Source organism: Panicum virgatum, chromosome 1K (assembly GCF_016808335.1).
Source record: "Panicum virgatum strain AP13 chromosome 1K, P.virgatum_v5, whole genome shotgun sequence".
NCBI lineage: Eukaryota > Viridiplantae > Streptophyta > Magnoliopsida > Poales > Poaceae > Panicum > Panicum virgatum.
In genome coordinates this window covers 52,857,369-52,994,615 of record NC_053136.1, presented here as the reverse complement: position 1 = coordinate 52,994,615, position 137,247 = coordinate 52,857,369, and the positions used below count along the sequence as shown (strand labels likewise).

At 48.2% G+C, this 137,247-nt stretch overlaps 13 protein-coding genes, 1 long non-coding RNA gene and 1 other non-coding gene across 22 annotated transcripts in view; 7 read left to right on the top strand and 8 right to left on the bottom strand.

Moving 5' to 3' along the window:
- LOC120643483 (putative D-cysteine desulfhydrase 1, mitochondrial) overlaps positions 1 to 1,799 on the top strand; it is a 3,371-nt gene extending 1,572 nt beyond the window's left edge. Inside the window, exons 6-10 of the mRNA XM_039919862.1 lie at positions 377 to 466; positions 604 to 661; positions 731 to 844; positions 1,120 to 1,217; positions 1,394 to 1,799. Of these exons, the coding sequence (XP_039775796.1) occupies positions 377 to 466; positions 604 to 661; positions 731 to 844; positions 1,120 to 1,217; positions 1,394 to 1,598 (565 nt within the window). The 3' untranslated portion in view covers positions 1,599 to 1,799. The remainder of the gene's footprint in view (positions 1 to 376; positions 467 to 603; positions 662 to 730; positions 845 to 1,119; positions 1,218 to 1,393) is intronic.
- Positions 1,800 to 2,072: 273 nt separating this feature from the next.
- LOC120656374 (universal stress protein PHOS32-like) lies at positions 2,073 to 11,116 on the bottom strand. The gene is made up of 5 exons (XM_039934446.1): positions 10,791 to 11,116; positions 3,602 to 3,750; positions 3,360 to 3,469; positions 2,431 to 2,549; positions 2,073 to 2,337 (listed from the first exon to the last, which is right to left on the bottom strand). Exons 1-5 carry the CDS (start codon positions 11,114 to 11,116, stop codon positions 2,256 to 2,258), a joined length of 786 nt encoding a protein of 261 aa, XP_039790380.1. The 3' UTR covers positions 2,073 to 2,255.
- A 939-nt stretch (positions 11,117 to 12,055) lies between these two features.
- Positions 12,056 to 12,763, top strand: LOC120657828. The gene is made up of 2 exons (XR_005668367.1): positions 12,056 to 12,366; positions 12,442 to 12,763. It is a non-coding gene; the product is annotated as an uncharacterized LOC120657828 (long non-coding RNA).
- Positions 12,764 to 30,846: 18,083 nt separating this feature from the next.
- Positions 30,847 to 38,673, top strand: LOC120656364. Its single transcript, XM_039934436.1, has 5 exons — positions 30,847 to 31,068; positions 34,742 to 35,052; positions 35,137 to 35,195; positions 35,410 to 35,519; positions 37,983 to 38,673. Exons 1-5 carry the CDS (start codon positions 30,847 to 30,849, stop codon positions 38,205 to 38,207), a joined length of 927 nt encoding a protein of 308 aa, XP_039790370.1. The 3' UTR covers positions 38,208 to 38,673.
- A 22,284-nt stretch (positions 38,674 to 60,957) lies between these two features.
- On the top strand, positions 60,958 to 64,221 carry LOC120643464. Of its 2 annotated transcripts, XM_039919831.1 has the most exons (5): positions 60,958 to 61,186; positions 61,316 to 61,476; positions 61,904 to 62,009; positions 62,790 to 63,158; positions 63,501 to 64,221. In XM_039919831.1, the coding sequence occupies exons 1-5, from the start codon at positions 60,979 to 60,981 to the stop codon at positions 63,764 to 63,766; spliced, it is 1,110 nt and encodes a 369-aa protein (XP_039775765.1). In that variant the 5' UTR covers positions 60,958 to 60,978; the 3' UTR covers positions 63,767 to 64,221. The 2 variants fall into 2 exon arrangements, with proteins under 2 accessions (XP_039775765.1, XP_039775772.1); XM_039919838.1 differs by lacking the exon at positions 62,790 to 63,158.
- Positions 63,776 to 71,773, bottom strand: LOC120643477 (nuclear exosome regulator NRDE2-like). Its single transcript, XM_039919850.1, is given in 7 exon segments — positions 63,776 to 65,200; positions 65,741 to 65,962; positions 67,778 to 68,238; positions 68,240 to 68,749; positions 68,851 to 69,186; positions 69,403 to 69,817; positions 71,209 to 71,773. Coding segments are annotated over 7 exon segments (2,616 nt in total). The 5' UTR covers positions 71,727 to 71,773; the 3' UTR covers positions 63,776 to 65,046.
- A 5,134-nt stretch (positions 71,774 to 76,907) lies between these two features.
- On the top strand, positions 76,908 to 77,895 carry LOC120643451. Of its 2 annotated transcripts, none has more exons than XM_039919819.1 (2): positions 76,908 to 77,605; positions 77,695 to 77,895. In XM_039919819.1, exons 1-2 carry the CDS (start codon positions 77,246 to 77,248, stop codon positions 77,812 to 77,814), a joined length of 480 nt encoding a protein of 159 aa, XP_039775753.1. In that variant the 5' UTR covers positions 76,908 to 77,245; the 3' UTR covers positions 77,815 to 77,895. The 2 variants fall into 2 exon arrangements, with proteins under 2 accessions (XP_039775753.1, XP_039775748.1); XM_039919814.1 differs by having other exon boundaries at positions 76,924 to 77,605; positions 77,733 to 77,895.
- Positions 77,896 to 81,759: 3,864 nt separating this feature from the next.
- LOC120643442 (homeobox-leucine zipper protein ROC8-like) lies at positions 81,760 to 86,121 on the bottom strand. The gene is made up of 10 exons (XM_039919805.1): positions 85,415 to 86,121; positions 85,199 to 85,316; positions 84,898 to 85,083; positions 84,331 to 84,807; positions 84,045 to 84,143; positions 83,733 to 83,945; positions 83,478 to 83,658; positions 83,106 to 83,368; positions 82,922 to 83,011; positions 81,760 to 82,808 (listed from the first exon to the last, which is right to left on the bottom strand). Exons 1-10 carry the CDS (start codon positions 85,510 to 85,512, stop codon positions 82,422 to 82,424), a joined length of 2,112 nt encoding a protein of 703 aa, XP_039775739.1. The 5' UTR covers positions 85,513 to 86,121; the 3' UTR covers positions 81,760 to 82,421.
- Positions 86,122 to 91,946: 5,825 nt separating this feature from the next.
- LOC120643423 (N-alpha-acetyltransferase 40-like) lies at positions 91,947 to 94,606 on the bottom strand. Of its 5 annotated transcripts, none has more exons than XR_005663006.1 (8): positions 94,456 to 94,604; positions 93,805 to 93,907; positions 93,504 to 93,583; positions 93,123 to 93,399; positions 92,828 to 92,901; positions 92,691 to 92,733; positions 92,525 to 92,593; positions 91,947 to 92,285 (listed from the first exon to the last, which is right to left on the bottom strand). XR_005663006.1 is itself a non-coding variant. In XM_039919779.1 (8 exons), the coding sequence occupies exons 1-8, from the start codon at positions 94,522 to 94,524 to the stop codon at positions 92,265 to 92,267; spliced, it is 864 nt and encodes a 287-aa protein (XP_039775713.1). In that variant the 5' UTR covers positions 94,525 to 94,606; the 3' UTR covers positions 91,947 to 92,264. The 5 variants fall into 5 exon arrangements, 2 of the variants coding, with proteins under 2 accessions (XP_039775713.1, XP_039775720.1); XR_005663009.1 differs by having other exon boundaries at positions 93,504 to 93,648; positions 93,730 to 93,907; positions 94,456 to 94,590; XM_039919779.1 differs by having other exon boundaries at positions 93,070 to 93,399; positions 93,730 to 93,907; positions 94,456 to 94,606.
- A 5,880-nt stretch (positions 94,607 to 100,486) lies between these two features.
- On the bottom strand, positions 100,487 to 108,149 carry LOC120643406 (putative transcription elongation factor SPT5 homolog 1). 2 transcript variants are annotated; one of them, XM_039919768.1, is made up of 21 exons: positions 106,674 to 108,149; positions 105,616 to 105,863; positions 105,379 to 105,522; positions 105,152 to 105,313; positions 104,975 to 105,058; positions 104,580 to 104,650; positions 104,138 to 104,495; positions 103,881 to 104,036; positions 103,697 to 103,794; positions 103,558 to 103,606; positions 103,329 to 103,481; positions 103,081 to 103,224; positions 102,901 to 103,000; positions 102,592 to 102,762; positions 102,469 to 102,517; positions 102,310 to 102,404; positions 101,809 to 101,881; positions 101,599 to 101,653; positions 101,221 to 101,491; positions 100,995 to 101,095; positions 100,487 to 100,920 (listed from the first exon to the last, which is right to left on the bottom strand). In XM_039919768.1, the coding sequence occupies exons 1-21, from the start codon at positions 107,011 to 107,013 to the stop codon at positions 100,678 to 100,680; spliced, it is 3,165 nt and encodes a 1,054-aa protein (XP_039775702.1). In that variant the 5' UTR covers positions 107,014 to 108,149; the 3' UTR covers positions 100,487 to 100,677. The 2 variants fall into 2 exon arrangements, with proteins under 2 accessions (XP_039775702.1, XP_039775707.1); XM_039919773.1 differs by having other exon boundaries at positions 100,678 to 100,920; positions 102,310 to 102,401; positions 106,674 to 108,148.
- A 631-nt stretch (positions 108,150 to 108,780) lies between these two features.
- On the top strand, positions 108,781 to 117,583 carry LOC120643389. Its single transcript, XM_039919748.1, has 10 exons — positions 108,781 to 109,155; positions 109,268 to 109,351; positions 114,039 to 114,180; positions 114,292 to 114,579; positions 114,702 to 114,855; positions 114,935 to 115,873; positions 115,966 to 116,204; positions 116,299 to 116,372; positions 116,639 to 116,750; positions 117,167 to 117,583. The coding sequence occupies exons 2-10, from the start codon at positions 109,296 to 109,298 to the stop codon at positions 117,188 to 117,190; spliced, it is 2,028 nt and encodes a 675-aa protein (XP_039775682.1). The 5' UTR covers positions 108,781 to 109,155; positions 109,268 to 109,295; the 3' UTR covers positions 117,191 to 117,583.
- LOC120643397 lies at positions 110,228 to 113,194 on the bottom strand. Its single transcript, XM_039919758.1, has 8 exons — positions 112,738 to 113,194; positions 111,964 to 112,024; positions 111,845 to 111,871; positions 111,627 to 111,771; positions 110,996 to 111,269; positions 110,814 to 110,913; positions 110,670 to 110,722; positions 110,228 to 110,512 (listed from the first exon to the last, which is right to left on the bottom strand). The coding sequence occupies exons 4-8, from the start codon at positions 111,729 to 111,731 to the stop codon at positions 110,469 to 110,471; spliced, it is 576 nt and encodes a 191-aa protein (XP_039775692.1). The 5' UTR covers positions 111,732 to 111,771; positions 111,845 to 111,871; positions 111,964 to 112,024; positions 112,738 to 113,194; the 3' UTR covers positions 110,228 to 110,468.
- A 7,217-nt stretch (positions 117,584 to 124,800) lies between the features above and the next one.
- Positions 124,801 to 124,939, bottom strand: LOC120658237. The gene has a single exon (XR_005668559.1). It is a non-coding gene; the product is annotated as a small nucleolar RNA Z247 (small nucleolar RNA).
- A 1,702-nt stretch (positions 124,940 to 126,641) lies between these two features.
- Positions 126,642 to 130,235, top strand: LOC120643371 (glucan endo-1,3-beta-glucosidase 11-like). The gene is made up of 3 exons (XM_039919726.1): positions 126,642 to 126,880; positions 127,001 to 128,341; positions 129,876 to 130,235. Exons 1-3 carry the CDS (start codon positions 126,802 to 126,804, stop codon positions 129,908 to 129,910), a joined length of 1,455 nt encoding a protein of 484 aa, XP_039775660.1. The 5' UTR covers positions 126,642 to 126,801; the 3' UTR covers positions 129,911 to 130,235.
- Positions 130,236 to 132,328: 2,093 nt separating this feature from the next.
- Positions 132,329 to 134,638, bottom strand: LOC120643379 (1-aminocyclopropane-1-carboxylate oxidase 1-like). The gene is made up of 3 exons (XM_039919737.1): positions 134,428 to 134,638; positions 133,883 to 134,112; positions 132,329 to 133,220 (listed from the first exon to the last, which is right to left on the bottom strand). The coding sequence occupies exons 1-3, from the start codon at positions 134,548 to 134,550 to the stop codon at positions 132,608 to 132,610; spliced, it is 966 nt and encodes a 321-aa protein (XP_039775671.1). The 5' UTR covers positions 134,551 to 134,638; the 3' UTR covers positions 132,329 to 132,607.
- Between the last annotated feature and the right edge of the window lie 2,609 nt (positions 134,639 to 137,247).

The following is a 137,247-nucleotide window of genomic DNA, read 5'->3' as shown; positions in this document are numbered from 1 at the left end:
GTTGTCCTGTCCATTTGAAAAACAGTGTTTGTTGCTATTCTTGAAAAAATGGGCATTATTAGAACCTTTGTTGCAAATAGCTTTTGGCCTTTATACTACTTATGGAGATGTCTAGGAGCTGAACCGTATTGATCTCATATAAGCAATGGCTGTGTAACATGTCGTGTTATGCCTGGCTAGTGAAATGTAGGACATTGCCTTGCGTTGAATAATATGTAACATAACATGTTTCATGGGTCCGGAATCAACTATCAAGCTAACAAGAATACAAAAATTAAGCGCTATAAAGGGTGGTCTAGCATACCGTCTCAGGAATTCATCCAAATAAATTTAGTTCATAAAGCGCAACTTGAAAATTATTAATCTTACTGTTCAGGGGATATATTGAGGCGATAAGGGAGATCGAGCAGCAAATTCAGCAATCTGCTGATGCTCAGTTTGATGATATTGTTGTTGCGTGTGGCAGGTATTTGATTAACACACAGTCTGTTACATTTATGTGTAAATATGTGCCATGCCAATTTAATTTGTATTGTGTCGTGCCTAGATTCTGAAAGTTGCAAGGCATCACTTTATGGTTGGATGATATTTATCTTCATGCAGTGGTGGAACAATTGCTGGTCTTGCTTTAGGATCAAGATTGAGCAACTTAAAGGCAAAAGTACGATCTACCCTTCTTTTTTGTGTATCCTGTTGAAGTTCCCAGACTAACCATGTGCTTCTAAGATAGGTCCATGCATTCTCTGTTTGTGATGATCCTGAATACTTCTATGACTATGTTCAAGGCCTGATTGATGGACTTCAATCTGGTTTGGACTCACATGATATAGTCAGCATCGAAAATGTAAGTACACTTTGAGCTTTCATTGTTTGTCTTTAATCTTCTTGGTGTGCCAACTCCAAAAAAGGTTATCTGCAATGTCATGTTGCACCAGCATCACATGCTCCAACTTGTGACCTTGTTCACATGCGTTTGTACATGATTGTTCTGCAACTTATTTGCTCATTTCATAATTGAACGTTTAAAGTTGAGCTTTAATCTATCAAACCCATCTTCTTCACAAATTAGTAGAGCCAGTGAAACATTTAACTTCCTCAATTTAAACTTCTACTTGACAGGCTAAAGGATTAGGTTATGCCATGAACACAGCCGAGGAGCTTAAGTTTGTCAAAGACATAGCTGCAGCGACAGGCATTGTCCTTGATCCAGTCTACAGGTGCAATACATTCTCTGATCTGAGTTAACGAAATAGGTTTGTCACGGTATGCATCATTTGATAGTCTTCGCTAGGCGTAAAATGGTATACAAGTTTTATTCTGTCGAGCTAATGCTGAAAAATCCTTTTGATTCTTTCTTTCTCAATGCGCATGTACATGGTTCATTTTACTGCAGTGGGAAGGCGGCTTATGGATTGCTAAAAGACATAGCTGGCAATCCAGTCAAGTGGAAGGGGCGGAAAATTTTGTTTGTTCATACAGGTGGTCTCCTTGGGTTGTATGATAAGGCTGATCAGTTGTCACCTCTGGCTGGGAGCTGGCGCAGAATGGATCTTGAAGATACTATACCACACAAAGATGGCACTGGTAAGATGTTCTGATAAATATGGTCCAAAAGCTTCCATGATGGTTTAGTCTTCTGGACACCATGTTCATCATAGAAAATATTTACTCTTACATTTGTGCAATAAAATACAGAATAGACGGTTCGCATGGTGTATAGCATTGATGCAACTTAAGAATAAAGCACATCTTTCTGCTATTTGAAATTAATATCTTCTGCCTTTTCCTTTTCATTGTCAGAGCTTGTTGTTAATTGTAAGAACTGATAGCTTGGAAATGCCATTCTATTTTTCGGTATTACAAGGACCTGCTATGCCTACCTGCTCTTTATTGCCATCAATAAAATAACTACCAAGTGTCAACCAATAAGCCTCCCCTTAGTTGCTCTCTTGTCATGCAAAAAGAGCATCCTTGTCAAGTTGCCATGCACTATATAAAAGCATTTTCACCACTTAGGCACGTGAAGTAAGTTTGTAGATAATTGCTTATATACATGAAAAACAGCAGAAATGTAAGTCGATGTAACAGAGGGAAATTTGTTGATATCATAACCAGATGACAGATTTCAAGTAATAATACTGAAGCTAATAGCCAGAGCCAAACATCACCATCCTTTCAAACAACTTGAACTCAGATATACCAAATGTGCCCTGCATTACAAAAGCTCTAACTTTAAGCAAAAAAGATCAGGCACTTCACATAGTTGGTCCACGCACCACTGTAACTGGGCATGTTGCATTGTTGACTACATAGTTGCTGACACTTCCAAGGAGAGCCCTGCATTGAGATACAATGAGATGTGACATATGAAGAAGCTGTGTTAGCCAAAGACTAGGCACTTGTTGTTGAGAGGTTTAGATAGATGCTAACCTTTTCAGTGGCCCTAAGCCCCTGCAACCAAGCACAAATGAGTCCGCCTTGAGATCATCTACTGCCTCACAGAGTTTCTCCCTTGCATCGCCCCAGTAAATTTTTGCTAGCACTTCCACCTGATCAAGGTGACACGGAGGTGACTTTTCACTAAACAGCATATTTGGATTCAACATTATGTTTTTATTGCATTGAACAAAAGTATTATAGTAGATAGTTGGAGCTTATGGATGGTGGAACTTCGAGTAGTTTTACCAATGTTTAGTTGTTTGCCTTAGCTTTCAAAAAATATAAGCCGTTGACAAGGCTGCGCGAATAACATCAAGTAACGGAGACTATTGGCTGTGCATATAATGTTTTCATATGTAACCAGGTCATCGCCCTTACTAATTCTGCTGGTTGTTTTCTGGTTGGGAAGTGTTCAGCCCATGGTTTTGCCTGACTGGTTTGCATAGGCATGCACACTACTAGCCTAATAGGAGACAGTATTTTTAGCGTGAGATTTAGGCAATCTGTGGTAAAAAAAAATGACATAATGCAGTTACCCTAAAATCAATGCTGATTGATCAGACTTCTGGTGATATAAACATATTAAACATATATGATAATTTGAGTGAAATTCTTTTGATTTTGTGAACGTGATTCTAGTGACATCCTAACTATATGATTCAGTTATGTAGAAAACTATCTTCCATTCAAGCAAAGATTAAGGCCCGGCCAGACTCTTTGCTACTGTGCCTTTTTTTAAAAAAAAAGTTTGGGGGGTCATATATGTACACAACCATATAATTTAATTTCCTTTTCTAGTCTAATTATCAAGCAGAAGTGCAAAACCCTTGAAAATAAGTGAAGAGCTGCACGGCTACCAAGTGATTGTCCTATAACAGATGATTCAGCGAACAATTCAGTAGCCGTTGTAGAGCTATTACCTGCTTGGCCTTGGATGCAGCTTTCAGTATCTCCAGTACCTCCTTATCAGGGTTCAGCCCGTACCTCGCCTGCACGTTCATCTCCATGAACTCCGGCAGAGGAATCAAAGCTTCAGTTTACCCAAAAAAAAAACCCAGAAGTGATGATGGTGCTATCAGTACAACAATCATTGCGATCAAGAAGAATCCAAAGTCCAAACTAAGAGAGCGGCACTGATAATCCGATGATCTTTTTTACTTACGTGAGCCGGTGCTCTTCCAGAGCTCCTTGTGGCTGGCGTCCGCCCCCTTGGGGAGGACATGGACGAGGATGATCCGGTCGCCGGCCTTCACCAGGTTGTCGACCGCCCACCTCGCCGCGGCCTTGCTCGACCGCCCACCTCGCCGCGGCCTTGCTCGACGGCGAGTAGTCCATGCCCATGCCAATGGTGCGCTTCCCGGCCGCCATGTCTCTCTCAGTCCGAGCCTAAACGCCGATGAGTTTCTTGTGGAGTCGCCGGTGAACGAAGGTTGTGAAGCTTGGAGGGAAGAAAGTTGACGCAGGGTGATGGAGGGGGCAGAGCTATATGTAAATATGTAATGCTTCTGGGAGAGTTCGGTTTGTGCTCCGAGTACAGTTTTATGGTTGCTGGACTCGAGCCAAATATCCCCTGCTGACAGCGAGATCTCGTAGCCTAGGTTGGGCTTTATTCCTTGATCGAGTAGGTTTCTGACGGTCGAGAGATCAGTGCCAGCTGGGCAACCATATATGATGCCAATAAAACCTCCAGAAGGCTCTCTACTTGTCTGGAAAGCCAAAGAAAGAATACTAGTAGCTAGTCTAGATTAGTAAAAGCTCCGGCTGTGATCTGGCCCAAGGCCACTAATTATGCATGGCTCCAGGTGTAATTTTTGCCATCGCTCATGAGTTTTGTCAGTTGCTACCACGGAGGTCTCTTTCCGGTGGGCAAATCACATGACATGCATTGAATTCCGACTAGAAGAAGAGGTCTCGAAAATGGAATCTGTCACTTGCGTAACAGGTACAGTTTACCTCGGTCATTCATGTTGAACCGACGCAACTCCATCACTGGTTGCTGCTGAGGTTGGCTGAAGCATAAAACTGTGTGCTAGTGGACGGGTTTGCAAGCTGGGTAGTGCCGGGAATCGTATGCCCGGGTCTTCTTTACCCTCCCTAGCTGCCCCCCTACACGGAAAAGGTCACTAGCACAGTCATATATACAGATACAATTCTTTTTCAAGAAGGGCGCGCGACATATAAAATATGCTTTGGTCAATTTGTCTCGTTATAAATATACGATCGAAACAGGCTTGGGAGGATTTTTCCAGTGTGTAATGGTCTAATGGATGAGATGGAACACTCGCTAATCCAAGGATTAGGAAATCACCAGGGCATGCCGCCAATGGGTACTGAATAATCATGTCAACGCAATACTAGAAGAACGACGAGAACAAGCAATCAACAGTGAGCGGGCCCCTCTCCCTCGCTGTGGCCCTTGCTTGCACGCTCCCCCCGCTGCACAACGTAATCATCGGCAGGTTCAAACAGGTGAAGCACGCGTACGGTTTTCCAGCCATGCCATGTCAGATCGTCACCGTCCCCCCAACCCAAGCGCAGCGGGAGAAGCGGCCGGCTGGGGCTGGTTCGGCTGGAGCTTTTTTTTTTTTTGCGTGGCGGCTCGAGCTGCTTGGCTGGCTGCCTACTCCAAAAGGGTAGCTTAAAGCTAGCATAAATAGTTTTTTACTCCATAAACAGTAGTTAAAATGAATAGCTAGCGAGAAGTTAGCAGTCAGTTTATAACATATTTTCAATGTACTTTTGTCTCACTGTACGATATTCAATATTGGTTTAGACCTGTCTACTAGCTCTAAATTTATTTACTTATAGATACCTGTTGACTCTTACCATTAGAGGAGGCCGAGCAGGAGCTCCAGCCCAGCCATAAATGCCCAGCCGAAAAGGGCCCATGGCTGGAGGGGATCATCGGCAAACATGATGGGCCTCCACATAAGACCCATCCAACGTTACACCGCGGCCCAGCGCCGAGCCCGTTTTGAGTGCTGGTCAGCAGTCAATTTATAACATTTTTTCAATGTACTTTTGCCTCACTGTACGATATTCAATATTGGTTTAGACCTGTCTACTAGCTCTAAATTTATTTACTTATAGATACCTGTTGACTCTTACCATTAGAGGAGGCCGAGCAAGAGCTCCAGCCCAGCCATAAATGCCCAGCCGAAAAGGGCCCATGGCTGGAGGGGATCATCGGCAAACATGGTGGGCCTCCACATAAGACCCATCCAACGTTACACCGCGGCCCAGCGCCGAGCCCGTTTTGAGTGCTGGTCACCCCTGTGATTTCTATGTATCTTTCAGAAGCCGCCACAACTTCCTCCTCTTGATCCTTCTAGTCGCTACAGTTGAGAGAAGGCAAAAGGGGGGCGACCGGAATCCAGCGCCGATTTCCTCGGTTCCCCGTCCACTCCGGCGGCCGGCTAGGCATCGGAGAGGATGGGGAATGGGGATGGAGGCGGCCGTTGTACATATTCTTTTCTAGTTTAGGAAGCTATGGCCCTGGCAGCGTGCGGTTGGTGGAGGCGGCGCCGCCGGTAGGGAATAATCTTCGCCGGCTCTTCCTCCGCCTCGCCGATCTGTCCTCTGGCAGCGGCGAAGGGCTCAGTGGTTTCTACCTCACCAGATCTGGGGATTCATTTGAAGCTTCTGATCTCGTCGGTGAGTGCTTTTGTCCCTCCCTTGGCTTCTTCGGGACTGACATCGGCGACGATGCCCCCTCCGGCGAGGCTCTAGGGAGGTATGCCTACCACTATTCTGGGGATTCCGGGTGGTGGTTTACATGCAACTGTTTGGGCGATTCCTTTCCCCTTTCGGTTGCTTCGTCGTCCGTCGACTTGGGGGTATGCCTGTGATGCTTGCAGCAACAACTCCCATGTTCTCCGGCGGCGACATGGCCAGTGTAACAACCCTGTGTTAATCGTCTCGTTAATCTTGAGTTAACTCGCTAATCATGGACTCAAATTCGTCGTTAGCGCTAATCATGTTCGCTTAGTAAACATCTACTTAGCGATGTTCGATCTCGTTTTTGTCCTTGATCTGAGTTCCAAATCAACTTCCGCCCAAAACGAAAGTTGTATATCTTTTAATCCTCTACAACTTTTATTTTGGCCAAATTTCAAGTTTCTTTATGGAATTTGGACTTTCAACGGGTCAAACTCGAGTCATTTTTGTTTCAAACGAGTTCACTGTAGCGACAGCAGTTCCACTGTGGCCGCCCATGCCGGCGTCTGCCGTCGGCGAGCGTCGCCACGCGTCGCGACCGCCGGTGATCCTCGTCGCCCGAGCGCCGTCCTTATCGTCGCGAGCACCCTGGAACCTTCCCGTCCCAGTCCGTTCCTCTCCTTCTTCCTCAGTGCACGCCGAGCTCGAGCAGAGCTCGCCGCCGTTCGCCCTCCCGGCCCTAGCTCGCCACCCCGCTCGAATCCTTCGCGTCCTGAGCTGCGCAGCCTCGCCGTCCACCCACTCCGACCACCCACGAGCGCGGCCGAGCCCCTACTCCGACGAATCGAGCCGCAGATCGTCCCGGCCGCCATTGCAGTTCACCCGAGCTTCGCCCTCTTCGTTGAGCTCCCACCTCCGGCACTTCCCCGCCCAAAACGAACCCTCGGTGAGCACCACAGCCACCTCCTCTCGCTTCCCGTCCTTTTCCCCGCCGAAATCCGCCACCACCGCCGCCGCGCCGCCATGGCAGCGCCGCCGCCACCGCGCGCGTGCCGCGGGCAGCTCTGCGCGCGCCCCGCCAGCCACCGTCGCGCGCCCCACAGCCGCAAGCCGCCGCAGCCTGCAACCCCCGCCGCCTAGCGCCGCCTCCGCCGCCGGCCGGGCCGGAACGGCCGTGCGCCGCCGTGCCCTGCCTCCGCGCCGCCGCGAGCCGCGCTGAGCGCGCGCCCTGCCGCGCCGCCGCGGGCGCCGGCCCCGCCGGGCCGCCTGGGCCGCGGGCGGGCCAGGCCGCACCGCTGGCAAGCCGCGGGCGGGCCAAGCCGCCGCCGCCGCCGCGGTGTCTGGCCGCCTCGCCGGCCACGGCCTGGCGCGCGGGGAGCAGAGGAGGGGGGCGGGTCGGGCTCACTGACCAGTGGGCCCCGGCTGTCAGCCCCCTTTTATCTTTATGTTTTTGAGATTTATTCCTTTAACTCAGCTGAAACTTTGTAATTGCGTAGAAAATCGCAGAAAAATGCGAAAAATACCAAACCAATTTTGTTAGCTTTCTAAAATCATGATCTTCAGAGGAAAAATGCTTAATCATGCATTTTATCACTTTTTCTCTGGTGAAAATTCATTTTATCTTTAACCTAGTTTATTTTGTACCACTTGTTCTATAACTCTAAAACTTATGAAAAATTTGCAGTGGCTTTATCCTTGCATGTGTAATCCACGGTAAAATTTTCATATGCTTAGCCTTTGTGCGTGGTTGTACATCTGTTAGTGTTTGCTTTCCTTTTCTAGGGCTAAAAGAAATGTGTTTCTATATCATTATTTGTTGGAAAAAAATTCTTTGGCATGCTTTACTGTCTTCGCATTACGCTGTTTAATTGTGTTGCTAGATCATGTTTGCAAGTTAGGGTTTTGCTTATAGTTTGCCATAGTCATGCTCTTTTCGTTAATTAAGTGTTGTCAGTTGTTTTTGGCAGGAAACACTTCAGGCTAAATGTTTGAACTTTGTTTTCGCATCGTAAGCATTTATGCCTTGCACTGAGTTCTAAATTGTTGCATGACATATTTTATTCGTGTAGACACCACGACCGACGCTGTCCACGAGCTAGTTGCTGATCCGGTCCAGGAGCCACGAGCAGGAGCGCAGCAGGAGGACGCCGTTGAGCACGCTCCAGCAGACCTAGTTAACCCCGCTGACCTGCAAGGCAAGCCCCGGAGCATAACCATAATTTAAATTATGCATTGTTTAATTAAGTATTGTGCATTTATGTTCTAGGAGTTGAATGGAACCATAGTATGCATGTTTTCCTAGGTACCGTGGGCCTATACTAGTATACAGGTGTCGGTAGAAATGCTCTGCTAAATAGGATTTCGGTAGAAGTCGAGTGATTACTGTCACTCGCGAGTTTAGGATCTTGATCCCTTAGCCTTGGCTTTGAAATGTTTTGTTGAGTAAGAGAATTGGAGACCGGGCGGAAGTGAGTTGGATTAATGGTATAGAATGGTTGAAAAGAAATCTTCGCCTGTGTCGATTGAGGACCGTTCCGTTGTTGGCAGTGATGACTGAGTTTGAACAGTACTAACCACATGCCGGAAGTAGGAGGTAGTCGAAACCGGTAAGCTAATTACCTGATTTGCAACGATACTTTGAATCGCGACCTGCTACTCTGGGAGTGGAATGATGGCGGGTGTGGGAGTGTATGTCGCCTCCTAGTTCTCTGGGAGTTCGCTGTGAGGGACCCTTCACCCGGGTTTTGGCAGGCGTGATTCAGACGTCGGGGTGATGATGGAAACAGTTGACGTGTGTGGCCCGACGGGGTTTACGCGTGTCGTGTGAGTTAGGTCCACCTTGCAAGGTTAAATCGGATCGATTCGCCGTCTCTCTCGGTTAAGAGAACCTTGGTCACTTTGTCACATCGTAGTAAGAACTTGAATTGAAAACGGGATGGAAAAGACTGGTTTGGAAGTTACTAAAAGATAATCTGTTCCACCATGTGTGTTTTAGATGAATAGGCGAACTTAGTAATACTTGGTATACTAAATGGAGCTAAAATATTGAAAATAAGGATTCACTTCTAGCAGCTTTTCAGCAAAAGAACTCCAGAGCCAAAAAGTTTTGCATGTCTAGGTAATGGGCTAAGTATACCCAGAGTCGGGTAAGCCTTGCTGAGTATTAGTATACTCAGGGTTGTTGTTATAACCCTTCTGAGCAGGTTGTGTCCCTGCGGACTTCGAGGAGATCTGTGCGTCCTGGATTGGACAGCCGCTTCCTCCAGGTTGGACCGTCGAGTGGGCCCCGTCTTCCCCGTGAAGATTGGGCAGGTTGGCGTCACATCGGTGGGCAGGATGTGGAGCTCACCTTTTATCGTCGTCGTAGCTATCGTATTGTATTTCGAACTCAGTTTTAAACTTCCGCTGTGCGTTTAAACTCTGTTGTTTGTATTTAAGACTTTTATGTAAAACCTGTGTTGTAAGTTAGTTTGAAGATTTTTGTATGCGGGTAACACCTGTGCTCGTCTTCGTACGGGTCTAAGTGCAATTGTGATCCTGGATTACAGTAGTTTAATCGGGATTTTACCCGACAGCCTGTCAGGTTACACCGTTTTAAGTGCACAGTAACTGGATTAAGTATTAAGATGATGGTTAGTGCATTTAAGCCGGTTTAATTTGGACGGTGCTGCTACAGTCAGCGGTCATGTTCTACGGCTTGAGCGTTCAACGGTTCTACGGCATGTCTTTTTTGACATGCTACTCGTTGTGCCATTGAAAAATCTTGATGTTTCTTCGTCGGGAAGGGCATTGGCTTCGAGCTGCGACCTCGATGTGTATCTTCAACAACCTCTGGTGCAGTGGCTGCTCGTCGAGGGGCTCCTCCATTCGCCGGCGACGAAGACAACCGGGAGACCCTTGTTTGGATCTACATGTAATTTTCTTTTTGTTCAAGGGTGCTTGTGTAAGGGTTGCGATGTAAACCTTGATCCTTATATGTGAAATACAATCCCAGTTTTCTCAAAAAAAAATGTATCTTTCAGAAGAATTTTTATTATTTATCTTTTAATATTTGAGATCCGTGTGGATGGAAATGCTCGGACGAGATGAAAGCGCGCGGCAGCTGGATCCGTGCATGGCTGTGGCTGGTGCAGGGAAGCAGGACAGGTGTCAGCTTCTGGTTGGCTGCTGTAATGGGTGGTTGGATGGATTTCTTTTGGACGTGAAGCTTTAATTTTATTTTTCTTTCAAACTATAAGCGCGTTTTGGATTCCGTTTGAATCATGATGTTACTTACATTTTATACAATAAAACAAGATTTAATATGAATATATTTATTTTTATAAAAAAATAAAACATTCAAAATGTATTAATTCAACATTTTGATATACATGTTAAAGAATTTTTAAATACTATCTCAACATTTCCACATAAAATGTTGAATTAGTTTATTAAAATTGTTGAACTATATTTGAATAAATGTTGAGTATAAAGTAAACCTACCATCTCCCTTGTAAGTGATCCGCTCAAGTAAGGCTGGATATCGAGCTGGCTCGGCTCGGCTCGGCTTAGCTCGAGCTGGCTCGTTATGATAACAAGCCAGCTCGGCTCGGCTCGATAACAGAGCGAGCCAAAACCTTGGCTCGGCTCGGCTCGTTTGCCAGCTCGAGCCGGCTCGTTTAGCTCGTGAGCTAGCTCGGGGACGGGAGCGGCACGCAGGCTTGGGTGCAGGAGCGGCGCGCTGGGCCGCCGGCCACGATGCGGAGCTTGGGGGCGGGGCGTGCAGTGCTCGGCCGGAGGCAGCCGCCTGCCCTCCTGGCTGGCCGGCCGGCTGGGGAGCGCTGGAGGCGAGGAAGGTCGAGGCGGGGCTGCCAGCCGTGGTGCCGTGCCTGGGGGCGCTGGCCGCGGTGCAGCGCTGGCCCGCTGGGGAGCGCCGGAGGCGACGAGGGTTGGGGCGGGGCCGCTGGCCGCAGTGCTCGCCTGGAGGTGCGACGCGGAGAGCTGCGGCGAGGAGCGAGGCGTGAGGGGCCATCACGGCCATGGCGAGGTGGATGCACTAGGGACCCACGGCATGGCGCGCGGAGGGCTGCAGCGAGGTGCGAGGGACGGCGGGGACGATGCGAGGCGCGCAGCCGCGGTAAGGCCCAAGGCGCGAGGGGCGGTGGGGACGAGGTGAGGCGTGTGGCCACGGTCCCGCGGTGCAGGCTGCTGGCATCTCCACCTCGGGCACAAGCACAGGCGAGCAGAAGATTGGGGAGAAGAAGGTGAGATTGTGGATGCGGATTGCGGAGTCCCCGAGCCAGCTCGAGTGGATAGGGTTAATTGGCCGGCCTGCAGCTTGCTGCACTGATCAGCTCGTTTGGCTCGCGAGCCAGCTCGAGCTGGCTCGCGAGCTGGCTCATTATTGTAACGAGCTAAAATATTAGCTCAGCTCGTTTAAAAAATTAAACGAGCCGAGTCGAGCGAGCTAGTGAGCCACGAGTTTTTCGTCCAGCCTTACGCTCAAGCTTGTTGCTGCGTATTCTGCTCTCCTGACAGCGGCGATCCTGCATGCAGCACATAGGATTCAAAATCCAAGCTTTTCATTGCTGGGCTGGACGACGGCGCAAAGCAATTATGGGCCATGGTGGGCCGTGTGTTAGATAGTTTCCCATCTTCCGGAATACAGATAGGAAGCCCCGGTCACCCCACCCATTTCGCTTCGCCGGTGTTCGCACAAAGCGTCGTCCGTCCGACGAGTCCTACAAAAAGGCCAGTAAGCAACCCCCTCTGTACGCAACGTGTGTTCTGTTTTCTACGCGTACACACGCAACAAGTCTCCGAAACATCTCACTCGTGTCCACTGCAACCGCATACACACCTTTGCTTTGTACTACTGTGCGACGGAATCAACGAGTCGCATGTACCCTACATTTTCGTCGAGCACGTAGTGCTTCAACTTCCTGGGACGTCCTTCCAAGACTCGTTCTGTCGGAAGCAGAACAGATGCTCAGTTAAGCTAGAGCCTAGAGGCGAGCAATTGTCCCTGGGGACAACACGTTTCAAGTTCAAGATCCTGGAAGCTGGACTAGTTCTTCACTGAATGTTCTTGAGGACTCTCGCGAACCCTTCCTTGTAAAATCTCGTACAATTACTAACCCAAGTGTCAAGGGATACTCGGAAGAGAATTTACTACATCCTATAGCTATAAAAAGGAGCAAACATGCTTGCACCAGAGGAGCCAAGCCCGCCTACCCAGTTGTCTGCTTTCCTGGAGATACACAGTTGCCTGCTCTGTTATACTCTCTGCAGGTTCAGTTGCGCTTCAACTGTGTTTACTGCTTTGGCCATTTAAGCATAGCTCATGACCTGCTGTTTTCCTTGCAGGAACATCTTCTTGGAACATTTCAGCTTGTGTTGTCCGGCGATCTTCGGTACAAGGATGGGAGACTCTAAGCGTAACAAGGTGAAGAAGAGCATCTGGCAGCTCCTCTGCGGCTGCTCATCACCCCAGACGAATGATTGATTCAGAGTCAAATGCAAGAGAACTCGATCATTTGAGATTGCAAGATCCTTTTGTGCAGACCAATCAATAGTTTTTTCTTGGCAGGTACTTAGCTGTTTTATTCAATTTGTGTTCTGGTCTTGTTATATGTATTCTTGTTGGTAATAATGTAATGAGTGGGTCCTCAGCTATTTGATTCAATTTGTTTGTGGTCCTCTTCGTTGTACTTTGTGATGGGCAACTCTGTTTTGAAGAAGAAAAAAAGGATGTAACAGTCACGTGTTGTTTCATATATTGGAAAAAAAATCCTGTTAAAAAAATATATTGGAAAACAATCGTGTTTGGTTATCAAGGGGTGGTATGCCCCCTTGTAACTATTTGTGTTCGTCAAAACGTACCTAAATATGTGAACGATTCTCTTACTTTAAACATTTCAGTATCAGCAGAACCAGTTGGGTAACGCCAAAAATAAAAAGGGAAAAGAAAACTAAAGGAGCACCTGAACCATTCCAGGTAAAACCGGTCCTAAATAAGCCAAGTAAACGGTCCAATTATTACGCTTCAGCAAAGGGAACATTATTACCTGATCAGAAGTTCAGAACGCGGAAAAAAGTCTCTGTTTCCGCGTAATAGCAGTCGTGCTCGTGCTTCATGCATGACGACCAGAAGGAATCGATTTGGCCCAGCAAAGCGTCAGGTCCCTAGCACTCACACACTCACACTAGCACTCCTGAACTTGCCGTCAGGTCAAGTCGTGCTTGAAGTTGAAGCCTTTCAGAATATGCAAACTTGAAACTTCTATGACAGCAATTTGCACGTACTTTTTGTGACTAGCTTGTCCAGTGCAAACGCCTTGCATCGCAAGCAGCTCGTCTTTCAACTTTCAGGGCCAACTCGAATGCCTTTCACTGAACATTCTCTGGCAGTTCAAATCGATTGTCGTAATTGCAGTCTCACAGTACAGTGTTTAAGCATGACCTGGTCTACATTCAATCTTTTTTTTCCTTCCCCATATACGTGCGGGCCAAGTTCCCTCGGTAGTCTAAGTGTCTGGCTGACTGAGTCTACAAGTGCTCTAAAACAGCGAGATGCTCGGCAACCCTACAGAAGCGTCAACCATTCAAGGAACAAAAATTAATTGGTGTGCTTTCTCATTTCTTTTCCTCGTCTGTGGCCACATTCCCAATGAGGGCCCTGCATCTCAGGCCCGGATAGCAACCTCTTTGGCAGCCACTAGTATAAATAGGCTTCAGGAGCGCTGCCGGATTGCATCGATCAAGGGCGACATCACCCAGCTTTGTCTTGCTCAGTTGAAGCACAAGTGCTCTATAGTTTCAGGTTTCGCCTTCCATTGTGTTCGGTTGTTCGCCCAGGCCAAGGGAAGAAGGAAGGAAGGAAGGAAGGAAGGAAGGATGGAGGTCGACCACAACGGTGTGAAGAAGAGCATGCTGGCTCTGCTCTGCAGCTGCTTTTGTTCATCCAAGACGGATGATTGACATGGATCCACTCCGACAGTAGTATCTGACGATGCTTACTCAGGCTTCTCTTCCGCAGGGAAATTACAGTGGTAGTATTAGCTATAAATTCATACAGCTAGTGTGCATGATGTGTTACGTTTGTTCAACATAGTCTAGGATCTGCAATAAAATTAAAGCTGGCGTAGTTGGCCGGGGCGTCAGTGTGTATTAGTACCTTGGTAAGTTGGTAGTGATCGTGTGTCCTCCATTTTTATTGTAGATCTTTTGTTAAGCAGAATGACAACAAGACTGCAAGATCACTTGCACGAGTGGAGTAATTTCGAACTGTGTACTCTCTACTTGCCCGCTCCCGATCCCGCCGCACAACTAATTATTAAACGAACATTCCGACTCGAATCGTTGGGAAAACCAGGTAAAACTCGCAGTTCCTGGCCATTCCTCGGCAGTTCCTTTCACCGTCCGGGGCGTCCTCCCACGGCGCAGCCTCCATTCACCAAGACACAGACACCGAGACACGGCCGCGGTGCCGCCCGACGAGGTGTTTGGCCTCATCAGGACCGCCGTGCCGACCGCCTTGGTCGCGCAAGCGCGCGGACGCCAGGCGCTCCCATCCCGTTCTACGAGAACTTCTGTAACCGTGGCCTCGTCCACCTCCTCCCACGACTCCTGCGACCCGGCGTCGTGAACGAGACAAAGCTCACGGGGCTCCAGTAGAGGGAAGCATGCGCGGCCGCTGGACGGTAGAAACGAGCCCAGGAATCCACGACCACGAGCTCCAGTTTTGCCTCACGGCTCCTGATCGAGCCGCTGACCGGCCCCTTGGCCGCGCCGCAGATGCAGGCACCTTCCAGCGGCACGGCCAGCGCGACGGCCATGCATGTCGTTCTCCACCGGATGGCCTCCTCCACCTTCCAGGACGCTGGCATCGGCAACAAGCCCGGCGGAGACAGGAAACGGCCGGAACGGCGAGGGAGTACCGATCCACGGGGTGGACGGTAAATGAAAGACGGCATTTCATTTACCGTCCACCCTGTTCGTTGAGGCCCGCCGCCGTCGACCTCTCCACCTTGCCGCCTGCAAACTGGAGAAGCAGCCACCACGCTCTCCGCCGACTCCTTGCGCTCCACGAGACCACCCCAATCCCACATCCGCTGCTCTGTCGTCCTCGTCCACGGCCATGGCGAGCCCGCCGCCTCCGCAGTTCGTTCAACCGCCGGCAGCGCGCGCCAAAATTCGTCGCCTCTCCGTCCCACATCTCAAACCTGACCTCGCCGCGAGGTTCTCCCGGACAAGGTGAACTCACCGGGCTGCAATCCTACGCCACCACGCTGGAGTCACCGCCGGACGAGCTCCGCGCTCGGCCGCCACCCTCACCGAGCACGTCGACCTGTCGAACGTTCTCTGCTTAGTAACTCCTGAGCTGATTTTTTCCAATCAGTTGGACTACACTTTCCGTAACAACAGTAACCAACACCCGCTGTCCGCGCGGCGTTCTTCTTCTTCTTTTTTTTTTTTTTTGCCCCTTACGCGTATGCACGCGGCAAGGATCACGAAATGAAGCATTAACTGAAGCCCGCTGTGTTATGTTTTTAAATTTTAAACGATAATATGAACCAGTCGCCATCAGCTTACGATTTCATTCAAACCTGCAGTGCTAAACATTTTTGGGCGTCCAAGACTCGCTGTATGAATTCAGTTTCAGGGCGTGGAATGCATAGGGGTTCAGTAAGCTAATGGCGAGCAATTGTCACTGAACTTTCTGTGAGAGGAGACCGAACATTTCCAGTTCAAGTCCAGGAAGCTGGACTCGTTCTTCAGTGAATGTTCATTCGGTCCTCGAGAACTTTGCCAAGTAGATTGCCGTACAGTACTAAGCCAAGGTAGTCGGGATACTCTTCAGCGAACTTACTACATGTGGTACGCCTATAAAAGGAACAGCAAACTTGCAGCAAAGGCACACCTTGCTCATTACTCGATCAGTTTCAGAGGAGCTTCTATTTCAGGTATCGTCTTTCTCTAGAGATGCACTAAGCATACGCCTGCTTCTATTCTCGTCGCAGCTGGTTTCACTTGTTTTAGTTGCAGTACTTGGATATGAGATGAGCAAAGTTTTCTGAGCTAACGTTGTCATGTAAAGAAAGTAAATATGAGACATATTATTTTCAGGAACATCTTATTGGAGATTTTGGAACTTGTTGAGCTCAGCGCGATCTCTTGGCAGAAGGATGGCAAAGCGTAACGGCGTGAAGAAAAGCATTTGGGATTTTCTCTGCGGCTGCTCATCGCCCAGGACGAATTGATCGATTCAGAGCTAAATGCACGAGAGATTAAGGACGATAGCTACCAAATTCTTATGTATATAGGTCGTGAGGATCTGTTTCATGGAAGACCGAAGACGATGTAGCGAGTCTGTTTAATTACTTCGTTGTTTAATTCGATGTGTCTGGTTCTGTTAGTCGTGCTCGCGAGGACATCTCTGTAAGTGTCCTGTAAAATATATATCCTGGAATAAAGTCTTCCATGTTTGGTGTACCATGAGTGGGTCCTAAGAATAAGGCATCGTTTCATAGATAAATCCGATAATGTCATGTCAGCCAAAGGGGTTGAAATATTAAATAGTACTGTACTATATCAGATGATCTCTGAAGGGTTGCATCTGCAGGTTCAGAAAATTAGTTCTAGATGTGGTAAACACACCCCAATCGATAGCATTACTAATTACTCCCTTTATTTTTTTTCTGAACTCTGAAGAGGTGTTTTTCTTCACCAGCAAATTCTCTGAAAAAGTTGCCAAAGAACCGGAAGTACAGGTTCTCTGAAGCTTTCACGAGTGTTCATGGGGTGTTAAAGGAAAATTTTGACCTAGCAAATCTAAGATCCAGATCTTAAGAGGGTTGGACTCTAATTTTATATAATTTTGAGTTAAAAAATTTAAGAACGAAGTTGGATTGTGAGGAGGTCACTAAGGTCATGATTCGTTACCACCAGAGATGTTTCATGCCATTTTCTCTCCGCACGTAGACGAGTACTCTGTTTCCTGTTCCCCTCTCTTGGTGAAGGTAAACGATGCTGAAAGTGATCGGGTGCTCTAGCCTAAGAGGGGGAGGGGGTGAATTAGGCTCTAATAAAAACTTAGACCTATGGCTCCAACTAGTTTGCACAAAGCTTAAACTAAAACAAGCTATCTAGATGTGCAACTAGGTTGTTCTAGTGTAAAACCCCTATCCCAAAAGAGTTTAGCAACCTATAGCCTTTCCTATCAAGAAACTATTCTATGAAAGTAAAGGCATACAAATTACTAGAAAGAAATGCGGAAGCTTAAAGAGCGGGATAGGAGATAGCAAACTCTTGACGCGGGTGTTTATCCCGTGGTTCGGTTAGCCACAAAGGCACACCTACATCCACGTTGTTGTAGCACTCACTAAGAGTATTGCTACTCGGCCACCAAGTCTCTTCCGTGAACACAATCACGGTCACCTTGGCCCCGGGTTCCACTAAGGAGCTTCTCCACAAAGGATGGGGGTCTCCACGTCCCCCGCACAAAGGTGTCGTCGCCGCTCCACACCAAGTCGGAGGGTCGATGACGTTGCCGGCGAGCTCCACGCTCCAAGGTGCCGGCGCACCAAGCTCTTGTTTTGGTTCACTAATGAACCACAGCACAAAGGCTCTAAGCCTTGCAAACTCACTCACTAAGAGCTAATCCTTTACACAACACTCTCAAAGTGTGCTAAGGGCTAAGGATATGATCTTGATGCTTTTTGTATGGCTTGGAGATGTTCTTGGGTGTGTGTGGGATGTCCAGCAACTCCAGCAATCTTCAAATGGCCGGGGTGAGGCATATATATAGGCCACCAAGTCTTGTAGTCGTTGCTCCAACGGTTAGCTGAAAATCTGCGTACCACCGGAAGAACCGATGCCTCTTGGCAGGGTAGCGTCGGTTCATCCGGTCACTCATAACACGAAGTAGCCGTTGGACTCCTGATGGCTGACGCAGAGACCACCGGTTGAACCGATGCTTTGCACCGATGCCTCACCGGTTCAACCGGTGCTGAAGGAATCTTCTCCTGGACGCTGACGTCATTACACCGGTGGTATGCACCGATGCCCCATCGGTTGAACCGGTGCTGAAGACACTTCTCCTGGGCACCTGACATCGTCTCTGGTACAAAGGACGGCCAATGCACCGATGCCCCTTTTTGATCCGTCGGTTCAACCGGTGCCTATAGGCTGACTTGGCTTCGACTCCCTTCTGCACCAAAGTACCATGGCGTCGGTTCTTCCGACTACCATCGGATGCTCCGATGCCCATGGCGTCGGTTCTTCCGGTGCTACTGACCGAAGAGCTTTCAGGGCGCTGCCCTGAGACCCGCGAGGGGCGGCTCCCCCTCGACCCCCGTCCGCTAACCGGGTAGCGGAACCCCCGTAGGGGCAGTCCATCGGGCCTTGCTACGCCTATCTTCTCTTTCTCTTTGTCATCACTTGAACCTAAAAGCCTGAGAATGATCATCTTAACAATCATATTAGTCCAAGTGTTGTGTTGTCATTCGATCACCAAAATCACTCGAAATGGCATCAATGGTGCCATGTTCGTTACAGATGCTCCAAATACTTCTACACGGTGAAGCATGCATGTACGCGACGCGTAGGATGTTCTCCCGGTAGACGTCGCGACGTACGTAGTACGCAAAAGACAGTTTGCTAATTGGCATCTCTTTGGAGTTTGGAAGAATCATCGTTCAGAAGCGGTTGAACCGTTCCAAGCTGGCCAGGTAAACGGCCCCCCTACACCTTTTCCATTGAACCGCCGAGTCCCCGTTAACGCGTAGCAGGATGCAATCGTGTTGCATGCATGCCGACCATTGAAGGCATCAAATCAAACCTAGGGGATGATCGATTTCAAACCCCACACAGCAGTCAGGCAGTCAAAGTCAAGCTAGCACTCTCAACATCTTCAAGTCGTGCATCTGCAGTTGCAGAATATGCATGAGTTTTCATACGATTTGTTCTACACTTGTGTAGCAAGCAAGTCACTGTTTAGCTTCAAGGGGGCAACTACTTCTACTTGAATGGAGTACTTACACACGAAGCGTCTTTCAGTGAACATTCTATGACAACACAGTACAGCGTTCGAGTGTGACATGGTGCAGCATGCATGTGTGTTTTTCATGTACTTTTCCTTGTACGCGCATGCCAAGTTCCCTTGGTCATGTACTCATGTGGCGGTAGTGCTGTTCAATAGTATGGATAGTGACATGTGGAGCTAGCTTGTCCCTCAAGAGCAATGCGGCACTAACTACTAAGAAAAGAGTGTTCGCTTCTTTTAAATGAATATTCTCAACAGAACTGCACATCTTTATATTAAGAGGAAGAAGTGTTGTCGTGGTGTGCAAATCCATAGCCGGGTGGCGTAGTGCACCCGCCTAAACCCAGAGGGTGAGTACTCGGGGGTTAGCTAGGATTAGTCCGATCTAGATACAAGAACACGATGAACACAGAGGGTTTAGAGTGGTTCGGGCCGCCGGAGCGTAATACCCTACGTCCACTGTGTGTTTTATTGCTTGCGGTCTCAAGAGGTTGAGAACGGGATTGTTCGGAGTGAATCCGAGCTTGTGTTGTGTCTGCCTTGGCTTGGCCTGGCCTAGAGTGTGGAGAGAGAGAGAGTGAGCCCGTTTTTTGTGTAGCGAGTGCCTTCCTTTTATATCTCAAGGGAGGTGCATACATGGCCGTTGAGTCCCCGATAGGTGGGCCCAACGATGTAGTATAAAATAACATACTGTACAGAGCATTATGGCGTTGCAGGCGACGGAGATCTTATTCCAAGATTTCCTTGCCTTGCCCGTGGGAATCTTCTGTCCGGCATAACCATGCCCTGTCTTGTCGAAACGGCACCAGGACGTAGCTTGCGGCGCAGCTTACCGTAGCCTGCCGCGTAGCTGAACAAGCCGTGTAGCTTGCGGCGTAGGCGGTATGATGAAAGGGTGCCGTGCCGTCGTATCCATTTAATGCGGCAGACGGGTTCTGCGCGGATGCGGCGCATGCGGCTGCACTGTGTACCTCGGTAATATGCGGTCTACAGTGAGGCCTGACAAGAGCTGCCCTGCGTGCCGCGGCGGAAGAGCACGCCTCAACCACCCGCATTGAATGCGGTGGGTGGGCGAGTCTTCCAACGGAAGACTCGCGCCCGCGTCCGCGCCTGCAGGACACATGGCGCCCCCGGACCCCGCCCCGGCGATATATTGGTTCTATGCGCGTGAGGGGTCCAGACGGACGCGAGGAGGTCTCGGACCCCCATGGGTCCGAGACCTCAGCTGTTGGCACGGAGCTTTCCGTCCTCAGAGACACGTGGCGTCACTGGATCCGTTCCCTGAGTAGGGAACGGGTCCGGGCCGTTGTCCTGATGAGGCAAGTCCCGGACCCCAGGGGTCCGGCTGCTCCGCCCTTTAGGGCATAGTTATGAATGACTACGCGAGTCCTGCCTTGCTGCAGTAATAGTGGGTATCCCTGCTGCAGGGTACCGACAGTGGCCCCCCGGGCCCACCTCGGGAGAGGCCACAAACCCGCAGGTGGGGCCACCATGGTAACCTAGTTCCGAATAACTTGAAGCTTCCAGGGTTCGACTGTGCGCACTGCAGGAGTCTTGTTCGGCTTTGACCATCTATTGGGTTTCCTACTGCCTCACCACCTCGCAACGGTTCACTGACTTACGGCCCCCACGCATAGTGATGCGCCTAGTCACGCGTACGATGCTCGGCATTGCTGCCGCTGGGGTAAAAAGAAATTCTTTACCACCAACGCGGTTCCCGAAAAGTCTAGCCTTGTCGGTGCTTCGTGCGCGCACGTCAGCTCAGCTTCCGCCTCGCTTAGCGTGCGGGCGACGGTTCAGATCCCGCCCTTTCACACCTTTGTTTGTTACCCGCCTCTCCTGACAGGCGGGCTTGAGCCCCCTTGTCATGGAATGAGCGGCTAACACCAGGCATGAGCGTCGCTTGGCTTCCAGCGACGGTTTTGGGGCGCGTCGGATGGATCAGGCTTCATAAGAGGCCGCACCGCATGCCGCAGTTACTTTTCCGCATTCGCCTTCTTCCTTCCAAACCTTTGCGCCCCTTTGCCTTCGAGCTTCCTCGCCCCTTGCTCTTCTGCGCAGATTGTTCCTTGCCTCCGCAGTAGAATGGCGTCCCTCGTCCGCCCCCGCCGTTTCCAGACCGAGGCGGAACTGAACGTGGTGCGCTGCCTGCTTGGGTGGAGTCCACAGGAGACCGCCTGGGGAATTCGAGCAGGCTCGGTTCCCCTCGGCGATCTACGCGCCGGGGAATTTGTGCTGTTTATTTCGCATATTTCCACCGGCGTGGGGCTGCCGATTTCTTCGTTCTTCCTGCTGCTGCTGGAGGATTTCGGCCTCCAGCTCTAGCTTCTCACGCCCCACACCATCCTCCTGACGTCGATCTTCGTCCACCTATGCAAGATGTTCGTGGGGGTGCGGCCCTGCGTCATCCTCTTTCGCCACTTCTTCGTCCTGGTGAAGTCCGGGAAGAGTAAGGATGAAGTAGGGGCGTACTACTTCCAGACAAGGAGCGACCTGCAGACGCCCTACATCCCGGCCTCACTGGCGGAAAGTGGGAGGATTGGCGCAGGGAGTGGGTGATCGCCACCACCGCCGCCAACGAGCGCCTGGTCATGACGACCAAGGGGGCCGCCTCCGGCCGCCAGTCCTGGAGGGCCAAGCCGTCCCTGCCGTCAGCGTTTGACCCCGTGCTGAGCAAGATCAGGTCGCTGGCGGAGAGTGGCCTCACCTCGCTGCAGGTGCTCGGGGACTTCCTGAAGTGCCGGATCGCCCCTTTGAAGCAGCGGCCACGCCCTGCTTGGAGCTTCACCGGCCCCCAAGACTGCAGCAGGACCCACCGCGGGGAGGACAGCGATCTGACCCAGGAAGGCCTAGAGGTCGTGGTGCCGGCGGTGACGGGGGAGATCTTTGTCCCGGAGCACCTGATCCTCCCTCAGGGCATCGTTCCTCTCTGCGAGGACCAGAGCCTGAGGGCTGCGGTGTGCCCGAGGGACCGCGCCAAATGAGAGGCGACCCCAACCATGGGATCCGAATCCCCGGTGTGTCCGAGGAACAGGCCGTGCCGAGCACCGCGGGGTCTGACCCTTCTGCCAAGGGCAAGCAGGCCATGGCTGGTGGCTCCACCGCGAGCAGTCCCAGCCAGGCCCGAAGCAGCTCCGGCGTATCGCCGGAGGAGGTGAGCCGGCACAGGTTGCACCGTAACGACAGGGCCGCTGAGGAGCCCGCCGCAAAGCGTCAGAGGGCCGCAGAGGATGCGGGCCAGGGTAGCTCCCGGGCCCCAGCCCACGCGGGACCCCTGGTGTAGCTGCGCCGCCACCACCACCGCCGGATCGTACCTCTCCTCGGCAGCAGCAGCAGCAGCAACAACCTCCACCACCACCGCCGGATCGTACCTCTCCTCGGCAGCAGCAGCAACAACAACCTCCACCACCACCGCCACCACAAGAGCAGCAGCGGCTGCAGGATGACCTGGTGCCACCACCACCACCACAGCAGCAGGATCCGGCGCTGCCGCCGCGGCAGCAGCGGTTGCCCAGCCTCCGTGGACGCTGGAGACCCGGCGCTTCGGGGTAAGTGTTCTTCCGTTCACTCCCCTTATTCCCGGTGCTTCGCTTTTTGCTGAAGAGCTTCTTCTCTTCGTTTGCCAGGACCTCTCGCCCAGGCAGCTCTTCCGCCGCCCCGACCCCAGTGGGAGTCCAGGCGACAGGTGCCTCGGCGGCAACGGCGGATGCAGGAACGTCGGCGCGCGGCGACCTCCACTGGCCCTAGGGCGCCCAACGCAGCGGCGGTGGATGCGGGAACGTTGGGCACGGCGACCTCCGCTGGACCGACGGCACCCAACGTCGTGGCGGCGGATGCGCCAGTGCCAGGCGTAGCAACACCGGACGCGGTGGCCCCCGGGGCCCCGGCTACGGCGGCACACGCGCCGACACCGGGCTTGGCGAGGACGGACACGGCGGCAGCGGACGCATCAACGATGAGCACCTCGGTACCCGAGGGCCCGACGTCTGTGCCAGATGTCCCCACCCCTAGCTCCCAACCTGCAGCAGAGGAAGAGCTGGAGGTGGTCTCTGGTAGGCGGCTCTTGCAGGGTCCCCCAAAGGAGAGTGCGGTTCCCCTCCCCCGGGTGCTGGTCCAGGTCCGGCGGACGATAGAAGAGGCGACTTCCACCGCCGAGGCAGCATTCCGGCAGGAGTGGGCAGCTCTAGAGGGCGAGCGTCAGCGCCTCGGCGACTGGCACATCCGCCTGGAGGAGCGCACGAAGGCCGAGGCCTCCCGTGCCGCCGCCGCCCGGTCTGAGCTTGAGGCCGACCTTGAGTCCTACAGGAAAGGGCTCCGTAAGGTGTTCGACCGGGAGCTCGCGGCGGCGGGATGGGAGAAAGCCCTGGAGCTGCGGGAGGAGACTGTCGCCAAGGAGGAGGCCAGTCTTGCGGCCCAGCGATCCGAGCTCGAGACTCGTAGCCAGGGACTCAAGGTCCGCAAGCAGGAGCTCGAGAAATTCTCCGAGTCCCTGCATCGATAGCGCCAGGAGCTGCAGGAGACCGCCAGCCAGCAAGCTATTGCCGAGATGGACCTCGAGGAGGAGAGGAAGTCCCTTGCGCGGCGGGAATCTCTCACCACCAGCATGGAGCAGGCCCTTGCGTGCCAGCGCGAGTCTCTTAAGACCCTGAAGGAGTCAGCGGCGCGGAAGAAAGCCTCATTCCAGGAGAAGACCCGCCAGCTGGAGGTGGCTCAGGCGGCACTGGATGCCCGAGTGCAGGAGGTGGTCCAGGAGTCAGCCCGGAAGCTGCAGGAGGACCAGCGCATGCGGGCCCAGTGAATTATCGACTGGGCGGGCGAAGCAAGCTCAGCTCTGGTGCCACTTGGAATGAGTCCAATCCAAGTGGCGGATCCGCCAGCTTCAATTGATGATGCCCTCCCGTTGCTGGACTTTGCTTCAGAGAGACTCCGGCGCCTGGATCAGATCCTCGTTGGCCACCTTGAAGCCGAGGGCCGTGAGCTGTGCCAGATGGTGGCGGAGTACATTTTGACCTGCCTCCGGAGCCACGACCTTGCCATCTCGCTAGCCCCCGTCGTCGATGGTCCAGTGGCGGAGACGGAAGCCTCCGCTCGGGAAAGCGTGCGGGAGGTCGTTGACTTTGTTGCTGCTTACTTCAAGCGGGAGCCTGCAGATTCCTGAGCTGGACCATCAAAGCAGTAGAACTTTTGTTTTTTGTGTTATGTAAAAACATTGTACTTGTTGAAATTTTAATAGAAGAAATTTCAACTTAGCTGTTTGTCAGTTGCTCTGGTTTGCGGTATGCAGCACCCCAGCGCCCTGGCCCCCTGGTAGATAGGTTCAGTTGTTAGAACCTATCTGTCATCCGAGCCGAGAAGACGCTCCGTACCCCCCTATGAGGTTGAACAAGTGTTCTTGGGCATAGGTGTATCACAAATTGTAAGCCAAACGAGCGACTTATTTCCTGGATAGCAGAAAAAACTACAGAGAGGAAAATCAAACTCGCTGGGATAGTAGTAATGATACTGCAACTTAGCTGTTTGGCGCATGCAGAATCGATCCTTGGTATCTGGCTCAAAGCGAACACTCCGGCCCCCTGGGAGACAGGCTCAGTTGTTTGAGTCTGTCTACCACCGAGACTGGATCTCGATCTGCATGAAGCTTTAAAGCAAATGCATGGGCCCTCTGGTAGGTAGGCTCAATGGTTTGAGGTTAGCTACTACCAGTCAAGGCTTAACCTGCATACCACTCAAAGTCAAAGCTTAGTAGCAGGTCCGCGGGACCTATTCTGAACCGGCCCCCAAGCTAGTATGAGGTCCGGACCTCCGGATACGCAGGTCCAGGCAGCATGACGCTTGTTACAGAGTGGTGGAGTGTGTGGGCTTAGGGTACGGAACTAGGCTAAGCCGCTACACAGGGCTTAGGAAGCCAACCCTTGAGCTAGAACAAGGTCTGGGCCCCTAATTACCCAGTTCCGGGTACTAGAGCACTCGTTACAGGGTGGTGGAGCGCGTAGGCTTTGGGTACGGAACCGGCTAAGCGGCTACACAGGACTCCAGACCACCCCAGGAAACAAGCACCCCCTCTCCAGAGCAGGTCCCAAGGGGTCCGGCCCCCTCTCCTAGCAGCAAGGGGGTCCGGACCTGTACGGTAGTCAGCAACTCACTACAGATCCTAATTGTAACGACAAGAGTGGGAGTCCGCGCGGGGGTTAGAAAGGAAAAAAGTTCGAGAATCGAAATACGAGATAAAATTTTGACACAAAGACAGAACTGGGAGCAAATCTTTCCTTTGCAACTTTATATACATGGCTTGCACGATGGATGCCAGAGGCCAGGTTTATGAGGGCGGACCTCTACCGCTCTAGGCCGCGCATTAAGCTAGTCGATGGTGCGAAGGATGCCAGAGGCCGGGTTTACGAGGACGGACCCCCACCGCTCTGGACCGCACGCTGATTCTATCTTATTACGAAGGAAAAATTCATTTCCTGCTCTGTCTAAGCGTAAAACTTACGCAGATGCTCTATGTTCCATGGGTTGGGCAGCGGCACTCCTTCTTCTGTGGCAAGGCGAACGCATCCGGGTCGGCATCCTTCCGTCACCTTGAAGGGACCCTCCCAGCTGGGGGAGAGTTTGTGGAGCCCTGCTCAGTTCAAGATCCGCCTTAGGACCAGGTCCCCAGCCCGGAGCTTCCTACTGTGCATGAACCGTTGATGATAGCGCCTGAGCGCTTGGTTGTAGCGTGCATTTCGAATTGCTGCTCGCCACCTTCGTTCGTCATCAAAGTCCACATCGTCACGCCGCAGTTGTTCCTGCATGGATTCATCAAAAGCCTGGACCCGTGGTGAGCCCATGTGAATTTCTGGGGGAAGGCATGCTTCAGCCCCGTAGACCAGGAAGAATGGGGTCTCCCCGGTGGCTCGGCTGGGTGTGGTTCGGTTGCCCCATAGTACACACGGAAGCTCATCAGCCCATCTTGCACCATGCTTCTTCAAGCAGTTGTAGGTGCGGGTCTTGAGTCCCCTAAGGACCTCTGCATTCGCTCTCTCGACCTGTCCATTACTGCGGGGATGTGCTACGGATGCAAAGCATAGCTGGATGCCGATGTCCTCGCAGTACTCTTGGAAGAGTCTGCTTTTGAATTGGGTCCCGTTGTCCGCGATGATGCGGCTTGGGACGCCAAATCTGCACATAATGGACTTGAGGAATGCGACTGTTGATTTTTTGGTAATGTTCACCACAGGGGTAACCTCGGGCCATTTTGTGAATTTGTCAATGGCGACGTAGAGGAACCGGTACCCGCTGACGGCCCGGGGGAACGGCCCCAGGATATCCACGCCCCATACGGCGAACGGCCATGAGGGCGGGATCATTTGTAGAGCCTGAACCGGTGTGTGTGTGTATTTGTTTTGCATGGAACTGGCATGCTTTGCAGGACCTTACCAGCTCAGCTGCATTCTAGAGTGCTGTCGGCCAGTAGAAGCCATGCCGAAAGACCTTACCAACAAGCGTGCGAGATGAGGAATGATTTCCACACTCGCCTCCATGGATCTCCGCGAGTAACTCGCGGCCCTCTTCCTGGGAAATGCACCGCATGAGGATACCATTGGCGCCACGGCGGTAGAGATCCCCTTCTACCACCGCGTAGCGTTTAGCCAATCATACTATGCGCTCAGCGGACACATCGTCATCGGGAAGGATATTGTCTTTCAGGTAGTCCCGGATCTCGGAGATCCATGCATCAGGACTTCCCTAAGTAGGTGGGAGTGGCTCTGTGAGGTCTCCAGGGTCCTCAACAACGCACACAACCCTGGGCGGGCACCACGGATGGAATGCCGCCAGGACCGCTAGCTTCGAGGTGCTAGATCGATCCCCTTCACCCAGTTCGGCAGGCTGGGCGGTAGGTTTCAGCAGCCGTCTTTCGAAGACACCCTCGGGCACGGGTGCCCAGGTAGACGCTCTCGTGGAGAGGTAATCTGCTGTTGAGTTGAATTCGTGGGGAACATGTTGCAGTTCCAAGGCGTCGAAGTCCTTCTCGAGCTTCCTCACGTGAATGAGGTATGCCGCGAGCTGGGGATTGTTGCAGCTGCAATCCCCCCGGACCTGCTTGATGATCAGCTGGGAGTCTCCCTTCACCAAGAGCTACCGGACCCCCATAGTTTGGGCTTTTGTCAGTCCGAAGATCAAAGCTTCGTACTCTGCCATGTTGGTGGTGGCCTTAAACTCAAGGTGCACCACGTACTTCAGTTGATCTCCATTTGGGTCGACGAGGACCACACCAGCTCCGGCCTGCTGCTAGCGGACGGACCCGTCGAAGAAGAGTGTCCAGTGGGGCTCGGTGAAGACTGGTGTCCTGACTTCCGGCTCCGGGGGTCCGGTGTTGAGGTCCGGACCACTAGAATTGCTTGGGGAATGAGTCCATTCTGCTATGAAATCAGCCAGGATTTGGCTTTTGACTGCATGGCGGGGCTGGAAGTCCAGCTGGAACTCAGCCAACTCTGTTGCCCACTTGGCGATGTTGCTCGTGGTGTTGGAGTTGTGTAGGATCGCTCTCAGTGGATAAGAGGTCACTACGACAACTCTGTGTGCCTGAAAATAGTGGCGCAGTTTCCTGGACGCAATAAATATGGCATAGATAACCTTATACGTCTCAAGATACCTGGCCTTTGCCTCGTGGAGGACTTCGCTGACATAGTAGACTGGCTTCTGGATGGTCCGGACCCTGGCCACCGGGTCTGGCTCGCCCTTGTCCACCATGTCAGGTCCTTGGGCCCCCAGCGGTTCTGGGTTCCCACTGGGTCGAGGCTCCTCCGGACCCCCTTCTCCGGGGTCCAGACCTTCAGACAGAGGAGTGGCTGCCGGACCCCCATGTCCGTGGTCCGGCTCACCATCCTTGGCCGGGGGGACCCTGGTGTCCCCCTGGCGAGCTTGCTCCGTCCTCTCGGCCACCAGCACCATGCTGACCGCCTCTGCAGACGCAGCAAGATACAAAAATAACGTCTCACCTGGCTCTGGAGCCACCAATACTGGCAGTGAGGTGAGGTGCTACTTCAGTTCCTGGAAGGCTTGTTCAGCCTCTTCAGTCCAAGAGAATGAACTGGGCCTCCTCAATTGCTTGAAGAAGGGGAGGGCCCTCTCGGCGAGCCTCGAAATGAAGCGGCTAAGAGCGGCCAGAGATCCAGTAAGCTTCTGGACATCCTTGATGCGGCCAGGAGGCCTCATCGCCTCGATTGCCTTGATCTTGGCTGGGTTTGCCTCGATGCCTCGATGTGAGACCAGGAAACCCAGCAGCTTCCCTGCCGAGACGCCGAAAACACACTTCTCGGGATTCAGCTTTGTGCGCATGACGCGCAGTCGGTCGAAGACGAGGGACAGGTCCTCAACTAGTGTTGACCCTACCTTAGTCTTGACTACGATGTCATCGACATACACCTCAACTATATCTCTAATTAAATTACAGAAAGTTTTGTTCATAGCTCGCACAAACATGGGTAAGGCATTCCGCAGACCATATGGCATGACAATATAGCAATAAAGTCCATCCACTGTTACAAAAGCAGACATTTGTATCTGGTGGAAACTAGAGTAAGCATCTAGGAAAGACAAAAGGTCACACCCGGAGGTGGAGTCCACAATCTGATCGATACGCGGAAGAGGATAGGGGTCTCTAGGACATGCCTTGTTGAGGCCGGTGTAGTCGATGCACATCCGAAGCTTCCCGTTGGCCTTTGGGACGACGACCGGGTTGGCCAACCACTCAGGGTGGTGGACCTCCTCGATGAAGCCAGCATGTAGCAGCTTGCAGACTTCTTCACGGATGAAGTTCTGCCGCTCCACGGACTGCTTCCGAGGTTTCTGGCGTACCGGTGTGGCGTCGGGGTAGATCCTCAGATGGTGCTCGATCACTTCCCTGTGGATCCCGGGCATCTGTGACGGTTCCCAGACGAACACGTCCATATTTGCCCGGAGGAAAGTGATAAGCGCGTCTTCCTATTTCTCCTCCAGGTTCCCCGCGATGCGGGTGGTCCGGGAGGAATCCGCTCCGACCTGCACGGTCTTCACGGGAACATTGTCCGGGTCGGACGGTTGAACCTTAGGTGCCGTAGCAGGCACCTTGGCTCGCGAGGTGGATGGGTCCTCCTCGGAACGTGCAGCATCTACCGCCAGAGCATGCAGTTTCTCAACTGCAGCGGCGGCAGCGGTGCGGTCACCCCGCACGGTGAGGACACCGGCAGGGGAAGGCATCTTCAGGACCAAATACCCGTAATGAGCAATGGCTATGAAGCAGTAGAGAGCCGGCCTGCCAATGATGGCATTGAACGGGAGGTTCACCTCCGCAACATCGAACTGGACGCTCTCTGTGCGGAAGTTCTCCTCGGTCCCGAACGTGACCGGCAGAGTGATGCTCCCCAGAGGGAACACCGGATGTGGGCCCACTCCGGAGAATGGGCGAGAGGGAGTCAGCTTGGACTCCGGGATCTGCAGCTGCTTGAACGCTGCATAGCTGATGACGTTGAGGCCAGCTCCACAGTCAATCAGCACGTGATAGAGCCTGATGTTGGCTATGGCAGGGGCGGTGACTAGAGGTAGTACACCAGCCCCGGCCATGTTCTCCGGGCAGTCAGACGGCCCGAAGGAGATGGTGGTGTTTCTCCACCTGTGGTGCGGCGCCGCCTTTGGGACCCCCGGCCCCGCCGAATGGACCTCTCGGCGAAGGGTCTTCATGTCCCGTCGGGAGACAAGCTCCCAGCTTCCGCCGTACATTACGTACAGCTTCTTGCGGCGCTCCTCGTTGTCGGAGTCGGAGTTGTCATGGCTGTAAACGCCCTTCAGCTCCCGAGCGGGGGATTGGTACCCCAGCTCCTCCCCCCCGGCAGCGGCCTCACTGTCGGAGGCTTTCTCCTTGCCAGACCGCTGGGGAGGAGGGGGTGAGCCATCCTTGGAGGACTGCTCACGCCGCCCAATGACCCGTTTCGCGAGTTTCTGGATCTCGCGGCAGTCAGCGGCGCTGTGGCGAGCAGTGGGATGCACTGGGCATGAGCCACCATTGCCACCCTGCGGGCGCGGGCACTTGCCGTTCGCATTCTGGCCCCCGGCCGCTGCCGCAGCAGCTGGTGCCGCTGCTGCAGCGACTGGACCCCCGGCTTGTCGCTCCCCGCGACCGCGGTTCTTGTTCTTCTTCTTCTTGCCACCGCCCTGAACGGTGGCTCCGGAGACACCAGCCTCGGCGACTCCGTCTTGGGGGGCTGAGTGCCATGCACGGCCCTCAGCGGCCCTGGCACACTTGTCGGCTAGGGAGAAAATCGTGGTGACGCTTTCCATCTCGTGCGTCGCCAGCTTCTCGAGCATCTTCTCATCACGTACTCCCTGACGAAAAGCAGTAATAATAGATGCGTCAGAGATACAAGGAATGGTACCTCGTACGTTGGTGAAGCGCGAGATGAATGCCCGGAGCGTCTCTCCGGGTTTCTGCCTCACGGCGTGGAGGTGAGCCTCCACACCATGCTGCTGGTATGCACTGGCAAAGTTCGCTGTGAACCTCACATAGAGCTCCTCCCAGGGCTGAATCGTCCCAGGAGTGAGGTTCATGAGCCAAGTCCGGGCTGGCCCGGTCAAGGCTACATGAAAATAGCTCGCCATGACAACGTCATTGCCACCAGCTGCTATGATGGCGGTGACGTACACCTGCAGGAATTCTGATAGATTTGTGGTACCGTCGTACTTCTCCGGCAGGTGCGGGCGGAACTTGGATGGCCAGGCCACCGCGCGGAGATGATCCGCGAGCGCGGCACAGCCCACCCGGCAACTGGGGCAGCCGCTGGTGCCCGGGCATTTCCCAGAAGCTTGGGTGCCGCTGCATCCAAGTCGGCGTTGAGATTGCGGCCCTCGATGTTGAGGCGGCGTTCTCGCACCCTTTCCAGGGAGACGCGGGCGTCTTCACCCGCACGCCTGCGGTTGAGCTCCGCCCGCAGGTCTTCTGTTCGCGCACTCCTCACAGTGGGGGAGCGCACGGATGCCGACGCACCGCCCTGGCGCCGGTGGTAGGGTACCACCGCATTGCCAGGCGGAGGTCGTTGCCCAGTCCTTGCAGAACTGGGAGAGGCCTGAGCTAGGTGGAGGAGACGGTCAACGTCGTCCCGCCACTGCCTCAGGGCGTCTGGCGAGGCTGCAGCAGCCGGAGGGTTGCGAAGCAACTCCCTAGCTGCCGCCAGCGCTCCGCCGCTCGCAGCTTGTGAGGGGGCCCTTGACGGGCACCCTGACTCCCGCTGACGTGCAGCGCGCGCCGCTGCCGACGGTAGCTGCTCCACAGGCACGGTTGCCCCTGGCGCAAGAAGGCGAGAGGTGCGTGGCGCGGATGACGCCACACCCTCCGTCATGGACTATGAGCAAGAGATGAACTAAACTAGCTAAAGTTCCCCTACCTGGCGCGCCAAATGTCGTGGTGTGCAAACCCACAGCCGGGTGGCGTAGTGCACCCGCCTAAACCCAGATGGTGAGTACTCGGGGGTTAGCTAGGATTAGTCCGATCTAGATGCAAGAACACGATGAACACAGAGGGTTTAGAGTGGTTCGGGCCGCCGGAGCGTAATACCCTACGTCCACTGTGTGTTGTATTGCTTGCGCTCTCAAGAGGTTGAGAACGGGATTGTTCGGAGTGAATCCGAGCTTGTGTCGTGTCTGCCTTGGCTTGGCCTGGCCTAGAGTGTGGATAGAGAGAGAGTCAGCCTGTTTTTTGTGTAGCGAGTGCCTCCCTTTTATATCTCAAGGGAGGTGCATACATGGCCGTTGAGTCCCCGACAGGTGGGCCCAACGATGTATTATAAAATAACATACTGTACAGAGCATTATGGCGTTGCAGGCGACGGAGATCTTATTCCAAGATTTCCTTGCCTTGCCCATGGGAATCTTCTGTCCGGCATAGCCATGCCCTGTCTTGTCGAAACGGCGCTAGGGCGTAGCTTGCGGCGCAGCTTACCGTAGCCTGCCGCATAGCTGAACGGGCCGTGTAGCTTGCGACGTAGGCGGTATGATGAAAGGGTGCAGTGCCGTCGTATCCATTTAATGCGGCAGACGGGCTCTGCGCCGATGCGGCGCATGCGGCTGCACTGTGTACCTCGGTAAAATGCGGTCTACAGTGAGACCTGATAAGAGCTGCCCCGCGTGCCGCGGCGGCAGAGCACGCCTCAAACACCCGCATTGAATGCGGTGGGTGGGCGAGTCTTCCAGCGGAAGACTCGCGCCCGCGTCCGCGCCTGCGAAACACGTGGCGCCCCCGGACCCCGCCCCGGCTGTATATTCGTTCTATGCGCGTGAGGGGTCCGGACAGACGCGAGGAGGTCTCGGGGGGTCCGAGCCCTCGACTGTTGGCGCGGAGTTTTCCTTCCTCAGAGACACGTGGCGTCACTGGCCGTTGGCCTGGTGAGGCAAGTCCCGGACCCCAGGGGTCTGGCTGCTCCGCCCTTTAGGGCATAGTTATGGACGACTACGCGAGTCCTGCCTTGCTGTAGTAGTAGTGGGTATCCCTGCTGCAGGTACCGACAAGTGTAAAAAAATCTTACAAAAACGGTCACCTCGGCAGAAGTCTAACACTGGAATCCATGGTTCCGACGAACAACAACGGCCCACGAAAGTACAGTTTAGGAAAAATCAATATTCATATAAAACTCTTGGCTGCTCTTGGCTGTCAATTCACATCTTCACTGGACCGGACTGCATCTTCATTCTTCGCTGAAGAGTCTTGCGGTTTTCCATCTCTTTTCCGAGTCCCTACTGTAAAACTCTCATACTCTTCAAGACTAACCTGTAGGATCCTTTATAAAAGGATCCCATGAGTGCTGCTTGTCTGCACCGAAGGCACCCAGCATCCTGCATCAGTTTAAGCAGTGTTTTCAGCATCTCCCATTGTGTCAAGTTCTTCTTCGAAGTGAAAGATGCCGGACCACAACAAGGTGAAGAAGGGCATGTGGGATCTGATACTCCGTTGCTTTTCGTCATCCAAGACCAAAGATTGAGATGGATCAAAACTCCACTGAACCCAAGGGTGTGTCTCCAGCTCTACCTCATGAAAATTAGTAGTTCTTAGGTTCATACATATATGTTCATGTGATAGTGTGATGCATGTGTTGTTCAGTGTACAATGTGTGTAGTAGTAAACCGGATGTAGTTGGCCTTGGTCAGTCGCCAATCAGTTTGTTCATGTGCCCTCCTCATTTGATTTGTAACTAGTCTATCGATATATCTAATAATTATTTATCCCACGATCTCTTTAACCAATTACATATTTTAATTCAAAACTGTAAAAAATTATATTTATCATTATATAATTGTAATAAATGTGATAGATTTAGTTACTAACAATTTTTTCTCACCTTGCATCACACACACACACACATATATATATATTTGATATGTATTTAATTAGACACTTTGTTTGAGTTATTTGAACAACATAAAAATTGGTATTCTTATCTCTTCTCTTATACATGAATATACGGTGACACACACATTATGGTTAATATTTTTATATAAAAATAACATAAATAATATATTAGTAATGATAAAAATAGTAATTTAAAATTTTATTTTGATGTGCTTTAAGATTTTATTATAATAATATGATTTTGATTTTGATTTTTGGTTTATTTTAACTTTTTATCATGTTATCATTGGATAATATATATAGAAATTTAGGGGGTTATTTGATATTATTTTATAATGTCATAAGTGGGTAATTTACATGAAGATTAGGGGGTTACTTTAGATTATTTTTTATAATGACAGAGGTGGGTAATTTAGATACATGTTTAGGGGGTTATTTTAGTCTATTTTTATAATGGCAAAGGTGGGTAATTTGTTAAAAAAATGACAGATCCAATGGCTATTATGATTAGAGTTGCCGAATTGATAGCCGGATGTTTCTGATTTTTGTGAGAATTTGTAGGATTTCTCTATTTTTTTAGACTGTCCACCTAGGATTCTAGGTGGCTTAATTTAGAGATTTCAAAAGGAGCCTCTAATTAGTAATAGTAAGATATTGCTGGTGTTTTTTTTGAGCAAATATTGCTGGTGTGTGTGTCATGTAATCGTATCGCCCCTTAAATTGAAAGGAAATCCAATATTTGCTTCATTTCGTTTAAGAGAGCATTGAAAGATGTAGTGGGCTAATCTGTAGCGCTTAAGGCCCAATGGCCCATATACCACTTCGGTGGGGTCATCATCTTCCTGCAGCAGCATCGATCGCTGCTCGGCCGGCTGCGCATAAAGGCGGGTGATGCTCGCCGCCGGGGAAAGCCGGCGGGGGAGGGTCTCGCCGTCGGATGCCCTACTTCTCCCTATTGGTGGGTCCCTCACTGGAACCAGCCACGCCATCGCCGTCCCCGGCCGCGATCCGGACCACCGGCGCACCACCACGCCCGACGCCGCGTGACTCTACAGTACCACTGCACCGACACTGCGAACCCCCCCCCCCCCCTCTCCGGCAACCGGCAATGTCGCTCCACCAGCGGCCGACTTCCTCCTGGTCTCCTCACCCGCCACCGCCCGCTCCCCCTCCTCACGCTCCCCTACCTCTTCTCCCTCCTCACGCTCCCCTACCTCTTCTCCCTCCTCACGCTCCTCCTCTTCGCAGCCCTCCTCCTACCCTAGGGCCCCATCCGCACCGCATTAGTCCCCGCCTCCCCGTGGCGCACCTACACGCTCCAGGAGGCCGCGGCCTTCGCCGCCGCCGCGGGCAAGGGCACCGTGCTCCTCGCCGCGGTCTCTGGACCCTATCTCCCCTTCCTCAGTTCCTCTCCAACTGGCTCGTCAGCGTCCGCTGCGCCGGCCGCGGGGACCAGGTGCTCGTCATCGCCAAGGATTACGAGACACCCGACCGCATCAACGCCGAGTGGCCAGGCCACGCCGTCCTCGTGCCCCCCGCGCCCGACGCTCAGGCCGCCCACAAGTTTGGGTCCCAGGTGAGGCCACATCCCTCCCTCTCAGCTGTTCGAGGAAATTTCCTCATGCGTAACTGCGGCTATCTTGTCCATCTGTGGCTGCAGGGGTTCTTCAACTTCACCCCGCGCCGTCCGCGGCATCTGCTACAGATTCTTGAGCTTGGGTACAGTGTCATGTACAATGATGTCGACATGGTGTGGCTCGACGACCCGTTCCCCTACCTCGTCGGGGATCACGACGTGTACTTTTTTTTTTTGAGGGGTTCACGACGCGTACTTCATGGACGATATGACTCCTGCACGTGAATAGTTGCTGCGTTAGCAATTGGGGGGTTTTTGTTGGAAGATAACTGATTGGGTTGGAATTGCGGGTTGCAGGTGAAACCACTCGACCATTCACAATTTCACATGAGCTGCCATGGTCGAAGCAGAGGAAGTCAAATGACCAGCCAGCTTTCAACTGGGCTTTGAACAAGACTGCTGAGCAGGTTTGTTTCTGCCAATTTCTTCTCTTGCAATGCAAGGGGACAGAGGAAAGGCTGTCCATATGTTGTGCATTGTATTCTTAAACCTAAACAGATATTTGGAACTGTCCCCCCCCCCCCCCCCCCCCCCCCGCGCTGGTTTTGGAGCACTTGGTTGATCTGATCATATGTACTAGGGAAATACCATGTATCTTCTTGAACAAATTACTGGTGTGTGGTTAATTTGTATCTTACCATTACTAATTGGAGGCTCCTTTTGAAGCCTCCAGGTGAAGCCACCTAAGATTCTAGGTGGACAGTCTAAAAAAAATAGAGAAATCCTACAAATTGTCACAAAAATCAGAAACATCTAGCCATCAATTCGGCAACTCTAATCATAATAGCCATTGGATCTGTTATCCTTTTTAATAAATTACCCACCTTTGTCATTATAAAAATAGACTAAAGTAACCCCCTAAATATGTATCTAAATTACCCACCTCTGCCATTATAAAAAATAATCTAAAGTAACCCCCTAATCTTCATGTAAATTACCCACTTATGCCATTATAAAATAATATCAAATAACCACTAAATTTTCATATATATTATCCAATGATAAGATAATAAAAGTTTAAATCAACCCCAAATCTGAAACAAAGTTATGTTATTATAATAAATCTTAAAGCGTATCAATATAAAATTCTAAATTACTATTCCTATCATTATTAGTACATTATTTATGTTATTATTTATATAAACATATATAATAACCATAAGATGTTTGTCACCATATATTCATGTACTAGAGAAGAGATAAGAATACCAATTTTCATGTTGTTCACATAGCTCAAACAAAGTGTTCAATTAAACACATATCAAACATATATGGAGGTGTGATGCAGAGTGAAAAAAATTGTTAGTAACTAAACCCATCACATTTATTACAATTATATAATGATAAATATGTATATTTGCAGTACTGGATTAGAATATTTAATTAGTTAAAGAGAGCGTGAGATAGATAATTATTAGATATCTCTAACTAGCCCATGCGGGAGCACGGGTTGATAGACTAGTACTCATAATGCGCTCGATTAAAGAGCGTGTATTGAATATGGAAAGCTGTGCATTTGATGAGGTGAGTATTAGTACCATGGGTACTGTTCCATCACTAGGTCAGGTCAGGGGCTCAGTGCTTACCTGTGAACTGTTTTAGGATCTAGCATAACCAGCCTACTTTGGTATTAGGGTGTGCCGTTGGTAGAGGATGAGTGGACATATGGACTTAAATGCATATGACCTTGCACTGTTGTTTCTTGTTTGATTATTTGAACAGAAAGAAACAAATCATTGGTGCCATTTTGAACTAGGTGAAAAACTTGTTGAACCTAATTTTTAAACAATACTGACTACTTGCCTAATTGGCCCAGAACATTGTTAAGAAGTGTGCAGCTTTTTTTTTCCCTTTTAAGAAGGAATACTATGTGACGATTTGATATGGCAGTTTATTATTGTCAAAGTTTCAGTAATTGAGAGTACATTTATGGATATGTCTCTAGACCTCTCTGACTTGGGCATTCATTTTTGTTTCTCGGCACCTCGATTTGTCTAAGTTTGGAGCTGGTTTCAGGATCTAGCATAACCAGCCTACTTTGGTATTAGGATGTGCATTTGGAGGGTGTATGATGTGTGGGCTTAACTGATAAGTCTTTAAATGCATATGACCTTGCTCTCTTGTTTATTGTTTATTTATTTGAACAGAAAGAAATTGAAATCATCAGTGTCATTTTGAACTAACATGAAAGACTTGTTGAACCTATTTTTTTTAGAAACAAACTACATGCCAAATTGGTCCAGAACGTTGTTAGGAAGTGCACTGACCTTCATTTCTTTTAAAAAGAAACACTATATGACAATTTGATATGGCAGAATCTTAAGAATGATCATGATACTTGTTAGACTTCTACTTCCTCTGTTTCCATATGGATGTCATTCAGATGTTTGTAGTCAAGCTTCTAAAAATCTTGATAAAATGCTTTAATATAATATTTTATATTATTTAGAAGAATATAATTAGAAAAAAGATAAAGGTCAACAAAAGCTTGAAGACTGCCAGTGTAAGTCAGAGACCATAGGGACTAGTAACTTCTAAGGTACTAGTGGAGTGCAGTTCCTTTCAGTTGAAAGGTCTCAACAAAAAGAATTTGTATGTCTTCTGGCAACAACCTTGCTGCATTTGCATCAAAAAGAAAACAAAAGGAAAAAATGCTGCATTCTACATTTCTCATTTCTAGTTTTCTTTCTGTTTCTGAAAGTATTGTTATGGATGCCGTACAGATACTGAAATGTATACATAAGAATATGGCACACAGCTAAGGAATTTGTTCTGTTTTGTTTGTCATACTTCTATGAATCATTGCCTTCAACTATTAACAGGAGATACACTTGCAGGTTGACAACTATTAACAGGAGATACACTTGCAGGTTGACGTGTACCTCCTGCCTGGCTGCCTCAGTCTGCATTTCCAACCGGAGGCCTATATTTCAAGAATAAAACATGGGTCAAGGACACGAAGGGCAAGCATGTCATCGTACATAATAATTAATAACTACATCACAGGGTTTGAGAAGAAGATAAAACGGTTCCGTGATCATGGGCTGTGGTTGGTAGATGATCACAGCCACGAGTCACCGCTGGGCAGGATATGAGCATGCTCTCAAGGGGCTGAAGCACATCTCTCCTCGCGACAGGCGACAGCATCACAGTTTTGTAGCTGCATTTTGACTCGAGAAGCCAGTTTCTGCCGAACCAAACATGGGAAAATGTTCGGTCCACCACACAAGATGCAGCACCCGAAGATCAAATCCCTGTGCAGAAGATATTATTTACCAATTGCTAACCTCTTGTTTGATCTGTATGTCAAGCCCTTGTAGAGGTTTCATTTCCCATGAGTCGATGGTGATTGTTGTTTCTATTTGTTCATATTGAAAATGTTATGTTGAGGGAAACAGTAAGACGTTAAGAGCCTTGCTGAACAGATCAGTTGGTAGTGCATTGGTTGACTCACTTTCTGTATAGCATAGACTCTTTTAGCCTTATCCTGTATCATAATCACTGAATGTAAGTTAACATTTTCAGCTATATATAGAGAGGTTGAGCGAATCTGTAAACTAACTGGTTTGGTCTGGCCAAGCGTCAAGATTTTGCGGGCCCCACCGGGAAGGCGGAGGTCACCGTCCACACAATTGCGTCGTAGTAGACTCGTCGAAGCAGTTGCAGGATTCTAATGCAAGCTTAGCAGCCGTACGAAAGTTAACTGACACCTAGGCACTTTCTGGGAAGAGGAAAGTGCAGTGCGCCGTGCACAACGATCGTAATGTAGTACTCTTATAAGATCGGGCGCAGATTCAGAAATTCAGATATGATGTCCTCATGATGAACAGTCCAATTGCTTCATGCATGTTCAGAGAGCCCGTTTCATTTGGATATTCCCTGGCTGCGACATGCCGACAAGTGGCGAAGGCTCACGCAAAAACACGAGAATTTACCGTGCACTTGTGAAAAGCTCCTTGATTGGTTCGATCGGGCCGGCCATTCCTTTCCAAAAAGGCACCGTACGGCTCTATGATCTCCCGCGCCGTCGGCACGCTCCAGACCCCCAGTGCTACGCATTTCTCCTGCTCGTACCCCGAAACAGGCGAGAAATGCCTCCACATTTGTGGTAAAAAAGCGTACGGAAACCCTGTATAAATATGGCATCCGTGCGAGGTAAGCTAAGCTGTTGTAGAGAGAGCAAACAGCTCGATTCACATCAAGCTGCTTGCGTTGGCTGCCCAATAAGCAGTTCGTTGGCGATGGAGGGAGCTCAGGGATCGGGTCGCGTGGGAGACGAGTCCACGAGGGACAGTCCGAGCAACCCGGCGCCGAAACGCGGCGGGGTTATGAAGGGGATCTTCAAGTTCTGCTGCTTCTGCTGTGCTTCTGCATGACCGTTGTCTCGTGGTTGATGCATTATATTGCCTGGTAAAAATTGATCGTCCTTTCCCTCGCAAAAAAAAAATTGATCGTCCTTCGACTGCATTTTCAGCAAGTAGTAGAGTGTTTTCTTGTACAGGAGTATGTTGTGTATATGCATGTGTGGCAGTGTGGGTGTGTCTGTACTACCTTTTCTCTATGTAAACGTGTTTGTGGATTAATATAATAATACCTTTTCACGGGTAATTGTAAAATTGGGTGTTCATGTTATGATTTGGTAATATTGGTCCATCGTTTGATAGAAGAAAAAAAAATTGGTCCGAGTTCACACGGCACACTCCCAAGTTCCCAATCAGAAAGAAAAAAAAAACTCACTCGGCACACTCGACGTCCGTGCCTGTCTTTATCAGAAATGGGCTACACGCCTACACCATCGCTCCAGCTCCTGGCGTGGCCCGTGGGGGTCATACGAAACGAGCGGGCCGCTTGGCGCCAGCCGCGCCGCAGCCCATCATGGCTCTGGGGCGCTGGGCCGTAGATACAGTTTCGCGGGCTTCCTGGCCGTCGGTGGGTCTCAAATAATTTTCGTTTTTTCTCATTTTTTACTGTTTGATATTCGTACAAACAACTACATTTTTTGGATCCACTCAAACCTTAACTTACTCCCTCACCTCTCTTCACTACAGCCGCCGCCTGCTCCCGCCCCAACGGGAGCGCCTCCTGCTGCGCCGCCACCCTCTTACTCCACCTGTGTCGCCTGCTCCACCGCCGGCACTCGCCCCGCTGCAGTGCTGCCGCCTGCTGGAGAAGATGGAAAAAATATTAAACGGGCTGGAGACTAATGGTAATGAGCTTTAGTGGGTTTTATAGACCATTGCCTTATCTGCCTTCCGGCAGGCATGGACCCCGGCTGCAGCGCTGCCCACGACTGCCAGCGCCGGCGCCGCACGGTGAGTAGGCGACTCGATGAGTTCCTGCCTGGCGGCAGGAATCATTTCGGACGACACCCTCGCTTAATTAGATCCTTCGCGGAATCATTTCGAACGACGCCACGCAAAACAACTAGTACAAGTTTGAACCGTTGCATCGACAGTGCTACACTGCCGGCGTTCTCCCTCGATCGAATACCTGAACCTGAAAGCAAGATCGACGACAGCCACCGCAACTTTTCATCTGCAGAAACGTTCGCAGAGGCCGGGATTCAGACTTTCAGACGTTAAGTTTTCACCACGGCTAGCTGGGGCCGGCAGGGAAACGACGATGCCGATGGCCAGCGACCCCGGCCGGTGCCGGTCCACGTACCATTTCGTGCGTGCGACAGGCCACCGCCTGTGCCTTTGGCTTCAATGCGGCGCGCATGCGTGGATGCTGCGAGCTCGAGCTGGTGGCTCCGTGGCCCTGGCGAAGAATGTTGCGAGGCGAACCATAAAGAAGTGCACCGGAAAGGAAACCAAAGAGGGGACGCTTGTGCTGTAAAAGGAAGCAACAGAGTCGTAATGGTTTCTCCAGTGAGACTGTTGGGGTGCCGAGGAGGACCGCCAATCATCGTCAGGGGTGCCAACGCTGAACCACAGTGGCAGAGCTTCACGCAAATGCTGTGGGTCGCCTTCGCTGTAGTTTCTGCTCCCACAACAGTTGACTTTGAGCAGTAGCTAGGCTTAGGCAATAGCTAACCGTCCAATTCGAAATTTTGTTTGCACACAATATGAGAAACTCAAGAGCGCCACCCCATCATGCGCGTGAAGTCGGATAACGAAAATACAGATAGCTTCATGGAGAGGGTTGCCACTATCTTGGACGAGAAGCTGAAGAACTGCAAGAGAGTCCTATGAGCATGACAAACCATCTGATCAGGATCAAGATGATCATACAACCCCAGTGAAGTTTAGTGCAAGGCAGAAGATGGGGAGAGCAGCTGCTTGGTAAGATGACAAGAGCACGGAGCGAGGACGATTTGAAGCCTTGCCGTCATCTTATTGAGCACCTGTTTGGAAAGGAGACGCTGGATGGAAAGAAGAATGGCTCCTCCATAGACGAGCCAAACAGAATGGAGATGGAGTCAACTGCCGCAGCGGCAGCACAGCCGTACTCCTTCCCAAATCTGTGCACTAGAATAGAACTTGGCGAGAACTTTGCCTCCAAGGGTCGATGCTGAATTCTCTTCTTTGAGTGAGGTCGCGCAGCTATGAATCTTGAATCTGGGCGGACCCCATTGCAACTGTTCAGTAGGGAGTGTTATCACCGAGCTTCTTTGCGGCATGCTAACTTTTTTTCGCGACCGTGACTGAACACGTATTTCATTAAGAATAAAGCAGTTTATAGACAATTTCTGATGCGGCCAACCAGAGCTTAATCAACACAAGATCATAAAAGACTAAAAATAGAGAAAAAACTGAAAAAAAATACAAACAAACACCCAAAGACCACACCAAACAACCAGCAGCAGAAGCAAGATGGGGGAGAACACCTCCAACCCTACAACCCAACGCAACCAACAACTGGACCTGCTAAAAGAAACTATACCGCAAAAGGTGCGAAGATCAGCAACACAAACAAGGAGGCAAAGCATCCACCCGACCGACCAACAACGACGGCAAAGCATCCGTCCGAAGAGAGAACTCAAGCCAACGACAAGGCGGCAAAGCATCTGCCAGAGCAGCACAGCGGCAAAGCATCTGCCAACAGACGACCAACGCGACCTGGACGATGCAAAGTAAACTAAGCAAAGGCAGGCGCAGAAGTGGATCCTCCCAGAGAAGAGCCAACGACCACCACCGGGAAGAGCCTCCAAGACAACGTCTCCAGGGAGGGAGCGACGCAAAAGGCGTCGTCGTCATCCGACCAACATGGTCTAGGTTTTCACCTGGAAAGCTCAGGAGGGCATAGGAGGAAAGAGTGACGGCTTCAACAAGTTAAGCAACACCCTCGGGCGTCGTCGTCACCAGCTCGCAAACGAGCCAAGGATTTCGCCTTCCCCCCAATCCCAACCAAGTGCCGATGGCAGTAGACGCCGTCGCGCAGGGGAGCCCAACGCAATCAGGACAGCCAACGGGGGCCAAAGCGGCGGCGACGGCGCATAGGGGAAAAGGTGACACCTTCAACAAGGCAAGCGACGCCCACGGGCGTCGCCGTCACTGCCCGTGAGCCAAGGGCCAAGCAGCTGCGGCGGCGCGGCCAAGGGCCCAAGGCCAGGCGCCCCGAGCCACCTGAAGCGACAGCGCCGGCGGCAGCGCGGCCCAGGGGCGGCGCAACCAATAGCCCACAGCGGTGGTGGCGTGGCGAGGGCCCAAGGGCGGCAGCGCCCCCCCCCCCCCCCAACCCGATCCGGAGGCGGCGACGGAGATCCGACCAAGGAGGGGCCGGATCCGGCGAGGAGGAGGCCGGGTCCGACCCCGGTGACCGGCGGTGGCGAGGCGGCGAGGCGTGGTTGCAGCGTGAGAGGGCGACGGCGCGCCGCGCGCCCTCTCCACCCGAACCAGCGGCGACAACGGAGATCCGGCCAAGGGGGTCCCGGATCCGGCGAGGAGGAGGCCGGATCCGGCCCCGGCGACCGGCGGCGGCGATGCGGCGCGGCGAGATTGCAGAGCGGGAGGAGGGAGGTGGGAGAGAAAGAGGAGAGGCTAGGGGCGGGGTCCTAGGGACGTATGGCTGCTGCACACACGAGGCCCTAGGTCCCGTCGCGGCACCATTGGTCAGTGACAGACACCACGACAAGGTAAAAATATAGCAACCTAAATAATGTGCATGGCTAGAAAGAAAGACAGAGGGTTAGGTGATAAACGCAAAACCCTTCCCAGATGCATATGATGTTAATTGTAATTGAGCCCCATGATGCAAATGTTTAAATAATGGCCATGCAACAACCATGCTAGTAATGATCCTGCGTGTTATTCTAGTATTCTTGATTGCCACTCTTTTTAGTTTTCAAGGAGAGTTATCCGAGCAAGGAGGGTAATGAGATTTCCCTTTGATATACAAAGTATGGGTTAGACGGCTTGAGAATAGAGAATATACCCGTCATATCCGGTGCACCTTCAAGAAGATCGGCAAGTGGGGTGCCTTCAACCCTTTCTTGTAAACTATCCTGTCTCTTGCCCTTATTTTTGTTGTTCTGTATAGAATCTTGACCCTATTTTGGTTGTCTAGGTTGGGAGCAGTCTCGAGCGAAGTGGTTAGGATTCCCACAATTGAAGCAACGTTTTATTTTGCCTGAACCACTGATGAAATCCGTGCAGCTAATTTCCCACCCAGTCAAGTCTATGTCGCTTGGGTCATGCTTGAGAGTCCGACGCTTTGCTTGGCGAGCCTTAAGTTTCATCGGAGGTCGCGATGGTGGCGTTAGGGAGTCTAAGTAAACATCCCTCATCTCTTTTATTTCTTCATTGAGCTCTTGATATCCCACAACCAGAGGTTGGGGGACATTATACCCATCCCCTAGCTGGTGTTGCTGCTGTAGGAGTTGATAAATCTCTTGCTGTCTCTGAGCAAGTTGCTGGAGTAGTTTGGTCTAGCTAGCCACGAGTTCAGCCAGTTTGGACAGTAGTTGCTGTCCGCTATCATAAGCACTTCCCAACCCTGCAGGAGCATTGTGTGTCCCTTGCACCATCTGCAATGCATAATTCTTTCATTAACTAGGGAAAATTTAATAGCAGCTAGAGAACACATTTTCGAATAAAACTTTCCACATGATCAACTATAGATCAGGTCACATACTAGGCCAATTAATTTTGTTTTTCCCAGATACAATAGAAAGGCATATTTCTAGATAGATCTTAGGCGATCGAATAGACAGGGTTTTTGTGTTACGCTGCTAATCAACAGAGATTATAGTAGTGATTGGACTAAAAATATAGTCTCACAGATTCAATAGGCTAAAATTTGATGAGCACCAATGTCACAAAATTTGCAACACCTTTAGCATTCATCAAACAGCCTAGAAATGCACAAATGAAGAGATTTGGCAAGTAGGAAGGATCATGATCTTCCAAACTGGTAGTCCAAGTGGCACTGTTTCATCATTGGAGATTCTAAGGAATGAAAAGATCACTAGACCTCAAGATGGGGCTTAGGATGAAGGCATGACTCAAAACCATCCTTTTAATCCAAGAAAGTCTAAGCATTTTAACAAGCATGCTTCTAAAGTCAAAATTTAACCCACTTATGGTTTAAGCACACTAACACTTATCTATAAGGATTCATACTAGAAATTCCTGAACAAGCTCATGTAACAACTTCAAATACTAGGAACTAATTCAAACATCAATCAAATATGCATGCACGTCCTGACCGTCCTCACCAGATAAACAATTGCCAACTATCGTTGGACTTACGTGGTTAGCACGGTGGCATAACATAGGTACGGCTCTCCCTATATAGCTAGTCGGTATAATCTAACCGTTCTTAATTTATCAAATCGCGGTTAGTGTACCTGCAGAAAAGTGACAAAAATATATATATCCATTGAACCTTTCATGCCGGCACACATGAAAGCGTTCCCATACATTACCGCTCACTATAGAAGCGACAGCCATACAATTTCCGCCGTATGGCCAACGTTAACATACGCTACTCAGTGGCGTATTCACGAGTTCCTTTACTCCCAATATAGTCGACCGAGATCGGTATATTGGCAGTAGCTCAAGTAGGTCACTGCTTGAGCGCAGCGTTCGGTTCGCATCGCCGACGGGAAGGTCAGACTCCCTCCGCTGACTGAGTACACTTTACTTCCAATATAGTCAACGAATAGTTGGTATATTGGGAGTACCTCAAGTAAGCCACTGCTTGAGGGCAGCGTTCGGTTCGCATCACTGATGGGAAGGTCAGTCTCCCTCAGCTGACTGAGGATCCTTACCTTCTTACCTCAACGTAGGTGCGTTGTTACAAAAATTAAGAGTTGCTTGTGAGTATGGTTTGACAAGATGTAAAGTGCTGGAAGTCAGATAATATAAACCATCCATAAATAGCCGCCTAGTAATTCCCGTAAATTCCCTAGGACTTTACGTTCTATGCACAACCCTTAACGATTCCAACGTAGTTTTCCGAAATACCTTGTTGTTCCAATTTTATACGGAAAACGATTTTTAAGGTTCCAACACCTCTGGTGTACGCTTGTAGCTCTGATACCAGCTGTGGCAGAACCACCTGAATTATCCCGGCTCAAGTGCGCAGGCTATCACCATAAAGGCAACACCAGCTCAACCGCACTTCAAACGGAACAATTCTTGGTCTGTCGGGTAACGTCCTGATACAACCACCGGTTCTCGGATCGAACAAGCATACCCCGCACGAAGGCGAGTCTAGAGATATTACAACCACAAGTTTACAACACAGGCAAAGTAGTGATTACAACATGTTTCAAAGTACTTATTACAAAACCAAACTTTGTAATCAGTTATACAAACCATAACTTTAACTTCAGAGTTTGAAAAGCAGCGGAAAGAGACAACGACGGTTACAACACGTCGCAAAGGTATACCAAGCTAGCCCAAGCAAGGTATCACTCGTCATGGTCATTGCCGGCCGAAGACGTATCCCACTCTACGGACCAGCCAGGAGGCAAAGAGCAGGGCCAAGGCAAACTAGCGACCTGGTCCTCAAAACTCATTCCTGAAAAAGAGTTTCAACAGCAAGGCTGAGTATTCTAATACTCAGCAAGACTTAACCGTCAACAGGTATACTTATCCCACTTTAGCTAGACTATGCAGGGTTTGTGAGGTTCTGGTTTCCTTTGCTGAAAAGCAATAAAGAGTAGATCCTTATTTCACATTTTAGCTTTCCATATTCTAGTTGATTAACCATTCTATGTAAGCAACTACTATTCAACCATGGTAGAACTTTAAGCAAACATCAAGATTAATCATAATAATGTTGCTCTTGTTACTCTGTGTGGCAAAGAGATCAAGCAGTCCCAAACTGTGGGAAGCAGACGATCCGAATCGAGTTTGTTAACCTGGCCAGGCAGACCTAACAAACATGTTTGGAACACCGTCGGGTCGTTCCCAAACAACCGTTGACCTTTCTTTCCGGCTTGTGGATAGGGTCACTCTCCCCGACTACAGAGCTCCAAGGTCCACCCTTGTACGAGGTCCACCCTTGTCTCTTGAAGTCGTAGTGTTGATCAACAATAACATTTAAAAACCTATCTCTAAAGAGAGAGTGATAGGTATATCCACTCCCCGGTCCAATCGGCTACTAGGCTTACCGCGTACCATATTTACGGCATGTGGCTAGTACGTTCAAAAACTTAACCAGCACTACCACACACCGCGACCTTAGCAAGTTCATCAACACAGACGGGGTCTCACCAAAGGTCATGATATCAAACACGACCCCGTCCGTCGTCCTTATATTGATAACAGAAAGTAAACAAACAATTCCTATAAAACTCACGAGTGACAGGCAATCACTCGACTTTTACCGGTCCTATAAGCTTAACAAGTAGTCGAACTCAGGTCTAGGGTTCAGTACATAGGTTCCTAGGATCATGCATCTAGGGTTTCAATTCAAATCCTAAGAACTGTAAATGCACAAGTAAATAATAACAGTAAATGATAATAATTTGAAATATAGGTTAAGTAAATGATAATAATTTGAGATATAGGTTATGTCCGGGGCTTGCCTTCCTGGTAGTCACTAACTATTTCGGCCCTAGGCTCTTCCGAACTTTGATCCGGGGTTTCAGTTAGTACGGCAGTATTCACTTGATCTTGAGATCACCTCCGTCAGACTCCGGGATCAGCTCGTACGTCCCGTCCGATAAGGCAGTCGTATCTATATGTAATGCAAGAACAGTATTATAAACACACATGGGCAAAAGTTTATAGAGTATTTAAATAACAATTCTAACTACACAAGGCACCACGATCAACAGCACAAGAAAACTATACCAACTTCATAGAGTGAGTGGTGGTTGATTCCTATAGCAATTAAATCTAGGTTTGCTAATAAATTAACAAATCAGATCATGAACAGTAATAAATTTAGAAAAAATTATCCTAAATAGAACATGAACAGAATAGGCTACCCTGTAAAAATCATGCCAAAACATGTACCATTTATTCACAACAAATCAATCATTCAGACCACACCTAAAATAAGATTGAATTACACAGATTAATATTGAGCAAAAAAGAAGCTCAAAATTTAAAAGAAGGCCTACACAGGTATGATCTAGCAACTGTGAATTTTTCATGATTTTAACTACACAGAAATAATTATGAGAAAATAAACAACACAGACATCAGATTAGCAAGATTCATTTTTAGCTCCTGTTCTATTCAGGAACTGGGGCTAAAACTTAATGTACAAGCTAAACTATCCAAAAGGGTCACTCATAAATATTTTCATGATTTATCATCAGCATAAACTATTTATCATAATTAAACTCTACTAAACAAGTATTAAATCAAATAAATAGCTACACATGAGAACTGACCACGAAATTTTTATAGTAACACTAGTGTCACAATAACAAACTAACATAAAAATTTGACTGCAATACAGGTCTTCAATCATCAGTTAAGAAAAAGATAAAACATCTAGTATTTATTTACCTAGTGACACAAAACCATTTATACAGCAAAAGCTTGAAACAAACACCTACAATATTATGGTTCTACTGCAAATAGCTGTACACAAGGATTCTAGAACATCAAGATTTGCTATTTTACGAATTTCCTACGAATTTCTACTGAATTTCAAAGTTCTCAGCTAGAAATTACAAAGAAGTCCTTAGAGCACTATTCAACTGGGTCACGGTCTATTCAAAGAACGCCCTGGAGTTTCTGGAATTTTAAACCCGAGGTCCTTGGCCGGGTCAGAGGGGAGGCGCGGTGGTTGACTGGTCGAATCCCGGCGAGGGGATCACCGGCGGCGAGGGAAAACAGGAGTGGGGGCTAAAGGGGTCCAAGGCGCACCTCTGGGTGGTCTTGGGGTGCGGGGAGGGGTTCGGAGGCGGCGGCTCGACGGAGCAGGCGGGTCCACGGCGGAGGGAACTCGTCGGCGGGGGTGCTCCGGTGGACAACAGCGGAGGAAATCGGGCCGATGAGGACCAGTGAAGCAAGCTGAAGGTGTTGGTGAGGTCTATTTGGGTCGAGCCGTGGCGGAGGGGTGGCTCCGCGTGCGAGCAGGGGCGGCGGCGGAGCTCTAACGGCGGCGGAGCTCGAAGGCGAGGGGTTCTATTAGGAATTGGTCGACGAGAGGTAGCCCGATAGCTGCACGAGGATGAGGCGGAGCTGGTGGAGGGGTCAGTGCGGGCGGAGCAGCTGTGGAATGGCGGGTCGACAGCGGCTTGAGCTCGCCGGCGTTCACGGTGGAGCGGCGGCGTGTTCTGGTGTCTGGAAGCGAGGAGCAAGCGAAAGGGTAGGCGGAATAGCTTGCTGGGGCTTTTGTAGTGCTCGTGCGCGCGCTAGGAGAGGGCGGCGGCCTCTGCGGCGAGCGCTCCACGGCGGCGTTGAGGTGGCGGCCGCGCGGCGGTGCTCTGAGCGCGTGGCAAGGCGAGGCGAGGGCACGGCGCGAGGCAAAAGCGGCGGTGGAAGCTCGGGCGCGACGCGTGGAGTCTAGCAGGCAGGAGGTGGCGCGGGGAGGCAGCCCAGAGCGGCGGGCGGGCGGCGCTGTCGGTCGGCGGTGAGCAAGCAGGCAAGCAGGCAGGGGAAGAAGAAAATGGGTCTATTTGCAATTTCCAAAAATTCCAGGGACCAGTCTGTAAACCAGCGATAACTTTTAAAATAGGGCTCAAATGAAAAAGTGCCCAATATGAAAGTTGTTCAACTTTTCAAGATCTACAACCTTGATGTTGTGCAAAAAATTATTTGATCAAAGATTCAAGAGCTAATTTTGAAAACATAAGAGGGATTTTGAATTCCAGGAATTTTGTCAAATTCAATGCAATTTCACTTTAAACTTAGGCTGATTTGAAAAGTTTCCTGCCATGCAATGATTATACTACATTTTGCAAAAACACCCTCCACAAAAGCTATAATTGCACACCCTATTCAAATTAACTATAGAAAGGACCTTGCATAAAATCATATTTACACATATAACCTTTTATATTTACAGAAAGATCCTTTTTCAAGTAAAATGAGCACATGATGCATACAATGAATGCAATTTGATTGTGCAGACACCTAGGGTGTCACAACAAGCACCCGTTCTCTCGTGCACCGTCACAATTTGCTCGCCTATTTTGTGCAGACTACTAGTGCCTTCTCCGTCATGAGATTCCGGCCACCATGACACATCCCCGGCACAAGTAAGAGGTAAAACGGAACCCCCTCATCGTACTCTTTCTTTTCCCTCAAATTTCAAGCTCTCTCGTGCCCTAAATCATCGGCAATTTGGCTAACGGTGAGCTTCTGCCCGCGAACCATGGAGCAGACCATCACCTTCTTTCCCCGCGAGAATCCGGCCACCATGATACATCCCCAGTGCAAGTAAAAGGAAAAATGGAACCCTTGTCATCCTCTTTCTTTTCCCCTAAATTTCAAACCCTCTCATGCCCTAAATCATTGGCAATTTGTCTCATAGTGATCTTTTATCTGCCAGCCTTGGAGTAGACCACCATTGCCTTCTTCCCCACGAGATTCCGGCCACCATGATACATCCCTAGCGCAAGTAAAAGGTAAAACAGAACCCTCTTATCGTCCTCTTTCTTTTCCCCTAAATTTCAAGCCCTGTCACACCCTAAATCATTGGCAATTTGGCAAACAGTGAGCTTCTACCCGCCAGCCATGGAGAAGCTCGAGTTCTGAAATCGGCAAGAGTCATGCAAATAATTCAATGTATTGTGCATTCCCATGTATGCAACAAAATGTCAACATGGATCACCATAATTTATGTGTTGAAGGATAAATTAAACATATTGCAGACAGCTAAACAAACAAGCTATTGTGACGTACATAATGTGTGCATATATTTTATTTTTTAAATTTTTGTTCAATGCTCAGGATGCATTGACATAAAAAATAATTAATCTATAGTGATGCTCATTTTTTTTGTCAAAGAACACAGGATGGACCTACAATTGCGAAGCTATTTATTATTGAAGATGCACATAAATTTATCCGAATTGATGTTTATAACAATAAATAACATGAATATGTTTTGTTGATTAATGAAAGCATCAAAAATATTTGAGGAATGACATGAATATATTTTTTATGCTAATAAAATCTTCAAAATTATTGAACATATGAGATGTAAATAAGAACTAGGCGTATAGCCCGCGCATTTGCGCGGCTAGTATTGAAAATTAAAAAATTGTATGTACTTTCGTTATTTAAAGATTATACTATTTTTTTACCATACATCATCATGTTCATTATAGTAAATTATGTCTTATTGTTGATTAAAACAATTCGACTATGATCTACCTATAATAACAATTTGATTCGTTGAGCTTTAATAATATTATGCAGACAATTATTCTTATTTTCATTTTATTTTGATTGATTGTTGTTAGCTTTAGTTTTTATTAATAGTATATATTTATAATTGATACATAGCTAAATGGTATTTTATATTTAATTTTTTATAATGTTATTGGTGGGTGATTTTTAATTAGGCATAGGGGTATTTTAGGCTATTTTTTATCGTAATGACAGTGGTGGGTAATTTTTATTTTTCTATTTTTCTCTAATTAATGTGAGAATTTCTAGGCTTTGAGAGCGAACGTGGAGGCTCCGTTTGTTAGCCAAATAATAAGATAACTAGCAAGGTGGCCCGCGCAAATAGCGCGGGTGGCTAGTTTTTATTTTTATTCTTCCATCTCCAATTTCTTAAAATTTATGCACACATGCATTTATTTTGTTTTATGGTTGTGGTATATTTTCTCTATTACGTTCCATTTACAGGCTCTACAAATTTATTATTATAGCCGGCAAGGTACAACCTTCTTCTTTATGATCACCATCCTCTATGGTCGTCATCACTCTCTCAAACGTATTTACTTTTTTCTACTCATAGTTTTTTTAAACAATGCTATTAAATTATACTTCTCCAAGGCCATGCCAATGGTTTTTTAGTAGCTAACATGCTTCCTAGATCGCACACTAAAAATTTATTTGGTTGGACCTCATCTCCTCCTAAAACTTCTTTAGTTTTGACTTTAGTAGTGAAACCACATTTTTTTTATGGTGGCCCGTGCTAATAGCGCATGTAGCTAGTTTTTTATTTACTTTCTTAATTTTTTTATCTTAATAGAATAGTCTATTTGGTATTTTATTTACTGTACCTCTCGTTCGCTCTCGTTGAATACTACTTGCAACTTCCTATGGGTTTGTTTTAAATCATCGGATTTTAAATTGCCTTATTATATATCACATTTCTATATTTATAATATTTTAACTTGCAAAATCTAAATATGATGATTGAATAATATTAGGTAACCTTGAATATGGATGCATATTGTAGCACATAATATTTAAGTTCGATGATTTCTTAAGATGGGATCAACTCAGATACATGTTTATCTTTTTACAAAGTTTTTATATATAGGTACAAAATATATTTATATGTATGTCTTAGTGATGTTGAAGCCAACAACTTGTAACTTAGATGTTGAACTTTGATTTTTGCAATATTTTGAATAATATTGAGTGAAAGAAAGTCTAGCCTAGTTGTTAGAGCATCTGAGTAACATCCAGCCGATCTCGATCGGTCATATCCTATTTTTTATTTTGAAATTAGATATTTATTAATTATACTTGATATCGACTTTTTGGATTAATTTTGACTATTAGATGTTCATTAAATTCAACGGTGTACATTCTTCTTTTTTAGATTATGTGTGAATTTATAGACCCTCTCGACTTATTTAATATGAACTCTTTGAGCTAGTTTTAAACATGACCTCTTTAGGCTAGTTTAGACCGTTCGATCTTCATGACATACGGTGTCTCTTTTTAAAATTAACGTGGAAATTTCTAGATGCTCTTGGTGAACGTGGTGGCTTCTTTTAACGCTCCCTTGCATGTTGTTTCAGCGGTAACAGGATGAGTGCCACACCCTTTTCGTCCCTCTTGGTGGTTATGCTATTAGTGGCATGCATCTCATTGCCTTGGATCTTTGATGTATCGATCTCCATCTATCTAGTTCAACTTTGGCTCCTCGAGCCAATCTCACCAAGGATGCTTTTACAGTAAAGAATCAAGCAAATATATTGAAGACCGTGAGGCGAATAGGGATGATGATTCACTAAAAAAGCCTCAAATATGTGATAATCGATATCCACATATCTAGTTCGACTTTGGTTCCTTGAGCCATTCTCACCAAGGACGCTTTGTAATTAAGAATCAAGCAAACAGACTGAAGATCGACATGCGAGGCAAAGGGAGATGATGATGATCCAAAACAAATTTTAGAGTGCTGCATGGTTGGCTTGATTGACACATGCATATGTAATTGTCCTCGTTTTATTCTTTCAAAACTAATATACTGCCGAGTAAAGTTTGTTGTCATTTATGTCATATTTGTGAGATCAATTGCACACTCCAAGAAATATGATTTCGATTAATGTCCAAATTAAACCTAGTGCAAGAAATTAGATAGCCTTAACATCTCTCCCTTCCCTTCTACTTTTTATGATTTACACCCTCTATAAATTTGTTGCAGTTTTGATCTGGTCAATTCGGCCAATGGAATTAGTTAAAAGTAGGATATTTGCCTCTCTACTATTTCCTTATAAAAAGAAAAAAATGAAGCCCTAATTTTCTATTTTTATTTGTACGACTGGTTGTTGTTGTTGTTTCTCTTTTTTTTTGGAAAGAACAGATGAGAAATTAGTAAAGAGATATATTGATCTTATTACTCTTATATTCTTTTAATTTTCTATATTTAATATGTGTATACTATTTTTTACAATAATTTAATATCTTTGATCATCTTCCGCATTGATTCTTTGAATTAATCTTAATTTTTTTTCTTTTTCTATATTTAATATATGCATACTCTTTTTTACAATAACTAAATATCTTTGATCATATTTGGCATGGACTCTTTGTATTAATCTTACATTCTTTTCTTTTCTATATTTAATGTATGCATGCTCTTTTTTACAATAACTAAATATCTTTGTTTGTATTTGGCATGGATTCTTTGATTAATCTAGGCCATTAGATCTTCATAAAATCCAAAGGTCCAAATTCTTCTCTTTTTTAGATTAATGTGGGAATTTCTAGCCTCTCTCGATGAACGTGGTGGCTTCTTCTAACACTTAAATATTTATATAATAGATAGATAGATATCCAACAAACATTGTGATGCAAATACCTGGGTTAGAGCTTTTTTCTCTGAATTTCCCAAATGTGATATACTGTTGAACAACAACTGTGAGGTTTTCAACAGTTACATCATAGATGCAAGGGAGCTTCCAATTCTAAGCATATTTGAGCAGATCAAGACTCAGTTGATGACAAGGCATTACAACAAACAGAAAGAATTCGTAAATCAGATGGTAGGATCTTTCTGTCCAAAGATATGTAAGAAGCTGGCAAAGAATGCAGAGTGGGCAAATATGTGTTTTGCTATCCCTTCTGGACAAGGAGTGTTCCAAGTACAGGTTAAAGACTACAACCACATAGTAGACATTACTTCAAAAAGATGTGACTGCAGAAGGTGGCAATTAACTGGAATTCCTTGTAGCCATGCCATTGCTTGTTTGAGGCATGAGAGGATCAAGCCTGAAACTGTGTTGCCAGCATGCTACTCAATCCAGACATTCAATGCAGCCTATAGATTCAACATATGGCCTTGCAGAGATAAGAGTGAGTGGGAAAAGGTTGATGGTCCACAGGTGCAGCCACCTTTGTATGAGAAGAAAATTGACAGGCCTCCAAAATCTAGGAAGAAGAAACCACATGAGACACAAGGGAAGAATGTGCCTAAAATTTCTAAGCATGGAGTCACAATCCACTGCTCTCATTGTACAGAGGCAAATCATAACAGTTTTGGGTGCCAGCTTAAAAAAAATAGGGTTTACTGCAGCAGCAGCCAAAGACCTGGTTGCAAATACCAGGGCACAGGCCCAAGCAGAGGCTGAACAAGCAGCACAACATGCTGCTGCAAATGCTGCGACAGAAGTTGAGCTAGAACACCCAAATGACATCAGTGAGCCTATCAACCAGTCCATGCACTTCCAAGATATGCAAGATGGACCTCAAATACAGGCCAGCACAACCTTGCTCAGTCAAATGCTTTCACAGGTATGTGTGCTGCAACCTCTAATAAACCTCAACTGTTACTGGACATCTAATGAAATTTGTGTGCTGCAGGATACTCAGGCAACAGGTGTTTCAAGCTCTAAGGGTCCACTGCCAGATAATGAGTTCATCACGACAAACCAACCTGTGGAGAGACCTCATGCATTGACAACTTGCACCAAGGCTGGGAAGGCAGCAGCAGCAAAGAAGAGAAAAGCATCGACTACTACACTGAAGAGAACCAGAGCTGGAACAAACAAGAAAAAGTTGGCTGCTTCTCGTACAGACAATGGAGAAGATGGCACTGGTGGAGCCAATGATCAACAAATGGGCTAATTAGTGATATGTTTCAGCTTGTCCTTACTATATAAATAGGAACTAGCAGACCACTGGTCTAATTAGTGCACTACTTTGAGTCATATTTTGCGAGAAAATGTGAACCCAATCATATTTTGTGTGGAAATATGAACCACTAGAACACTACTTTTGTGTGGATTTGTGAACCACCAGAACACTACTTTGTGTGGATTTGTGAACCAGTAGATCACTATTTTGTGTACAAGCGTTGTCAACATGTTTCTCTATTGCAAACATATGTATTTAGCAACAAAGATCATGATTTCCATTGCAAGCATTATCATTCCATAACTTTTCAACCCATCAGTACATCATATGCATTGAGCACAATAGCACAGATAGCAACAAAGATCATGATTTTCATGACCACTAGGAGTTCCTTGACACCTACAACTAAATCCCTAATCTGTTGACCTAAGTCATGTACATCAGATTCATGATTTTCGTGGCCATTGCATTCTTGCACCATGTCCTTTTTCTGTCCATCTCCATCCTGCACCATGTCCTCTTTCTTTGTCTCTGTGATTTCTTCTTCTTTCTTCTTTGCAATTTCGGCCAAATGGTCCTCATATTCCTCCTCTCACATCTAAAAGTTGCAACCACTTCCATCCCACTATAGAACAAGATCACATTTACACCAAACCGATCCAAAATTTACAGAAACTGAAGAATCAAGTCTAAATCACCTACATTGCGACCTGTACACTTGAAAAAAATGCGGCCTTGATTCCCATGCTCATCTTTTTTGACCTGGAACTCCAAAATCTTGTGAATACCGCACTTAGTGCAAGTGATTAGCTCAAGATCTGGCCTCTTCCGCGTGTGGATGCGAGAGGCAGAGGATGTCGAATGATTGGACGAGTTAGCCATGGCGGCGGAGACTACAGCGCTTGCGGAGCAGGCAAAGCTACGGCGGCGGCGGCTGCAAGCGAAGAGGGGCGGCGGCGACGGCGGCTGCAAGCGAGGGAGGCGGCGGCAGGGTAGCTGCCAGCAAATGGGGCGAGTGGATAGATTCGATCCAACCCAGGGGCCTTCTAATCGCCCTCTTGTATTATCAGGGGGTTATTTGCAAGATTATAACGCCCGTCTGCGTGCGATTGGACCCAGATGACACCAAAACAGTGATTAGGCACCCAAATGACCGTTTTGCGACTTTAGGGACCGCGATGACACACCAGCGCAAGTTTAGGGACCGCGAGTGCACTTTACTCTTTCTTTTATAAACTAAGAAAAAAAATTAAGAGATAGTGTAATATACTAGGACGGATGCGCATTATTTTGACAAATAGTTTATTTATTTATCTAGCAAACTACTTTTAATATTTTAACTTAAACAATATCAGTGTAACTCCTAGGTTGCTCTTGTATATGCATGTTTTAAGCGCTTATATCATTGTTCTACAGTAAAATACGCGCCCGTCCACTTGCTTTGAGCTCTGTGATGCCTGACTCGGATATCGATGACTCACAGATGGAGCTGTTGCTGCATAGCAGGAGATGAGAGCCACGGAATCCGAATTCCCAGTTGATTTAGCCCCAGGAGAGCTCATCAATCAGCTGGGAATGGGATGAGAAGCGACCGAGACGGGTGACGAGTAGACGACCCATCACAAACCGGCCGCGACATGTGTGCTGGCGAGACGGTGACTCCCTGACGAAGCCTGTCGCTTTGGCGCTTTTGCCCATCTTTACCCAACAGAACAAGATTCCTAGGGATCATAATCATACAACCACCCGTTCCCCACTCTTTACCGAAAGATCCCTCCTTGCCTGTCGATTTGAACGGCATGAGCAAAGGCGCCGGGCCAAAAGCTCAGCTTAGATCCTTCGCCGAATCATTTCGGACGACGCCATGAACAAACAGTACAAGCTTGAACCGTTGCAGCAACAGTGCTACATGCCGGTGTTCTCCTGTTCCGGTCGAATAGCTGAAACCAAGACAGCCAAGCCACCGCAACTGTCGCCTGCAGAAGCGTTTGCAGGTCGGGGTTCAGACTTCAGAATCAGACGTTCAGTTTTCACCACGGCTAGCTACTGTCAGCAATGAAACGACCATCAAGACGAATTTGTTAAGACTAATTAATCTATCATTAGTACAAGCATCATATTATCAAATCATAAACTAATTAGGGTCGTGTTTAGTTCCGTTGTAAAAATTTTTTGCAAAGGAATCTTACTAATTTGAAGTACTAAATGATGTTTATTTACAAAACTTTTTACACAGATGGGTTGTAAATCGCGAGACGAATCTAATGATGCTAATTAATCCATGGTTAATCAATAATTAGCAGATGGTTACTGTAGCATCACTGTTGCAAATTATGGATTAAGTAGGCTCATTAGATTCGTCTCGCGATTTACAGCCCATCCATACAAAAAGTTTTATAAATAGACTTCATTTAGTACTCCATACATGTGTCGAAATATTCGATGTGACGTTTTTTTTTTTGCGTTTATGGAGTTTACGGGATCGGATCTAAACAGGGCCTAGACTTAAAAATTTAATCAGTCGCATTCTATAGTTATTTTTTAATTTATATTTAATACTCCATGCACATATGTACAGTAGGATAAATCTTCACCGTTTTTTCAGGGAAAGCCGCATGCAGTGCAGCTCAATGAATTCAGGCAACTTTATCTCTCTTCTCTGCGTAGTACACCGTAACCTGCCCTACGCACTGTCGATGGCCAGCGACCCTGGTGCCGGTCCATGTACGATTTCGTGCGTGCTACACCACCGCCTGCGCCTCTGGCTTCAATGCGTGCGTGCACGGATGCTATTGCTCGGAGGCTCGGAGCTATTGCTGGTGGCGCGGAATGTTGCGCGGCGACGGCGAGCCATCAACGCTGCGCTGCGCACCGGAAAGGAAACCAAAGATGTTACGCTTGTGCTTGTAATGGTCCTCCAGTGGGTGCCGAGGAGGACCTCCAATCTTCGTCATCAGGGGTTCAGGGGTGCCAACGGTGAACAACAGTGGCGGAGGGCCGGATCGGATGATGAAATGCTGTGGGTCGCCCTCGCTGTAGTTGCTGCTCCCACAACAGTTGACTTTGAGCAGTAGCTAGGCAATAAAACTAACCGTCCAGTTCGAAATTTTGTTTGCACGCAAGCTTATACTTGCTGATCTGAACTACACTGGTTCTTGCCATGCAGTTGTAGTTCTTGCTTGCCATCCTCGATCATCAGGCGTTTTAATCTGAAATTTCAGATTAAATCCAATTTGCATTTGGAAGTTCTTGTCAGCAAGTCATCAGATCATCATGCATACCATTACCCGCTACAAACCTTTGCCAATGCAATACCTACATCTCTTCAGATCATCATGGGAAGACACATATATAGTACCTTATTACTGGCCATTAGTAGAAAGCAATGGCTGTGTTAAACCTCGTCACTGTACAACAAACAGTACTGCAGCCTGATAGAATAGCGCCGGTGCCTGATTACTTAATGCAGCAGTGGCGATACGGCGGATTAGGTCGCTAGGCGCACACTTCTTTCGGCGAGCGCACGCGAGATGCAACGATGGCATCTAGTGTCACGCACATGGTTTGCCGCAGTACTGGCGAGGCTTGCACTGCGCCTGCGCGCTCGGAAAGTCGCGCGTTCTACTGCTCTTGGCAAAAAAGCGCTTGGAAGGTGAAAGTCGCCAATAATTCCAAGCTAGGAGCTACTACCCTACCCGGTTCTAACATGGATTGCATTGTCGGGAACGGGAAGCTGTAAAACTGATCTGCTCTGTATCGGCGCCCTGCGCCATTTCAATTCCTCTCTTGTTCTTGTTCACGTTTCCTATCTTCCACAGCAGAGTAGCAGACCTCTGGCCTCGTCTCGATTTGCAACCATGGCTCCTATGTATAGATCAATTGTTGCTTCTCCAACATCACATCCTTCTTTCAAAAAAAAACATCACACCACAAAAAGGTACATTTACATAGAGCTAATCTTTTTAGGTACTATTTATTAAATGGCAAACCAAATGACTCACTAACCAGTAACCACCAAGCTTGCACTTGGGGACAAATCCACTAGGAACATAAGTACATGAATCATCAGCATGGACACAGGGCGCAAAAACGCCTTTCCTAGCCGCGCTACCGCCATCCATTCCCGGCATATAGGATAGGACGCTACACCACACAATAGGACGGCCTTGCAATGCAAGGTGTGTCAACCAATCATTCCAAGAGCAGGTTAAGGCCACGGTAAAATAAGTCCCCAACCCAATGGCCAACGTTACAGAAGGACTGAAGGACAGGTAAAAAAATTGAACAAAACAAGATGGAACGGTCAGCGTCGCAGAAGGCCAGAGATAGAGAAGGTGTCATGCATTGCAGTATGCACAAAAGTATACCTATGGCGCTGCAATCACGAACAGCAACAGCTACTGCACTGTCACGGTGTCACCACGCATGATAGTGCGTGGAAGCAGCTCCCAATGCAAGGAGTGGCAATTTTTATCTTGCTTTTGCATTGACCGTTCACGGAAAAGAACGGGCAAGTAAAGACGAGAAGAAGGACTAGCACTCCGCTGGAAAAGATAAGAGGTCACGCCCAAGCCCACCATAAAATTGTCTCTAAACTCATGGGTTTACGCAAAAAAGAGTCGTATCAGGTTACAGATACACGTCAGTTTTAAGTACTCGTTGGCTGCCTTTCTTGACCCCCTTTAGGGAGCTCATTTCTGTTCCAGGTCAGTTTGATCTCACTTTTAGACCGTGTGTGCTTTATCGATCAATCTGCATGTATCTCTCGATGCAAGATACACATCGGGCGATGTTTGTATGACGACGACTTTAGTTTTTCGGGATTTACAAAATTTAAAATACTTCTTCTCTTATTGTATTGATATGGCAGAGACAATCAATGATAGTTTTGGTACAGGGTGCTTTCGACAGAGAAGTTCAGATAACAGTGAGTGAGTTCAGATTCAGAAAACTAGTTCTTTGGGATCCATATTCTTGTATTCATATAGTACTAACATATTTTGAAATTAACTTCATATATAGAGTCATCCCTAGATTTTCAGAGCAATGATGGTCCGGTACTTGGTACCACTGTCTCTATGATCCGAGCAATCTCCCCAACGCTGCCATTTCTGTGCTCATCGTCCTTTGGCCATTATCATTGGTGATTTGTGAAGCCAAGCCCCACACTTGAGCTCCGATAGATCAGAGTTGGTGAAACAAGTACATGGAGCCATAATAAGCTCCGCTGTCCTACAAAGGTGGCAGCAATATGGCTAAAGGGCCACCGGGCAAGCTTATCCTGCACCTGAAGCGGAAAAGAGAGAAACAGGGGACGAAAAATATTTTGGGCCTCGTCCGAAGATTTTCATCAAAGGATGCTAAAGCTACTGCCTCACTAGTGCTGTCCCAGTCTGCTGCGGCACGAGGATACCAACAAAACATCAACAGGAAGCTACTAGTACTCCACTAGCAATTACTTCGTGGCAACTTTCCTTTTACCCGTTCCCAATTTTTTTACCACGTCCTCATGGTTCACAGTAATTTTGCACTGAAAATACTTCATGAAAACTGGTAGGTGACAACACAAAATATTAAGCTAGGAGGTCTCTTAAGCTAAACAAGAACATCTTACCACTGGAAAGGAACTAGAGCAATCAAACTCAAACATAACGAATCACGAGAAAGGCCACAAGCAGTGCCGGCAACCGCACCTTTTCCCTTTGCTCTTTCGTTGCTATTCCTTTTTTTCATTTTTTTTACTACTACTTTTTCCATTGACTGGCAGTTGCACTGCTTGCTTCTCTCCTCTAGTCCTCTCCTGTGAAAAGAGGAAAATGTTTGAGCAAGACCTTGGTCCATTTCCATCCACCCAATTCGACACAGCTTTTGGTGCTCCGCCAAAAGGGCCTCCTATTTAAGTGGGCTATATGACACACACACACTCCTCCCAGCACAGCACACCACACCCCCCAACCCATCCATGACAAGCCATCTCACTCGGCCCCGGCTCAGTCCAGAGCTGTTGGCCATGGCCCTAGACAGCTACTCCTACGACTGTTGCGTGTTCCCTCCGCTCCTGGATTGGGAGTGGGATTGGGGCGAGCTGGACACTCTTGGCCTTGGAGGAGTTGCTGAAGCTGGAGGCACCGCCGTCCAGGAGCAGGAGGCCGTCTTCTTCCCGGCGACGCGTAAGACCCGCATGCATGCTCGCTACTACTCTCATGAGCTAGGCCTGCTAGCTAGGGCATAGTAAGTAGAGACGGAGCGAGAGCAGTGTGAGCTGAAGTGGCCGGCTTCCGGCGTTGTGCTGCCTGCAGCTGGTGTGGAGTCACCGGCCTCGTCGGAGGCGTCCAGTGGCTACCTGCAAGACGCCGTCGCCCACTGGAGCGGCCGCTGCAACAAGCGGCAGAGGATGGAGGCGACGCCTCCGCCTCGACGTCCGGCGACCGTCGGCGAGGATCTGCAGTTCCTTCTTGAGGTACGCTGCTCGTAAGTCGTAACATGGATGTAGACAGTACGGGTTAATTACTCCTTATTATAAGAGATGGTGATGATTCGTATTAACAAATACAGAGTTAGTGAGTAATAGTGATTACTTGAGCTCTCAAATCTCAATGAATGAAACTTTGGCGACTCATAGAGAAGCACTGCGCGTAGGCTGTTGTTCTTTGTTTGTTCCCAATAGCAATAGCAGCCTCAATGCAAATGCAATGCAGGTCCATGAGCATCTTCTAGTACTCTACCCACAGTGACGATATCGATTCACCAAAACGAAGCGAAAAGGCTGTAGCTTCGCCGTCAAAGAGTTGGCGCAGTCATGTGTCGTCGCAGTGGCGCCTTGCTTGTCTTGTTCCTCTTTTCTAACTTGTAGCGTCGTCGCTTGTCCGGTTGTTCTCGGCCTGCAGAGCTTCTGGGATTCTAGCGCCGAGGGGGGCGGCGGCGACGGAGATCTCCGGCAGGATTTGAATACCACGATCCCGGAGACGGAGATATGCTGCAGTTTTGTCTCAGGTGATTCGACACGTCCTTTTCAATACGTGCACGTTGCCACATCCATATCAATCACCCCTGCTTGTAATTACCTGTTCATTTAAACACTAGTACAGTAGTGCTCATAGAGGCCCTGTTTGGATCGAGCTATGTTTCATAGCGCGCACATTTTCCGAGAAAAAAATCTTGCATACATGAAATGCTAAATGAAGTTTATTTGCAAAATTTTTTTAGAAATGGATATAATTTTTCATGACGAATCTAATGACGGTAATTAATCGATTATTAGCTACAGCGATGCTACAGTAACTATTCTCTAATCACGCGATCAAAGTCTTCATTAGATTCTTCAGGATTCTTAACGCAGAATTCTGAAGTTAATTTTGTAAACTGATTTTATTTAACATCGTAATTAGTGGTCAAAATTTACTAGCACTCACTAGCACACACAACCGGGCAGAGTTAATCAGCAATCGTTTGTTAGTACTCCGATGCTGTCAGAAGATAGCAGAGGAAGCAGACAGCGCCGGTTGGCAACAACAGCTACGGACAAAACAGTGGTTACTAGTACTTGCTCGAGATCAGCCCAGTTCTGAAAGATCACTGAAACTGGTAGACTCTCAGTCAGCCCATTAGTCGCTGGATTCACTGGGCTGCTGCCTGCTGCACAGAGAGAGATTGATTAAATGCCGCGTAGCGAAGGTGTTTGTTAAATTGTTAGGCCATAGTCGCAGTGCCATCTCCCGTGTTGGAAATAGTTGAGCATGATAACTCACTCCAGTTTAAAGCTCGGACGTGCAGGGGACGACGGGTCAGGTGCGTCGGGCAGGGAGGAGCAGAGGGCCCCGAGCAAGCAGGTGCTGCCAGCGCCAGCGCCAGCGCCAGCGGCGCGGCGCGGAGGAGAGGAGGCGGCCGCGGTAGTCCCCCCTCCTCCTCGTCCTCGCTTCCCCGCCACCGTGCGGGGCGCTGCTCCCCTGCAGCCGCGGCTGCAAAAGGCGACTGCAGGGGCGGGGACGGGGGCGCCCCACCGCGCGCCAGCGCGTCGCGACGATCGCTCGCTGCCGCGGCCCGTCGTCGGCTGCTGCGAGCCCTCCCGTGCGGGGGCGGGGGCGGCGGCGGGCGCGGCCGCCACGACGGCGCCCGCCTCTGCTTGTCCCTCGCTGCTGGCAGGTGGGTTGGGTAGCTGACCGGTGGGCGGCCATTTACTTCGTGCCGCGCATGTGTGCGCTGCTGAGGCTCTGGCAGCCACACTGGTGCGCCGAGTACAGGCTACAGCCTACAGAGCAGCAGTTGCAGGCAGCCGCAGCAAAGATTGCGATTTTTTGAACGTATTGGCATCCGGCCAAACTAGCTGCTTATGGGCAGGCTTTCAGCTAATCTGCGGTAGATTCTACAGTTTGGCTTTCACTTCAGCTTACAGTTCCTGAAAGCCAAACAAACAGAGAGCTTACGGAGTGCTGTGACTATTTGCTTTGAGGGTATTAAAAAGTTTTTTTTTCGAATATCTTTCAGGGGAGGAGAAGAGAGGAGTGATGTACCCATTTGACGTCGTCAAGCCGCTGGGGTTGGACGCTGGCCGCATGACGACGCTGGACGACGTCAACCAGAGGATCCTGAAGAGACCGGCCAGACCGGTTCGGCACCCTGTTGGCCCGTTCGCGTGCGGCCCCGCCGTGACGGCTCACGGTATAGGCCTCTCCGGCAAGGCAGTCGTTAGCCTGACCAAGATCAGAACGGGAGGAAAGGGCACAATAACCATCATCAGAACAAGAGACTGATGGATGGGATTGGGATCAACCATTTCATTTTGTTTTAGGAAACTGAACCGAGTTGTCATCATGTTAGGAGTAGCTACTGTTGTAAATACAACCCCGGGTTTCAATTCAGGCCTCTGCTATGTCTACTTTGACAAGCTAAAACTCTACTGTACATAAGCTGAAGCTTAAACTGACGGGTGGCAAACTTGAACTTTAACAGTTAGCACCGCAGCACCGTGGAGTCAGGAGCATGCCTTCGTCATCCTGGGTGATCATCGCATTACTAACAGGGCATGAGGCAAACCATGATAAGAGACAGATTAACCAGATGCAGCCTGGCACAAGCGCACGATGATCCACCATGTCCCATATCACTGAGCACTGTACATGAAGCAGCACTTCATCCACCAAGCATCAACCGTCATGAAATGAAGAGCCAATGCAGTACTCAAACAGTCAAAACACAACTAACAACATTACTCACTGAGGCAGTGGAGTTGATCCAACCGGCAGTCTTTGGGGAATACATAATGTCCACTTTCCGTTGCCACTACTTTTTTTTTGTCCCTCATGTATAGTACTGTAGTCTGTAAATCTTTTGACTTTGCAGTATAACTTTTAAACTTTGAGGACCTAAAGAAAAAAATAGACCATAGTAATTATTTATTGCCGTGTATGTGCAGGACTCCCCCTCTTGTTTTCAACAATACGCCAGGTGGAGTTACATATTAGAAGCCTTTCTTTGAACAGTCAAGTACACTCCAAGAGTCGTAACCTGCTTCACCAGAAGAACCATGAGAGAGAACTAAATCCTAGGGGGGGGGAAAGAAGCTAGAAAAACATGCTCGCTTGAGATAGCATGAATGCTTGCCTGAGGCTGTAGTTTTACAAATAGTTAACATAAGGATCCGCCGCTTTTGCTGTTTTCGTTTTGCAAGTCTTCCATAGTGCCAAACTTATGCTAGCTGTGCCATGGTTTCTTCACAAGAATTGCCCTACTGTTCTAGATTCATCTTGTCTAGGGCCCAATGAAGACCCTTCTGTACTTCCAATAAGAATGTGTCAAATCAGATAACCGGAGTGACAAGCAACAAGGTCCATATTGAAGGACGAAATACTAAAACATGGTCATATTTGGCAAGGTAGTCAATCCAAAGGCATGCTGATCATTGTACATTGCATCCATCTTGTACACTGCAACGTAAAACCAATCTCTGTTGAAACCTCGAAAGATAATGATTGCCGACAATGTCATGTGAAGCAGTCCTGGAATTCTTGATACAAACCAGGGAAACATTTAATCATGTGTCTGTTTCATCTTGCAAGAGTATCTCGTAGATGTCAGTGCGGATATTTAATTCCTTGTCACGCATCACTTCCTGGAGATCTGATAACTCTTTCAGTGTAAGAACCGAGCTCAACTTTTGGAACCCGTCAAGCCATAACCTTTTAGACCTGAAAATTGTAAGTATCAATCAAAGAAATAGTCAATATAAACTAAAATGAAAAACAAAAACTATTATTTGAGTCTTAAGGTAATTAAACTAAACATAGAAGTAATTGTCAATACTAGAGGACTCCAAAACAATTTGAAACATGCATAAAACTAAATGCACTTGGTGTCAAAAGGTTTTCTCCAAGTCACATGGGAAGCAAGGAAGGCAAAAGCCCCAAGATGTTCCTACCAAACAGTTCATAAGCTGTTTAGGTGTTGTGGCAACATAAAGAAACAGTGACAGCATTTTCTTCTCATAGAGGAACATCATTGAAAGAGCACTTGCACTTGAATATCAACAGTTGAAAAAGGAAACATAAACCTCCAATAAGATCCATTTTTCAAGGTTAAGCACCAGGAGAAATTATAAATCAACTGCCATAACAATAAAATATGTTTGTTTCAAATTGACTACATAAAGATGATAGGCAGACTGTAAGAAAAAGACACTTATATAGCCACACGAACATCAAACTACAGCATTATATTAAGTGTCATACCACGGACAAGCATGTATAGCTCTGAAGAATACACGCCGTGCTGCAGAAGCATTGCAGGCTTTTTCTGCCTCATAAGCTAGATAACAGCGCCACAACAGAACGGATTTCTGCAACTTATCATCAGCTAGAGCTCTCTCAAACAGACTGTGTATTCTATTGTCAGATCCTGCTTTATTCCATTCGAAGGACAAAGCAAAGAGCAAGGTAATAATGGAAGGGTCCCTGTTGCACCCAAATACAAAAAACTAAGTCAATAGGCAGGTATGCAACACCACCTAGTCTTCAAGATGTTTGGTGAAACTAAAATGCATGCACCCATGAAAGCTGAATACAGGAAACAAGGCTATGTAGCACAGCAAGGTCAAATATACTTCCATTTAAGAAAAATAGCATAAACGAAGTACTATTACAGGTGGGCTATTACTATAACTATAAGGCATAAACATTTACAGCAGCAATGACATTTAATCAAAGTATTATACAAATATTTTAAATTTCAATCTGAAAACATATGGCATAAACATAGAAGAATGCACTCTGAAAAGAAGTTCGAACTTGGAAGTTTCTTGGAACGGAAGAGCATGTTCAACTTTATTTGCAATTTTTTCCCCGCAAAAGAAAAGAATCTGGAAAATTTAAGGCAGTAATAAAGATGGTAGTAAATGTCACGAATGGATGAGGAAGATGGACTACTCTGTTGTTAGTATTGAGATATGCCCAAAGGGCTATATATACAAGAGAAGACCCCAAACCCTAGACTAGTACAATGACACTTATACCCTTAACACCCCCTCTCAAATGCAACGTGAATGCAATGACGTTGCATTTGGAGAGTTGAGACTAATTACTAGACTTAAACAGAAATATGAAATTGATACATCCGAAGCCCAAAATCAAAGACGACATCAAAGCGTGCAACTCTTGAACTTGTCGATGTAAATGATCTCCTCCACAAGAGGGTATCGCCTTCACAACCGTACTTCAGCGAATAGCCCGAGTCTTCACAAACCAGTACATCAACTCCTCAATCACGAGCCTTGCTTTGGAGTCTTGAACTTGACAATAACTTGAGATGTGTCAAACCAGCCAAACGGAGAGGAGAATGAGAGATCACTGCTGCAAGACGGCAAGCAGGAGGACATGTGTTGATGACGACGAATAGACGGCCATTGATCATGATGTGGAGCAAAACGGCTCCGAAAGGGACCAAGAGGGCAAAGGTCGCATCAACAACTGATGATGGGGCAGCCAACCCCGAAAAGAAAATGAAAGTGGCTGATTTGGCAACTAAGATATGTGGACACGCACGGCTTTGACGAACTGAAGAAGTGTATATGGACTTAGGATCGACGTTGATGCATATGCAGCAAAGGCAAATGACGCTAATGCTAGCAGCAGACTTGGATGAAAACTGATGGAAATATGACACAATATAGTAGATACTAGCAGCAGCAAGCAACATGCAAAAGCAGTAGAAATTGCAGCAGCAGCATACAAACGGCAGGAACAATGGGGCGCAAACCATCTCAATCGAGCCTCCAACAGCCCAAAATGAGGCCCCAACAGACCTGCAGGCCCAAATTTGACCCACACATCACGGGCAGGCAAAGCTGCAGAAGGGTGGGCGGCGGCGCTGAAGCAGCAGTGAGCACAGGCACAGGAGGTGGGGCACGACGAGATGACGGAGGGAGCGGCCGGCGACGACTAATCTAGGGTTTGGGGTCTTCTCTTGTATATATAGCCCTTTGGGCATATCTCAATACTAACAACAGAGTAGTCCATTTTCCTCATCCATTCGTGACATGCTCTGATACCATGTCACGAATGGATGAGGAAGATGGACTACTCTGTTGTTAGTATTGAGATATGCCCAAAGGGCTATATATACAAGAGAAGACCCCAAACCCTAGACTAGTACAATAACACTTATACCCTTAACAGTAAAAAGGAAACAAAGAGAGAGAAAATTATCCATTCTGAAAAGAACTTGGAACATAGATGTAAAAAAGAATTATCATGGAAAAGGTGCAGTTTCACCTTTGACTGCATTTGTCAAGTTTGAGACGGAGATTATTCGATACACTGTAAAGAGAGCTCGCGATTAACATGGCTGAGTATAATTTTGGATTGTATGGATATTTGTGCACTCCTTGTGATACGCTTGGCCAGACCCTTGAGAGACTCAATTGGTTAAGATTTTTCTGAAGCAATTTGATGTAGTACACCCATAAATCCTCAAACTCTGACTTATGGCTGCTATCTGAACATAACATATCCTCTATCACTTCAAGACCCGAAGAATAACCTGATGTCATACTTTCAAACAAAGAAGCTGAACATATCAGAGCAACAGAATCTTCTTTTATACAACCAGAAGCAAATGCAGATCGCAAGCTTCTAATCTGCTCCTTGAACCCTTGGCGAGCCCTCAAGACCTGAGGCCTTGAAATAGGGCCAATGAAAGGAGCATATTTTACATTACTCCCTAAGCAGGATAGACTCTGCATCTACATCGATACCAAGCTTTTTCAGAAAGGATTCAACATCATCTTGTGCAGGTGTATCTTCAGCATCAGGGTCTTCTGCATCATTTCCATCAGTTGATGGTTCCACAGATTCCTTTGTGTCAGTGTTTCCAACAGAAGGATCAAACCAGCCACTCCAGCCTCCTGTTTCAGTCTCTTGTGAACTTTCTTGTGCAACCAAGTTTTGTCTACTCTCCTCATCTTTAGCTAACCATGCAGACCATCCAAGAGCTCCATCTTCCCCTATTCTGGCACCACCACTGTTCCAAAAGTGTTCAAAGAGCCTTTGCTTACTACTTGTGGTAAGATACAGGGGAGGGGAGAATAAGCTAAACTCCATTTGTGCCTGAAAAAGCCCAGTTGCTAATTCTCGATGTCCTGTCTGCCACTCAAATCGGCATAGATTCACAAATATATCGACTAAACCCAATTCTAGCTGAGCTAAGGAAGAAGATGGTGACTTGGGATCCATATTTTCATTAACCTGTGTGAAAAAATAAGAAAAAAAAACATTAACAATATTTCAGAGTTCATAGGGTTCTGGGAAACAGAGCAATTATTTATGGAGAACCACTGAAGTTAAACCTGCCTACATAGCTTGGTGCATGCTGCAGATAGAGCCTGTACAGCATACACATAGGATTTCCGTATTTCAGAAACTTTGAATCTGGAGAACTCCCCTTGACATAGAAGCAGGTACTGTTTCCACAACTTGCAACTATCTGGGTGCTTTGTAAGTATTTGCTCCCATTTACCCAAGAGATTCTCAGTGCTGTCCCTCTCGCCATATGACTTCAGAAGGAAAAGCAACAATTCCTCATTATCTGGATTAAGCTCCACAGCCTTCTCCAATATGCTAATTTTCCTTTCCGTAGTCTGCAAACGAGCAGCCTTTTGTGGCTGAGTACTAGCAACTTTGTCCTGCAATTCACAGCAGAGAATTACAAAACAGAAGAGCGAAAGATTGACTGAAACAAAACTCTAGTGGTGAATCTGAATTTTAGAATGCCATTTGTAAGGCCAAACTATTTGTCAGCATGAATGGAAAAAATTAACTGGCAACGATACTTGGACACAGTAAGCATAGTTTGTTTAAAGAGATATCACATATATAAAAAGCATAGAAATTCATAATACCTGAAATTGAGCAAAGGCCAACCAAACTTTTTCATCGTTAGGACATTCCCGAGTCATCTTATTAAATTCCCTTGTCCTCCGAAGTATTTCATCTTCCCAAGATTCCTCCAGCTCCTGTTCCACAGTTGTCCTTTTCACAGGAAGTGATTGTGCATCTAAGGGCACAAAATCTTCAGCAAGCATTGCAGAGGTATCACCCTTAGATAATTTCAGGTGTTTGAAACCCTTGTTTCTTTCAAAAACTGCATTTTTTGCTGAATAGTAACGACCCCCAGCTCTCACTTTATTATCCAGTCCATCCAAGTCTGAATCCAAATCAATATGTGATGAACCAAACCTCCGGTTAGAAAACATAGACTGATTGAAACCACGTGCCTCCAGCATGCTCTGAGATCTGTAACGGGCAACATCCATTCTACAGATTTCCTTGAGGTGTTAGACTTCAGTAAATAGAACAGCACATCAACATGTGCTGCCAACACAAGTTCAAGTAATTGACATTAATGTTATGCATCTGCCCTCATTGCTAGCAATCCCAACTATGGCAGAGCATATTTATCAACCCAATAAGGGTGTTGAATAATGTGCTGATTTGAATTATTGGATATCAAAACTCTTAAGTTTTGTTTGCAAACAGACAAGGAATGAGAACCTGGTGCATCGTTTGGAGATAGAAGGTATAAGGAAAATACATCCATTTAAAAAAAAAGAAAAAACCTAGACGTGCCAGTCACTAAATTTACGATATTTTCTCACACCTATAGAAAACAGCAGCTAGCTATATAGTAGTGTTGCAGTTGAGCAAATCGACTGTCACAGTAGTTAAAAGAATTTATTGTATTCATATTATATACTCCCTCCTTCCCCGTTTATAAGGCATGGTGGAACATGACACGGTCTTCTAAACAACACTTTGACCATTTATTTATCATATATTATATCACTTTTGATTATAAACTTATAATCATTGTAAAATATATTTGATTATGAATCCAATCATATGAAATTTGCATTATAAAAATAAAAATTTAATAGTCAAATTATTGGTCAAAGATGACAAGGTTTGAATCTTGATATACGTGTATGCCTTATAAACAGGGAAGGAGGGAGTAGTTAAAAGAATTTATAGTATTCATGTTATATTGTTCTGTGATAAAATTTCAAGTTCAGTTACTCAGTATCAACATGCTGTAGTGTTACCAAGGATCAAGACCTGGCGAGTCACATTATTCTATTGATTCACTAGCATTTAAAATAGCCTTATTTTGGAACATTCTAGATGTAACAAATACAAATAGAAAAAGTGCAACGATTGTATATAACGAGCCATAGTTTAACTCAAAAACTATATATCAAAATGCTGGCCCAACCCACCATTTAACTCTGGATTGGACTAAACAGGTAACAGGTAGATAAGATACAAGCTATCATACTAGGTTTAGTGGAGGCTGGTGAACATTCCATAATTTACGGTCATAACTAGGCCAATGAAATTTGGTCAACTTGATTAGCCCAGGTCAGGCCTCCACTTGCTGATATCTTTTCACATAATAGTATAATACTGATGCTGAGAACTTAGATTTCACACTAGAATAACCCAGCTAACAGTTTGCACACCTTGTCATCATGTAATCTAACACAGTTATTCCGTACAACTACAAACAAAATGTTAGATAAGTACCTTCAGCAAACTAACAGCACAACAAAATTGGCCATGAATTCAGCAGTTCAGCACCATAGATTCGCTAAGGAACAAGCAATTGGATCAGTATAGCTGCATTGATAGTTCATGATCAAACACTTCACCTGTAGAGGGATCCAAACGCCAGGTTATCATGGTCGCCCTTTGCGTCGACGTAGTAATCCTTGACTGGCTTCGTCTCTGACCCAGCCCAAGCACGAACCCCTGCCTTCCGCGACGCCGATGCCCCATCGTACCGGTCCTTCTCCCGTCTCCGCTTCCTCCTCCCCCTCTCCTTCCTCTGCGAACCCCTCTCCTCGTCGGAGTCCGTTTCCGAAGGCACCAGCTCGTACTTTGCAGGGGCGGGAGCCGGCGGCGCGTCATCGTCGGACGACGGGCTTAGCGGCGTCGGGAGCGACGAGGTGGTGGTAGGCGGGATGTTCAGGGAGGAGGCATCGAAGGAGAAGCTAGGGTTTGAGAGCCACTGAGATTCGGCGGTGGGCGCGGAGGAGGTGGACGCGGCGAGGGGGAAAATTGGGAATAGAGAAGATGATGCCGTGGACGGGTGCGACTCGTGTCCTTCGCCGGCGGCCGGGAAGATGGCCGTGGTGACCGGCGGCGAAGGTTCCGGCGAGGGCTCCATGGCGGGTGCGAGCTGACGAGAGAGAGGGAGGGGGGAGGGACAACTGACTGTGGAGCCCGCGATTCAGTATACGGGCTTGTTTTTACTTCATGTATGGGCCGATGATCAATGATTGTTGCCTGGGTCCAGAGAGGTTTGGTGAGAGTGGGCCGATAATGAAATTATTCAAAAAAAATAGTTGGCCGGTATGAGCGGGCTGTGATTTTGGTCGTTTAGCTAAGGAGAAGTCCTCGCCACCTACAGTTAGTTGAGAGCAGGAGACCGCGAGGCGATCGGTGTCCGGCGCCGATCTGCTTGTTCCCCTTCCACTCTGGTGGCCGGACAGGCGCCGGAGAGGATGGGGAACGAGGAGTGAGGTGGTCGGTGTATAGGTGCCTATCTACTATAGGTAACTCAGTCTTGGCAGCTCTCGTACGGTGGAGGCGGGATTGTAGCGGCGGAATAAGAAACTCCAGCTTCTTCTCCACCTCGCTGATGAGTCTTCTAATGCTAGTGATGAGCCGAAGTGGTGTGTGTCCCCTGGATCTAGAAGTTTCAGGTCTCGTTGGGTTCTTTTGTCCCTCTCTTGTCGTCGTCGATTCGGAGAGGTTTGCTTACCAACCGGAGATGAAATCGGGTTGGTTGCTAGTTACCACCTGTCTTGGTGGTTCAGTTCCCCTTTGGGGTTCTTCGTCGTCCGGCGGATTGAAGCTTCTGCAGGTTCTTGGGGCGTCAGGTTCCCCATGGCCCGACGATGTGATGGCCGCCGGTTATCTTCTACGGCCGGATCGTTCAACGACAACAAAGCATGTTGTTTTCAATATGGTGCTCAAGACGGCAACAACAAACTTTCTTTCTTCGCCGGGGAGGAGGCCGGCCTCAGGTCGTGGATGCCAGTCGCCGGTGCCGAGGAAAATCGGGAGATGGTTACAAGGACTGGGCTGTAATTTCTATTTCTTTCAAAAGTATCTTTGTAACATGGGCTGTAATCACCAAGAATATTAATGAAATATCAACCCGTTTTCTCAAAAAAAAAAAGCTAAGGAAGCTTCATCTCCCCCTCAAAAAAATAAGGAAGCTTTAAAAAAAGCTAAGGAAACTTTCCTAAAAAAACTACAATATGCTAAAAAAATATAGAAACCTTAATTAAAATATTGAAATTAGGGGTATTCTTATTCCTTTCACATCATTACTAAAAACAGTTGTTCTGTGAAACGGATTTTTCATTCCAAAGTTATATAGAACTTATGGCTACTTGGCGGCAATCTGGCCATCAATCTTCCAGGTCTTAGCCAAAAGGAAAAAAAAACACTCTGCGGGATTGAAGGACATAGGACGAGGAAGAAAAATAAAGAAGATTCTTGCCCGAACAGATTATTTCCCATCAAGAGCCTTTATCCCATTGAAAAAAAGGTCACTATCAACGATATAAGTTACTGCAAACACGTTGTTAGTTGCATTAATGGTCAAAAGCCAGGGACTTTGCTATCTCTTTTTTTTTTTGAAAAGCTCCAGGGACGTTACTATCATCATAAGTCTTTCATGCACTCATTTCAGTGGGGGCATGGGATAAGTTCATTTTCCTTTTCCTTGTTCAGTTTGGTTAGATTTTATGGAAACCCCCGACATGTTTCAGGACATCTAGTCATCTCATATTAAAAATCGGATCATTGACTAAACTTAAAACATGTCGCAGCAGCATCAATCAGGCCCTAGTTCGCTTCAAAATTCCAAAACTTTACAAGATTCTCCGTCACATCGAATTTTTCAATGTATGCATGAAGTATTAAATGTAGCTAAACAAAATAACTAATTACATAGTTTATCTGTAATTTGTGAGACAAATTTTTTGAGCCTAATTAATCTATGATGGGACAATAATTACCAAATACAAACGAAAGTAGTACAGTGTTTTACATCTAAAAGTTTTTCATCTAAACAAAACCTCAATATAATGGAGAGCTGCTCTGCCAGTAACGGCGAATGTGACTCCACAATTTATTTTGTGGTCCGTACTGGATATCAGCAAGAGACTATCTCCAACCATTCTCTCTTTTTAACTCCTCCTACTATATTTTACTATCTCCTTCCAAAAGATTCTTCCCCCTATAATTTCTTCTCTCCGACCATTCCCCCCATATCTATTCCCCCTATATACTATCACTCATTAACCAACTATTTATTTATCATTTTTATTTTTTTAAAAATCATACAGTATTTATACTATCATAATACGCATTATTATCATGTTATGGGGGCTCAAACGAGATTAATATCGCAAAGAAATGGTATGATTAGAGATATATGGAAAGGGAGAACTCACCCTATACGTTGGGGAATTTCAACTCCCCACTAATATAGGAGGAGTTTTGAGGGGAACCGTTGCATTGGATTTCCCCTCAAACACCCCTTACGCGGGGTGGGGGACGTATAGAGGGCACCGTTGTAGGTGGCCTCACCCCTGGCCCTCATTTCTCTGGAGCATGATGACTGAGACCTCGCAGGGGCTAGCTGTATGTAATGCGTGGCTTAAATTAACAACACTGGAGCCATCACACAGAGGTCATAAATGCCTCAAATCGCGCATTAGTTCGCATAACTACCCTGGAATCTATGGAGCTGCTCTGCCTGTTTCAAGTGTGATTTCACCTAATTTTTTGGCGGTTACAGTCGATTGGTTCATGTATATATATGCCGGCTGGATCTCAGCTTGCACCTTGTGTTCCATTGTTCATTCTTCTGTACTAATTGCTTGCTGTTATCATAAACTTCGCTGGTGGTTGTAGGTTGTTGGGTGTTGTTGTTGGCACGCACGTCAATGACATGTAGTATGTCTTGAAACGACAGCGACAAAAAGGTCTTCCTGAGGAACGAGGATAATTTCCCTAGCCCATGCCACACGAGTACAGTAGTAGATACCAGACAGCGGCACACGACATGCTTGACTAGTTGATTTATTTACGATGCTTGGGTCTTTTGTGTTTTTTTCCCCTTCATCCTTCTTTCTTTTTTTCTTTCTTTCTTTTTTTAATCGTGCTGCATGCAGCCGAGCTCTGCCAAAGCTTGGGGTTGTTCAAAATGGAGCCAGCTTTAAATAACATGCAGGGCCTTTAAAACAGCCACACTGCCATTGCATTGCATGCAGTGTAATGGCATGTCCAAACAGTGACGCCGCGCGACAGCTGAAAACTCATGATTAAAGGGGCGTTTAGTTCCCAAAATTAAAAAAATTTGGGTGTCACATCAGTGTTTGACCAGATGTCGGGAGGGTTTTTCGAACACTAATTAAAAAACTAATTTCAGAACTCATTTGGAAACCGCAAGACGAATCTTTTGAGGCCTTTGACCGCATCATTAGCACATGTGGGTTACTGTAGCACTTATGGCTAATCATGCCCTAATTAGGCTCAAAAGATTCGTCTCGCCGTGTACATCCAAACTGTGTAATTAGTTTTATTATTTAATTACATTTAGTGCTTCATACATGTATTCAAAGGGCAGGTGAAAATTTTTGGGTGAAAATTTTTGGGAACTAAACGGCCCCTAAACCTGCCTCTTCGGAGGGCAGAGAGAGAAGAGGGAGAAAGAAAAAAACGAAAGAAAGACCATTATCCAGGCCTTTCAGCTACCCTGACAGGAAGCTAGCTGGTTTGGACCCATCCAACGCAATCTGCAAGTAATGATCATGCAACAAGACAAGAAATGAAGTGTAGTACATGCACGCTGGTCCCGGCCGATGAACTCGACACGGCTGGATACCGCATTACTCAGTACACTTCAGAGTCAATTAGGCATTTAGTAAGCCGTGATCCACAGGCCAATAGCCATGCGAGGCGAGCCACTTAACTCCCCCAGCTAGATCGGCACGGCCACGCGGGGAGGGCAGCCAACCGGCCGCCGCGGCGCGGCCGATGAGCTACGACTCGTCCTCCCCAGCCTCCGGTCCGGCCCGGGCCTGCCTGCCGGCGAGCGTCGCCAACATCTTGCAGCGAGGAGGGCATGCCGATGCAGCCTGGCCTGGCCCTCGGTTAATTACTCCATGATAGGGTTTAGCGCTCACTGGACGTTCTGCGCCCGCGTTAATGGCGCTGCCGCAGGCCGGCTCCGCCTCCGCGCAGGGATCCGACGGCGACCGGTGAATCTCCTCGCAGGTCGACAAGATCTCTGCGGCTGTGTGTTTAGTTCCAAAATTTCTTTCTCCAAACTTTACTATTCATCTATCACATTAAATTTTTTGCCTCATGCATGAGGCATTAAACGTAGGTAAATAAAAAAACTAATTGTATAGTTTTGATGTACACTACGAGACGAATTTTTTGAGCCTAGTTAGATCATGTAGAACAACAATTACTACAAATAAATAAAAAGGACTACAATATGCTATAGTATCCGATGTAACCTTTTTACCACCATTTTACGATGCGACACAATCAGCACAGAAAAAGGTAAAGGTGCCTGTGTCGCATCGCGGGCTGAGGTAAGGTAGGTTACCCGTTTCATAAGCTTTGATCGGGCCATTTCCCATCCCTTTTCAGGCGATCGCGGGCGACGCAAGTCAGCGACAGGACCAGACGCCGGCGGGGCGGGCTCCCGAGATAGTGGCGCGGAGCTGCCGGAGATTTCCTGGTTCTTCTATTCTGGATCTGGGGAGAAAAAACTCAGCTTCAATGATGCATTGATGTTTCAGAAGAATCATGTCATGTGTAAACACGACTAAGGGGGTGTTTAGTTCCCAAAAACAAAATTTTTTGGGTGTCACATCAGCGTTTGACCAGATGTCGGGAGGGCTTTTCGAACACTAATTAAAAAACTAATTTTCAGAACTCACTTGGAAACCGCAAGACGAATCTTTTGAGGTCTTTGACCGCATCATTAGCACATGTGGGTTACTGTAGCACTTATGTCTACTGATGCCCTAATTAGGCTCAAAAGATTCGTCTCGTCGTGTACATCCAAACTGTGTAATTATTTTTATTATTTAATTACATTTAGTGCTTCATACATGTATTTAAAGGGGAGGTGAAAATTTTTGGGTGAAAATTTTTGGGAACTAAACGGGCCCTAAGAGAAGCACGGTCAGGCAGAGGGTGACCTGACTGTCTCGTCCTCGGGAAATTAAAATGAGCCACGGGCGCCGTTCCGCCGGGTATACGGACGGCCGCCAGACTTTGGCGGCAAGGAGCGGATCGCTTTCGAGATTCGGGAAAACGTGCAGGTTTGAATTTTTTTTCAAAATATACGGTGATATCAAATAGCGAAATAAGGGCCCGCAATATGATTAAAATAAGAAAGGATAGAAGGTCTGGGCTTCCTAACGCTTGTTCCGAGAAATATCTGCACCAAGCGCTCCTGTGCTGGTGTTCATCACTTGCGCACTTGAGCGTCATGGACGAGGAAGGGGATCTCGCCGCCGGCCCTTGGACCCGACCTGGGAGCAGGCAAGGAAATTGTTCATCTCTTTCTTCTTGGGTGATTTGCCATTTCTCGTGAGTAATTAGTAAAAAACTGATGTGGTTGGAGTGAGCACGTTGCCGGCGAGGATGCTGATCCTGTGCCGGCGCAAGTCCTCCGCGCCACTGCAGCCGCCTCCGGAGAAGGTGCTGCAGCAGTACCTCGAGGAGCAGCTCATCGCGCTGCTCATCAAGGGGCCGGTTGCTAAGCGCCTCGCCGTCGGCGACCCCGATGCCGAGAAATCCGGCCGCGGGGAGGGGTTGGGAACTGGATGCGGAGCACCTGATGCGTACACCGTCCATGGCCTCCGCTGCTACGGGCCACGGCGGATCAGGCACCTCCTTCCGGCGGTCGGACCTCCGCCTTCTCGGCGTCATGGGCCGCTCGCGCCCATCCCATCCAAGCCGGCCGAACTGCTGCCTTTCCTCTCCAACAAGAGTACCCCCATTGTAAGTTCTCTTCTTCACTCCCATTCTCCCCTCCATTCGTTGGCTATTGCGTTGCTTCCACGAGATGCGTTCTGGGTCCGTGCATCTAGTACTCTTGGCTCACCACCCGGAGAAAATGCAATGGCAGGACTCGTCGTCCGCGCGGTACATCCTGCACTACTACACTTACCATTTTTTGTTTGTTTGTGGTAATTATTGTCCTACCATGATCCAACTAGATTCAAAAGATTCGTCTCGTCGTGAACATCATAATTATGCAATTATTTTTTTATTTACCTACATTTAATGCTTTATGTATGAGGTAAAAGATTTGATGTGATAGGTAAATAGTGAAGTTTGGATGGAGAAATTTTGGAACTAAACACGGCCGGTCCATCACACTGTCACTGTTTCGTACTGCCGGGCGGCACAAAATCCGCTCTACTTCCAGAGCTCTGAAAACTCTGACTGAATAAACGTCGCTTTCGCGTAATAAACTGCGTGCTACCTAGGCAGACGGACAGGAACCCGTGCTTGCATGCATTGGCACTCCGTTTTCGTCCAACTCCTCGTGCAAATCGCGCCGCCACTCCCGCGCAGCATCATGATCCATGCCCTTGTTGGAGAACTACTGAGTGACCTGTGTCTTTCCGCAGACGACGGTCCCATTTGGTAAAATAATCAATTTGGTCTCTCAATTTCGTTGTAAGGGTCAAATTCATCTCTCAACTTTTAAATTAGTCAATATAATCCCTAAACTTTTATTTTAAGGGCATATTTGTCCTTATGCTGGTATTATACTCCATAATAATATTATATAAATACAAAAAGTCATGTTTACCCTTGCCTTCTTCTTTTCCCTCGTTAATTGCTACTCTTCATGCGTCCGCAATAAATACGATGCATGGATAAATAAAATTCTATGTTACAAATTAAACAGTACTTGTGACATTTAGCTTCTAAATGCACTGATACTCATGCCACGACACTAATATGCTTGCATTGGTTAAATGTTTTTTAATAATAATAAATTGTTGAGTAATTTAGAAGGGGAATGAGAAGGGTAAAGAGAACTTTTTGCATAAATCTAATGTTATTATAAAGTATAATATAGCATAATGATGAATTTGACCCAAAAATCAAAATTGAGTGACTATATTAGCCTATCTGAAAGTTAAGGGATGAAGTTGACCTTTAGATCAAAGTTGAGGAACCAAAATAATTATTTTGCCATCCCATTTTTTTCTGAATTCTAATACTTCTGACCTAGCAAAGGCCTTGGGCCCTGGCTGGACCGGACCCGAGAACGTATTTCAGGCTCGCTTCGAGCTCAGCCCAAACCCAGCCCAGGCCCAGGCCATGTATATTTTCCTTTTTTACTTTCACCACGAGCTTCCTCCGTAGCAGCAGCAGTACTGTAGGGGGGCAGTGCGAGTCGCCATCAGGGTTTACCTTTTCGGCGAAATTTCGCCGAAAATTTTGTTTCCGTAGTAGCCGGGAAGTGAAATTTCGGTACTTTTCGCCATTTTTCGTTTTGAAATTTAAAAATTCAAAAATATTTATAAAAAATTCGGAAAAAAATATGATAAAAAACTAGGTGTTCTTCTGAGCAAATAGGACTAGAACACACTCAAATCTAAGATCATTTGCTAGGCTAAAATTGCATTTTAGTTGAAAAACAAGGTTATTTGTAGTTTAATGAGGTAGAATTTGAGTTGGCATGAGAGTTAACGAAGTAGGAAAGCACAACTTTCAGAATGCTTTAACAATTCTCTATACAAATTGAATCCAAAAAAAAATTCAAACACTGTCACATGAATTGATAACCAATTCAAATCATGTTTGTCCCGGATTTAAAACAACTTTCAATTAGATCAACCAATATCTCTGAAATTTTATAGGCATATCCGCAATAACAAGAATAATAAAAGTCTAGTTGAGGCCTAAGAGAGAAAATGGAAGTTGTCACATGAAATGACAAGACTTTTAATTGGTAGTTTTTGAAATAATTAAATAACTTTCAAACCATTGCTCAAATGAAAAAGTTTCTGAAACAAAAGTTGTAGATCTCGAAAAAATGAACAAAGTTGGTATTCAAAAGTTTTTCATTTGACCTCGGGAACAGTAGAAAAATCACAACTGATATTATTTTCCGGTCGGAAATCACCGAATTTCGGTCGAAATCGCCGAAATTTCGGTCGGAATTCACCGAAATTTCGTTTTTTGAATTTGAATTCTCTTTCCGTTCGGAATTAGCGAATTTCGACGAAATTTCGTTTTCGGCAGTTGGCGGGATTCGATAAAAAAACGAAAAGGTGAACCCTGGTCGCCATGCACGTGCCATTCAGCAGCAAGCAGCGCGCGTCAAGCAGGCAACACCGTTGCGTCCCATGTCAACGGGCCAGCAGCACCTGGCACGGGCCTGGACCCGGGCAGCCAGGGGGATGAGTGGAGGTGGAGCACGACGGGAAGGAAACCAGAAGCGCGCGAGTGCCATCTCATCCCATCGCGTCGTCCTGCGATCGAACGAGCACGACCCCGGCCGATGGAAGGGAAAAAAAAACCAAACCCGCAGGCATTGAAGGCGGCGGGCTGGCCAACAAGAATTCCAGCTCCCGAACGCCGAAAATATGGGATCGATGGTGACAAGGCCTGCTGGATCGGCGCTGTTCGCACCAGCATGGCAAATTCATTGCGCCATTCAATACGGGGAGCGCCGCCGTGCGTGCTCACACATGCTCGCGCTCCGGGAGGCGCATGGCGGACGAGAGCTACGGCTCGCTCGCTCTCGGCCGCGGGCACGGCGGCACGGCCCAGCTGCTCCATCCTGAATTCCGAGGCTCCAAGTCCATGGTGATCCCATAGGTTCTTGTTCTTTCTCTCCAACCAGAATTACCCGTCCAAAGAAAGTCCACATGAACAGTTGCTTTCGCATGGAAGGCATGGAACAGCAAGCTACCCACGCGTGCACCCATGGCTGGAATTCCGGGGCTTGGCGAGGGTGTGGGGAACGCTAGGGTTACGGCCTCTCAGCTCTCTCTCTCTCGCTGTAGCGTCGCTTAATTCTGCCAGGGGAATGGCAATTCATACAGTACTCCATGCGCAACCACCCGTATTAATAGGGTGGGAGCAATTGAATTGAAAGGGGGAGGCCATGGCCATGGATGGATGCAAAAACATATGCTTGCATCGCAATTGAATGGCCTTCCCACCCCATAAATTCTGTAAACACAAAAAATATCACATCGAATATTTCGACACATGTATAGAGTACTAAATAAAATCTATTTACAAAATTTTTTATATAGATGGGCTGTAAATCGCGAGATCAATCTAATAAGCCTACTTAATCCATGATTTACAACCGTAATGCTACAGTAACCATCCGCTAATTATTAATTAACCATAGATTAGTTAGCATCATTAGATTCATCTCGCGATTTACAACACATCTGTGCAAAAAGCTTTGTAAATAAACTTCATTTAGTACTTCAAATTAGCATGATTCTATCGTAAATTTTTTTTTGCAAAACATCTAAACACGCCCTTAGTGGCGTGGCGGCCCCTACTTATTACAGCCTGCGCCCAACAGGCAGCCTCTTAATGCTGGAGCCTGAACACCACGTAGTACGCCTTCATTTTGCATCGCATCGCGAACAGATAATACTCATGCAGTGGGCTGATGAGGTGGACACCCAGCCCAGCCAGCAGGTGGCAAGAGTACCTAGGGCCGTGTTTGATTTGTGTAGCGCAAGCTACTGTAGTAAATTTTGACTAATAATTAGATATAATAAAAATATTTTATAAAATTAACTTTACAACTCCTACGTTACTTCACGAAACGAATCTAATGATGTCTTTGACTGCACAATTACTATAGTATCACTATAGTCAATCACGGATTAATTACTATCATTAGGTTTGTCGCGAAAAATTACTCATCCATGAAATTTTTTCCAAATAAACTTCATTTAGTGCTTCATTCTGACAAAATTATCTCGTAGCACAAGTAGCACTACTTGCAACCAAACACGGCCAGTACTACTACAACTGGTAGGAATAGGAGTGGTAGCGCACATCACAAAAGCCTATTCAGAAATCGACAAGCCTGTTCACAAAAGGGGGAGGGGGGGGGGGGGGGGGGCGGAGAGAACAAGAAGAAATAATCAGAGCACTGAATGATAATGATGCTTCCCTTAGTTTATACCACTAACTTTACTGGGGAAAAAATAGAGAGATTCAATGTTCACTGAAGAAGGCTTAACACCATTAGACAGAAGTCAATACCCGAACCATTCATCATCCTCTGCTGCGGCTACAAACTAGAATCATGGGAGCGGTGCAAATGGATGGCAAAAACTATGGGGGTGAGAGGGGGAGAGAGAAACAGAAACAGAACAGCGGACGGCAGCAAGAGGAATGAGGCGAGCATGGTTCGTTCTTGACTCCTCCGTTTCATGCAAAGCCTCGCAAAGCAAGCAAGCTTCAAACCCTGTAACACAGAGAGACTGGACACCTAGAGCAAGAGGAAAAGTTACCATGCATGGATGGACGGCAGAGGGGGAGGGGGAAGGGGAAGAGAGTTGAATCAATGATGGCAGAGCTGGCTGAGCAGCCCCGCCCCGGCCGGCTCCATGAATGGGCAGCAAGCAAGCATTGAAGCCCCCCAACCAACCAAGAGCGCAGCTCCTCCGTCGCGAACCAAACGCCTTGAAGGAGAATTCACTCCTCGCAGGCAGGCAGGCGGCCGGGGGTCGGGTGGGAGACCTACGCAGGCCAGGCAGGGGGGCGAGAGCAACGCATGCATGCACTCATCAATTCCGTGGATCCACCAGCATCAATGGCTGGCACAATTCAAGGCCGCCTTAATTTGCTCCACCGTGGTGCTGATGAGGCTGTTGACCGTGGCCACCGACTCGGCGTTCAGCTTCGACGACGGCAGGCTGCTCACCAGGATCTGGAACGCCACCGTCACCAGCGACCCCGCCGCCGGGGACCCCCCCAGCGGGCCGGCGGCGCTCGACGACGACGGCGCCGCGCCCGCCCGGCCGTCGGGCAGGATGGTGAAGCCCGACGGCAGCAGCGGGATGGCCGACGGGTCCTCGCCGCTCATCACCACGTTGGCCGCCGGGATGTCGATCGGCGCGTACACCACCAGCGACCCCGACGCGTCGGTGCAGCTCTCCTGCAGGATCAGCATGCTGTTCTGGCTCGCGTTCAGGCCCTACAAAAAGCACACATCGCGGATTACTTTTTTTTTGGTTCCATCGGGACATAAACACGTGCACGTCCTTTCCAAACAGTAATTCCCGGCGCGATCGACGCCTCCTTCCTTACTCGTAGCAAGGAGATGCAGTTCCCAGGGTGCGAGCCGTTGGGGATGCGCGACACCTCCTGCACCGGGTTGCCGTGCGACAGCACGTCCCACTGCACGCACGCATCATCGTATTCTCAGCCAGGTAAATAATTAAATTAGGGGAACCCGTACGTACACCGCAGCTATATGAAACGATTAGGGGACCTGAGAGCGCGTGTTCTCGTCGCAGATGAAGGCGAACACCCGGTCGCAGGGCACGGGCAGCCAGATGGACGTGGCGGCGCTGAGCACCACGCCGCTGGGCTGCCCCGGGTCCGTGCTGCGGTGCACCATCACGCGCACGCCCACGTCGTTGGGCCCCGACAGCGTCGTCCACCGGTGCAGCTGCGACGCGCTCAGGCTCGCGCAGAAGCCGCTCACCATCCGCTGCGACAGCTTCATCATGCTCCGGTTGCCTTCCGGCGTCACTGCAACACGAATCGATCTCTCGTCAGGGCCGCCGCGGACGGCCACGCCAAGCCATACCATACCATACCAAGTTACCAACACGGCAGCAACACCCGGCCCGCTTATTACCTCCTGCGATGTCTCTGGGCGGCATCCCGGCCGTGGCGAGGCAGGCGCAGCGCTCGCACGCTCTCTGCAGCGCGGCGAGCCACCGGTGCGCCCCGAACGCGGCGCCGCTCAGGATGAGGTCGCGGTAGAGGAGGTGGATGGGGACCCTGTCCTCGACCTCCATGTGCTCCACCCATGTCACCTGCACGCCCGCTCGCCAAGATTACGTACGCGCGGCGGCAACAAGCACATGGCGGGGGTGGAAATGCTGCTCACCTTGGAGTAGCCGTTGGCCATATCGGCGATGAGGCAGCCCGAGGGGAGGCGGCACGAGCGCGGCGGCGCGCCGAACCGGGCGTCGCAAGGCTGCAGGTCCACCGAGACGTCGGCGATCGCCCACAGCCCGTGCTCGATCTGCCGGCAGTAGCGGAGGAAGCACAGCTCGCGCGTCGGGACGACCGGCGACATCACGTGCAGCTCCTCGTACATCTGCGGGCACACGCACGCAGAGGAATGAGGAATTGGTCGTGAGATCAAGAGCGGACGCGACGTGCAGAGAACGATCGATGATGGAGCTAGCTGCCCTACCAGAACCAGCGACCCGCTCCGCCCGGCCATGCCGTTGACGAGGACGTCGATCGTACGGGCGTTGGACACGATGGCGGGGAAGAACTCCATCCACTTGCTCTGTATGCCAAAGGAAAGGAAACACACAGTGAGTGTGAGTTAGTGACCGTGTGCTCGTCACGCTTACGATTACGAAATTGCGGTTGGTGAAGAACGTACAGTAGTAGTAATAACAAAGATAATAAAAGTAGTAGCAGTACTGTCACGTAACGACTCCAAAGTGAAGAAAAAAAAACTCAATTGTTACCGAGTCCATGAACATGTCGACGAGGCCGATGGCGCTCATGAAGACGAGGCCCGAGTCGCGGGACCCCTCGACGTGCACGTCGGGGCCGCGGAACGAGCTCCCGGGCTTGGAGAAGATGCTGTCGTACGTGTCGACGTTGAGCACCTCGCGCCCGTCGGGGCCGGCGGCTCGGGCCCAGAGCTGGTCGCCGGCCTGCGCCATCCGGATGAGCTCGTCCATGGCGCGCGTCGCCATCTCGGCCATCATGGGCCGCTCCATCTCGGGCACCGCCGTCGGGAGGTGGAACGCCGGGTGGTGGCCGTACCCCGAGGAGCCGCCGCTGAGGAGGTCCAGGTCCAGCGACGGCCCCAGCGCCGGGCTGCCGAGCCCGCCGACGGACAGGTCCAGCGACGACGACATGGACAGCGGCTGCACCGGCGGCAGCTGCGTGAAGGGCCGGCCCAGGTACTTGGACGTCAGGCTCGACACCCGGTCAAGCTGCAATGCAACGCCGTGTGAGATGAGACAGACGAGAATGCAAGCAATGTGGGGTGAATAATGCGGTTGCGGGTGGGGCTTGAGGCTTGCCTCCTCCTTGAGGCGCGCGTTCTCCATGCGCAGCTTCTGCTCGTCGAAGTAGTCGTCGGCGACGGGCGGGCCGCCGCAGGTGGGGCAGATGACGTTGCGGAGGGCCTCGCGCATGGCGATGTTCTCGCACCGGATCTTGTCGTTCTCCGCGCGGAGGAAGCAGTTGTCCTGCCGCTCGTGCTGCGCCTGCGAACCCGGCCGGCCAAACCATCGACACCCAAATGAATGGCCGTCGCGTCTCGAACAGGAGAACCAACTGATGATCAGAAAAAAAAAATTAACAGTACGGTGGTGGTAGTACCTTCATCTGCGTCCGGCGATTCTGGAACCAGAACTTGATCTGGCGGGGCTCCAGCCCCAGCTCCCTGCTCAGCTGCATCCGCTGGTTCTCGTCCGGGTGCGGGCACTCCTTGAACATCCTGCCATTTGATGAGTGAGCAAAGAAAGAATCCAACAAAACGAACGAACGAACTGCTGATGAACGAGATGGGGAATGAAATCGGCTGGGGGCACTTACGCCTCGAGCTGCTGAATCTGGCGCGGGGTGTGGCGGTGGTATCTCTTCTTCCGGTGCTGGGCGTCGGAGCCGTCCATGACGTCGTCGCCGAAGTCCATCGCGTCGCGGCGCGCCCACGCCTCGCCCTCGCCCTCGCCTCGGACGGCGGCTTGCTTCGAGCGCAATCCGGGGAGGGGACTGCTCGGGCTGGGCTAGTCGACTACTCGTACGTACCACGAGGGGGAGGGGGGGTAGCTCTAGCTTCCACTCCTAGGCGCTATATAGCCTCGCTCCTATGCAAGAAATAGTGGCGCAGCAGCAGCAGCGGGGGTACGAGCAGTAATCCCGCTGGTCCTCACGAAGCAGCGCACTACAGCTCAGGAGGGGGGAGGCGCCTCGCTCGCTCGCTCGCCAGGAAGAAGAAAGAGAAACGGACGCTCGCTCGCTCGCACGCACCTATGTAATATCGATCGACCATCGATCAGTCAGGCCTCCGCTTGTTCCTCCTGGGCTGGCGCCATTAATTCGCTTCCACCCTTAACTCCCGCGCCCGCCTTCCCCTCTCTCTCTCTCTCCTCTCTCTGACGAGAGTGGACTGAGGCAGACAACAAGGAGCGAGCGGAGACCTCGCTCTCGCTCCTGCTGCCTGCGTTGGCGTCGCTGCGCTTGCGCGTGGAAGGAGGGAGTGATCAGTGGGGGCGACGACGCTGAGGCCGGGGAGGAGGAAAGAGGAGGAGAGAGCGGTAGGCGGGGCGGAGTAATAACCGAATTAAGAGCCGGAGGAGTATTTAGGGCAGTCCCAACAAGAAATTATACTTCTCAATATAAAGTGAGTTATTTTGATTTATATGCTCACTTGTCTCTCTTATATTTATTCTTGATTTGTGTGAAAACTTTGAGTCTTAATTTCTCTTTTACATAAATATACTGTCACGTCAACAAAACACGATAAATAGAATTGTTAGACTTCAGTTAGCTGGGCACTCTCCGCCCCACCCGCTCGGTTCGAGGCCGGCCCTACTGTTGCTTTCTTGGGTTTGCGTGGGAACAGCTGGAGCCATTTAAGGCCCAAACGGGTCGGGCCTGTTGACTTTTCTCGCCCACGCCCACCCGGCAAGTACGCCTTCCACCTCTCTTCCACTGTTTGCCCACGGTGCTTCACAGTATCTTTTGTGTTGGCTATGCTTCAAAACCGGCTGTCTTGCGTTCCAACAGGGCAGCAGCTCCAGGATCATGTGTAGCTGGAAGGGCTCCTGCTGGGAAACATTTGGCATCCAATAAACCCCAAGACATAATGAGAGAAGAATTCGCACATTTCTCTAATTAATTTGCTGCTATATATCAGAAGGTATTAATTGCTCATATCAGATTTTTTTTTGATTCTGAGAGAGGCAGTAGTGTCAGATTTTCCTTCCTCACTTCTAATGCAAGTGAGTGCAGTTAATTTCTTTTCAAGAGAGAACTCGGGAAAAAAAATGTTTGAAATGCCGCAGTATAATAGTACTATATGTTGGCACTTTAACATTCCTGTCATGACACTACTTCTACAATGAAGCAATAGATCCAGGGACTAGTGGTAAAAAAAAATATCCCAAGAAAATTGAGATGAAATTATACTACAACATGACGTGAGAATGTAATGATACCATGATTGTCCATTACAACTCTTGATGTGTGATTCTGCCTGAGACGGAACAATATCCAATACTAATAACCGTACTGAAATATCTGTAGATTTCACCTGGATCGTCTGAAATTATTAGCCGTAGCAATCTCGTAAATGACCCCAAAATATTTCATTTCAGCAACATCTGTTTCATTTTCTTGCCCGGGCGCACCTTGCCTTGGAAACTCGGACAGGTTGCAAGTTTAACAGGCCGGATCCTGAACCCGGATCCGACACTGCTGTAACCCTACCTGGAAAGGGACGAAGCAGCATTAAATCGTTGGTGGATTCCCAAATGTGATAATGGTATCGGGATCCAAAACCAAAAGATCAAACTCAAGACTTCCTTCTACGGGGTTAGGCTGGGTTGGATCCATCCCAGGGCAGACCAAGCAAAGCCGGCATGTTGGCACTTCCATGGCCTCACGCCCCATTTGGTGCATCAGACTGCACGAGCGTGCATGGGCATGGCAGACCAGCTCAAAGGTCCAAACTTGGGTGCCCCAACCCATGCAAAAATTCAGGTGCTTCCAAGGCCTAAGATTCTAAAATCTCGGCCGTAGATCGGTTAAAAAAATGTTGCAAAAGTTTGAACTCTAGTAGCCTGGCCATATTTTTTTTGGAAGTTTGTTTCCTAAGCCACAGCACTTGCTTCTTGCTTTGCTCCCCGTGGGGAGGCGTGCCGGATTGACCACTCTTTCAGTGGTAGTAGAATCACACCCTTTTTTATGATCCCCTAGAAGTGACACTGAAACATCAGCGGCGAAGGCCGATGTGATCTGCATTGACTTTGAACGGGTATAAATAAATGTAGGGGGCGTACGGCGTGAGAAGCCACACTGACTTGATTCAAAAAATAAAAAGGAGTAATCATATGCATTGATAGGAGAAGCATGCGGGTAAATTCGTGGTATTCAAGTGTTTGGACGTCCTTTTCAAGTTTTCATTTCCGGAGGTTCATGAATTGATAGATGGAAGCCCGGGATGGATCGAGTTCCCTTAAATTGTCCTGCTGGCCGCCTTTGGTGGGAGAAAGCTCATTTTTACCAGAAAGAGGATTGTCCCGCAAAAGTTCAGTCCGGCTGGGGAAGTTTAATTCTGGTGACACTCTCCATGACTCCTCGTCCCCGGCCGGCCTCCAATTGCATTTTGTAAATTATGAATTATTCCATTTTTATATTCGTGTATGTTAAGCAAATGTCACTATTTATAAATTCTGTTGTCTTTTTTATGAAAAGTATCTAATGGTCTATGGCTTGCTTGATCATTAGCTTAGTAATGTTGAAAGTGGAATAAAAAGAAAAAGGGTGCTGGTTTATTCTTTGATACTATTTGCTAGTTCAATCCTCTACAGTCCTTTTACCTCTCTAAGACTGAGTCCAACAGCGCGAGGCAAGTTTTTTTGCCTCGCGCTAGACACAGTGCCTGATCAATTCCGCCTCCAACAGATCACGCATCGCGCGAGGCATTCTGCCTTTGGAGGAGAGAGGGGATGCAAAAATACATCCTCTCTCTCCTCGAATGCATCCGGCCAGCGTCAGATGTAGGGCGGGGCGGAGCTGGGCGGCAGCCGGTGCGGCGAGGCGACAAGGGGAGGCGCTGCAGAGGCGCCAGGGGATGGCGGCGCCACCATGGTCGCGGACTCGCGCGGAGGCTCTCGCGCGGCGGCCGTGCTGGAGGCCCGAGCGGCCGCAGGGGCGGAGGCGGGCGAATCGAGCCAGGCGGAGCTCGGACGCGGCTCCCCGCGGGCGGCGGCGCCTCGGGCCGGCGGGCGGTGCGGGGGACCATCTCTGCTTGCAGTTCCTGCGCAAGCGAGCTGAGTGGGAGGCGGAGGTGCGGCCATGGCGCACCTGCTGCTGCACGGCACCCTCGACGCCACCATCCTTGAGGCCGACACCCTCACCAACCTCAACCGCGCCACCGCTTCGGGGGCCGGCGCCGGCGACCCGTCCTCGTCCGCCGTGCCGTGTCGCTTCCCGCTGCTCCTCGCCGCGGAGGCCACGCGGCGGCGCGCGGGGCGCTCTCCCTTCCCTCTTCCGCGCCGGGCCGCGACGGCGCGCGCTGGCCGGTCCGCGAGCTCCGCGCGCACGGCGGCCAGGCGCGTGGGGGCGAGGCCGAGGTGGCCGGAGGCGGGCGGGGAGGTGGAGGCGCACAGCTTCGCGCTCGCCGCCGGGGAGATAGGATTTCCTTTTGCTTTTGCCTCCGTGTTGTTGGAGATAGGATTTTTGCCCGCGAGCTGCATCCACTGTTCACGAGAGGTAAACTCGATTTGCTTCTCCAAAATGCACCTCGACTGTTGAAGTCAGTCTAACGCCTCCGTTCAGAGTTCAGACAATTTTTCATTTACAGGACGCCACGCTGCATGTACGAGTATTAAAAACTTCTGAAGAGAGGTCAGCCCCGGACGCAGAGGGAGCAAGTGCGAGGGGGACGCCGGGCCAGGAGGGGAAAAAAAACCGGAGTTGCTGGCTGGTGAGGAAGATACTCTACATTGAATAGCTATTTCTGGTTTCCATTTACTCCAATTCATGGCACCTCTTAAATGTTCTTGCTCTCGCATCCTGTGCATATCGATTGAATTCATTTGGCCGAGTTCTTGGTGGATGTATATATTTATCACGAATCATATCTTTGATGCAATCTTACATGACAAAAGTCCTTGATTTTTCTAAAAAGGATTTTGAATATATGCAACCTTTTTGTTAGCCCAACAAGACGCGTTGGGGCATCGATCAGGCTCAGTACGGAGTATTTTTTTTTCTTCTTCTTCTTGTCCACAACCACAGAGCCTACACAGGTGGTCGTGAGATGAGACGAGATCACGCGGCGAAAGACCAGCTCCCCAAGGACGTCCACGGCTGATTGCTTTATGATTCGCCTCGTTGTTTCCATTGATTTCCAGGGCTCCTCCGCCTCGCCGTCGCCCCCGCCCGCCGGCGCCACCGCGCCAGCGAGGCCGCGCACGGCCGGCGTGCCCTGCCTGAGGGCAGGAGCAGGACAGCCGCCGGGGTGGGTGCCGTAGCCCGTAGGAGGTGGAAAATTTTATGGGCACGGTGGTGTGGACTGTGCTGGAGTGTTGGCCCCGTCAGGGTGGGACGGACGACGGACCCACACGCCTCTGCCCCCCGTCCATCCGTTGACCTTTATGGGCCGGCGGTCGAGCGGACGGGCCTGAGTTGCATGCGCGCGCAGACAGGGCCGGAGCATCATTATTGGGCTTCTTTTTGGAAGGAGAATTGTCTTGGGCTTCATTTCTACGTTGGGCTTATCTTGCTTTAAAAGAAAAGAGGATGAAATGCACTAGCTGCTGCCTTAGCTCTTCGTGAAGAAAATCGAAGGCAACTCTGGTGGCATTTCCCGAACCACAACCGTTTGTGATGTGCGTGTGTGGACCATAGTTTGTGCCAGCGAGCCCTTAACTTTAAAAACCTACTAGATAGGATGGAAGGATAGACCAACACTGTCATCAGCGCTCGTTCACGTTTCCTTTCCTGGGATCTTTTTTTGTTTGGATGCTCTAAACAGCCGCAGCTTTCGCATTAGCACGTCCACAGGATCGCCGGGAGAAAAGATGAATCGGACAACAGAAGATAGCGTCTTCTGACTTGCTTGTGTCCTTCGCTCTGGCGCGCTCGCGGCTCGCCTTGGCGAGGTTTCACTAGCGCGTGCCGTGGTTGAGCTCGTCGTCATCCTTGGATCCGTATAAGAAAGAGGAAAGCAAGCCACGACACATGCACAACCGTGCAAATGGCCTTGCGAGCCGCATCGTGTTTCCTATCCCGAGGCCTTTTGGGTTCCTTGCTCAGTTGGCAATGGCAATCTGGATTGCACACTACTACGTCATCAGGCGTTACGGCTTTTCTGCCGCGCGGCGCCACTGTCAGTGTCACCCACCCCATGCGTGATCAGGCTGTCTGCACGCTCGTGCTACACATTTGCATCCGATCGCCTATAAACTTTATGTGTTGCCATCAGGATCAGCAGACAGTAGTATGATCAGACATCAGGATACGACAGTGAGGTATCCGTTCGTGAGACAAACTGTCGACTGCGAGATGACGCAGGAGGGCGAGAGCAACAAGAAGCCCCTCCGGTGCACGTTCGCCGGCGGCGACGAGCGCGGCGGCTTCACGGGCGAGCAGCTCAGGTACCCCTGCAAGCTGAGGCGGCACATCTGCGCCAAGTGCGGGATGCACCGCGGCGACCACAACAGCCGGCCCTACGCGGGCGTCAGGGACGACCTCCTGCCGCCGCGCAAGCGCTCCGCGTTCAGGAGGCTGGGAGAGTTCCAGCCGCTCGGCCTCGGCCGCGGCGAGGAGCAGGAGGAGGAGGGGAAGGAGGCGCCGCCGCTGGAGGTGGGGGAGGGGCAGGTGCTTTTGACCGCCAGCGCGATCACCAAGGGGAAGAGGGGCCCCAGGAGAAAGCGCGCGGACCTGCTGTGCTGTGACGTCTCAAATTTGAACGAGTAGTGCAAATTGTGTTCTGCACTTGTGCTTTCCAGTATTGCTAGTTGTATTGTTAATCATCGGAGGGAGGAGTTTCTCTTGATGCTGCTAGCTACTGGTTTGTTCATTATCTAGGAAAAAAAATTATTGCTCTGTTATATCTAATCTGTTTTCTCTTTACTTATGCATTGACCATTTGACCTCTCCTAACCCTTTCAGAAAATTGGAAAACATTGCCACAAATCCACCAAGTTTGCACGGCAATCTAATGCAACACAGACTTTGCCGGATGCCTTACGAAACGAGCGGCCAAGTATCAGCATTTTTGTATTGGGAGTATGTATGAACCCAAAGAGCGAAATTTTAGAGGACAAGAGAAAATGGTAGAATATACTAATATAGTAATATTAAACCACCCAATACGACGATGGCCATGTTTGGAGGACATGTAAAAATGGTTTTTTAGAAGAAATATGACATACTCACACATCAAATGATCCATCGTAACTATTACAAGTTTACAGCGAGTTGAGCAGAGTTGTTAACAGCTGGGCTCAATTTGCTAAGCAGAAGATGCCGACATATAGGATGAAAATTGTGATCTCGGCCAAGCGTGCCAGTGCCACACTGTGAATTTTAATTGCACTAACAGGGCCGCATGACAATGTGTCATGTAAACTTGTGGCTTAGCTACAGCCTACAGGTCATGCTATGGGGAATGGGGATTGTGGCCATCACGCCCATCCTGAGACTTTTGACTTCAGAGTTCTTCATCGCCATCCTGCCAGCGTTTACCAAAATGAAAATCAGCAGTGCTTTAGAGAACGCTGCCACCACATCGTAGTTCTGTGAACTACATATATTAGAGCAGATACTAGTACAGCCAGTTAAATGTAGTGCAAACTAGTGGTGAATAAGTTTCTGTCAGATTTGGCGTGAATAAGTTTCTGTCAGATTTGGCAAATCTTACGCAACAGTAGCGACAAAACTTATGCCATATGTAATGAGTATGTTGCGTACCTCTAATTTAGACTTAGTTTGAGAGTCAAATGTCTTGCATAATATCCCGTAGCTTTTTTCAATTCCTATCTGTGAAAAATGAAGAGATCCATGTAACCATGACAAGAGTCGCAATTTTTTTATGCTTATAAGAAAAACTAAGTTATACGTAAACTGTTACTCATACCTGAGGATCCACTCGTGATGGTGAGGTACTAGATATTACATATCTGGACAAGAGAAATAATTAGACTAAAAGTTAAGTGATGCCCGCAAGATTAGGCAACCAGAAAGTACAAATACAACTTAATGTCCAGAGCTCACCGCAACTTAGTATAGAAAGCCATAGCTTGAGTATTAGCTTTCTGAACCGTTAGCATCACAGCTCCCATTTGGTTCTGCGTACATGTGGTGGAATGTCAGGAGTCAGGACAGCTATTGAACTAAAACATGCAACTGGCAATACTGACATAAAAATAGTTTGGTATCATGAATAATATATTAATATTAAGAAAATTGGAACAATAAATAGCTAGGACTACGAATTGACCATATTAGTATACTACCTTGCAAGCTATCTGTTCAATTAACTGCATCATAAACTTTCCCAGCCCCTTACCCTGGGCAGAAGGCTCCATTTGTAGCTCATATACATAAACAACAGGCAGGTCCTCTTCCAAAACAAACCTATAGTGTACAAAACCAACCAAGCGACCTTCATTACATGATGTGTGGTTATGTTCCACCCCTGCACCTTGATTCATGGAACATTCAGTAGTGAACCCATTTGAATATTGCTTGATAAAGATATATCGCGCTTCTGGGGCCACCATTTCTTGGCGCTTAATTTTCTCTTCTGAAGGCCATTCTGGTCCATAGGGTTCCTCCATGTTAACCTAAATTTATTTGCTAGAATTACATCCAGAGTAGGAACATGTAAAAGTAAAATTGCAAAATACTGCGCTAAGAACAGAATACAATGAAAGCAAATGCATATAACCTTTAGAAGATTTTGGATGTACTTCCTCATTGGTAGTGTAAGTTTATCCCCACATCCAGACTCCAAGCAGACTGAAAGGCCTATAGATCAGGATAGATCCAGGAAAATGAGCTTGATATCTTGCCCCCCGGACAACAGAGCATAACTGAATGAAAAGCAATGAGCAGTGTGCTGAATTAGAACTGCAATGGACAAATTTTGCATTCAACTTTGTTTTGCTGACTACCTGAAACAGATAGGTGTACCAAGTCATACCGTGACATTGGCACTTCTACAGTTCCAAAGAGAACAATGTAGTTACCATTTCTTTGAAATTTATGGAAGGCAGGGAATTGCACTAGATGGTCCTTCACAGATATAGCTTTCCTTATAAGTTCACCGATTGCCTTCTTCCTCTCCAATACCTAGCCAAGAGCACAGAATTACCTGTGTGAGCCCCAAACTACCTATACATCTAGCAGTTCTCTTCAAAAGCTGATTATGACACCAAGCATCACCAAGTGCTTATTGTGCTGTCAGTGCGAAGAAACAACACTGAATGATGAATGTCACGACACACAAGTTCAGCAGGACAACACCATGGTTAATTGGTGCGTTAAAAGTTGATCCAGCACGTCCATTCCACACAATGGCTAATTGATCTCATGCAGCAAATATATCCTGCGCAGGAATCCAGGCAATTTCCAGATTTCCCGGGCTGTATCTAACATTGGGTGTGGAGTCTAGCGCCCGGATAAAATCTGGCAAGGCCCCTTGGACCTTGTATAACGTAACAAATAAAGTTTAGGAACATACAACAAATTTTCACTAGTAGATTGCCCGTGCCCTTAGCAAGCGCCACTATGCATCAACGGGGAATAGGAACAGACAATCGAATAGGCAGGGAAAAGGAGCTGAGTGATTGCAGCCCGACTAGTGAGAGGAGGAGTTGGGGGAGAGAAACGAGATGGACCTCCTTTCTACTTGGCCTCCTCCCCGCTCCGCTGCTGATCCAGGGCCTCTTCTTCTCCGCCGTCGCCATTACCGTCGCCTCCAAGCTCCGTGACTCCGTTTGAGAAGGCGACGCGGACGGGGAAAGAAGACGTCTGGGCCTTTTTCTGTGAAATCTCTCTTCGTAGTGTGCCCGTACAAAGGAAACGGCTGGTCTCTATGGGCCTTCGCCTTCCAGCCTAGTTCTGTGAAATTTTCTTTGTAATGGGCCTTTACAACGGGCCCAATCCTATATAGCTCCTGGAAGATTTTTTTTTCTCCACCTTCCACACTCTGTTTGCTGCAACCAGCCAACAATATTTTTCTCTCACATCAAACTAGCACCAACCACTAGCTACCACTACCAGCCAAACAACAGTACTTTTCTCTCACAACAAATCAACACCATCCAATAGCCACAACTATTAGATCTACACGTTCAAACCCTAGCCATCCTGTGCTAATTTTTTAAGTAGTAAACCAGCTTTTATAGAAAGCAATTAAGGTTTTGAGTGTAAACACTCGGCTGGGGACACCATCTCGTGATCCTTCCCTCTCGTGCCCCCTCCGCCACCCCTTGCCCCCGCCGTGCGCCACCACCACCACCGCGCCATGCCCGCCGCGCGCTGCCACGTTGCCAAATAAGAAGAACCTAGGGTGGTTCAACACTTTGAATTTATGATTATCTATATAATTTTAACATTTTAAAAGTCAAATGTTGTATATGTTTAAGAAAAATGTTGAACATATTTAAGGGAAATGTTGAATATTTTTGTAGCAGCTAATTTGGCCAAATGAACTTTAAAAATAAATGACTTATCTACCTTCCATAAGATGTATAGGAGTCCCCCTCTTGGGATGGGCTAATAGTGTGGGTAGGCTTTGATTTCGGTCTAATCCAATTTAAAGAAAGTGTAAAGTGGAGTTAAAAAAGTGTAAAGTATTTTGGTTAAGGTTGAACCGGACCAAGTTTATATTAGGTTCGGTTCAAGAAAAAATTATATTAGGTTTCCAAACTCTTGTAGTTTAGCGTTCGCTAGCTGAGTTGCCACCTGCTCTCACGTAGTACATGTAGATTTGTACTTTTAGACTTGTAGTGCTAAAGATCAAGTGTCGGTGCCTAGACCAAAAGCTTGGTTTGATTTTTTTTAGATTAGCACTAACTAGCATAGATGCCCGTGCGTTGCTACGGGTTTTTATTCGGTGACTCCTGATCCATATGCTTCATGGTACTATATCGGTTTTTCAAATCTATACTTGTGCAAATTCTGATATGATATTTAAACAATATGTACATGGTCAATTTTCACTCACAGGAAGCACAATAGAAAGATTAAACCAATGCATACCACTTGTGTTCTCACCCTACCACCACTAAATAGAAAGCTTGTTGAAATATTTTCCTTGTCAACAAAGAGAAAAGGCAATAAATTTATCCTATCCCCAAAAATATTCAGCTAAATATATATTTGAACATTTTAACCTGTTGTGCATTCGTATTTTCGCTCCATTGTGGAAGAGATATGAAGAAATTGTTGACCAATTACTTGAGGGAAGCAATATCAATCATTCCCTTCAGGCAAAAAGAAAAAAAAAGGCTAAGTATCTGTGTTTCAGTAACAGCAAAAAAAATTAGAGTTGCAGTTTATGTGAATATAGTTGTGAGCTGATTTCAAACATAATGATGAACACCTACTATATGAAGGTAAGTTTGGCTCACATATTGAGCTCAGTATTGTTGCAATTTCTACAGTCGTTTCTAAGCTTTCTTCTTCTATGAATATTGTCAAAGGAAGAAAAGGTAAAGAACAGAAGCAAGCAAACCTTGGTAATAGTAAGTAACCAACAAACGTGATGGATGAGGTACGGTCAGGGTAAACTGAAGTGGCGATTAACACGTCAGGAGGCAATATCTTGGTACACGGAGTGTCTTGCCCGGCAGCGCCTGAAATTGCCTCCCAAGAGTGATGCTTCAGACATTAATAAGGACAAAACAAATATATGATCTTTGTCTCTGATCCCACTCCATCCCAGCTACTCCGTCCGCGAGCGCATTTGATTCGAATCCATAGCTATCCCGAACGCCGGCGTCTCCGCTCGCCCCTACTTGTGCAGTTGTGCTTGCAGCAAAATAGAACAGATCACAAAATAATTTGTTCCATCTTCTATCAATTGCAGCTGAAGCCAAGGAGATGGGATGACGGGAGGGGCCTCTGCTGTCTGTGGCCTGTGCAGCGCAACCCCGCGCACCCGAGGTAGCCATCCGCAGAGAACCGCGCCGCCTGCAGACCTTTGCGTCCACGGCAGCGGAATGGGCGAACCCGCGCAGCGGGCGGGAACCGCGGCGCCTGCAGACCGAAGTTTGCGGCCACAACAGCGGAATGGGCGAACCCGCGCAGCGGGCGGCGGGACCGTAGGAATCTCTACGCGTCGGAGTAGGCCGACGGCAGGAGACGCCGCGCGCCGCCGAGTCGCTAGAGAGAAGCAAGCGGGATGCGTATGGGATTGCCGGTGGCTTGCCAATCGGGATCGTGATTGCAGCGCGTGGCAAAGGTGAGGAGCGATGGCAGTAGCAGTAGCGAAGAATTTGGACTTGCGCGAGTTCATCGGGGCATGGCAAGGAAACAGTAGCGCCGGTCCGGTTGAAGACGATGTGGCAGACGAGTTGTGTACAACCCGAGTTCTGATTGAAGACGAGGACTGCACGGAACCGGAGAAAGGCGTATGTTGAGTGGACCCACCTGTCAGCGACTATTGAGGGACAAAAAGTCAACATACCGTAGAAACGGTACATTTTTTATAAGTAGATAAAGATTACGTGTATTCTGACGCATCCCCATCATATTTAATATGCTCAAGGCTGGCTGGAAACTTGAGCGAAAATTGTGTATCCTCTAGATGAAGAAAGAGGTGGAAGGAACGGTTACTTTGCCCACCAGTGTATCTCTGGGGCTGCGGCGGCAACGCCGCCTACGCGACCGTGGTGTTCACTCACTGGCTGCCACTAGTCTTGACGTTCCAACGACCCCGTCAGTCAAGGCGCCGCCGAATTCGACACTCGACAAGTAAATAATAATCCTATAGGAAATCCCGGAATTGCGTGCGGCTCCCAAGTCGCGAGGGAGAAGAGACCGAAGACCAAACGAGCACCACCTCGCAGCCGCAATTGCGGCTCTAAAACGCACGCACGTAGTACGTATAAAATACTTGGTAGGAATTGCGGCAGGCACGGGCATCCAGTTGGTAAATAGAAATAGCCGGCCGGGCCAGGACATGTTGGACGCCCCCACGTCATCAATCTGCAGAAATGTTCACGACCCCGCAAGACAACGCCGCCTAATTTAGACGTGACTGAGGTATCCGTGCTTTGGTCAGCTCCTGCGGCCGCCCGCTGGCTTGTCCTGTTGCTGCGTCTGCGCGGCAAGGAAGCTCCGTTATAGTACACTTTGTATTACTGGCCTACTGCTGAGTTATCCGTTTTATTTCTGCAATGAGGGATTTTCTTCAGCAGAGACACTCCCTTTTCTTTTTTTAATCTTTTTTAATAATACGCATCAGTATTTCTGGTTTAGGAAAAAATGCAGCTAGAAATACGGATACGGATACAGACACACACGGACAGGATACAGGAACAGCTACACCAACCAAACTTCGCGAGAGACCCAACCAAAACAAAAATTACAGATATGCTCCTGGATCTTCCGCAAACCTCCTCTGGCCGCTCTCCTCGCCGCCGGCCACCGCCACTGGAGACAGTGGCGGAACCAGGATTGAGTCGAACCCCGGGCCGAGTTTTAAGTATAGACGTCCACAAACTCACAGTTCAAAAGATACATGAAAATATAAACGGAAAGATAGATAACATACAAAAAGCGCCATCGCGAAGTAATATATTTATTATTCTTCAGCAATTGATCCAAGTCCTTCTTCGGCAATTGATCCAAATCCAGAGGTAGAAGCTACTACAAAATGAAACAAATTTGGGCCGAACCCCGGGCCATGGCCCGGGTGGCCCGGGGTGTGCATCCGCCCCTGACTGGAGAGGAAGACGAGCACCCCCTTTTGTTGAAGAAGACCCATCGCACACTGGCTTTGAGAGGAGTCGAAGTTGAAGAAGCCGTCGGTGGTCGCCCATCAACCGGGGCCGCGCCCCGCCTCCTCCAGCTCCTGGATCTGAGCTCGCCAGTGACGACCACCGTCGCCGCCGAGGAAAGGTTGGCTCAGATTCAGCCGGCCACCGCCCACCAACCCTAAAGCATGCTCCGTACCCTTGAAGAAGTAGGAGACCAGTAGCAACATCACCTGACCAAGGCGAAGAAGCTCCAGTCCCGACCTCTAGCTCAAAACTCCACGACTCCACCGCCGACGCCGGAGAGAAGCACCACCGAAGCGAGGAAGAAGCCTGGAGACAACATTCCCCCGCGACGCCGCCGCCTTCGCCTCGTCGACGCCACCCAGGAAAACAAGCCACAGAGGAAGCCCCTCCCGGTAAACCATATCCAAGTCCCAGCTAGAGAGGGTGGAGTCGCCAACAACAGATACTGCAGCAACATCCCACGGCGTCGTCGCTGACTGCACCCTCAACAAGCTCCAAATCCGGCGAGAAGCCGCCATGGACAGTATCACCCGGAGAATACAGATTATTTAACCTCTATACAACTACATTATTCTACATACCTACCTCAAACCTACTGAACTACAACCGCCTGGCGGCTGTCTCTCCAACTCCTCCTGTGCCTAAAAGGCCAGCAGAGGAGAGGCCAGACAGCGAGTTCGACACCGGCGACGGAGTCGCCTGGAAGAGACGCCTTTGTACTGTAGCGCGACCATATCCCTTCGGCCCCAACACACTCATGCGTTATGACACTCCCTTTTCTGCCGTGGAAGGCCCAGTACTTGCACAGTTGCACGTGGCTCTATAAATCCGCCGCACCTTCTGACTACTAATCTCTAGCGACCAGGCGTTTTTTTATTTTTTTATTTTTTTTAAAGAAGAGACCAGCCGTTGCGCGTTCCGCGAGGCCCGCCCGTGAGCACTATAAAAAGGTCATCACCGTCCGGCCACGAAAAACCATCTATCCAAAGGCATTCGTGAATCGTCTCTGTAGGACTGAGCTGCTCCAGACTCACAGATCCCCACTTGGCACCTCCGATGGCTCAGGCGCCTCAGGGCCAGGGGAATGCTGTCAACAAGGAGGCCACCGCGTCGGAGCCAGAAATGGAGCAGGCCGCCCCGGCCACCGGGCCTGATGACACCGGACGCGGCCGGCTGCTGCGCGGATCCGCGCTCCTCCTGATGCTCTTCGGCGCGACCGTGATCATCGGCGCCTTCGCGGCGCCTGTGCTACTGCCTCGCCTGTTTTTCGCGTTGCTGGTGTGGCTGGTCGGGTGCCTGTCGCTCTACATGCCACGGCCTGACGGACGCGTACGCCATCTGTACGCCATCTGTAATACTCTATATACTATACAGCGTGGGGAGGGCGTCCTTAGAGGGATTGAGCTACCTCTGAGCGACACGTGCCCTGGCAGGAGGAGCCCGACGCGAGCCGTGGAATGCATGAATGTTTTCAGGTATCCATCAATTCCAAGGCTTTGAGCGAGGCTCAATTAACATCTAAAATTCGTTCTGGGGGTGCAAATTACCCGCCAAGGATTTTTCTTAAAAAAAAATACTTGGAGTACTGGTACCTTGGTGTAGATTTTGCTTTTACTGTGGTCTTTAGGTAATGTATATAAACTTTGGTCCGTTTCAAAAAAATAATAATAAACTTTGGGGGTAAAAATTACGGATTCAATAGCTTCTTCTTCTGTTGTGCTTTGAAAGCGCACGCAAAAGAGAACTGCCAAATAAAAGTCTTCGTAAAAAGAAATGGCAAACTGAGTAGCACCTACGGAATGATTTAGCAAACATGAACTTTCAAACCTCTCGACGACATGTCAGGCAGGAGCAGGAGCAAAATTGACAGGGGAATCCAGGCAGCAACAATATTGGTGGTTTTAGCCTTTCCAATATGTTTGCGTCAACTTCAGCTTAATGATCTTAGTAATGTTACTTTTTTTCTTTTTCTTCTTTCTCTGTCTAATATATATCTGGCAAAGCTCTTGCCGTCTTTTCTAGAAAAAGGTACATTTTTGGTACACATGGGCAATAAAATACGCTAAGTCAGATGGGTACTAAACTAAGAATCTCGACTGTGCAGCGTCCTCAAGCAGCCACTTTACCCAGAATCACCATGTCAACTATTTTCACGTCTAAGCTACCTTCCACCCTCACGATGCCATCAGACCCATCAACTCCAATCAGTTTCCCCGTGACTCCACGCATGGAGCCGTTCATTATCATGAGCTTCTCATTTTTCTTTGGTCTGACCACCTCCAGTTCGTTTGCAGTTGCAATCAGTTCGTCTCCGTTGCCCTGCGACCCAAGGGCAACACGACACGACCCATCCTGCGAGTCCAGATTTTCAGCAATGTTAGCACTGCAAAGTTGGGCAGCAAAGTTCAGTAGCTAAGACATGTTACCGGGAGCACTTCCTTCACCACACCGTCTCTGACCTCATCCCCTCCCCTGGACACGCTCACCAAAACATCTGGCAGAAGCCAGTTGCCCTCAGCCTCGCCACCTGCAAGCATTTCAAGAAGAAGATTGATCTTTTGGTTATCTATGCCCATTCGATCCAATCCAGAGCTCCAGACTGCAAAATAATTTTCACTGCAAATGTGACAGTACAGAAGGCCAAGGACGAACCTATTACAGGAAACATTGAATCCATTCCAGCATCTCCTGGAGTCATCGGCTGGCCACCTGGAGTACCAGGCAAATAGGACGCAGCAGTCACTGGGGGCGTCGGATGCGCAATGGGTGTTGAAGGTGCAGACGTGCTTTGAGCATTTCCTGACGACGTATCACCCCAACCAGTTGCACACGTGCTTTGAGCTTTTCCTGAAGCATCACCCCAGGCAGCCCACCCTGATCCAGGAGTGGGAGCTTCATACGGTCTAGCTTGTGGAGTTCCAGGCTGAAAAGGAAAAGAAAACCAGAGATGCAGAGGCATAATCAACTGCCAGCCAAAAGTTTATTGATATTATAACATCATAATGAACAAGCAAGAAGCAGCGCCTTAACCTGGTAATATGGACTACTTGCAGAAGTGGACAGATCTCCATCTTCCCAGTTGTCCCTGTAAATAATTCAAAAAGTCAGCTCCCAACAGTAAATACAGGTTACTGCTTAAAAGCTGAGATGATTTATGATCTTGAGCTGATTTATTTCTAGCTCAAGTGCTCAACTATCAGCTTCTATAGATAATGTGTACCAAAACAAGAGCACGCATACCTGGGACGAGGGCTCATTGGCACCCAGGCTCGATTAGGCATAGGAGTCCTCATTCCATCTCGAATTGGGGTCGCTATAGAAATAATATAATTGTTGCCAGACAAGTTAAATAAGAAACCTTATTAAAGAAAAATAAAAGATACATAATCCAAAAAAGACAGAAACTACACAAAAATGGCACGGATAAGTTCAAGTGGTAGGAAATAAATAAAAGTGGTTGCCTCCATACAGATTAAATAATACAAGTACTCAGATTCGCTTCTAGTTTTCCTAGCTTTACAGCAGTATAAACAGTATACATGTAGAGGCCCAGAGAAAGCGATGATGCAAGAGTTGTCACCAAACAACTACAGCGAAATATGAATGCGCTTCTTAGCAACATATGTGAAAAGCTTGTGGATCATCATGTTCATGTCCAACACAGAAAATGTTCATAAAGAATACTAATTATATTTTAGCAATCTTAAACGAACGTAGTAAATAAAGCATGTAAAAACACACCTCCAGGATCCCGCATCGGAGTCTGAATAGGATTCAGTGGTGTTTGAGATGGATGCACAGGTGTTTCAACACCCCTTGAATAACGGGTTTCACTGCTAATACAGCTCGTCAGCAAATGAAACTAAACAAATACAAGTGACAAACAAGAAGAAAACTTACCGAAATGGTGTTGCAACAGAAGCTGTGTCACCAATATCCTCTCTCTTAACTACATATTTGCATAAATATTAGAACTAAAATAAGAGACATAACAACAAGAACATTTACAACAACAACAAAAACCTGTGACAATTTTCATCAGCGAATCAAGCTCAATGCGCACAAGTGCACCAGTTACTTCTTTCACACGGCCACGATATCCTTTGTATGGGCCAGATTTGATTTTGATACATCTATTGACAAGGGTATCATTCCCTCTGCCACCACCACCTCTCCCTCCAAACCTTCCACCAGCTGCATTACATAGAAGGGATGCATTATTGTATGAGCATAAGCTTAGAGGAAGTGGCTGGATTTGCCGAAGTAATACAGTCGATTAAAGAGGATACTGCAACTCAAACAATGAATATTTCAAACTAAACATATTCTTACAACTCATGTGAGGTCCTCTTGGGGGCAGCCTCCCTGGAGACTGTGAAATCCTTGCTGGATAGCTAAAAGTGTGAAAATTTGGATCAGCTGTATCCATTGCCTGCAGGGTATAGGCAAATGAGGTCAGGCACAGTATTCACAGTTATCAATCAAGATAATTTAATCTATATCGGCATATACATTCCCACTGTTGCTGCTGGCTGAGCCCCCAACAAGGAGACAAGATTGCGAATTTGCACAGATAAATCCTGAATGTTCAAGATGGTGGCGATCATAGATAAAAAGTATGCCTCTGTGTATATGTTGTACAGGACCTTGCTTTCCCTGTCATGACAAGAAAAAAATGCAGATAGATGTATAAAAATATTCAAAACAAACAAAAGTCTTTACAGAAACAACTGAAAATATACAAGATCATGCGGACACACCTTACATGCTCCTTCAACAACCCTCACAATATCTTTAGTTGACACAATATTATTGGATCGGTCTTTAGCAGATGTCCGTCGATCAATCTTACACTTTACTTCTCTCAGTTTTACAAGGACCAATTCAGGTTTATCAGGCATTCCCTTCAGAATCTAATCATATATTTAAGGTCAATATAGTACATAAAAATTAAAATCCACGAAAAAAAGATAAAAAGAATCAGCTTGCCTGAAATGCTTCACTTTCCACCCGTGTAATAATCCCAAATGATAAGTTGCTGCGAAGTGAAGGAGAAGGATAAGTTAGTCCATATACATTCATACATATAAATTAGGAGAAGGATCCTTCACTCGTAATTTGAGCTTACTTAAGAAGAACAAGATCATGCAATTCATAATCACCAATTCTTGTAATCCCTGTGGTGACCTCAGAACTCTCCACAACATGGTCTGCAAACATGCGGATCTGCAGTCACACAGAGATAGTAAAAGGTTAAAAAAAAGAGTTTGCACTAATCAAGTACTGTTAAATCTGATGCAAAAATATCTCACATGTTCTTTGGTAGTGTCTGATAAAATGATCAAAACATGCCCTTCTACTTTAACAACCATGCCTGTTGCGCCTTCTTGAACTCCGGATACGACTTTAACATGGTCTCCAGGATTGAAATATTTACAGAGATCCTTTTCACTGAAGGCAAGGGTTCTCTGGGTTATGAGGAGTTCATCAGTTCTTAAGGTAAAATTTGATAAAATAATGTATAATTAAATTGAATATAAACTAGTAACTTTAGTTTGCGAGTAACTACCGGAAGCCCAGGTAGTTTTGGTTGCATGTGAACTGTACCATCCTCCACCTTCTCAACAGAGCCCTTTAAGTTTTTGAGATCACCTTTAATAACAATTACAGCATCACCTTTCATGAAGTGGCCCTTTTTCCTATCTGAAAACAGAGTGGACAAGCTAGCCACATCCTCATTCAGGTCATCACCAGGTCTTTTGAACTTCTCCAATTCATCAAATGAGGGCTGAATATTCTGTGTTCTAATTGATTTCATAGAGAATGTTTTGTACAGGAAGCCATCTTTGAACATAAAACTGCCGACAACATCAAAGTATTCACCAGAATCTCTATTCCTCCTCCTGTCGACACGTATGTGCAGCTCCCTGTTTCAAAGTATTAGAAAATAGCAGCAAAAAAAAAATGAAATACGAAAAAACATTAGGTGACAAAAGGGACAAAAAAAGTACCTCGCCTCGTCAACACTAAAGAACCTTGGTGGTGTAACAAATGACTTCTTCTTAGCAACCTCATTCCCAACCTGAAAACACCAGATATTTATCAAGCCAAGCGATTTAGCACCAGAGAGAACATGACAAAAAAAGCACATTTTTCCATAAGATAAGTTATAAGAACATCCTTTAGATATGTAAAGAGGCCACAGTAAAATTCCGAACACTATTGCAAGAAAATTATTCAGTAGATCTCATAAGAAAATCCTGCAATCATGACGTACGAAAATGGAATAATCATGCAAAACCTAATAAAATTTGCTCGGTTCACTGAAGACAAGATCAGACATATAAACATTTTATTGAACAGTAACAGCAAGCCTCAGATCTCTAGTCAGTAAGAACGAACTTACCAGTTTATTTGCCAGCGCTTGTAAATCGATTCTAGGAATGAGCTTAACAGTCACCTTTTGGCGCACATTGTCAACATCAACAACCTGAAGGTAGTCAAATCAATATGGGGAGAAGGTATGTTAGGGCTGGAAGTGGAGAAGGTACGTTAGGACTGGATGCGGCAAAAGTGACCTTACCTTAGCAAGATCACCCTTATATACACCTAGCTTCATCCGAACCCATGAGTCCCTTGAAAGATCAACAGATTTGCTCTCAACAGATAGGACATCGGCCATTTCTCTTATAGGAACCAAAATTATTTTTGCTGAAGCAATGACATTCCTCAAACCTTTGCAAGCCTGAAATTAAATTCACTAAAAACCTGAACCAAAACGAATAAAATGTCAAGTGAAGCACCACTTACCTCTCTCACATGGGCTTCTTTCTCTGCTTCAATGTAGATGAAATTCTTTAGGTGTTCTAATGCAACAACGGTTTTTATCTGGAGATCTGGCCTATCAATGAACTTTTGCATTAGACAAACCGCTGTCTCCCGCTCATGTCCAATCTGAAGTCATAAATAGATGTCAGTGATGTTCAAATGTACAAAGAATAAATGGTGGAGCAATCTCAATTCTTCTAGAACTTGCAGCTATCCTACCGCACATTTGACCATCCAAAGCTTTGGATCCTTCACTGAGGGTAAGAGAGCTTGCTGTTCAACTTCAGTTACTTCCTCATCATAGTCAGAATGGGATGCTGTCCCACTTCTAGATCTTTCTCGTAAACGCCTCAAATACTCTTGTAAAGCTTCTTCGTCTTCCATCATAGAGCTAGAATGAGGAATAGGCCTCCGTCTGACATCATTGCCACGAATGTCATCATCATCCTGGGTATCATCAATAAAGTCTGATAAAAGAAAAAGGTGCACAAGTCACAGAACTAAAACAGTCATGCTAAACTGCAATGTGTTTTATTTTCTAACAGGAAAATACCTGCAATTTAGTGAGCAATTAAGCACATTCACATTGCACAACTGAGCGAAATCCGTTTGAAAAAAAAAGCAACGAGAGAATAATAAATACAACAACCACATTCCCAATGAATATGATTCTCCAAGCAATCATAATGATGATGTAAAAAGCACAGTGCCATTCTGGCTCTGGTATACTTCTACTGGGTGTACAACCACTCAAGCATATCGTGGGTAGGTGAAGCCATAATACTTACATATGAAAAGATTTATGGAGTAGGAACTAGGTGTTTCTTTTCCCCCCCAGAAGATCTCCAGTTCAATACAATCCCCGAAATAAATTCAACTTTGCCCCCCTGAAGTTCCTTGAGGGCTCGCAGAAGGAAAAATAAAGGCCGAAGGCTCTGAAGAACCATGACTACGTAACGCGACTAAACTACCTTTATGAAACATAACCTTAAACAGCACAGGATCAAGCCAGAAAAAGCTAAGTATATAATTCACCAACATCACCATTTTGAGTGTACTGACAAGTGACAACTCCCAAATGCAACCAAGGTTCCGATTATTAGTCCGGTCCAGAGTTGAAGCTAGTTATAAAATTGTCCCCTATGGCACAGCATTTGAAGTCCACGGGTGCAAATTATTGTAATTTCACGGCAACTTCCGCAAATTAGGATCTGGGGAAGACCAACCGAACGATTCTACCACTTGGAACGAGATCGATTGGGCAATCAGCGACTCACCGGGCTCGCCACCGGAACCATCGTCGTCGACATCGTCGTCATCGTCGACCTGGGCCATGTCGTCAATCAGGATCGACGACCGCATCCTCTTGGAGCCACGCCCACGGCCGCCGCTCCCGTAGTCGTCGTCGTCGTCGTCGTCGTCGTCGTCATCATCCGCGTCGTCGTCCTCGCTGGCCGCATCGTCGATGAAGCTCTCGACGCCGCGCGAGCGCTTCCCGCGGCCCCCGCCGCGCGATCGCATCCCGCCCCTCCCCTTCTCGTCGTCCTCCTCGTCCTCTTCCTCTTCCATGTCGTATTCATCCTCCTCCTCCTCCTCATCGTGGCTGCGACGAGGCATTGCGGCGGCGGCGGCGAGACTAGGGTTTGGAGCCCTACTCGCGGGTCGAAAAAAACTCGGCGGGGTGGAGCGCCGGGGCTTGGCGCGGACGACGCGCTGTGGCAAAAACCCTCGAGAGCCCCGAGTTGCGGCCTCGGCGATGGTTGGGTGCGAAGGCGAGCGGGGCCGATGGGAGCGGCTGTACGGTTGCCGGAAGAGGGTATTTAAGGGCTGGAAGACTGGAACCGACTTATCATAATCCAGAGCTGGTTGGGCCGGGCCGATGTGGTTTCCTTTGGAGTGGCCTTGCCGTTTGCCCGGAACGGATCACGGTGGTCCATCGGGCAGCAGCCCACTCTGTTGAGTAACTGGGCTGCTACTGCACAATGATGTGGTCGACAGCCCATCTGTCGTCCAACGCTTGGGTTTTTGTCTTTCCCCTCTAGTCGCAGACTCGCAGCCCGGTTTGGCCGTGTCGGCATATCCCGTGGTGGCACACCGGATATGCATGCCTTTCGCATACGGCTATACGCCATGTGCAGAAGGCAGAGACAGGGCCCCAACCCAATCAGCTCCACTTTTTCGTGGCATTAGCGGCGGCCGAACAGCACTAACATGTCAGGCCGGACCTTAATAATAAGCCACTTGGCCCCTATTATGCAGGCAAGACAAGAGAAAAAGGCTCAATTGTACTAGTATGAGCCATCATGGATGCCCCGATCATTGCTCTTTTTCTAGGATGTTCAACCATGCTGTTGGCAGACGACCAAAAATGCACTTACTGCGTGCCGTTCGAGCCGGTTCGCCCCTGGGGTGACATGCGGAACGAGGGATGTGATAGGCTGATAGTGCCATCCCTGTAAGGTTTGTACAGGGAGCTAAAGGGATTGTTTAAATTCCTTGTTAAATTCCCCGAAGAACGTATCGGATTAGCTTACCATGAAAAAGTCATTGCGTTGGCTGGTCTTAACCGTCGAGAAAAACCTCAAATATTCCATCCGGACACACTTATTTGTACGTGACCTTTTTTTTAGTGTTTTCTCTGCGATCTCAACCTCCATAGACCATGGTCCATACCGCGTGAGCTGTACCCGGATAGGAGGCCCACGATCATTGACTGCTTCTGATGAGCTCTAGAGTGCTCGGTGCGTGCCAATAATTTCGCCTGCAAGCAACAAATCCGTTGCACGTCGCTCGAGGCGTCACGCGCACGGCGTTCCCCTGCTTGCGTGCTCCCATGGTACTCCGCGCCGCCGTGCACCTGTCCGAACACCGCTCTCCCCACGCCCTCGCGTCGCGAACGCTCGTCTAGGGAAAGCTCACGCCGCACGGCAAGACCCCCGGAACCTGCACGCCGTGGACTACAGGACCTGAGTACACAGAGGATCCCAGCATGGCCACGGAGGATATTGGTCACTTCGTTCCAGATCTACTACGGAGTAGCTCCTTCCTCTGCCTGGTGGACCCACAGCGTCTGAACCCACGAGACAGCGGGAAACTGCGAGGCCCGTGGTGCGCCCCCTTGCTCGGACGCGCGGCAAGCGGAAGCGCCAGAGGCGATGACGACAGCTGCCGAGGCGCATCACGCTGCCTTGTGGGGCAAGCACACAAAACCGCCGGCCGGGTCCCACCAGCTGTAACGCGGTGCCTCAAAATTCGCGCGGCACCGCGCCGGACGCACCCGCCCGCGTTAAACAAACCCGAGATGCCTGGTGGGTGGGGTCGTCAGAGCGTCGTCCCCACATGTCATCTGGTTATAAATATCCCGAACTGCCTCCGCGTGACCGCGTGGAAGAAGTTACCCGGAGCAAAAGGGAAGGCTGCCACGGCCGTAGCCCCCCGCGCCCGCCGCTGGTTGGTTGGCTGCCTGCCCGCCTTCCTCCCGCCTGGGGCGCCGCGCCTCCCCGCGATCCGGTCACCGCCCTGCTCCCCCGCCGCGGCCGCGGCGGAGCACGAGACCACCGATCGTCGGTGGCGGGAGGAGCTGTCCAAGTCTAGGTAGCCATTGGCGATTTGGTGCCGCGTGGAGAAAGGGGGAGGGGGAGGCGAGGCGGTGTCTTTACCGCCCGCGCGCCGGGCATTAACTCCGGGCTGCGGACCCGGACCACCTACGCAGGCGGATAAGCACGACACCATGGGAGGACAGAGCTGACCTCGGCGCAGGTACACGACGAGCGGAGGAGGGAGGCTCCCCGACTTTGCTCGATTCACTTGCGGATTTGGGGTCTCCGGCGTCTGATCTGCCGCTTGATGCGGGGAATTCGGCGTTCCTCAGGGGCGGAGGAGGACGCCGCGACGGCGAGATGGTGCGGGGCGGCGAGAAGCGGCATTTCTTCCCGCTCACCAGCTTGCAAATCGGGTACGTGTTTCGCCGAATTTTCTCTCCTGTGCTGGGAATTTCTTGTGCGGTTGATGCTCGTTTGACGGCAATGCGACTGCCGGCTTCCGGGGGAGGTGTTGGTGCTGTGTGTGTGGGGGGGGGGGGGATTCCAGTTCTTTGTCCTTGCGAGTTGCGTTGGTTTGCAACATTATTGACATCACAATCTAGTGGCATGTTTTGTTTGCGCTGATGATGTTACGTTTTCTGGAAAGCGATGTTCAGTAAGGCACTTCATAATTTGCGCCTCTCAGAAAACAACTCGTATTTTTTTTTTTTGCTTTTCTAAGTTCAGTTTACCTCTTCTGCCCGCGAAGCAGGTATAATCCTTAAAGTGATGACTTCCTTGTTTGTGCCACTCTGGGAAGAAAGTTGCAAGTTTTGAGAAACAGACAGAAACTATTACACAGGCTCATGAATTGGAACCCAAAATTTCGAAATTTCTCTGTTAATTTTTTTTTTGAAAAGAAAATTTCTCTGTAGTTGAATTCCCTTCTGTAGATGTTTCCGCGCGGGGTGGTGGGGGGGTGGGGGGTGTACACAACTGGGAGTACATGGACACATGGTAGCCATATGGAAAGGAAACCCACTGTTGGAATATTGCTACTTGAGGCGACAGATGGTCGAAAATGTCATGCACGGGGCCGTCTATTTTACCATTCATAGTCTTTCTCACAACATGTTCATCCACGGAATGTGCTCGACTATGCGTAGTAAAATTTGCACGCTATTCGGTGGTCCCACCAAAAACTCCCCAGGCTTCTAAGTTGCCTGTCACCATACTTCCTGTGGATTGATCAGTATGTACTAGAAAGGCATCGCGGCATTGCCGCGCTGGCCAGTAGATGACCCTTTGCAAACACAAAATACTAAGAATTATAAACTACACAGTCACTACACTGTTCATGTGAGGACCCTTTGGAACAGCTAGCAGCAGACAATGGTAGATGACTGGAACAGCCATTTTTTTTTTGCGGGGAGTACAGTGAGGTTTTCAGTTTAGATCCCCCTAAGCAAAAGATCACCATTTTGAGAGTCTATAACTTTGAGGCTACCAGAATGGTGCTTGTAGTTATAACATTGGTAGTCTAAATTATAGCTAGTTCCACGTGGCTTTGCAGTCCAAAATATTGTTCCCAGAACCTGTGAGTACGAAAAGAGCAAATCAAAATTAATGCTTCGTCAAAGTAATTAGTGTATAAATCACTAAATAAAAGTTGTGTATATATAATTTAATTTTTAGAGAGGAATTGAATAATAAGTAGAAAATTGAATAATAAAACTTGTAGGACTGCCTCACCATCAAACTGAAGAGCTCTTTGTCCTTGGAGCGATAGATCCACTGAGTTTCCCCTGCGACAATGGAATTTAAAAGTTAATGTGAGTGAAAGTTACCTACACTATGTGGGTTTATTTATATGTAGAGGTTTGTATTGAAAATTACTTATGGTCTTCAAGTTTTATCACTCTACACATCGTAAAATCACCAGAAGCATTGCGCACAACTGCTGCATTTGATACTGCTGCAATCTTTCCAATAACATCTGTAGAGACATATTATAGCTTTAGTGCTTGTATGAGAGTTGTTGTGTAATATAATATACATGATAAATATGTTACTCTTACCTAGGAAACGATCAGTTCTTCCCACATACTGTGATAGGTGTTCAATTGGAGTTAAGGAGAATACATACTTTGGAAATGTTGTGTCATCAGTATCCGCATGTATCGACTCTGTTCTGATTCCAAATTTTAACATGTAAGGCCCATCTACGACTCTATAGCCTGGTTTAGCCTTTTCCACACCTAGCTTGCTTATATAAACGATGTTCCCTTCTTCCATATATGGCTTAAACTTATTTATCAACTGTGGTGGTATTTCCGAGTAGATTGCATGTCCCTGTATGTAAAGCAAAATGGTTGTTAGTTGGCATGTCTTAATTTAGCATGACTTCTAAATGATAGGTCTTCTGCTTGTACAAATAGTAGAATGAATATATAAGATTGTTAAGAAAATGCCATTTATCAGTGATTGAGACAGCAGAAGTAAAATGACAGGTGAAAGGAGTACAAAGTTGTTATATGGCAGAGAGAAAAATTTGGACCAAGATAAATTTTTTCTTGAATCATGTGAGACAGGTATCCCTATTTTTTTCTATTTAGATATAACCATCTACTATATTTAATAAGAATGTATGTCTAAAAGTCAAAAGGTAGTTTATATGACTGAAAAAAGGGAATGAAGTTGCCCTTTTACCTTCTGATCGATCAGAACCATGCCAAGATGCTTGATGGTGTTCTGTTCACTATTACCTCTGTGCTCCCAGATCCTTGAGATCATCGCATTGGATAGTAATTGCATCTTTTGTTGCACGAATCTCTGGAATTGGTGTAATCTTCGCCTAATCGGAAATAAAAATCATGTGTTAGCCTTGTCCATGATTAATATTACTTGCATAATTGTGATTTGCTTACCTGCATTTCCATTGTTGACAGTAAGATCTGTGAGGGAAACACAAATATAATTAGAGGGGATATAGTAGTTGCTATCAATCATGCAATCCAACTAACATAAGTTGTTTTTAAGAATGTACCTTTATCTCTGCTGTTCTTTTTGAGAAGTTACCTTATGTCGTTTCTTTTTCTTTCCAGATCCTGAAAATGTAAGTAGAAAACAATTTAGTTTTGCAATCCAAACAAGGATTATAAATGTTTGTCAAACATGCAGATTAAGGCAATAGTAGAGCTATAAAAATCTTTGGACCATATGGCAATAGATAAACATAGGATAAAGGTGCATATGCACAAAACTATAGTTGATTATATGTTTCTATTATAGTTATAGATAACAGCATCTGAACCCTAAGAATTGGTCGAGGAATTTCTGCTACCAGACCCACGCCACATCAAATTACACAAGACACCAAATTGCTTGAGATGATGAATTGTGTTATTGTCAAGGAAATTTGCAACCTCAACTGAGTTTAGGGCATGCAAGAGTGATATTGCAAAATGTAAGCCTGATACGAGTCTAATGAAGCAATTCGGTGCACACCATTTAAAACCTTGCAACTCTGTGGCATGGGTTTCGATTTTGCTCATAGTATTTGCATCCTAACTTATTCGGTGCAGTAACAAACTACTCTCTACCAATCAGGATATCTTGCACGGCCATTGATTGAGTGTGACATTGATTGTTAATCAACTGCTCATAGATTGTGGCGACAGAACATTTGTACAGCCTATTTGCAGCAGCAATGTTTCGAACTGGTAGTTAGGAGAGGACAGGCAGAGATTCCATCGGAATCACAAACCAGGTTCGCTTGCGAAGGAGATAGCGAGAAGGGGAGAGCGGGCATACCACATACCTCATGTCCAACCTGCCGGGAGGGACGGTCACCAGGGGCCGCGAGCAGCGGCCAGGGAGCGAGGAGCAGGGGGGCGCGGCCTTGGCTCAGGCAGTTGCTGGCCTCAGGGGCGCGGGCAGCGGCCGGGGCTGGAGGCGCAGAGGCGGGCAGGGAGGGAGGCGCGCTAGGAGCTCTCCTCGGGGGGACCGTGTCCAGCAGCTTCAAGGAGGCGGTTCGCGATGGCCCCGTGCAGCTCGCCGCGTCCACCGGCTTCGCCTGGGCGAAGAAGTCCTGGCCCGACGCGGTGACGCCACGGCGGCGGCCGCAGTGACGAAAACCACCGCCCGCGGCCGCCGCCCGTGGCCGCAACGTCGGCCGCGTCCACAGCCTTCGGATCCGCCTGGGCCGCGCCCGCCCCACCGCAGATCCGTTGCCCGTGGCCGCCACCGCCCGCGAAACCCGCTGCCCGCGGCCGACGCTGCCCGCCGCCACCTGACAACGCCGCCGCCAGTGGCCGCCGCTCGCCGCGTCCGCAGTGTCTGCTGCCGCCGGATCCGCCTAGGCCGCGCCTGCCCCATCGCGGATCCGCGGGTAGACTGGGACTGGATCTGGTCTTCTGAACGCCGGCGGAGGCAAGACGCGCGGTGCAGCGACGACGTGCCCACGGCGAGCGTGCACACACGCGAGCCTGGACGGGTGCCCAGGTCTGGCTTAACGGGCCGATCCACGTGCCCGGGTACACTTACCAGGTAGGAGGCCCGATCCACAGTCCGGGTTTGCGGGTGAGACCCAATCCAATGGCTAATATTGTCTAGTGTGTGAATCCGACGGTTACCGGGTTAACGGGCGATGTGGATCGGGTCCCCGCTCGTGGAATCGCACAGCTTTCGTAGGTAGAAGATGTCATGTGCATATTGGTATCTATCAACAGAAAAGCTAAAAAAAATTAGCAGCTCAAGATATCTTCACAGTTGAACGTCCGGTGTGTTCTTTCCCATCATACGCCAGTATTAGCAAACAAGTGCTGTGCTGTGATCTTTTCATAACAATGTTGTTGTAGGAAATAGCGCACAACTGTGGTGGGGAGCATTTTTCAGTTTTAGTTCCATGATTGAATCTGTTTAGTTTCTTGTATTTGACATCTAAAAGTTTATTTCTGTCATCTGCTACTGTTTGTCCTGGCTCATGTAAGCTAGAATATGTCTTTGGCACAAAATTTTGGGATTGATTTGCTTGATGATAGTAAATTTTGATTTGTATCTATCATGAACTTCCTTCATCAGACATAACTAAACTAGTTTTTTCTTTCATTTTAAATGCAGGGATTTACAGTCGTATCTTGCAGAGCTGACAATTTTTCTGTGCCCTCATACCAAAAAGTTTCTCATATTGCTTGACAACCGCCCATGGCTTCTAGATCAGGATACAAAACCTGCTCATCTTTGGCAATTGATGGTTACTAAGGTCCATTATTTTCACTTCTTATGCACCACTTTGAATATTACAGTATCTTTTTCTTGCTTAAATTTCACTACTGTGTGACAACAACCTGGTTCTTGCTATGTTGTGCTGCAGTCAAGGCTTTCCCCTTTTGCGAACTCAAGGACTAGGAGAAAGAGAGATGAAACTGATGGAAAGCTTGTATTCTCAACAAACCCAATATCTGCTCCCCATTTGCGAAATAAATCGTCCAGATGGTATTCCTTGATTGATGAGGCCATGCGGGAAAAGAGACTTCAAGTAAATAAGTTGAAGGATGCTCGCATACTGAATAGGGAGCTGCATCAAACTTTATATGGTTTTATCATTTTTGAGGTAGACTGGGGTGACGTGCGTGGCATCAATTATCTAAATGAACTTCAGGTATGGTCTATCAATGTTGATAATCCTACAATTTGTTCGAGAAAAAATAATCCAACAATTGCAGATGACACTGATGAATTTAAAGTGGTGGCACAAGCTCATATCTTTTAGTATCACTGTAGACCGATACATCTATGGCTGTGGAGTCCAAAATTATGAAGAGATGGGAATTTGATAGTGTCAAGCAGGCATCATCATTGGTCACTTCTTGGTTCTCAGGAAATCACTTTGAATGTCAGCTCCTGCAAGAGTATTTGGACAGCATCTCTTCTAACGGTAAAAATATTTATAGTAACCCTACTCTTCTTCCTTGCTTTAGCTTATAGTACTAACCATTTATGTGCTTGCTGTATAGGTGATGTATTCTATGATGCTCAGAATGATTTCTTAACACCTGAATGTGAGAATTCACTGAGTGATAGTGATGATTCTGGGCATGTCCAAATATTCAGAAAGTCATCAAGTTTCTTAGACTCATCTTATGCGCCACCTCCTTGCTCTGGGCCTTACAAGCGAAGAAAAATAGCAAAATTTGATGATGGAAGTAGTGTGCCTGAAGAATCATACTCAGAAATTGTGACTTCGCCAAAATATTCGTCATCGTCATGTTCATCATGTGGCAGTGATGATGAAAGTGCTAAGCCTCTATTAGAGCCTAGCACATATAAGGATGTGCTGATCTGCTTCCGCTTTGATGATCATGACCTCCCATTCGGACTGAAAGAAGTTATACTGTCTGACGTGAGATTGTTAACATTACTCGAGTATGGCCTTCCTTCATGGGTTATATTTCTTCAGTCATATCCAGTGTTTTGCAAGATATACCGCCCGTGGATGTGCCCTCTTGCCAGAGCATTATATGTCTTGATGTCATTAATCACTGTTCTTATAGGATTTTATGACCTCTACAAGAATGTCCCCATGTTGAAGGCAACTGCATCAAGATTGTTTGGCCCTTTCTTTGATTGGATAGAAACATGGGAAATGATATCAAGACTTAAGTATCTAGGAACTATGCTTTTCCTGCATAACTTCCAGCAGGCTTTTACATGGTCTCTTAAAATTGTCCGTTCTGTTAAGTCTGCTTTTAGTGTTTTGACAAAGCCAATTGCGGGACCTATTATGGAGGTTCTTGAATTTACTTTGCCAATGTGGAACCTTTGTGCTGAGACGGTAGGATATTTGGGCTCAGTTGTCATGGTATCACTGGAGACGTCTTGTAGTGTAGTTTTTGGTACAATGCAGATGATCATCTGGCCATTTTGGTGCGTCTTCAGTACTGCAGTTACCATTGGTATGGTTGCTTTAACCTCTCAACTCATCTATTTCATTTTCCCTCCACGTTTTTATCCTGATATCTTGCTATTTTTGTTTCCTTGTGGCCAGTAAATGCAGTTCTGTACCCTGTAATTTGGTTCCTTGGAGAGATACTAGCAGCACCTTTCCGACTAGTGCTTGGGCTATCAAGCTTCGTTGTGGACCTTTTTGTTGATATTGTCAGTGTTCTAAGGCAGAGCTGGTCAACATTAAGTGCACTATATCAAGCAGGATCTGTACCCAGATCAGCTGTTCTTACATCAGATAACAGCATCTGGGAATCACTCTGGAAAGATCTTCTGTATCAGGTATCAAAAGATTGTTGACATAGCCAAAACTAACAATGAACTATCATCATATAACTAACATTGAACTATCATATGACTTTGACCCTTTTTTCAGATTTTTCGAGCAATACGGAGCATTTTATATGGTTTTGTTGCCTTCTTTTCAACATGTAATAGGCACCGGCTCAGGTATTTTTTCTTCCCGCATCTATATGCAGTGCTACAGTTTAGTAAGATCAGAAAAATATTAGATGAGCAATCAAGAATGATAAAGAAGCCTCAGTATACAATTGAGCTCAGAACTGTCCTTCAAAATGGTTTTTATTTTCTGTCAGTTTGTGCTGAATTTTAAGTGACCCTTACCCCCGCTGTAATATAGTCAAGTGACCCTAAAGAAATTTCAATGTCGTGTTTGCATTATGATTCTAGGTGCTAATACTACTGCTTCCCTGCAGCATTTACAATCACATTCAGGTGTTTCTCCAGCGCCTCTCTCGTGTCTCAACTAGAGTACCATATGCCACCTACCGTGAAGGAGCTCGGAAGTATAGTAGCCAGAATCATCCTGTAAGTACTCGCACATTCAATACTTAAGCAGGCTGTTGCTCTTGTGTTCACTCAACAATACTTATGAATTCATAGAAGTATTATCTTACCTCGGAATTAGCGTTATTGATTTATGTTGTGATAGCACCTACACCTTTTCATTAAACCTATATACTTCTACTTTTTTTATTAAAAAAAGAGTATGAAAGTCACGGTCCAGCTGTATTAAGGAAATTTAACTGTATGTTAGTAAGAGGACATGTATTGAGAACTCCGATAAAGTCAGTTTTCTACTCTGATGTATCTAGGACTAACTTAAATGTTTATTTATCCTAACATCTGCATTCTACATAAATACAAGACATGGATGAGGATTCAAATTCTCTTTTGCTTTCCTTTCACTTCTCTGAATTTGTTCATGGTGTGCTTCTGTGCAGAGAAGGAAGACTAAAACGAGATAACAGTGGAATTGACCGCTTAACAAACTAACTCAGGGAAAATCCTCCAGAGGCAAAGAGAAAACAATGTAAGCTGGACATAATATGGAGAGAGAACAATAAGTAACTGAGTTTATCAGGGCCTTAGGAAAACATAAAAGCCTTTGAAGAGTCAAATTCAGAAGTTGTGCTAACGCTGAAAGTTCCGTAACATAGCTCTAACCCACAGTTTCCTTGTGTACAAAGTACCGGCAAAGCAGTGAATCAAAAAACTGCAAAATGTACATACGCAGATCACCTTACTGCTTTTCGTTGTAATAGGTTGTATAATAGGCTTGTGCATATCCTTCTGTAATCTTCATGTGAACAGCAATTTTTTATAGTCTTTGAGTATCTGTTCAGTGTTAAGTTTCCTAATGCGCCATTTTTTCATCTTACTGAATATCCGAGTTACTGTACATGTGAAATCAGCACTGCTGATAGCTTATCTGCGTAAACCCTTCCTTTGCACTGGTATGCATCGTCCTCCTTGGTACTACCCCTCAACAATCTATAATTTAGAATGGTGGAGTATCTACTAGCAAAAAAAAAGTATCTACTAGCAGAAAAGGTGGAGGAGGTTTTATGGACGTACTTTGATTCTTTGAACCGAAAGGAGGTTAGCATTCCCAGCTTTTACCATTGCCGATGACAATTGACAAGTCCAATTCAGCCGCTAGGCCTAAATCTTGTGTTCCCATCCTGGGTTGAAATCCATTTCTTTTGCAACGACTGGAGGAGGGAGAAGAATCTGGAGGGGTGAGATGTTTCAAAATACTTCTTGATCTCATTTCCTTCAGCCAGATATCGTCTATTCTTCTCCTGCGTCATGTGTACTGCCCGGCTGCACATGGGGACGAAGCCACCGAGGAGGAGGCGGCCCAGCCTGCCGCGCATGTTGCCTGCTGCTGCCTCGCCGATCAGGCATCACCCACGGGCAGGCCACATGTGGGTTTGGTAGACGCATCCATGTGTGCAACAGTGCAGATCTAACGGGCTTGAGATTCCCCGTTTTAGCCTGACGGGGACGAGCGAAACAGGCTCTCTCATCCTAGGAGTAGAGTACTAGACACTGAAAACCTGAAGCCGTGTGACGCTGCCACCGCCAAGTTATCTGAAGCTGCTGGTTCTACGTTCTAGTACTACTAGGAACCAGCTGCATTGTGTATGGAGTACAACAAAGTTTGTGCCTTGCAGTTGTGATACGTCCTCATCTGAGTCTGAACCTGATGACTTTGTGAGGGTGCCGTGATCGCAACTGCAGCGTTGAGGCAATGGCCTGGCTTTCCGATGGTCCAAGCGGGTCACACCTCACACGAGTGAGAAACAGTTTGAGAGGAGAGGAGAGCTGTGGCTGTGCGAGAGGTGGGTGCCCACTGCGTGAATAAAGGTGGGGTTCACATGAGCCCTGCAGACTCTTGATGGTTATCGCATTACCGCGACCGATCGGGTGGCAGGCACAGTAAGATAATCCAAGCTCCAATCATCGTCCCGGATGCAGGGGTGGTAAAGGGCCCAACATTTTGAACTAGAAAATCTAAGGATCGGGTCTTAAAAGGATATGTATTTTTGAACTAAAAATTTTAAAGGCTTTATTGGACTGTGAAAAAGCCATTAGGGCCATGGCCCATTACCACCCCTACCCGGATGACGCCGCCGTGACGCGGGTTGGCCGAGCGTGCTCGTCATTTTGCCCACCGGGGAGAGGGGACGACCCAAACCATGGCGGTGGCGGCGTGGCGCAATGGAAGAGGGTGAATTTGTCAGTCACCGGCAGAAAATGCCCTGCCGGGTGCAGGAAGCCGCCCTGAAATACTCCACACTTCCACATGGGAGGCATGCTGACTGACAGGTTATGATGCGCGGCTGTGTTTGGTTAAGCATGTTTTTCGAGAAAAGAATCTCGTATTCATGGAGTACTAAATGAAGCATATTTGCAAAAAATTTTCAGGGATGAGTGTAACTTTTCGAGACAAATCTAATGACGGTAATGAATTAATTATTTGCTACAGTGATGCTACAGTAACAATCATCTGATCATACGGTCTAAGACCTCATTAGATTCGTCTCGCGATTCACACGGGGTTGTAGAAGTGGTTTTGTAATTAGACTTTATTTGATACTCTAAATTAGTGGTCAAAGATGTAAAAGTTTTCGCGAAAATTTTTTTAGGCTTAACCAAACACGGCCGTAATCAGATCGATCCCCCGTGCCACGGACAGTACATCCGCGGCACTGACTGCTGTGTGCCAGTCTGACAGAGGCAAGTGTAAAGGGAGATTAACTCCAACAAGCGGTGCTAATTATAATTAGGAAGTTGAGAATGGCAACCCGCCCTTGCCATGTGCTTTGGGAGGGAAGGAAACTGCCAGAGAATAATGGGCAAGGAACAGTAAGACCTATGCAAAGCGGCTCCGCTCTCTTGTTTTTCGTCAAAAGAGTGTAGGGGAGGGAGAGGGCTGCAGATCCGGACAATCCAGCTCCGGCGCGCGCACGCCAGAACCGATCAGAAGCAGACGCCGGCGACCCTCCCCCGCCGATGGCGAACAATCCGGAGGCCATAATTCCCTCCCCCCACTTGCCCCCACATGAGCATTGGCAACCAGTTGGGTCGCCTCGCTCGCGACCACCACCGGGTCTTCTCGACGAGCGATCGCGTCGCGGCGCACATGGCGCGCGCCCGGTGGAGGACGAGCCCGGCCCCCGTTGCCAAGCTGTCCTCGCCTTTCCACCCTTCCGATGACCCCCCCCCCCCCCCCCCCCCCCCCGTCGTCGTCTCGTGCCCACGGGCCACGCGCGATCGACTGCCCGGTGAATTGCTCTCTCAATTTCTCAAAGTTGCTTTGCCTACCTGTCGTCCACGAAGCCGTCTCGTGCGCCCTGATTGCTCCCATGGTGGCTTTCCTTGAGCAGACACGCACGGCGGGTTACGCATTACGCTTTCGGGGGCGTGGCGGCTGGCGAGCTCGCCTCACATGGTCTACGGCCGAGAATGCTATAGCCGGAGTGGAGAACAAGCAAGAGCGAGCATGGATGGCATGGATTATGCATGATGCTCCTTGAGTAGCTGCTAATAAGTTACTTGCCACGCAGTATAGGATTTGATGATTACATACAAGTATACAACCCACAAAGTCGCCAATACAGCAAGTATGGATCATGGGGATGTAGATTTAGAAATTCTACCCCCTTTTTCCTGCGTCACGATCTATGCGAGCTGTGACAGATACCGTGTCTGGATAGGACTTTGGACACCCCCGTTACCCTGACAATGTGCCCGTCTCCATCTCGTCGTCGCGTTTTTTCGTCTTGCCCGTGACTTGGCTACAAATAAAACTACACGCGGTCGTACCTGCTCCGACCTGCGCGGCCGTCCATTGTTACGAGCCTCCGCTCCATCTTCTCTTCACCTAAAAGGGGCGCCCCCCCCCCCCCCCCCCCCCGACGCAACACGCCAACACGGCACGCTCGGTCCCCACTCCCCATGCACTCTTGCCCCGGGGGACTCAAGTACGCAACTGCCGCCCGTCATGTAAAGAAGTAACCGAGGTTTAAAGAAGATTGCGTCCCCCCTTGGTCCATCTCGCTTTGCCTTTACTAAACCATCAACCACCTCAGCTAGCCACACCGACTTTCTGTTAACACACATCAAACCTCCGGCTACCTGCTCAAGTAATAATTAATCCGATCTGTCCTAAAATACCATTAATCCCATCTTATTTCGCCGCCGTGCCCCGCAACGGCAAAGCTAGTCGATCGGCAGCCGGAGCCTGTGAAAGAGTAGATGTATTTGGTTGTAAGCGTTGCACCTTTTCCGTGCACGCCTGCGTGTTAATATATAATGCTAGGAAGCACCCCTAGCGTGGTTTACACAAGGAAAGTGTGTAACAGATTTGGCTAGCTCTCCTAATTACATGGGATTCTATTCTATCCAGCACAATTCGTGTTACACACGTACATATACAAACTTGATACTCAAGCAATATCTCTAACACTCCCCCTCAATCAGACCTTTCCTAGGTTGAGATTGTTCTTGAACCAATCAAGTTGTTTTACTGGTAATGCCTTGGTGAAACCATCCGCCACTTGATCTCCAGTAGATACAAACCGAACTTGTAACAATCCTTGAGCAACCCTTTCTCTGACAAAGTGAAAATCTATTTCAATATGCTTAGTTCTGGCGTGAAACACAGGATTTGCAGACAAGTATGTTGCACCAAGATTGTCACACCATAACCGTGCTGCTTTAGGAGCCTTGACCCCTAATTCTTCTAGCAAGGTCTGTACCCACATAACCTCAGCTGTTGCATTCGCCCTAGCCTTGTATTCTGCCTCTGTACTTGATCTAGACACAGTTGCTTGCTTTTTAGCACTCCATGAAATCAGATTTGAGCCTAAGAACACTGCAAAGCCTCCAGTGGATCTCCTGTCATCTGAGCACCCAGCCCAATCTGCATCAGAGAATGCACTCACAAGCATAGATAATGACCTCTGTATTTTCAGCCCAATGCCTACTGTATTCCTCAAATACCTTAATATACGCTTGACCACCGTCCAATGAAGTGTAGTGGGCTTGTGTAAATATTGACATACCTTGTTCACGGCAAAAGAAATGTCCGGCCGTGTCAAGGTTAAATATTGTAGGGCTCCTACTATACTCCTGTACGGCGTAGAATCAGAGGCACCCAACAGCTCTCCATCATATGCTGAAAGCTTCTCAGATGGTGACAGCGGCGTGTTAACTGGCTTGCAATTCTCCATGCCTACACGCTTCAACAGATCTGATGCATACTTCTCTTGTGTTAAGAGTATTCCATCTTGTACCTTGCTCGCCTCAATACCCAAGAAATAATGTAAGTCGCCAAGATCCTTGAGAGCGAACTCATCATTCAGATTCTTCAGAAGTGCCGCTGTGGCCTTCGGAGATGAGCTTGCAACAATAATGTCGTCAACATATACAAGAAGGAAAATTGTAACACCACTCTTGTTGAAGTAAAATAAAGACGTATCTGCCTTGGACGGTTTGAATCCGAGATCTTGTAACTTCGTGCTTAGACGAGAGAACCAGGCTCTAGGGGCCTGTTTCAAACCATATAAAGCTTTATCCAGCTTACATATGTAGTGTGGCCGACTTGTGTCTTCATACCCAGGAGGTTGCCTCATGAACACTTCTTCTTCAAGGTAGCCATGAAGAAACGCGTTCTGTACATCTAGTTGGCGAAGGGTCCATCTATAAGAAACTGCAATAGACAACACAAGTCGAATTGTGGCAGCCTTGACTACAGGACTAAACGTGTCCTCATAGTCAATTCCATATCGCTGTTTAAATCCTTTGGCAACAAGACGGGCCTTGTATCTATCAATTGAACCATCTGGCTTCCTTTTAATTTTGAAAACCCATTTGCAATCAATGATGTTTTTACCTTTTTGAGGAGGGACAAGATACCACGTTTGATTCTTGATCAACGCTGTGTGTTCAGTATCCATAGCTTGTTTCCAATCTTTATTTCCTAGGGCTTCCTCCAAGTCCCTCGGTTCTTCTGCGCTAGCTGACAGGCCGTATCGCACAGTGCCATCGGTGTAGATTTTTGGGCACCGAATTCCACTTTGTGATCGGGTCCTTGGTCGTGAGGGCGCTGGCGCTTCTGGTACATCAGGAGCAGCAGTAGATGCATCCTCTGCTCCCCCTAGCGCAGGCGAAGTGGAGTTCGGCGTTGGCATGCCATCAGCTTCATGCGCAGAGGTAGTCGGGAGCTGGTGTTGTCCCCCTTGCGCGATGGTGCCGAACTCGTTGGGGGCAGTCGGATCCACCTCTAAGCCTGTGCCGCTGCTTCCCTGCAAAAAATCATCTTCCAAGGCAGCATTTTGTCCTGAGTTTTGATCAGGTAGATTAGAGCAATTAACAGTATTCGGATCATGTGTTATTGTGCTCAATGGTATCTCAGGCATATTAAGAAGATGACCGGGAAGAAGATTAATTTCAGCTCTAAGCCGTGCACCAGCATTAACATGCAGTTCCGAGAAGGGAAAAATATTTTCATCAAACACAACATCACGAGATATATATACTCGGCCGGTGGATATGTCAAGGCACTTGTATCCTTTGTGTAGATTGCTGTAGCCAAGGAACGCACAACGTTTTGAGTGAAATTCAAGTTTTCTAGAGTTGTATGGGCGTAAATTGGGCCAGCATGCACACCCAAAGGTGCGAAGAAAAGAATAATCTGGTGTCTCATGAAACAACTTTCCTAAGGGAGTAGTGAAGTCAATGACTTTACTGGGTGTGCGATTGATCAGATAGGTAGCTGCAAGGAACGCCTCATCCCAAAACTTCAACGGCATAGATGCTGCGGCTAGAAGCGAGAGACCAACCTCAACAATATGTCTGTGCTTGCGTTCTGCAGCCCCGTTCTGTTGATGTGCATGTGGACATGAAACAAGGTGAGTGATGCCAATTTTCCGAAAGAAAGGATTGAGTTTTTCATATTCGCCTCCCCAATCTGTTTGAACTGCAAGAATTTTCCTATCAAATTGTCGCTCAACAAGTTTTTGGAAATCTTGAAAAACATAGAAGACATCAGATTTGAGCTTGAGGAGATAAATCCAGGTAAACTTGCTATAGTCATCAATAAAACTAACATAATATTTCTTTCGCCCAACAGAGTCTGGAGCAGGTCCCCATACATCGGAGAAAATTAACTCTAAGGGAAACGTAGACACACTGTTGGACTTAGGATACGGAAGCTGATGACTTTTTGCTTGTTGGCAGGCATCACAAACGGACTCAAGACTCACTTCTCCGGAACATGGGAGTTTATTTTGGCTAATAACTTTATTAACTATAGGAAGAGCTGGATGGCCCAATCTATTGTGCCATCGGGTACTGGAAGGCTTGACTGCGCTCAACAATTGCCCTTCTGGCGCTGGAATAGGGTAGAGTCCTCGTTTACACTTGCCTTCCAAAAGAACTTTCTTCGTGTCCTTGTCCTTTATCAAGAAAAAATTAGGATGAAACTCAAGGAAGGCTCGGTTATCAGATGCAAGACGATGAACTGATACTAGATTCTTTGTTGCATGAGGAACATGAAGAACATTTTTAAGATGCAAGTTACGACCAGGAGCACGAACAACAGCATGACCGATACGGTTAATACTCATACCTGCCCCGTTTGCAGTGCGAATCTGATCGTTGCCGGTGTACTTGTCGTGGACGCTGAGCTTCTCAAGGTCGCTGGTAACGTGATCAGTGGCGCCTGTATCCGTGTACCAGTTAGTGTCGATGCCGTAGGAGTTCATGGCGGCGTTGACGTGACGCTCGTCAGGGACATAGTCGGCGTCGAAGCGATGCCAGCATTGCTGTGCAGAGTGACCTTCTTTGTAGCAGACCTGGCATCTGCCAGGGAATCGGCGCTGCCCATCTCTATTGTTGGCGCCGTTGCCACGACCGCGGCCACCATTGCCACGGCCGCCACTGCCGTTGCCGTTGCCACGGGATTGAGCCCCGCGACCACGGCTGTTGCCACGGCTAGAGTTGCGACCCCGTGTCGCAACATTGACCGAGGACTGATAGCCCTCATGGAGAAGCTCCAGACGTTGCTCAAAGCTCAGGATTTGAGCTTGAAGTTCAGTGAAGGAGATCGGCTCGACGCACGTCACGATGGACGTCACGAGGGGGTTGTAGTCAGGACCAAGACCGGTGAGGATATAAGAGTTAAACTCTTCATCTCCTAATGGTTTGCCGGCGATGATCATCTCATCTGCAAGACTTTTCATCTTAGCGATAAACTCGGCTGCAGTGAGATTACCTTTCTTAGTTGTTGCAAGCGCAATGCGCGTGTTCACAGACCGAGCTCGAGTCTGTGACGAGAAAACTTCATCAACCGCCCGCCAGAGCTGAGCGGATGTTTTTGCTGTCGCGACTTGGGCCATGACCTCGCGCGACATGTTGGTGAGCAAGTAGCTCAGCACCGATTGATCTTGGGCGACCCACTTGGCGTAGTCTGGGTTGGCACCCTTGACAGTCTTGTCTCCTTGCTTGACGTCAATCTCCTTAGGAGGAGGTGCGACCGTACCATCGAGGAGGCCCTCCAGTTGTGCTCCTCGGATGGCCGGCAGGACTTGAGCCTTCCAGAGGACCAAGTTGGTCTTGTTCAGCTTCTCGGAGACGGGAAGGCCGATCGGCGACGCCATGGCGATCTGGAAGCACCGCTCGCCATACTAGATGCAATCTAGAGTTTGGCTCTTGGTACCATGAAAGAGTAGATGTATTTGGTTGTAAGCGTTGCACCTTTTCCGTGCACGACTGCGTGTTAATATATAATGCTAGGAAGCACCCCTAGCATGGTTTACACAAGGAAAGTGTGTAACAGATTTGGCTAGCTCTCCTAATTACATGGGATTCTATTCTATCCAGCACAATTCGTGTTACACACGTACATATACAAACTTGATACTCAAGCAATATCTCTAACAGCCTGCCCTGCACCCGCACTTTCCCATGGCTGAGTCGGTGCGCTTGCTCTGTCAGGCATGGTCACCCGTCCAAAACGACCTCGTGGAGGAGTAGCTACTGCAACCGGGCCAGATCGACCTGACTGGCTCTTGTAAATGTTGGCGTTCACGCGTGGCTTGATCGCCTTCACTAACCACGTAATTAAGTCGGCTGATCGAGTCTCTGCTAGCTATGACATCCTACAGGACCACGCGTGCAGGGTCGCTGTCGGCATCACGCGGTTTTCGATCTCGTGAGATTACGGTCAGCTTAAGTCGCCGGGAACAGTAGCTTGTTGGCCGTTGTGAACACGCAAGTACGGCAGGCGGCCTAACTTTGACGGCTGCCATTTCATGTCGGCCAGCGCCAGCCAAACCATTATCTGCCCGTTCCCTTCAGGGGGCCAACCACGCATTATCCTGCGACAGCGAGTCTGTAAAATCCCCTCCAGTCGGGTCACGGTGCTGCGACAGTGATATTTGGGATCTCGGATAGGAGCACGATGGACGGCTTTATGCGTGTGCAGGGCCAATACGCTGGAAACCAAATCGAAACGTTTTATTGTGAAGCTAAACAATCTGGTATTTTGCACGTTTGAATACTACTCGAAGAATCAATGTGCTAAGAGATGCTCCAACATTACCATATTAGTATGGGTCTCATGCATGATGCATCGCAATAAGACATCAAAACGCACGGAAGAAAGAACAAAGGAGCTTTTCTCAACGGGACAAAACAGGAAAGGGAAAAGGAGCACAAGATTTTGGAGCCGTTGAGACGAGGCACCAACTGGCATCAGTCCCATTCATCACACCACAGCGTCGACATTGATTACCCACTAAGCACCACACACCCCAGCCGAAATGGCCGGACGCTGGGGCCCGGCGCGCAGCGAGCAACGGTCGCGCGAGCGGGCCACGCCTCCGGCCTCCTGCCCCCGGAGGCTGGCGCTCCCCGCCCGCCTCTTGCCATCGCAGCTGGACTCGATCCTCCCGAGGTCGACGGCCATAAATCCCCCGCTCCAGCACATTCCCCACACTCTCGTCCACTCACCTCAGCGCCGCCTTTGCCGTCTTGCTCTGCCTCTCCGCGCCGCAGCAGAGCAATGGCGCTCCAACGGCGCGCCCTCCTCGTCGCCGGGATGCTCGCCGCAGCGCTGCCGCTCCTCCTCCTTCGCCCGGCAGGTAACCGCCGCCGGAATGCGCAAGAAAGAATTGATGCTCTGCTAACGCAATGCGGCAGGGCGAATGCAGGTGACGATTTGGTGTCTGACCGGTGTGGTTCTGTTGTGGCTTGCATTGCAGAGGCGGGGACTGTGGGCGTGAACTACGGCCGGGTGGCGAACAACCTGCCGAACCCGGCGGCGGTGGTGCAGCTGCTCAAGCAGCAGGGAATCACGCAGGTGAAGCTCTACGACACCGACCCCACCGTGCTGCGCGCGCTCGCCAACACCGGCATCAAGGTGGTGGTCGCGCTGCCCAACGAGCAGCTCGCCGCCGCGGCGTCGCGCGCCTCCTACGCGCTCCTCTGGGTGCGCCGGAACGTGGCGGCCTACTACCCGGCCACGCAGATCCAGGGCATCGCCGTGGGGAACGAGGTCTTCGCCACCGCCAAGAACGTCACGGCGCAGCTCGTGCCGGCCATGGTCAACGTGCACGCCGCGCTGGCCCGGCTCAACCTCGACAAGGCCGTCAAGGTGTCGTCCCCCATCGCGCTCACCGCGCTCGCGACGTCGTACCCGTCCTCGGCCGGCGCGTTCCGGGAGGACCTCGCGCAGCCCGTGATGAAGCCCCTGCTCGACTTCCTGGCGCAGACCGGCTCCTACCTCATGGTCAATGCCTACCCGTTCTTCGCCTACTCCGGCAATGCGGGCGACATCTCCCTCGACTACGCGCTGTTCCGCCCCAATGACGGCGTGCAAGACCCCGGCAACGGCCTCAAGTACTACAGCCTCCTCGACGCCCAGCTCGACGCCGTCTTCGCGGCGGTGAGCAGGCTGGGGAACTACAATGGCGTGCGCGTGGTGGTCTCCGAGACGGGGTGGCCGTCCAAGGGTGACGCCAGCGAGGTAGGCGCCTCGGCTGCCAACGCCGCGGCGTACAACGGCAACCTGGCGCGCCGCGTGCTCTCCGGCAACGCCGGCACGCCGCGCCGCCCGGACGCCGACATCGACGTGTACCTCTTCGCGCTCTTCAACGAGAACCAGAAGCCCGGCCCGACATCCGAACGCAACTACGGCGTGTTCTACCCGAACCAGCAGAAGGTGTACGACGTCGAGTTCGTCCTCGGCGGCGGCGGCGGCGCGGCGGGCGGCGGCAGCCAGGGCAGCGGCGGCCTCGGCTGGCAGGAGAACGGCGGTCCAGCCAGCGGCAACCCGCCCAGCGGGGTGAAGGTCACGACGGGGGAGGCGTGGTGCGTGGCGAACGCGATGGTCGGGGAGCAGCGGCTGCAGGCGGCGCTCAACTACGCGTGCGGCGAGGGCGGCGCGGACTGCAAGGCCATCCAGCCCGGCGCGGCGTGCTTCGAGCCCAACACCATGGTGGCGCACGCCTCCTACGCCTTCAACGACTACTACCAGCGCAAGGGCCGGTCCATCGGCACCTGCGACTTCGCCGGCGCCGCCCACGTCGTCAACCAGGCACCGAGTAAGTCGTCCCGCCGCTCATCTCCTTCGCGTGCATTTCCAATTCCCCAGCAAAAAATCGTTCCTTTCTCGTGACTGCGTTCCCTGCTACAGTACCATTCGTGCCACTCATTGATCTCCATGAATTTGTTCCATCACGTTGGTAGAAAAATGTTGGTACTCTAGGTACATTCCATTATTTCACACACGTAAATGATGCCGAGCAGTAGCAGCAGTACTCTGCCAAAGCCATACAGTTCCATTACGTTCAAAAAAACCCATACAGTTCCGGCAAAAGTGATCGCAGGAACCTAGGCGCGAAACATCCCTTACAATCCATGCTTAATCACCCGGCAGATTACGGATTGGTATACAGTTCAAATCAAATTAAAGGTGCTTTGCAATTGTCCGGGAATGATTCTCGCTCTTTTACCATCACACAGCCGTTACTGGTACTGTGATTTTTAGCAGTCACTCCTCTCCTCACGGCCGTCAGTGGTCAAGCCTGCATTGGATCCGAGCTGCTGTCACTGGGATCGAGGCCTTGATTAGTTGCGTAAAGATTTGGGTGTAAAACACTGTAGTATTTTTGTTTGTATTTGATAATTATTGTCCCGCCATAGGTTAACTAGGCTCAAAAGATTCGTTTCGCAAATTACAATCCAATTGTGTAATTAGTTATTTTATTTAGCTACATTTAATATTTCATACATGCATTGAAATATTCGATGTGATGGGAAATTTTGTAAAGTTTTGGAATTTTGAAGGAACTAAACAGGGCCCGAGTTGGCTGCTGCTTGGTGCTTGCTCAGGTCGTGCAATAATGAAGGAGGTGGGGGACCGGGGGGGTGGCTCGTAGCTCGGTGTGATGTGACCCGTCCTGTGTTCAGTGTCCTTTCTCCGTCCTGGGTTTCCTCCATGGTGATGCGTGCCGTTTCTGGATGTCTGGATGTCGCAGACCGTGGCCTTGTTTGGTAGCGCTAGGGAATAGTAACAAATTTTAACTATATAATTATTATGGTGTCAAATAAAGTTAGTTTATAAAATCAACTTCAGAATCCCGCGATAGTGACCCTGGAGAATCTAATGAGATTTTTGACAGCACGATTAGAGGATAGTTACTGTAGCATCACTGTAACTAATTACCGATTAATTACCGTTATTAGATTCGTCATGAAAAGTTACACTAATTCCTAAAAAAGTTTTACAAATTAACTTCATTTAGTGTTTTATGCATACGAGATTTTTTTTCGGAATGTGTGCGTGCTAGAAATCTAGCACAAGGCCCGTGTCTGGATGCTGATTGCCACTTCCGGTGCCTTTTGCACCGCCCGCTCTGTACCCTACTGCATTCTTTACTCCACTCATTACGTATCCTGAGCGTACGTGTCTCCTTGCCGTGGACCAGTGGTCGTCTCGGAATGGGTCTTCATGCTCACATGATAGGATGGGAGTGCGATAATAATCTGCTGTTAGATCAGAGAATTTGCTGTTTTTTAAGGTTGATTGTGTTGTAACCTGTGATCTCACTGGTTTCTTTGCTGCATTGTTTACAGAGATGGGCAAGTGCGACCTCCCATCGACGGTCTGAACTCTGAAGAACTGAAACAACAGTGGCGAGGATTCCAGGCCGGCCAGCAGCCATCAGCGGATGTTGGAATCTTTGCGCCCTTTCACCCTTTCTTTACTCTGCTGCAGCCTTGACTAGTAGAAAACCAACACCGCTCTAGCTGTACGCCTTTCTTTTTTGCAGCCTTGGCTGATGGGGGGTACCTTTGTTTAGTCTACTATGTAACTATGCTACTGTTATAAGCTGATTAGTATAGGTTCATTAATGGCTTAGCCTTTGCTCCCATGTTATGTGACCCACTAGGGTTTGTCTCGGCCCTCGAGTGATCTGTTTGACTCCTGCTCCATCACTGTCTGAGAATATTTGTGCCGGAAATGGTGCTTAGCTTAGCGTGGACGACAGTGTACAGTAGGTAGGTAGCACTCGAGTAGAGAAACCCATGATAGTGGGTGCGGCGTCTCCCGTGCGGCGTCAGTGTTTGGCCTTTTATTAGCACCACCCCCTACTCCTGAAAAACTTTAATTAGCTAACTGTCTAGTAGTTGGTAGTTTGGCGAGCATCTTGACTACAACACCATGGGAATGAGAATTGGAAAGTCTTTAAGGTCACAAAGCAATACTGCTTTTATTGAAATTTTGTTAACAAAACCTGTCTGAAATCACGTGCGATCGCTCCAGAAATGGCGAGGTCGCTGATCCCATGAAAAGCGCCACTGCTCGACCTGGCATTGGCACACGCACGGTTTAGTGGGCAGTGGACGGACACGGGCACGGATGGAAACTTCCCCAAAATCTACCGTCCTCCGCGCTCCACTGTACGACCACCACGGCACACGTTCCCTGAGCCTTTCGACACCTACGGGGGCGTACCAGTGCCGGTAGTGCTCCCCTGCTCAGCGCCACGGCGGCCAGGGCTTGAAATCACATGGTGGTGGAGTACATGTAAATTGTCCACCACCACCATGAGGCATGAGTCCAGCGTCATCACCCGCGGTAGGTGCAGCCTGACCTCCGGGCTCCGGCCTCTTCCGCGCGCGCCCCTACGGCGTGCGCGCATGTGAAGGAAGCTGCCAATTGGCAATTGGAGTCGGCAGAGGCTGGACCGCCGGAGGGGAAGCCGAGAAGGGAATATTGGCCCAATGATTTCACCCATAGAGATGAGAGATTCGCTGGTGGACCGTGTTTGGTTAGTTTCCGTCTTTTTTGTGAGGTGATCGTGGTTTCTTCGTGGTTGGTGTTGGAGTAAAGAATTGGACCAGACCACTTTGTGCAACGGACCATGTGGGCTATCGGGCTCGGTATCTGACAGGTAGGGCAGATTGAGAACCCAACTTTGGAACTATATTAGGAAATGTTTTACAATTCTTAGATGATGGAATAAAATTAGAGAACGTATCAGGTGTAAATCAATCTATCCGTGAAAACTATGCAAACTTTAATCTGAGTCTCAAGTTGACAACACACAACAAAGATACACATCATTGTGGTCTGCAAACATGAAGATGAAGGATCCGAAGTGATTCTGATGGTGTGCCCTGTAAATATCATACCATAGGATTTAATTCGACCTTTGTCAAAAATCATATCAATACGACTTAATCATAACCGGACCATGCTTAGCACGTATACACATCAGTTTTGGAGCCGCTCGTGGAGCTCTGCTAAAAGGGCCTTAATGTGGCGGCAACAGTAACACACCAACTCCTGGCCACGCACGCTGCTGGTACGAGTCTATCAACTCGTGTTTCCGCACGGGCTAATTAGAGATATCTAATGATTATCTATCTCACGCTCTCTCTTTAACCAATTACTGCAAGAATACATATTAATCACACCTCTATATATGTTTGATATGTGTTTAATTGAACACTTTGTTTGAGTTATGTGAACAACATGAAAATTGATATTTTTATCTCTTCTCTTGTACATGAATATATGGTGACAAACACCTTATGGTTAGTATATATATGTTTATATAAATAATAACGTAAATAATATATTAATAATGATAGGAATAGTAATTTAGAATTTTATATTAATGTGCTTTAAAATTTTATTATAATAACATAATTTTGTTTAAGATTTGGGATTGATTTTAACTTTTATTATGTTATCATTGGATAATATATATGAAAATTTAGGGGGTTATTTGATATTTTTTATAATGGCATAAGTGGGTAATTTACATGAAGATTAGGGGGTTACTTTAGATTATTTTTTATAATGGTAGAGGTGGGTAATTCAGATATATATTTAGGGAGTTACTTTAGTCTATTTTTATAATGGCAAAGATGAGTAATTTATTAAAAAAATAACAGACCCAATGGCTATTATAATTAGAGTTGGCGAATTGATGGCTGGATGTTTCTGATTTTTCTGAGAATTTCTCTATTTTTTAGACTGTCCACCTAAGATCCTAGGTAGCTTCACCTGGAGGCTTCAAAAGGAACCTCCAATTAGTAATAATAAGATAGGCGGTGGTACAAACTTTACAGTACAAATATATATATGCGTACGTACATACTTATCTGAGACGCAAGCAATACATTACTCAACGATATACTCACACCGTGGCACCACCTATAAGCACAGATTACGTGCCTATCTACTACCGTACACAATACACACATGTCGATAATATAATGCTTGCCACGGCACACGCAAGCATGCAGCCACCTCGATGGCTCGATCTCGATGCTAGCTAGTAGGCGCTTCTCACTCACGCGGTGGCGATGGCGGACTTCATGGCCTCGAACCGTGGCTCCTTGGCCTCGAACTTGTGGCGCACGTACAGGTTCATGTAGTCCTCGAACACGAACCTCGGGTACGCCGCCTCGGCGCGCTCCTCGTCGGCGTCGGCGGCGGCGACGAGCGCGGGCGCCGGGAAGATGACGGCGTCGGCGCCGGGGTTGTAGAAGGACGCGATGGACATGCGGTTGCCGTCGGGGCGCGTGAGCACCTGGTGCATCACGCTCTTGTACCGCCCGTTGGTGATCACCTCCAGCTGGTCGCCGATGTTGACGACGATGGCGTGGCGCACGGGCGGCACGTCCACCCACTCGCCGTCCTTGAGCAGCTGCAGGCCGCTCACCTGGTCATCCTGGAACAGCAGGATGATGCCGCCGGCGTCGGTGTGCGCGCGGAGGCCGTTGACGAGGTCCGGCCGCGGGCACGGCGGGTACGCGCTCACCTTGGTGCCGAACGTCGGGCCGTTGGACCCCGCGAAGGCCTGCTTCAGGTACCCCGGCTCCAGGCCCAGGTTCTCGCACAGCAGCTCCAGCAGCTTCTCCGACAGCTTCTGTACCTCCGATGCGAATTGCTTCATCACTTGCCTGCAGCGACAAGGCTAGCTTGCTTTCAATCAGGAATATTACGATTTCCAAGCCAAGAGATAAAAGCGCGTCCCTTGCACTGTCACTTGCTCCTAAAAAAGTGATTCGACTTGTGATGGTTACTGGACTAACACAGCACTCTGATGTACACTTGTCGTTTTGTCAAGCCACGGAATGATCGGAAAACAAACTATATATGCCTGTAGTCGTCAGGCAAAAAAAATATTAAAACACACTAGCAGAAAAGCTACTTATCTACGAAAATAATCTTGATGTGCCATATAGTCTTATACGAGCATTTGGAACATTGTTTACTTTCGTTAATAGGAGCAGGTCATGTCAGGCAGTATAGCTTTTCTTATCTTACGAAGTGTCTGATTGGGCCTAGCACGATAGGTGGCTTCGTCAGCCTGGCTTTGTAGCCTTGCGTAAAAGCCATTACACTAATTCAACTTGGTAGACCAAACACATTCAAGTTGAGGATCACCATATTAACAAACTGATTAGATTATCCCCAGGGTTTTTTGCAACCTGAGTCAAAAGCTGGTGACATGGCGCTTCAACTTTTATTCAGATCAAGCCAACAGAAGGTTTATCAACGACTGATTGGATTGTAGTTGTAGCCAACTAATAATATGGTGAAGGTCTTCGATGAGGCGCACCTGTAGTGGTCGTCGAGGTCGGGGAGGTCGGCGATGTTGGAGGCGGGGAGGTGGCGGACGAAGAAGGTGCTCTCCCAGTCCACGTCCTTGACGTCGGCGCCCTTCTCGCCGGCTTCCAGCGTCCGCGCCGCGAACTCTTGGAACTTGGGCTCGCGGCAGCTGGTGTAGTGCGCCTTGGTCAGCCGCTCCACCTTGTCCATCAGCTCGTGGGAGATGCCATGGTTGAGCAGCTGCGTGAATGGTCAGTTGGTCACGGTTCATCTATGCTTAGAAGTGGGATGCTCCGATCGCGCTGTGCTAGAAATCAATTATGTTCGACCGGTCGATGGAGAATAAGAATCTGTCCGAGACTATTTGTTATGTTAGGTAAAGGCAGAATGCTTTGTTTTCCTTTCAGAAACCCCAACACGGGCAGAGACAGCCGCAGACTGACAGAAAAGTTGAAGAGGCGATAAACAGCATATGAACTCTTCATGTTAGCATTAGATTGTTCATAAGGTTTTATTATGGTTGATTATGTATGTGGAGTGGTGTGTGAGTGGCACCTCGAAGAAGCCCCAGTTCTCGCAGGCGTCGCGGATGACCTCCATGGCCGCCGGCTTCTCCTCGGTCTGGAGCTTCTCCATGTTGATCACCGGGAAGGAGAGCGTGCTGCTGGTAGCTGCCATCTCTCTCTAGTCTCTCTCCCTCTCCCTCTCTCTGGCTCTCTTGTGTGTTGCTTAGTAAGCTGATGATGAGTATGTGTGCAGACCGTGCCGGTGAGTGGTGCCCCATTTATAGGCGCCGGACTGCCAGAGTGAAGGCAGCGCTGAGCTAGATAGAATGCCAGATTACCAGAATGACCCTGGGACATACTACTACATGTTTAATTCGGTCAAATGGATTAGGAAACAAAGTGTAGGTGATTCGCAAAATAAAGCAGTGTGGACGGACACCGGCAATGAGGCTTCCTGATGCAGACAAGTCCTATTCGATCAGAAGACTGCACCTGGCCCAGCTAATTCCTAACGCTAGTAGTATTACGTGCGGATCCATCCTAATCCCATACTTTACAAGATTGATGATGGCGTCAAGAACTCAAGATATATATACTATGAGGAATTGTGTCATACATGCAACACCTGGTCAAAGTTCGTTGACTTTTCAAGCCCAGTTCAGTATGTACTAATATGGACGTCAATTCGCTCACGATGGTATTCAAGCCTGCTAAACTTCAAGTCCTAGATAATTCCCAGTGATCAAACGGCTACTCCATTTATTATAAGTCAAAATTTAACATTTTGAGCCTACAGAACATGCTACACATGTATAGTAGCTAGTGGGTTAAATGCAAAATTTTGCCTAAAAAGTTTTCTTGAAAGGTTCGATCTCCATCGATTTACTAGTACGTACACCACATGTGACCAGTGTTTGTGCTCTTCGAGCTCAATACTTCCATCGACGCATCCGATGGAAAGAACGAGAACAATCCCATCTGCTGAGTAGTCCTGAAGCCGACCGGCCTTGCAGCTGGACCACCCCGACCCGATCGAGTGTATCGTTATCTCTGATCGGTTGTGTCCCTTGTTCCTGATCTCTCCGTCGCCCATCACGAGTAGGGGCCGGACTAAACACGACCGCGTCGCTCGGATCTACGCAATCTTTCAACTGATTCAGTTTCTGCGATCTGTCTGACCTAATAATCGTCCTTGAGAGTGGGCGAGCCTTTTACCCTACCTTTACGGCTTTACCCTGTCGCGCCAATTTCGGCGTTGCCGAAGCTTTGTAGCTGCGGAAAGCAGACAAAAGCATAGTAGCTTTGTCACTCCGTTGATCCCTATGACTAGATAATGGGTTCGTTTCCAAAAAACAAAAACCAAAAAAACTAGGTAGATACTCGATGCAAACTACAAAAGCATACTAGTATAGCATCAAATCATTGTACCTGCATCCTGATTACAGGAGGCCTACGACGCAAACTAACCCTTCCTTTATAGCTGGGCGGCATGCTCGAAATGTACTCGCTGGGGACAAGCTTAGTGGCCACTAAGCTCGATATAGTCCTCGTACAAGAGACGCGCCAGAATATCTTCCAAGTTGCAGGCAGCGCCTTCTCTCTGGATCGGAATCCGGGCGAATAATGCACAGATGTTGCTACAACGGAGGGCCTGTGCCGCCTAGTCGGCCCTACGGCCAGGTTAACCTACTCGATCGACACGCTCGCAGGTGCGTGCATCGCCGCCACTACTTGAGATTGGGATCTGAGAAGGCGCACTGTTGAGGTGTCGCCGGCCGGGCCATGGACGAGGACGACCATGCCGCGGCGGAGCCATGTTCCCACGGCGAGCTGGCGGGCCAGCAGCAGCGGCATGCTTTGCTTGCCGTCGGGTCAAATCAGGAGGAGCCGCCCCGGCGTATGGATCGGGGCCGTCGCCATCTCCTCCGTCACGGAACCGCAGCAGCTGGCTATAGCCTACACACCCTTTGTTTCGACAAGCCCGCGCGGCGACGCATCATGCACGTCGCGCTCCGGCGCGCTTGCAACCCACCTCCGGCGGGCCACCACCACGGGTGTGGGTGTGGCGAGCAAGCTGGCCTGGCATGGCCGCAAGTGGGCGCCTGCGGCTGCATGCGCGCGTGTCGATCACCTCCGATTCGCCGCCATCCATGGTGCCAGCCGAGACCAAGATTTGCTCGCACCACAGCACAGGCCGCGCAACTAGTCGCTTGTGCCGTTGCGTCGGCGCCGGCGTCACGATATGAATTCACTAGAATTCTAGCGTTCACATTCGCGTTCGGATTAGATTCGGCGTTGGGTTTTCCTTTTTTTTTATGCAGTCGATCGGGGACATGGTTCGACGAGCGACCTCGGCGGCGGGCCTCTGCTTTTCGGCGAACGCGCGCGTGCGCGCACTCGCGCACGTACGGCTGGCCCGCCGGCCGATCTGCGGCTCCGGTAGGCAAAAGGCAAAGGAGAGCCTAACCGGTCTTCTAATCCGATCATTATTTTATCCAAGATCCTAATCGTTCAGACAGTAATATTTTATCGACCCTGGTTGGTCTCTCGAATCCACTTGGAACGCAGACGTGACGTGATTCCCGACGCGTGCTCTCACCCCAACTGCAGTAAAAAGGCCAAGGTCAAGATTACGGGTGAGTTTCATATTTTTTCTAATTTGAAATAAATTAGTTTTAATTTTCAGATCTAATTGGATTTTTTTTATTTTTCTTAAAAAAAATAAAATCACCGTCGAAATCACCTAAAGAATCAAATTTACTTGGTCTCGACAGTTGAATAGTTTCTATTGTCTAATTTTGTAGTTGAAAGATAAAAATAAAATTTTTGTGGTAATTTGAGAGTGTAAATCAGATTTTTTTAATTATTG

Bases quoted from the DNA above. Each gene is read 5' to 3' on its own strand.
- LOC120643379 (XM_039919737.1), bottom strand. From the start codon at position 134,550: ATGGCAGCTACCAGCAGCACGCTCTCCTTCCCGGTGATCAACATGGAG. The intron at 134,113-134,427 runs GTGCCACTCACA...CCATTCACGCAG, and splicing joins AGAACTGGGGCTTCTTCGAG to CTGCTCAACCATGGCATCTC. The intron at 133,221-133,882 runs GTGCGCCTCATC...TTGTCGCTGCAG, and splicing joins GACCTCGACGACCACTACAG to GCAAGTGATGAAGCAATTCG.
- LOC120643406 (XM_039919768.1), bottom strand. From the start codon at position 107,013: ATGCCTCGTCGCAGCCACGATGAGGAGGAGGAGGAGGATGAATACGAC. The intron at 105,864-106,673 runs GTGAGTCGCTGA...TTCTTTTATCAG, and splicing joins TGGTTCCGGTGGCGAGCCCG to ACTTTATTGATGATACCCAG. The intron at 100,921-100,994 runs GTAACATGTCTT...CTGGACTCGCAG, and splicing joins TGGTGAAGGAAGTGCTCCCG to GATGGGTCGTGTCGTGTTGC.
- LOC120656364 (XM_039934436.1), top strand. From the start codon at position 30,847: ATGGCCAGGCCACCGCGCGGAGATGATCCGCGAGCGCGGCACAGCCCA. The intron at 35,053-35,136 runs GTGAGGCCACAT...CTGTGGCTGCAG, and splicing joins CCCACAAGTTTGGGTCCCAG to GGGTTCTTCAACTTCACCCC. The intron at 35,196-35,409 runs GTACAGTGTCAT...TGCGGGTTGCAG, and splicing joins CTACAGATTCTTGAGCTTGG to GTGAAACCACTCGACCATTC.
- LOC120643464 (XM_039919831.1), top strand. From the start codon at position 60,979: ATGACAAGCCATCTCACTCGGCCCCGGCTCAGTCCAGAGCTGTTGGCC. The intron at 61,477-61,903 runs GTACGCTGCTCG...CTCGGCCTGCAG, and splicing joins ATCTGCAGTTCCTTCTTGAG to AGCTTCTGGGATTCTAGCGC. The intron at 63,159-63,500 runs GTGGGTTGGGTA...AATATCTTTCAG, and splicing joins TTGTCCCTCGCTGCTGGCAG to GGGAGGAGAAGAGAGGAGTG.
- LOC120643451 (XM_039919814.1), top strand. From the start codon at position 77,246: ATGCTGATCCTGTGCCGGCGCAAGTCCTCCGCGCCACTGCAGCCGCCT. The intron at 77,606-77,732 runs GTAAGTTCTCTT...ATGCAATGGCAG, and splicing joins CCAACAAGAGTACCCCCATT to GACTCGTCGTCCGCGCGGTA.
- LOC120643397 (XM_039919758.1), bottom strand. From the start codon at position 111,731: ATGCAATTACTATCCAATGCGATGATCTCAAGGATCTGGGAGCACAGA. The intron at 111,270-111,626 runs GTAAAAGGGCAA...CTTTACATACAG, and splicing joins TGGTTCTGATCGATCAGAAG to GGACATGCAATCTACTCGGA. The intron at 110,914-110,995 runs GTAAGAGTAACA...ATGTCTCTACAG, and splicing joins AAGAACTGATCGTTTCCTAG to ATGTTATTGGAAAGATTGCA.
- LOC120656374 (XM_039934446.1), bottom strand. From the start codon at position 11,116: ATGGCCGTGATGGCCCCTCACGCCTCGCTCCTCGCCGCAGCTCTCCGC. The intron at 2,550-3,359 runs GTAATAGCTCTA...CACCTTGATCAG, and splicing joins CTGCATCCAAGGCCAAGCAG to GTGGAAGTGCTAGCAAAAAT. The intron at 2,338-2,430 runs GTTAGCATCTAT...ATCTCAATGCAG, and splicing joins GGCTTAGGGCCACTGAAAAG to GGCTCTCCTTGGAAGTGTCA.
- LOC120643423 (XM_039919779.1), bottom strand. From the start codon at position 94,524: ATGGCGACGGCGGAGAAGAAGAGGCCCTGGATCAGCAGCGGAGCGGGG. The intron at 93,584-93,729 runs GTAGTCAGCAAA...CCTGATCTATAG, and splicing joins GGTACACCTATCTGTTTCAG to GCCTTTCAGTCTGCTTGGAG. The intron at 93,400-93,503 runs GTTATATGCATT...AAATAAATTTAG, and splicing joins ACATCCAAAATCTTCTAAAG to GTTAACATGGAGGAACCCTA.
- LOC120643389 (XM_039919748.1), top strand. From the start codon at position 109,296: ATGGTGCGGGGCGGCGAGAAGCGGCATTTCTTCCCGCTCACCAGCTTG. The intron at 114,856-114,934 runs GTAAAAATATTT...CTTGCTGTATAG, and splicing joins GGACAGCATCTCTTCTAACG to GTGATGTATTCTATGATGCT. The intron at 116,751-117,166 runs GTAAGTACTCGC...GCTTCTGTGCAG, and splicing joins ATAGTAGCCAGAATCATCCT to AGAAGGAAGACTAAAACGAG.
- LOC120643371 (XM_039919726.1), top strand. From the start codon at position 126,802: ATGGCGCTCCAACGGCGCGCCCTCCTCGTCGCCGGGATGCTCGCCGCA. The intron at 126,881-127,000 runs GTAACCGCCGCC...CTTGCATTGCAG, and splicing joins CCTCCTCCTTCGCCCGGCAG to AGGCGGGGACTGTGGGCGTG. The intron at 128,342-129,875 runs GTAAGTCGTCCC...CATTGTTTACAG, and splicing joins CGTCGTCAACCAGGCACCGA to AGATGGGCAAGTGCGACCTC.
- LOC120643442 (XM_039919805.1), bottom strand. From the start codon at position 85,512: ATGGACTTCGGCGACGACGTCATGGACGGCTCCGACGCCCAGCACCGG. The intron at 85,084-85,198 runs GTACTACCACCA...CCGGGTTCGCAG, and splicing joins ATCGCCGGACGCAGATGAAG to GCGCAGCACGAGCGGCAGGA. The intron at 82,809-82,921 runs GTAAGGAAGGAG...TGCTTTTTGTAG, and splicing joins ACTGCATCTCCTTGCTACGA to GGCCTGAACGCGAGCCAGAA.